The 134,859-nt window shown below is 51.3% G+C and overlaps 20 protein-coding genes across 20 annotated transcripts in view; 9 read left to right on the top strand and 11 right to left on the bottom strand.

Annotated features, from left to right (window-relative positions):
* LOC128267171 (uncharacterized) overlaps positions 1–1,788 on the bottom strand; it is a 13,594-nt gene extending 11,806 nt beyond the window's left edge. The window contains exon 1 of the mRNA XM_053003960.1: positions 1,741–1,788. Coding sequence (XP_052859920.1) covers positions 1,741–1,788 — 48 coding nt within the window. The remainder of the gene's footprint in view (positions 1–1,740) is intronic.
* A 21,308-nt stretch (positions 1,789–23,096) lies between these two features.
* On the top strand, positions 23,097–23,752 carry LOC128278163 (biogenesis of lysosome-related organelles complex 1 subunit 2). The gene is made up of 2 exons (XM_053016830.1): positions 23,097–23,477; positions 23,542–23,752. The coding sequence occupies exons 1-2, from the start codon at positions 23,184–23,186 to the stop codon at positions 23,674–23,676; spliced, it is 429 nt and encodes a 142-aa protein (XP_052872790.1). The 5' UTR covers positions 23,097–23,183; the 3' UTR covers positions 23,677–23,752.
* LOC128278164 (immediate early response 3-interacting protein 1) lies at positions 23,669–24,189 on the bottom strand. Its single transcript, XM_053016832.1, has 3 exons — positions 24,031–24,189; positions 23,866–23,967; positions 23,669–23,781 (listed from the first exon to the last, which is right to left on the bottom strand). Exons 1-3 carry the CDS (start codon positions 24,116–24,118, stop codon positions 23,726–23,728), a joined length of 246 nt encoding a protein of 81 aa, XP_052872792.1. The 5' UTR covers positions 24,119–24,189; the 3' UTR covers positions 23,669–23,725.
* Positions 24,190–25,153: 964 nt separating this feature from the next.
* LOC128268537 (tyrosine-protein phosphatase non-receptor type 61F-like) lies at positions 25,154–36,384 on the bottom strand. The gene is made up of 8 exons (XM_053005660.1): positions 36,309–36,384; positions 30,469–30,642; positions 30,134–30,396; positions 29,834–30,059; positions 29,606–29,752; positions 28,562–29,523; positions 28,326–28,451; positions 25,154–25,548 (listed from the first exon to the last, which is right to left on the bottom strand). The coding sequence occupies exons 1-8, from the start codon at positions 36,318–36,320 to the stop codon at positions 25,524–25,526; spliced, it is 1,935 nt and encodes a 644-aa protein (XP_052861620.1). The 5' UTR covers positions 36,321–36,384; the 3' UTR covers positions 25,154–25,523.
* A 1,586-nt stretch (positions 36,385–37,970) lies between these two features.
* LOC128267170 (transmembrane protein 209) lies at positions 37,971–39,873 on the top strand. The gene is made up of 5 exons (XM_053003959.1): positions 37,971–37,981; positions 38,052–38,690; positions 38,758–39,367; positions 39,432–39,665; positions 39,745–39,873. The coding sequence occupies exons 1-5, from the start codon at positions 37,971–37,973 to the stop codon at positions 39,871–39,873; spliced, it is 1,623 nt and encodes a 540-aa protein (XP_052859919.1).
* A 133-nt stretch (positions 39,874–40,006) lies between these two features.
* Positions 40,007–41,587, bottom strand: LOC128278167 (tubulin polymerization-promoting protein homolog). The gene is made up of 4 exons (XM_053016835.1): positions 41,562–41,587; positions 41,193–41,475; positions 40,938–41,123; positions 40,007–40,872 (listed from the first exon to the last, which is right to left on the bottom strand). The coding sequence occupies exons 1-4, from the start codon at positions 41,585–41,587 to the stop codon at positions 40,690–40,692; spliced, it is 678 nt and encodes a 225-aa protein (XP_052872795.1). The 3' UTR covers positions 40,007–40,689.
* Positions 41,588–45,336: 3,749 nt separating this feature from the next.
* LOC128276033 (AFG3-like protein 2) lies at positions 45,337–48,251 on the bottom strand. Its single transcript, XM_053014507.1, has 5 exons — positions 48,057–48,251; positions 47,521–47,987; positions 47,358–47,451; positions 46,989–47,293; positions 45,337–46,924 (listed from the first exon to the last, which is right to left on the bottom strand). The coding sequence occupies exons 1-5, from the start codon at positions 48,153–48,155 to the stop codon at positions 45,445–45,447; spliced, it is 2,445 nt and encodes an 814-aa protein (XP_052870467.1). The 5' UTR covers positions 48,156–48,251; the 3' UTR covers positions 45,337–45,444.
* A 629-nt stretch (positions 48,252–48,880) lies between these two features.
* On the top strand, positions 48,881–50,443 carry LOC128267879 (uncharacterized). Its single transcript, XM_053004828.1, has 2 exons — positions 48,881–49,068; positions 49,354–50,443. The coding sequence occupies exons 1-2, from the start codon at positions 48,933–48,935 to the stop codon at positions 50,277–50,279; spliced, it is 1,062 nt and encodes a 353-aa protein (XP_052860788.1). The 5' UTR covers positions 48,881–48,932; the 3' UTR covers positions 50,280–50,443.
* Positions 50,444–50,622: 179 nt separating this feature from the next.
* On the top strand, positions 50,623–51,773 carry LOC128267365 (protein YIPF1). Its single transcript, XM_053004183.1, has 4 exons — positions 50,623–50,773; positions 50,854–51,047; positions 51,117–51,404; positions 51,466–51,773. Exons 1-4 carry the CDS (start codon positions 50,623–50,625, stop codon positions 51,733–51,735), a joined length of 903 nt encoding a protein of 300 aa, XP_052860143.1. The 3' UTR covers positions 51,736–51,773.
* Positions 51,774–51,988: 215 nt separating this feature from the next.
* Positions 51,989–53,094, top strand: LOC128277804 (tRNA N6-adenosine threonylcarbamoyltransferase). The gene is made up of 2 exons (XM_053016331.1): positions 51,989–52,103; positions 52,171–53,094. Exons 1-2 carry the CDS (start codon positions 51,989–51,991, stop codon positions 53,091–53,093), a joined length of 1,038 nt encoding a protein of 345 aa, XP_052872291.1. The 3' UTR covers position 53,094.
* Positions 53,095–53,155: 61 nt separating this feature from the next.
* On the bottom strand, positions 53,156–53,794 carry LOC128267948 (uncharacterized). The gene is made up of 2 exons (XM_053004912.1): positions 53,593–53,794; positions 53,156–53,537 (listed from the first exon to the last, which is right to left on the bottom strand). The coding sequence occupies exons 1-2, from the start codon at positions 53,767–53,769 to the stop codon at positions 53,163–53,165; spliced, it is 552 nt and encodes a 183-aa protein (XP_052860872.1). The 5' UTR covers positions 53,770–53,794; the 3' UTR covers positions 53,156–53,162.
* Positions 53,795–54,230: 436 nt separating this feature from the next.
* LOC128277495 (uncharacterized) lies at positions 54,231–58,890 on the bottom strand. Its single transcript, XM_053015958.1, has 4 exons — positions 57,016–58,890; positions 55,328–56,377; positions 54,897–55,201; positions 54,231–54,831 (listed from the first exon to the last, which is right to left on the bottom strand). The coding sequence occupies exons 1-4, from the start codon at positions 58,888–58,890 to the stop codon at positions 54,231–54,233; spliced, it is 3,831 nt and encodes a 1,276-aa protein (XP_052871918.1).
* Positions 58,891–65,176: 6,286 nt separating this feature from the next.
* On the bottom strand, positions 65,177–66,666 carry LOC128267169 (uncharacterized). Its single transcript, XM_053003958.1, has 3 exons — positions 66,549–66,666; positions 66,221–66,399; positions 65,177–65,461 (listed from the first exon to the last, which is right to left on the bottom strand). The coding sequence occupies exons 1-3, from the start codon at positions 66,664–66,666 to the stop codon at positions 65,177–65,179; spliced, it is 582 nt and encodes a 193-aa protein (XP_052859918.1).
* A 3,140-nt stretch (positions 66,667–69,806) lies between these two features.
* On the top strand, positions 69,807–72,366 carry LOC128267168 (cholinesterase-like). Its single transcript, XM_053003957.1, has 3 exons — positions 69,807–70,230; positions 71,685–71,740; positions 71,872–72,366. The coding sequence occupies exons 1-3, from the start codon at positions 69,807–69,809 to the stop codon at positions 72,364–72,366; spliced, it is 975 nt and encodes a 324-aa protein (XP_052859917.1).
* A 499-nt stretch (positions 72,367–72,865) lies between these two features.
* On the top strand, positions 72,866–73,732 carry LOC128268007 (zinc finger and SCAN domain-containing protein 29-like). Its single transcript, XM_053004993.1, has one exon. The coding sequence runs from the start codon at positions 72,901–72,903 to the stop codon at positions 73,681–73,683; it is 783 nt and encodes a 260-aa protein (XP_052860953.1). The 5' UTR covers positions 72,866–72,900; the 3' UTR covers positions 73,684–73,732.
* Positions 73,733–73,807: 75 nt separating this feature from the next.
* LOC128267167 (uncharacterized) lies at positions 73,808–75,220 on the bottom strand. The gene is made up of 3 exons (XM_053003955.1): positions 74,500–75,220; positions 74,346–74,442; positions 73,808–74,263 (listed from the first exon to the last, which is right to left on the bottom strand). Exons 1-3 carry the CDS (start codon positions 75,216–75,218, stop codon positions 73,808–73,810), a joined length of 1,272 nt encoding a protein of 423 aa, XP_052859915.1. The 5' UTR covers positions 75,219–75,220.
* A 347-nt stretch (positions 75,221–75,567) lies between these two features.
* LOC128267166 (putative inactive tyrosine-protein kinase Wsck) lies at positions 75,568–78,051 on the bottom strand. The gene is made up of 4 exons (XM_053003954.1): positions 77,852–78,051; positions 76,876–77,780; positions 76,127–76,803; positions 75,568–76,056 (listed from the first exon to the last, which is right to left on the bottom strand). Exons 1-4 carry the CDS (start codon positions 78,049–78,051, stop codon positions 75,568–75,570), a joined length of 2,271 nt encoding a protein of 756 aa, XP_052859914.1.
* Positions 78,052–79,363: 1,312 nt separating this feature from the next.
* On the top strand, positions 79,364–81,608 carry LOC128267165 (uncharacterized). The gene is made up of 2 exons (XM_053003953.1): positions 79,364–79,516; positions 79,600–81,608. The coding sequence occupies exons 1-2, from the start codon at positions 79,364–79,366 to the stop codon at positions 81,550–81,552; spliced, it is 2,106 nt and encodes a 701-aa protein (XP_052859913.1). The 3' UTR covers positions 81,553–81,608.
* Positions 81,609–81,769: 161 nt separating this feature from the next.
* Positions 81,770–82,503, bottom strand: LOC128267163 (uncharacterized). Its single transcript, XM_053003952.1, has 3 exons — positions 82,319–82,503; positions 82,042–82,247; positions 81,770–81,978 (listed from the first exon to the last, which is right to left on the bottom strand). The coding sequence occupies exons 1-3, from the start codon at positions 82,501–82,503 to the stop codon at positions 81,770–81,772; spliced, it is 600 nt and encodes a 199-aa protein (XP_052859912.1).
* A 16,278-nt stretch (positions 82,504–98,781) lies between these two features.
* On the top strand, positions 98,782–100,389 carry LOC128277974 (uncharacterized). Its single transcript, XM_053016592.1, has one exon. The coding sequence runs from the start codon at positions 98,823–98,825 to the stop codon at positions 100,359–100,361; it is 1,539 nt and encodes a 512-aa protein (XP_052872552.1). The 5' UTR covers positions 98,782–98,822; the 3' UTR covers positions 100,362–100,389.
* Positions 100,390–134,859: the final 34,470 nt, after the last annotated feature.

Below are 134,859 nucleotides of genomic sequence, written 5' to 3'. Positions count from 1 at the left end.
GATGGGTTTAAAAATGTCTGCATACGTTTTAAAATCCGGGCAGGTAGTCAGATTCATATTTTCCAATGGCATTTAAAAAGGGATGTTCAATGTCCCCTTTTTTCGCTCAATTTCTATGCTCCATGCAGTTTCTGCTAAATATGTAGTTGGTGGTGGTCGGTGCATTCTCATCAACAGCACTGGTTTACTGGTGCACCGGTTGGAACCAAAAATTCGATGGCGCTGTGGACTGTCAATAAAGAAGGATCGAAAGAAGCTTAAAGTGGGTGCATTCGTTTCCAATTTCATTTGCCGTCGGACGCGGACCCCTGTGAATGAATGTAAACTTCCGATAAAAGCGGTGCACATGTTGGTAGTAGTGCCCAAGCCCGGTCTTTACTTTGTAGTTCTCGGAACTCGGAGTAAGCCTCACGCTCGGCGTTTGCTTGCTGCACAGATAGCTTGCTATGGTATTCATTCATCCCCCCGGACATACGGGCGTCCAGAACCACACGGTGACACTGAGCCAACAAATAATACACACGATGAACAATATCAACTTCAGGCTCTGCGTCGCCAGGCGACCCCACGAGACTACTACCATTTCCGGGCTCGTATTCGAATCACAGCTACCCGTTGCCCGTTGCAACGTTTGTCATTGCACTGGCATATTCCCTTCGGTACACCGCGTGCAAGACGTGCCAGTGAATGCATTTTATTTAATAACAAACACCTTCGGTGTTGGTGCTTTTGCTGTCCACCCAACCGCAGCCGGTAATCTGTGTAATTAAAAACATTTCAATACCCTGGTGCCTTTTGTGACGTTCCGCAAATGTCTTCAAAGTGCGACCGCACGCTGATGAGAAACCGGCGAAGTGCTCTTTTTTAGAATTATGTGTGCAGCGTTTCTTCATTTTCAGAAAAGGTTGCTCCGTTCTGCAAATTAGTGCGCGGCTGCATTGTGAGACGTCAAAAGCGCACGTTACTATGGATGGTTACCATGAGCAACACCAAACCCGGCGATTGCTGACCGTAAACCATTAAAATTTTAAGCTCGAATTCACGACAATGATCTCGTTTGCCACTGGGGGCATCCTCCGCCGGGCACACTGAAATAGGATTAAATTCAATCAACTCCGGCCAATTCCGAGCGATGTACCGAATGGATTACGGCATGCAACGGAACGGTGTAGCGCATTAAGTTAATCTGGTTTCTTGTTCAAAGGTGCAACAAAGGGGCCGATCCTGATCTGAGAGACGGGCACCGGGTAACCAATTAAGAATGGACCAGGCGCTAATAAAACACGAGAAGAAGTTCGCTGGTTGTAAATGATATGAACAGGTATGTCTGAAATTTTCACCAATCCGAAACCCGTACCGAATGCAAATCAACACACGCTAATGGAATAATGGATCTAGGGACCATGAGGAATTGCAATTTCATTTCATGCCAATGAAACTTTGCATGTGTTAAAACTTTTTAATAAATTCGCCATTCGCCACTGCGTATCGCCATTATTATTTCAGACACTCAATGTACCAACCCAATTTTGTCTCCGAATTTTGTCGACAACGAATAGCTATTTCGTTCCTCTGTTGGCCACTTGAAGCCACAAACTGTTCGAAATCCATCGCAACTAATTGAAAAGTTTCCAAACAAGTTATCCATTATCGGTAAGAGTGGGCTCGAAATTCACTGGTATCATGCTTCTGTGTTGAATGCACTCCAATGAGTGGACCCAAAAATAAATCCACACCTACCTTCGAGTCGATTCGAGTCGGGTTGAATTCCGCGTGGACAGTCGGCATGTCTTCGCGGCCGGCCGTCCGGAGAAGCAACAGGAACTTTAGCACGTGGCGCCATCCTTCAGTTTGCTCAGCATTTGTTGGCGTGTGTGTACTACCCTTGGTATGGCGGCCCTGCAGCCGTCCGGCGAGCTTCCGTAGGTGCTCGGCCACTTGGCAGACCGCTCCGGGTGACAGGTTTCGCCGGCCGGGCCCAAAGCACATGCCGGAACCCAGCCGGCCGAGAGCCTCCACCAGCCATTGAGGGGCCCCAACGAACTGGTGGCTCGCGTCGTGACGATTCCACTTCTTTCGGGCCCGACCTGTGGAGTGGAGTGTAAAAATCCGGCACGTATTGTGAGCTGCAAAACTAAAACCAATGGTATGCCCTCACGAGAACGCTCGTACTTGAAAAAAAGCGGTGCAAACCGAGTCAACAAAGCCCGTTTGAAAGTATCGCTGTTTTTCTACTGCTGTTAAGAGCATTCGCTGCACTTCAGGTTTGCAAAAGCAGGGAGCGCTCGAAAGATACAGTGGCCAGGTACAGATTATATTTTATGCTGCCGCGCACTTGTGCTACCCCATGACGAGAAGATTATTCTGAGCTTTCGGAAGTAAAATGTACTCGGTGCGCGTGCAGGAAACATTGCAAGTGTTTCGCGGGAATTTAATCTACCAGTTCGCGTAAACCGGCCCATTTTTGCGGCACCGATTCGTTTCCGTTTCCGTAGGACCGAGAGAACCTACCATATGCTCGTATGGAATTTTATTTTGTTGCCTATACTTGTACTTTGTTGCGAAATCGAACACCGAATCGAACACGGAACGGTGTGCCGTAGTGCTTCCAGCCAACGAACCACTGTTTTGTGGAGGAGTTTTACAATTTTCGAGTATTCGAGTTTTGCAATTTTATCAGCCTAACTTCACAAAAAGCTCGCTGGTTCACATTTCATTCCAAAGAGTGAATTGGCAAAAAAAAACATTAAAACAATCACTCGCTATGTACCGAAGAAGCCTAGGGAACGGATTCACCGTGCGCTGCGGTGCAGTGCTACGGGCAACATACTACATTTTCACTTTTGTTATGGAAACCTTGCGAAGCGAGCGAAACATTTTCGGCTTGATTACTGACCTGAAATGCAATCTAAAGCCTGGACGCGAAACCACTTTTGATTGGCTGCCGTTCTGCTCACGGCTGGCTCACGTTGCCCAAAAAATGTATACTCTACTTTTAAAATGTAGAACCTTTCGCTCGGATTGCCAAAAAAATTCACTGAATCATCCCCACGACGGTCACGACCGTCCCAAGTCGAATCTAAACCGTAATTACTTAAAAGCAGTAATGCGCCACAGCGAAGGGCGAACGCATCAATCGCACTTCGTGCTCTGGCCGATTCGTGGGGTACTTTTCTGCGTTTCATCGGCACGATGCGACCCAGTCCTAACGCACATTGTTTCACGACCGAAATAAGTTACCGTAAACCGCTTCAAAGGTTTGCAGCGTTTGCTAGATTACAATACCACCGTTGCTTGCCAGAAAGTTCTTGCTGAGTGGACAACGGCTAGATCAGCGTCGGAGTGCACTCGCCGCGCCGTCGTAACAAGGATCAAAGGACGGCAACGGCACGGTGCAATGTTCTAGTGGTGGCGCGCATTTTCGACGCTTCCAGCAAGTTTCATTTGATCATAGCAGATCGTTTTGAAATAAAAAAAAGGATCCTTCTCGAAAGTTTAACCATGCGGTATGCGCCCTCTAATTGTTCGCGCGCGCTCTACACCACGAGTACTAGCCATCGGACCGTGTCCTATCCTTGTTTTCTGACGCTTTGTTTGACGTGAGTTCTGAAGTGTGATGAAATAACACACGCAGCGGCCGTGCCGCGGCTACGATTGCGACAGTACAGTAAGAACTTTTGGCTTTCGGCTTTCGGTACTGCGTTCCCATGGTGACCGTTTCCTATTTAGCACGGTATTGGTTGCTGTGTTGTCCAATAGTGCATCCCAAATGTCCCGTTACCATGCCATTGATTCAGGGTCGGCTTCTGACAAACTTTCCTCGAACTGCGCAAATCGGCCAATATTTGATTGAGAAAGATTTTAAAACGAATTGTACAGCCTGCCTGCTCCTCTATTGCGGTACGACCGAGATGGAAACCCTTGATCCTGGAACGCACCAAATTTTACCTGCCGGGAGACATATCGGTGCTATTTCAATAGTGATCACCACCAGTGCCAGGACGCTCGTCAATTTCGCTCGATGCGTTCCGAAGGCTGGCGCTGGCGAGAGTAAACATGTTGTGATTCGTGGTACAGACCACGGGGCCACGGCGATGGACGGACGGCAACGGTACACAGTATCCTGCGGGCATGGGAACTATGGCTGAAATCGGAACCATTCCGATCCGTCCATTGGCTCTGTGATTCTACGTGTGACCGAGCCGGCAGCTCGGGGGTCCGTGTTCCGTGGTGGTATTGGATCAATTTTGACGTTGGGATAAATAATGCCTTCACGCTTCAACGCTACGATGCATCCAATTTGATGCACTGCTGTTTGCCTGCTGTTGATGAGGATTTTAATGACGTTACCGCAGGCCTGGTGGTCGTTCTCATTTGTATGGCTTGCGTTCGTGTAACCAACGTTGCCAGAAGCTTGCGGCGATGGCTCAACACAAACACACACACAGATCGGTGGATTAGTGGGAAGCTAATTAATTGATGCATACCGTGCTGCGGAAGAACGCTACTTTCCTTTCATTTGGTTGATTGAGAAAGTATGTTTGTCCATTTATTCTTTGTTACTCTGAAGGAGTTAGTTTTCTGAGAGTTCTCGGTAGTCTGTTACAAACCCAGACACGCCATTCAAATGCAAAGCTAATCGGACTAAGCGAGAACGTCGATCCCATCTTAATCCTTTCATTTAGCCGTTATTTTTTTCAACTCCCTAGCGTACACTTTTCGCAAGGCAATATCTAAAGTGGATTTCCGGTTTCCTGAAATTAAATTTACAAACATACGTTTTTCCGTTGATTGAATTGTTGAGTGGTGCGCGCAGTGCCTTTCGTTTGAGGCCAGTCCCTTGACAATATCCGAGTGTCTGCTTACTCAACAGGGAGCCCTTGGTAACCATGTCAACGACACAGCCCGTGTATTGCATACCGATCGCATCGCCTTCTTCGTGGTGGGGCTCGTTTTCGGCCCGCTGTAAATCCCGGGGTTTATCACTACACATTCTTTTCATAAACAGCTCGCCAGCCTGGCAAGTACCTTATGTTGTCGAAATATTGTGTTTAAAAGTGTTGAAGGGCAGGACTTAGTGCCGCTCCTTGAACTCCACGTTTAGTCGCACGGCGCACGAACGATCCTGCTATTCGAAATGATGTTACCCGGGGTGCAGTTTTTTGTGCAAGGGACCCCATGAAATAAATTCACAGGCTGAATGGAGGCTTAGTTTGCTTTTTGCAGTTTTAAGTGGTGGACGTGGAAGGAAAATATCATCACGCCCCAATGAGACGAACGGGCACGAGATGAGTTTTGAAGTTTGACCTAAAACGTATTTTAAAATTCAAATGACACTTGAGAGGTACGACAACAAAATCAATGCACTGTTGCCCCGTGTCCTAACCGGAAGGGGATGTGCCACATGCTTTACGTGCTTGCAATCTGTGTTGGCCATTGAAGTGTTTCAACAACATTTGCTGCAGATTGGCAAAGGAACCGCTCGTGACGGAAATGGAAGAAACTTGTTATCCCACAAACAACACATCAACAGCTCTATCAACGGCACGGCGGCGGGCAGCACGGTTCGAAACACTTGTCAATAAACAGCGCCATCCCACCCATCTTCCAATAATGCATTGCCCGGGACAACGTGAGCCATCCGATGGCGCGCCTGGTCCGGCGGTGGTGTCTTCGGAAGCGAAACCCTGAAACGTGCCCTTCGCCCGTGGTCTGCCGTTGATCCAGAGAATTAGGGAACACCGGATGAAACATTACCCCGTAAACTTTGCACATTTTCACACCTTTCGGAAAACGGCTGCTGCTGCTGCTGCTTTCCGTTGTGGCGTTGTTGCACCGAAATCGCTGCACCGAACCACAATGTTTGTGCAAAAGGGGGTAAGCCACCTGCGGAGAAAAGCATAAGCTCGGTCCTTTTTTGCAGCGAGGGCGCCCGAACCGCGCTGGTTCAACATCGTCAAACCATCCACTTTGTTCGTGTTTTTCGCACCGTAGATAGCAGGACTCCATTTATTGGCAAATCCTAGAATAAAGTTAGCATAATCTCTCCGACGTTTTTCCGGCGATTCCGGCAGCCATGGAAAGTGGTAAATTGAAAATCATAAGCACCTCCAGCGGGAAGACGAAGAAAACAATGGCTGACCGGGGCCAGCATGGTTGGGTGAGTTAATTTATGTTTTCGTTCACCGGTCAAGCCAGTGCGAGACGAGGTTTCGCTTCGATTGCGGTGCCGAACAGTGAACAATAAAGTTTCAGTGAGTAATTTCTGCGCTGTGCGGGTCCATGTTGCCGAAAGTGGTATTGTTTCAGTTCCCGTAAACAAGCTCGCGGCAGAGCTTGCTACACACCGGGTCTGTATTCAACAGATTTCTGGCTCCAGGACCCATAGTTTAACACTCCAACCGGGGCAGGATCAATCTGCATTAAAACTCGGCCAATATTTCCAGCAGCAGCACCAAACTATCAGCCATCAATCTGGGCCCCTTTCCGGGGGCAAGAGCTTGTGGCGCTGGTCGAATATTCAAATTAATGCTTGTTTCGAAGAAGCAAAAAAAAAACCTCTCCTCTGTTGTCCGACGAACACAATGCACTTGCGGGGGGCCGCGGGCGCCCACGGAAACCCGGACAACCTAGGCCAGGCGGAATCATACGTTAGCATAAATTAGCCGTTTTTTTGTCGATCGCGCTCGCAGAGAGGCACAACGGCGCAACAATATTTCGACCTGCACACATCTATCGAACGGTATCCAATACCGAACCGAGCCAGCTCGAGCCGGTGGGATCGTTAGGGAAAATTACATCATGCGCACGTCCTCGAAAACGGAACAAACTTCCCGCTAGTGGAAGGAACCGGTTCCGCCGCTGCAGCGTAGTGCGCCATTTTCCACCGAACGATGTGCTGAAAGGATGGAAATGTTTTCCACATCTGGGACACACGGGGCTGTAGGCCCACCCGGCCCACTCGGCGCCCATTATTATCTTCACGCACGACGAGGGCCATGCATTGTCGATGGAATTATAGTTTGGGCAGTAATAATAATAAAAAACCCGGTCGGGTTCCACCCCAAAACAGGGATGCCATTAAATTATTCATGCTCCCATGCGGGTGCAATGGTTTTGAAATAGTGCAATTTAGTATAAACACCGCCCCGGGACGACCCCGAATCAAAATAGGAATAAAACGGGGGAATTATTGATGCCCTCGGTGGTGCGAAACACGATCGTTTTGTACCGCTCGTAAGCGTTTAATTAAATAGCTTTAAAGTATTGTGCAGCAGCGCTAGTTCACTCAACGCCGTCGTCAGAGAGCCATTTACTCGAGAGCTCACTAACTCGATGCCATTATAAAGTTGGGCCGAGTCCGTGTCACGATCACCGGCACCGGGACCGGCTACGATGGCGCAAAAACCCGACCATGACGACGACGACGAGTGCCGCTCGTAACTTAATTCAATCGCATGCCCCGCGCGAATGGCGATTTTGTCCCTTGGTCGGGGCGCAAATGGCGAAGCGCATATTTTGCTGTCGTGGACTTCATTAGGAGAGTTCAAGCCGACCAACGCGACCAACGAAGTTGCGCGCCGACCACAGGATAATCAGCAAAAATTATACTTTTGCATAGCGATAGTCAACAACGCGCTCGTGGAGCGAAAAGAAAACTATTCGTTTTTGGGGAAGTTTGTCGGAAGAACAACCCTGGCCTTTTGCGCGGCGCCTCCGTCGACGGAACGGTGTGCAAACAAACAAACCGGAAGTGCAGCTTATTTTTTTGCTGGAGCAGCTTCACCCCGGAGCAGGTGGCAACCCGTAAAAAGGAGGTCCTTTTAAACGGAACACCGCGTGCCAGCGCGTAGCTCGAAATTAGTTGAATTCCAATTCAAAAACTTTCCGTGGCCGGGGCGGGAAACTGATTCTGCGGCGCGCTAAGAGCGTCCCGTCCCGTCCCTGTCTGTCGAGGAAGCAAATTTCGGTGCGTTCGTCAAGCGAACTTATCATTTGTCACACACAGCACTTTCGCGACAATCAAAACCGACGAGGTGCCAACTTATACCCGCCATACGCCGCACGCCGCCCGCCGATCTGTCGGAGCGATGGAGATGGATGAACGTGTGGGGTGCGCCACCTTAAGAAAAATCGTCACTAGCGATGACAACGGGTTGGCAGAGTGCCACAAAGGATTCGCGCGACTGCCACGAACGAGGAACGCGAAAGTACAACACAAAACTATGGCCAACCAAATGGTATTGTTTAGTCGTTAAGGTGATGAGGGATGAAATGTAAATTTCTCAAACTGTACCACAAGTTAAATTGTGGTCAAAAAGAGGAACTCATTCGTTACTGGGAAACCTCGTCTGCTCGTCAACTGAAACCCCCCCGTTGATTCCGTTATCGTTAATCATACCATACGCGAAACATTAGTTTTCGGTGCCGTTGCAAGCAGGAAATGGAAACATTTTTTTTCCGTTCCGCTGCTACAGCTTCACGAATCATTGTGAAGAGAGACATTTGCACAAGAAAAAAATGGCAAAATATCAAAACTCGCCATTTCCTCGAAGTGGCTCGTAGTAGCGAGCGAACGACGGCAGCCAAATGCACGGCGCTTGGCCGCCCGACAAAAAGCTGCTTCTCCTTTCGGCGAAAAGAGACCGAACCGTAGGAAAGCCGAATTGAATTCGACGCTAGCGAAGCTATATCAAAGACGAAGGATACAAATGAATACCCGGGTGGAAAGTTATCATTCAAAGGCACGGACGTCGAAACGTCGGCACGTCCTTCGGGTGCACCGTTTTCTATTTCGGTTGGTTCCTTACTCGTTCTCCCCATCCCTTTTTCCCGTCCCCCTTTAAGGCGTTCGTCTGTAGTTTCTTGCCGGTTCTTTTTCTTGGTAAGCTTGCCGTAAATAAACCAAACAACCAATACAATAAGTACGACAAATGAGAGGAAGCATCAAAGTTCTTGTCCCAAAAAAAGGCATCCCCGAAGGGCCAAGGGAAAACCTCAAAGCGGATATTTCACACGCACCAAAACAAGCAACTACGGCGCCCGGGCAGTACGGTGCGCTCAAAAAGTTGAAGCGAAGGAAGCTTTACTTGAACGTCGACCGCTGGCCGCCGACGGAAGGAGCCGCTTGTAAGCTGCTTTACAGCTCAGGAAGTTCCGGTTCCGGGAGGAGCCCCATCGACTGTCCGCGCGTTTTCGGATGCTGCAAAATCGTGTTAATGCATTTTCCAATTTCAGATTATGATCATCACTTCGCCGACCATCGCCGACTGTTGTTCCGGGGGGCAGGGTGTTTTTTCTATTAAATGGTTTGTATTTTTATTTCTCAATGCTCTACTTTGTTGTCTCTTTTTTCCGTGCTCCAACTACTAGCCACTTCAGCAAAATGTGAAGGGGGTGCATCCTGTTTTATTGTTGCCCAAAAGTTTTGGTGTGGAAAATTCGTTTGGACAGCTCTCAAACGGCACGCCGTTTTTTTATTCCAATAAACATCAACCGTTTTCATGGAACATCCATAAATCAAACGCCAATAATAGTGCTGCTAACTCGCAAAGCGCTGCTGTCAATTGGATGATGAATGGTATTGCAATTGAATTAAATTTAGAAGTTCATTTATTATTCCCCATTTGTGTGATTTACGATTCGTTACGATTCTGCTAAAGTTTGCTAATTTACAAGGTATCACCGATGTACGCATTAAAGCACGCTGGGAATGTTGTTTATAAACCATACTAGACCGTTGCTAAGCGTAACATAATAGCGTTGCATAACGCACTACCAGCAGTGGTTCGGTGAACTAAATTTTTTGTGAAAATTAATCCCCTTTTGATGCATGGCGGCACGGTTCTCTCGCTTCGGACGACAAATGGTATGAGGGAAATAAAACAAGAACCGACAACGATCGGATTACAAAATAATGAGACCAATTCTGATGCGAACTTGCGGATGCTGCAAAAATGCATGTTGCGATCTAGAAACCATTGCCGTTTCGTGTGTTGCAATTTGTTGGCCTCGTTGCTTGCTTTGATTTTGCTACGTGGTGCTTTCGGTAGTTGTGGTGCAGGTCCATGTGGTGGCAAAAGTAGAAATTTAATCTCAACCACAGTGACACCCGTAACAACGCGTCATTAACACCGAACAAGTACAGCCGACCATTGCTTGCATAAATACGCTTTATTTATAACATTGAACCCCTACCGATGAGAGCATCAGTATGATGCGAAGGGGAATGTAATTGATTGATTTTTAATATATCGAAATGTATGGTCCTTAGGAAACATCAGCCCCATCACTACAGACAACATGTGCCATGCAATGTCGAAAAAAAAGGTAATGCATCCCATCATATTCGCTACCCGTTGGGAGTGGGAAATATTTAATAATGATCGTCTGTGACACAGCACATCAGGGCTGCGAATGACACAATGCGCACCAGAAAAGAACCTGAATCTCAAGTGGCTCCTCCATCCTAGTGCTATCACGAGAAGATGGATCGATCGATCAATTGATAGGGGATAGTTTGGCTATGCGAAAAAACGAATTAAATCACGAACATACTTGCAAATACCGCACTCGATGCTCTTGCTACTCCTGGTTTAGAGCAGACAGATTCTATCGTCGCTCTCCGAAGCTCGCCCAAAACGAGTGTGTAACCACACAGACCAACAAGCACTTTAAGGACACCTTAAGCTCCGCCTTGTTGAGCCCGATGGCCGTTTCTATCGATTTTGGGCAGAAGAGATAAACAGTAAAGCTTTCAACCGTACGAGAAATTTACTCTGCTGTATGTGTTACTGTTATGGTTTCCCGATAAAATATTTCCCACGTATTTTCAAAGGTACATGTTGAAACTATCGCTATTGATACGAGTATTAATGTAAGTTTTATTGAAAGACTGTTTTGCTTCGACGCAATTGAGGTTTCATTAAAATTTATTACAAACGATTTGCAACTGCGGCTACGAATTTTCATTACCTAATGATTGCGCTGCTATTGGTTTACAATCGCTTTCGTTGCCATGGCATCCTGCCATCTAAACTAATTTGAGGCCAACCGTAACGTGATGTCTAATGTAAACTAATGTTGATCCATCTCACAACAACTGTATGCACAACTTTTGTTGTGCACCTCGCCAGCTGAAATGGAACCATATTTTACCGGACGAAAGCAAAATGGAAACAAACAACAGACGGCCGGCTGGCCAGTACGGTGTGAGCTTACGCTTGCAGCTAGCACGTTTCCTCGTAGGAAACCCTTCAGAAAAGTGGCACACATCAAAAGTGTTCCCACTGTCGGGAAAAAATAATACAAAATAGGAAAAGGAATGCGCAAAGCACCGGCAGCCAGCCAGCCAGCCAGCAGATTACGGGCGGCCGACATCGCCTCGCCTTCTGACAGATTCTGTCCGACTTCCGGTGAATGTTAATTAAATTTCAATGCAACGTGTCAACATGTTTATGGGTGCAGTTGGCTTGTGCGTTCGCTCGCGCCACAATAATGGTACCAACCGCAGCGTGAAATAGTGTCAAAGGTGGCACAGGGGGTGCCCCGAGCTCATCCTTGCCCTTGCCTTGGTCGTTCCGGGTCCGGACGGATGCGAAGTTGACAGGCCAGTGAAGCTGCATAAAATTGCACCGAACGGTGCGGCGAACGACCGTCGCTTCCGTTACCGACCGAATATCTTCCGCCGTGCTGCATTAAATATGCCTCCGGCTCTCGAGGCAGCAAATTTGCTGTTGATATTTGCCTGATTTTATAACTCTGGGGGAAAGATTTCGAAACTTTCCAACCAGCTAACGCGCAGTGCACCGTGAACCCATTTGTGCGGATAATACGTGTGTCAATGAGTAGTGAAGCGTACACAGCTGGGTATTTTGGATTAGCTCATCGCAAAGATATTAGGACGTTCATAGGACGAAATTGAACCGCTAGCCTTTTCCTTCAGCACCACTACTTATTGACCCACCGGTTTTATGCTCAGCGCATCATTAATAATTCATATCGTTCTTGTCCAACGTTACACTTTCCCCGTGAATTGACGAAAGTGACTTTCAGAGTTCAGCATTTTCCAGGAAACGAACACACGGCCGTTGATAACAAGTCTCTGTCATTTTTACATCGACTTTCGTAAACACCAATTACTTAAGTGCTATCGAAAGATGTGCTAAAATTAGTTATGTTTCGCCCAAAAATTACAAGCCCGTCCCGATCTGAACGCTTAAGCCGCCATTAGCAAAATTGCACTAGTCTTTGATAACAGCTAATGCGCACTGCCACCGGCGACGATTATTACGGCCATAATCCGCGACCAATCGTATCGGACTGCATACATTATCTTAATTGCAAACCGCTGAGTTTGCAAAGGAAATCCATCCATTCCATTACCGCCACCAAGCACATTCCTCGGAGTCCCCCGGGTTCTGTTGTTGGAAGACTTATTGCAAACTCCACACGTTGTTTCGATTTCGCTGTTGTTCTTCGACATAATTTATTCAAAGTTTTCTAGCTCCCTGATCACCAGTCGTTTTTGTGTCAGTACTTTGATTTCCGGTTGCAGCATCACCAACATGGACACCGATGGACACACCGTTCGGACTTTCAATAAGCCAGGCCTGTGGTTTTGTGCCCGAGAGCGGAATGTTTGCACGTGCAGCTCATAAATTTATAACAGCTCAGAACATGCTCTCCGTGCGACGAAAGAGATTCACAAGAAAGCCGGGAGTTGCGTTGGACGAAACAATAGGCCTTTTTGCGTTGAACGGAAAATGTGTCTACTAGCACATTCGGGCCGGTTTAAAGTAAACATCTAATCATTGCGAAATGCGAGAACCTGTTTAACAAACACCGCCACCGGAGGGGAAATTAATTCTTTCGCATAATCTGCCACCCGTAATCTGCCTCGTGGCGGCGGCGGCGGCGCTACCGAGATGCAGGGAATTCTGATTATGGTAATGCGTTTTGTGGAGGGCGATGCAATGCAGCAAAACGTTGCGGCTGACGTTGCCCAGTGCATAATTTTCCTCACGCACTGGAATGCGTTGGCCGCGAGCGAACACAGTCCGGGCCGGTCAGCGCCGGAGCTACGCAACGGCCCATAACTTAACGATGATGAAATTTATAGTCACGAAAGCGGCAAGATGTTTATGATCCTAGCGCCCCTCTAGCATTGCGTGCGTAAGCATTTCGTTCGGCTTGTTAGGACCGGCTCGCCACGCTTTAAGTGCCCGTGGAGTCCCGCCGTTGGTTCTGTGTGAAGGGATAAACACTTGACGACCGCACCAGTGGGCTCACGGTGGACGACGAACTATTAATAACTGCAACGGTCCGGGGCTTCAGCCAGCGGTAAAAAAGCCTGAAGTACTGACCACCGAGTGACTGACCAGTCACGTAGAAGCCACCGCGCCATACCGTTGTGGCCACGTTCAAAATGGTGGCCAAAGTGGTCTTGGGACTATTTTTTATTGTGTGCCTTCCAGAAGCATAAATTTAAAATTAACTCGAAAAGTGGACGACATCCTCTCCAGGGGAAGCACCATTGGCCGTCCCACGGTCAAGTTCCCTGGTGTCGGTGGCGGCGTATCTGTGGTTAATTGGAGCACGAAAACAAACACCACGTGGCCCCGATCGGTGTGTGAAAGCTGTTTTTAATTAGCGGATTCTACAACCGACCGAATGAAAGTAATTTAAACTGGCAGCTCCGTTTTTTCCCGACGGGGACTCCCCCTGGGGGGACAACCATTCATCCCACCGTTCAAGAGTACCGGCGGAACTGTTGAAGTGACCCAGGAGGATGCTACCTCTTGAGTTCGAGGCGAAAAACAGAAAGCAAAACAACAAACAAGTGTTTGATTATTCCGCCAACTCTCAAACTTGGGCCACTCGGGTCCGAAGAGCGATACATTTCTCGGGCCCGGGGAGAGTGCTTGGCTTCCTCGACTTCTCGGCTAAAGGATCCAGGCCTCGGAAGTTTCCCGATCATTTGGACCGTGTCCAGGGCCACCGTATAACAATCGCAAACTCATCGAACTTTGTGATCGCCACGGTGGCCTCCGATATGGCATCATAATTATTATAATCTCGTTAGCGTTAGTCCGGAACCCGGAACCGGGCCACCGTGCTTGATTGGCGATTAGCTACTGACCGTGCCGCGTAGCGTAGCAATGCCAGGTCCGGTGGGCCAGGTCGAGTGGAACGCAATAATTTGGCGAGATGGCAGCGAACCGCAGGGGGTCGACATTAAAGCTGCAACCGGTTCGGTGCAGCCAGGGCCGCGTTGCATTCGGTTGCAGCTTGCGGCAACGCGACTGTTTCTGATGTCCTGATCACATATTTCATTTTGCCGAATGCTCAAAATCGACACCGCGGGGTCTGTGAGTTGTTAAAAAGGTGTGACATCTCGACACCTGCCGGTGACACTGCTGCGATTGACAGGTGAGATGGAAAGAACGGGAACAGCTCGCTTCTACTGCTCCGGGCGATTCCGGTGTTAGATGTGGACAGCTTTTTGTGCCCTGGCCATTTTAAAGAGCAAACATGTTGGTAGAGGCACTGCACAGCGAATGTTCTCCAACAATTTTAGTGTAAAGCGTTAGGTTGTGGATGAAAACCGGACGAACGAACGAAGGAACCGTAACCGGTAGCGCTAGAATGGCTGCCATTTCCGATGTCGCAAAGTGGCGGCAACTTGCACGACACACCACAATCCACATTGCACTGCAGAACCAACCAAGGGCCATATGGCTTATCCGGTGGGGGAATATTACCAGCGCCGCCCGCCATTATGCTCCCTACTTGAGTGGCTTTTAAAACGCGCAAACGGCCACAATTAAAACGTAGCGCGGTGCAACGGTGAAAACCTTAACCGGAAGGTGCAAGAAGAAAATTTCCCGTCCGTTGCAGTGGAGGGTAATTTTCTATCATTAGCCAAATCTTCGGGCGCCCGTCGCAGGGCGGAAATGCTCGCGAACCTTAACCTATGTCAGTTCCACGCGGCACGGAGGATGCAGAATTATCTTTGAAATGCATAATTAAAGTCATGAAGCAGCCGCATTCCATGTTCTCCTTTGAGTGACTTCTCCGCCGTGTTTCGCCAGTTTATAAAAATAATCCGAAAAGAATGTACGTTTCGAAAATGATAGATCATGAATCATCACATTGTAAAAGTTATTGGCAACGAATTGAGATGATTGAGGCACACAGAAGAAACCCGCCCTGAGCTGCGAGGTCTTTTGTTGAGATCTTCCGGTCAACTTATCGATTCGCCAACCATCAATTTTCTGCCATGTTTCATCGTCCAAACGCTTGACGTAGCGAAAGCTGATCGATCGATACGGAACTCACGAACCGACGGTGGTCCCAGTCCCCCCCCCGAAAGTCCAGTCCGATTGTTGACGGTTTCCCGAAACCGCAAAAACGCTTCTAACCGCACTAACCTCAACGCCACAGGATGTTTGAAGTCCGAACAACGTGTTCTGTCCTTGCTGTGTGTGAGGGCTTCTGGGCCGTTAAACGGAGGAAATCAAAAGCAAACAGCCCACAATTATGCACTTTTGATGCCCAGTCGCTGCGGTTTTTGCTCGAAGACTCTATCATCATCAATTGGCCCTGTGGGTCACCGCAAAAAGGCGATTCTTTAACGTGGTTTACGTAGCTAAAAGCATCGAAATGTACTAATCGAAAGCCTTCGGACACAAAGTTTAGAGGGAACCACATTTGAACCACTTCATCCACTTTCAGAATGCGCCCCATTCGAAAGGGGAGAATCTCTATCTTTGACTCATCTGAATTACATTAGACACAGCAGGGGCAATAAAACCGCCGAGCGGAAGACTGGCCAAAGAGCAAACGGTTGCTTCGGAGCATCAACCATCCATGGCCGGGCCCCATGCTCCGAAGCCGGGTTAAAATACACTCTCCGATAATGAAATACCGCGGTTTTTGGAAGGCGGTAGTGGCAAGGCAAGGGCTGGTGATCACCAGCAGCATCCGTGATGCATCGACCGTCCGGGCCGGGCCGTCCGGGTCTGGTAAATATTGCTTTCAAACTTAGTTCGTTCCATCCCGAACGCCAAGCTCTCTACGGTTCCGTTCGTCCTTAAGCCATGCGCGACGCTTCTCCGTCCGAAGAAGCCCGAGAAGAGTTTAAACAAGTGACCGCAAGCGTTCAAGGATGATAATGACACCGATCCGGAACGGGGCCGCTTCGATTGCATTTATTTTGCACTCGAATTGGGGCGAAACACCGAGAGACCGAGACAGATTCGGTGGCAATTCACATCCATGCTGCTGCGGCTGATGTAACCGGAACCCGTCGAATCCGCTGATATTGGCACCCATTGATCGGCACGATTCGGGCGAAACCGGAAAAAATCCATTTCCGGTTTCGCCGGGTCTCTTTTTGCCCCAAGCGCACCCCGAACGCTGTCACGACTGAGCGATGATAATAATGGCAATAATGAAGAAAGATGGTCCCTTATTAACGATTTATCCGGAAACTGATTGCACTGGGTCAGGTACACTTGGGGGGAGCGCGAATTTGGGGCGTGCACCGTTTAGCTAAACTGCACTCCGGCACGGACTCAAGGGTTTCGGCACCAAACAGTGCCCTTTGTCACGCGAAAACGTTGTCACGACTCGCGACGGCGGCCTGGGCTTCCGGTTCCGAACGAAACCGGCCGGCTTTTGATTTATTCCAAGCACATGGCCTCGTATTAACAAACTACAAAACGCGCGAGGTGAGGACCATTTTTTACAAAATCCCCTGAGCGCGAGATCGGCAATCCGGGCTTGTGATGTACGTTCCCAATTATACCGGGTTCCGTTTCGAGCCCCGTTCGCGACAAAATCGTTCGCGCTTTAATTTTTAATCTCCCCGTTTCTGCGTGGATGGTCACGAAGGCGAAGCGCTTATCTGTCGGCCACACAATTTTAACATTTAAATTTCGAACCGCAACGGCCATTATCGTTTCTGGAGGCGGGGGGGTTGCATCGGGGTCGGTCTGATAAATGGTTGTAAAATTAATGCACACACCCATCACTGTTTGACCACCGGAACACGAAGTGAGCTTTCGATGGTCCGATAAAGTGCGCAAACACTAAAAGGGACACAAACACAGCGAGGAAGAGTGCCCGCATGCATCATTAGAATATGGCCAGTGATTCGCTAGCGATTGGGATGCAAAAAAAAGGACCCCGAGTCAACCCGAGGAGACCCCGGGTTGGCATGATTTATTTGTATCACACATTAAAATGCTGCATGAGAAGGCAACATCGGAGGACAAAAAAATCGGGCTGCTCTTTGTTGTGTTGGGGGTTGCCCACCCGCTCTGACCATCGTTAGCGCGGGCGCGCCATGTCCTGGCCGTGATCGCCTTTTTTCCTTTCCGGCGGCCACCACCACGACTACTATGTGCTGACTATTCCAAAAATGCATCGCGCCGAAAGAATCTCGCTCTCTCTCTCTGTCCCCCTTTCGGCTGCATTCGACAAGCCATTAATATTTAATTTCCCAGGACTTGCGGCCAAGGACTGGGGGGGCCGCAGGAGCATAAACTTGCCCATAAATCACACCATCTCGCAAGACGACAGGCGAATGCTTCGGTGCTGGTCTCATTGATCAAACTCGGGATCGTCACTAGCCGGGCCGAGGGCGTCCTAAAAGGTTGTCCCAAAAGGGCACACTCATTCCACCCAAGGGGGGGTCATGGCAAGGGGATGGCGTGATGGCGCGCGCTGATGGGGTTCATTGTCGTTGTTGGATTCGAAGTTTTTAGTCAACACTTCCGGTGTGTGTGTGGCTGGCTGGCTGACTGACCGGTCGGTCGGTCGGGGTCCTGGAATTGTCGATGAAAATTTATCCTAATGACGATGAGGTGGGCAAACTTAACTACAAGGTGGACTATTTGCAGTGCAGGATGACAGCTCGTTACGTCCGCCGGTCGCTCCGCGTCCGTCGGCATCGGTGCCATCAAACAATCGAGCCCGCTCTGATGCTGATTTATGTTGCATGACCGTGCACAATTCGGTTGCACCAATCAACCTGGGCATGGTGCCGGCAACTTCCGGTCGCTCACAATCAGTTTCTTAACGGCCGCGGTCCGACCGACCGACCGGAGAAGAAGCCGAGTTTGCCCGCAAAAAACCATCTCCCCAAATAATACAATTGGCCTTTCTCTCTCGCTCTGTCCCTGATGTTCCGATAGTATAACTTTCTTGACATTGTTTTCCACTATTTGCGGGCAAAAAATACGAACCCAATGCGCTCCCTAATGTCGTGCTTTCGTGTTTGCGGAATGGCGGAGTATAAAACAAACAGCCGCTAATGGTTGCCTGACATCGTGGCTGCACGGTAGGATCCCAGGCCACCAGGCCCTATCACCATTAATAAGAGACGATTCCCGCCGATGATGATGGTCCCGAAAGAACCGAAAACCAGAAAGAAGAAACAATGAAATCCAGTCACAAATATGACACTTGCTTCGCTCCGTGTGCGATGTCGGGCGGCGGAAGTCTTTCTTATCTGGATCGCTCCGCCGTTCCCGGATACGAGGTTTTTTGGACCCGGATGCACCGGAACGACTGTGACGCCAATCGGTTGTAATTGACAAACAGAAAACGTTGTCCGAAAGCTGCTGAGCTTTGAGGTTATGTAAGCGCAGACAGTAAGTTCCGCATGTCGCGGAACCGCCAAGACGGAAGGTGTCGATGAGGCAACGGGAAGGGGCAACATCATGTGTGTGTCTCCTTGCCGTCGTGAAGTTCTCACGGCTTTCGCCAAACCCGGGCGCCTCCATTGCGACACCGTGGCGTCGGGCGGGTCCTATCTCGATTTGCACACACTGTACACATGCGTGCGTCGTGGTGAAGGTCAAACGCGTACGCCAAAAGAACAGAAACGTGACACACCGGAAACACCAGAGAACGGAAACGGGACCGAAACGATGGCGCACGTTGCAGACGGAAATGAGACAAGTTGCGGGATAATGCTGTTTTGGTTCAGCTGTTTTGGTTCTGCGTGTTATGTTTAAATTTTCTCCGCGTCAGACTCGTTCCATGTTCCGGGTGACGCCACGTCCAATTTAGGACTTGACAAGTTGGAGCTTAATTTAACATCGGATCTCGCAATCGGAGAGTTTGTAAACGAAAGAGAATGTGCCTTTCCAAACATACCTATCCGACGTTGCCGACGCCAGTAACCGCCAGCGGAACGTTTCCCGCGTGCTCCACGTCCGCCGCCACGCCTTGGCGCATCATCTTCGTCGTCCTCATCCGAATCGATGCATATGACATCATCACCCATGGCGTTGGCGATTGGCCGACCGTCAGTTGAGTGGCTCGAGGCGCGTCCTTCTCGTCCTTCCGTTGATTTGTTTGTCCGGAGCTAAAAGCGCGCAAATGGTGCCCGGTTACGGTGCGGTCCACGTCCGCGCTGAAAAAACGTTTTCTCTCGCCGTTTCCCGAACGGAGAGTGGGATTTCTATGTTTCACTTCCACTGTTATCGTTAAAGTCTTGGGCCGGCACCGAGTCACCGTCCGTCGTCATCGGCAGTGGGAAAATGGAAAATTCCCAAGTACCCGTCACAATTGCTGGCCAAAAGGGGGGGCGGCACATGGTGCACACGGTTGGAACAATTTATGTGTGTCACTCGCCGTCAAGTTCGCTTTCTACGTCCACGTGCCATGGCGTCACAAAGCACCTCGCAAACACATTCCCGTGTCCCGGGGATACACCCTGCTAACGATCTGCGCCTGCTGCCACACTCGGCCACTTCACTCGCGCCGCCGGAAATGGAGGACGGCTCTCGGCCACTTTCTCTTCTTCTTCGCCATCTTCTTAGTCCCCGTGCGCAGTGTGAATGTTTCCTGTGGGTCGGTGGATTTTTCTGTCGCCTGTTAAATAAAGACGCAATAGGATAGGGGTTAAGAATTTGCACAAAAGGCGTCGGAAGAAAAAAAACGAAAGGAAACCCCCAAACTAAACTTTTATGCGGAAGAAAAAAGTCCAGGCCACCTTGATGCTGGCAAACGGCTGCTACAGCCGGGGCTGGTGCTGCGCCATCGCCTGCTTATTGCATGGTTTTGTAAGTGCGTCCTGCGAGCTCAGCAGCAGCAGCCGAACTACAAAGTTCTTGGGCCAAGTTTTTCGGATATTCATCGTTTTTTTCTTCTCGGACTTTTCCACTGGATAGTTTTGGATTGGACGAACACACTCTGTCAGCAGAGTTGCCACCGCCGCGGCACCGACACAAATGTTCGGGCAAACAGATTTCCGGCGCGCATCCTGGGCGGAATTATATGATGAAGTTCCCGGCGCAAAGGGCAAGGGCGCAGGGCCAGTAAGTCAATAAATTCTCCACCGCAAACCCGGGGCGGGCGCACTTGGAGATAAATTTGGAATTTTAATGCTGCATAAATTTAACAGGCCGCACGCTGTTGCCGCAGCTTTGGTCGAGACAAAACCCGCAAAAAGTTGCCGCCCTCATTATGGCGGCATTCAAATGAGATGCACTAATTAGTGAAGGGTTATCGTTCTATGATGCAAGGATTACACAACCGGCAGCACTTTATCGTATTGAACAGCAGCAGGAGTAAGAAACATTGTGGAGAATGTTGCATTAAATTTTCATTAGCACCAAGCGCAACCGACACATGCAACCGACTGCATGAAGACATTTCAACGTAAAACCATTGCTGCAAGACAATGCACTGTTTACTGGGCCGGAAGCGTTAATTGCCACGGCGGCGGCGCTGAGCACGTGAGCTGGGCCCCCAGGCGCATCCTGCATAGCCGTGCACTAATGAACGTGAAGAGCGCATCACTTCCGGTTCCGGTTTAACCCGGTCAATTAGCGAATCGAGCACGGTTACGGCACACGGCCGACGGCCAGCAAGAGCTCGCCAATTGCGGGCCAAACTCCCGGGAGATGTGATAAACGGCGGCCACCTAACGTAGGTGATGAAAAGCTCACTCGTTGGCAGTTCGGCCAACATGAGAAGTTCGAAGGCCAGGCCAGATGCCAAAGGACTCCGTGGGCGCCAGCTCGAGGGCTCTGTGTCGTAATTCAATCAGGCTTAGTCCATCGAAACCTCGGACCACCGCACACAGTGACGTATACCTGCCTTCACGCTGTTAAGGGTCCACTACTTTTCCTGGGCTGGCCAGGAGCGGAATGCCTGTGTGCCTTATCGTTCCATCGCGCTGCGGTGCTTCGCCTACAAACGACCGTTAATACCCAACAAGGGTCTCCGCTCAGGCGTGTTGCTTCGCGGCGCGGCGTTTTGTATGGACGGGATTTGAAAAGGGGCCAATTGGAATGCACTTATGTTCGCACCATCCGGAAGCACGGAAAAAGAACACGTAAACAAGCAGAAAAAAGAAACATAAAATCACCAGTACGCAGCTCCACGTACAAAACGACGACGATGGGGCAACGTGGCAGCTGCGTCGGAGCTCGATCCGGACCGGGGATTCACTCGCCGCTGCAACACTGCATTACAAAGTATGACTGACTACTGGTCGTGCGCTTACTGCATGTCGTTTATATATAAATTTCTGCAACCCGTTGCCCGGTGCTCCGCCCGGACAAGATGCCGGGCGCTGTGGTTCATGTCGACGGCGGCGGCAGCGGCTCGCCTTCGGGCGATAAACGTCAGACACAGCGTGGTCAAGGACGCAGGACGATGCAATGCGCTGCACGTGGCGTCCGGCTGCGTGATGGGCGGGGGGTATCGTCGTTCCAAAACCCGAAGGGGCTCGTCCATCCGATCGACCGAATGGGTTGATAGGACGGCAGATTCTCCGTTTACAAGCAGCGTAGTGTGTGTAACGGCAGTCTGGCGGCGGCGGAGAGTATGCGTGCATTCTGCACTCGGCCGGTCCTTGTAAGCGCCACGAAGGAGCGAACAGGACGACACACCACCCAGAGCGGATGCACCACTAGCGATGCACGAGTGAAGTGTTTTCGTAAAAACCATGTAAAGCGGTAGCCAAGCCGAACTACAGGACTCGGTGCAGCAAGTTCCTCTACCCGTCACCGGGGGGCGTTGGTGTTACCGGCGCGCCAACGTGCATTGTGTTCATTGATGCAATTAATGAAGGACAGTTTTGCCGCTTGCATAAACCACGTGCTCGTTACACGAAGCCACTAGAAAATGGGATTTTAGAGGTAATTTTTAATTTCTCTTGAACGATTATAATGGCACTATTGTTCTTGCGATAGTTTTCTAACACAAGCAACTGTAATTGGTGTCATAATGCGCTTTTTGTAAGAGATTTTTCTCTACGCCCGGTGTGTTTTCATAAACTGATTTAGCTTTTTAGCCAAAAAAGCCCTGAGACTCAAAAAGTTGCTCGAGTTAAACCGGAAACAAAAAGAGCAAGCACACAAACGTGGATTGCGCATGCGGTTTTCAATCCGTCAACGCAGCGAAGCAGTCTTGGCTTTGACATTACGAACTAGTTGATCGCCGCTTTCAGACGGAAACTGCTCGCGGAAGAGTCGCACTCGTGAAAGAGGGGTGCAAGATAAAGGTCGCACGGAACATAGGGAAACGGTTGCGGTGATGGCTCACACGCAGCAGGAAATAGAACGGCCAGCACTCAAGTATCAGGTGCAGTTGCTTAAGGACAAATTGGAGGACCTGGAAGAATCGTACGTCCAGCTGCAGCGAGAGTTGCGCGAAAAGTGTCGGGATTTTGAAGCTCTACGGCGGATCAACGGAAATCTGAGCGAAGAGTTGAAGCTAGTTCAAGGCCAGCTTGATGTTCGCGATTCGCTAATTGAGCAGCACGGTTTGGTTATAGTATCGGTGCCGACCGAGGACGGAAGTGATGAGTGTCTCTCTTTAGTCAGCCAATAACTGTTCAAATGAATACCTGATGAGAATGAGAAAACCAAGCTGTACTTCCTGAATCGATAATTCACCTCCAATGTCTCCAACATTGAACTTGAATAAAATAAAGCCGTTGCGGACGTTACTAAAAATTGTTTGATTGCCCAACATTTCGACATTTTGACAACAGGGTTGCTTGGAAATACAACTTTACCGAGCGCCTGGAAACGTCAAAAGGATGCAGAAGTCTTGTGTATCAAATGTAAACAAAACAATCTTTGCTGGTGCTACCGATCTATTTCGCAAAGAAGCTGTTTCGTCTGCCGTACAGTATTAACCTCGCCCGGCCGAAAATGGACGAAGAGTACGGGGTGACGGATTCGCCAAGGAAGGGACCCACGCTTTCAACCTCGACGTCCAGTTTCGAACCGTTCGATGCGCACGATCCGAACCTGTCGCGGTTGGCCACGAAAATGTTCCAGAAAACGGGCGAATACATTTCCCATGAGTTGGCCTCGACCGTGGATGATTACAAGCTGATCGAGAACATGAATCGGGCCATGATGGGAAAGGTGGCCGATATGCGCCAGATGTCGCAATCGATCGCAACAAAAAACGCTGAGCTGAATCAAAAGTACGAGGAATTGGTGAGTTCGCTGTTGAACCTTCGTAGCGTGAGCGTACTGATCGTATATTGGTCCTTTACAATAGAAACCACTACTGCAACGAATTGACGACATTGAATCCACGGTTGACAAGCTGGAAGCGGCCGCGTACCAGCTCGATTCGTACAGCATTCGATTGGAGGACAAGTTCAAATCACTCAAAACCAAGCAGCAGCAGTAGGAAGTTAGGAAGTAGTTTTATTTATTCACCCAAAATACACGTCAGGCCATTATCCAAGCAGTAATTTAAACACTATCGCCAGTATGTTGAAGAATATTAAAGGTACTGAAAAGAAATCCGAAGGTGAAATGAAATAACTCTCTGTTGTCTCGACATCGCCAGTAGCGTGCTCGGTAGCCGGCTACTTACTTTTGGCCACAGTTCGTATGGATCGCACCAGCATCAGTATTTGGCCCTTGGTGGTAGTGGGCTCTCCGAATCCTTGCACTTGGGAGGATACGCCCCAGCCGTCTGGAAAACAAAATAAAGCCTATTAAATGCAAGCCGAGATCGTGCCATTCGGCGATCGCCTACATTTGCTTAGAAACCGTTCTTCGCTCAAAATGCAAACTGCGTTCAGAAACAGAAGCGTTGCTTCGACCAGCGTCCAGAGGGTGAACATTTTCGATACGTTGCGTCTTTAACCGGATGCAAATGCACAAAACTCTGAGCGGTAAACTTGACCAACATTTGCCGATCGTGGTCTGGCGATTTGTTTTGCTTGCCTTTGACAGTTTACGCAAACGTCATCCGCACGACGAACGCCGGTGGAACGTCAGCGTTGTACACTGTTAATGTTCCCAAAACATACGGAATGGCCGTTAATTAGTCAAGGCAACGGTGTGTATAAAATTGATGCTTTTATTAATGGATGGATTTATGGATACAGTAGATAGTTGGCAATGAAATGCAACATAATTGTTATGAACTTTTTTTATTATAAATTTGATGTTAGCTGCACATTCTCTGCATGAGCTGCCGGTGTCGTCGTGTTTTCTCTGATTTGAGAATGCTATTCCAAATGCCGCTTCCAAATCCAGTGTACCCATTCTATAGTCATACTACCACCACACAAGCTTAACCGTTTTAAGGAGTATGAAAAATAGTTGGGAATTACATGAGTTATATTTATGTTCTACAACTGAGCTTCAATGTAACAAAACCGTAGTTATGGTCAATAAACATTTAAACTAATTAACCTGCGCAATTCTGTAAAGACCAAATGTGATTGATTTAACGCGATGAAATGTAACTCAAATGTAGACGATAACGTTTGCCTTAACGGCTCTGAAACAACCAATTCAACGAGCGATCGTCCCCTTCCCAAGTTTGGCATCATTTCAATCACTTCACTTCGAAAAATAATCGTGAAAACTGGAATCTGGATACATTTTAATACTACAACCAAACAGTGATCAACATGCAACTCTGCTATGGGCAGCCGCATAAGGGGCTGCATTTTTGCTGCTTGATTAGATAAAAATTGACATCTTTTGCTCCGTCCTCCTTATCACTGTAAATGTACAGGAACCCAGTTATAAAAGGTAGAGAAATGCAGTCTTTTACCATTGTTTTTCCGTCTAGTGTGTGAGCGGATGCAAGCCATCCAATCCATAGTTTTGGCCTAGTATAGTAGCCTAGTAGTAGAGTGGTTGGGAAGCTGTTTAGTTTGTTTTTTATTCAAAAAACTTTAGTTGCATTGAACGAAAAGTTTCTTGATTGTCTATTCGTTGAGTAAACACGCAAGTTGTCAATCAATGGCCAATTGAAAACAGTTTAAGATTGTTCCGCAGCGTGCCAATGTTTAATGCCCGCGAGAGATTGGCGCCCGTTAATGGGTATGATGATGGGGTGTATCAAAAGTGTGATCAAGTCCTAGGCTCTTAGTGCACTACATGTTTCATAGCTTATTCCACTGAAAGCATTCCCCTTGCGAGCTTCACGGGGCGCGTGTCGTCCATTCCGCTGTGAGTCTGTGTCGTCTAAATGTAACAGATGAAATATACCTTCCACGGGATTTCCAAATATCATTTCTCGGATTCCTTTTGCTTCCTGCAAATAAACAAGCAAACGGGTTACTTTCTTGTGCTCAAACCATGCAATCATCAGTTCCCTGTTCTGTGCGTGTATCTTTGCGAAACAATATGTTTTGAAAAATTATAATCTCTGGTAGAAACGGTTGGCCGAAACGATCTGGGTGGGGTCCTAGTCCGCTGGCGTTCTGTTGCAATTGCCCTCAAAACTATGTTTCGGTGCTGTGTGTGTAAAATCCGATGTGGAGACTCATTCATATGCCTACTGAGACCAATATGCAACACTAAAGCTACAAACATTTCTATCAAATGTTGGTGAGAAGCTCAGACATTATAAACGCATTTGAATAGAAGTTAAAAGACAACAAAACAGGGTGCGTTGTGAGTTTTTGGTTCTTATGTTTGTCGATATGATGGGAGTGTCCTCTAGTGGTGTCGATGGTATTGGTTAACACGTGTTTTTCGAGGTGTAGTTTCGCCTAGTTTCACTCAGTTCGTTAACTCCACTCACCAGAATGCTTCGATCGTGGGTTGAATTGTAAAATTAGTAAACGCCGCCATCGTTTCCTTCTCGTTTCCGTGTGCGTGTTACTGTGGCCGGTGAGTCTATATCCTAGTTTCTTCAACTATCTCCCTATGCAACGGAGCGGGCCAAATGGTTTCTTTTCTTAACCAAAAAAGTATAGTCAAATGATATTAATGTTACACGCAAGTCAATGGAAGTAGAACCGTAGGAGATGAGAGGCGCATCAAAGCTCTAAACCGTGCTCATGATCATATTGTGGAAACGAAAGCGACAGACGGGTCGCTTTACGATCTGAGAGAGGGCGTTGCATTCTAAAACGATAAATAGAAGAAACATAAAATATAAACACGTTGCGTTCGCCGCCCAACAGATAAGCTTCAAATTCTCTTACTTTGTTTCTTTTTCTGGCTGGTGGCTGAGGTGAGGTTCGATCTCTAGCCGCTGTGGCGATCGGCCTTGCGTGACAAAATGCGTGCACCTTAGGGCGAGGACATACTCTTTACCTTACGCAACATAAACTCCACACGCTACGCAGTTTCTTTCTTCCGAAGGGACATTATAAAACGACGCCCACATTACACCATACATGTTTTCTTTATACAATTTCATCTAAATAAAACATAAAATATTGGACACGCATGCCTAAACTGCCTCCTAACCGAGGGGGACCACCTGTCGTAACTCTTGCTCTCGCCCTCATATCATATCCGCACAATATCCGCCCATTTTCTTCATCAACTTTCTAGACTCTCTACGGTTTCATCGCCCCGTCGTGTGTCTCAGCAGCGCGCGCGTGGATGTTTCTGTTTAATAAAATATTTCTACAATTTTACTCCACATCTAGTAATATATATTATATTTGTCAGTAAAAGAAAAAGGGATTTAAAAAAATAAACTATTCAATATTTCTAGAAAACACGGGACTCGCTTTTCGTCTTGAATAGTCACTTCTTCATTATTTTTTTCTTACTGGTGGCCTACTGTTCCGCCTTTGTGTGTTGCTGCATTCACTCGATGTGACTCGATGCGAAGCACACTTCGATTGTTGGACGTGGATGTTGAACCACGTCACGACATCGAGAAACATTTCGCTTTAAACTTGAAGTTTTCTTTATCGAGCGCAACAAATAAAGCAAACCAATTTATCGTCACCAAAGCGTGCGAACAAAAGTGAACCGAAAGTGCGGGAGCTTTCAACATTTTCCCTATCTCTTGTTTTCTCTAGATTTCTACCTCTCTGTTCCTTCTACTACGCGGTAGCCATGAAGCAATAGGTGTGTGCATATAATGTGCATATTCTACGATAAAATTAGTAAAAACCTACGCGTATGAAGCTACGATTATTCAACTAATCCGCCGTGTTTTCCGCACAGCTCTAGTATGAACAGAGAAAGTTAAAAGCTTTGCCCCCCCCGCGGGAGGGTGGTGGATGATAGTAGAGTAGTAATAATTAGCAAACGAATATACAATTGTTTCCGCCTTCGCCAGAACGCCATTCGCTTTGAACACTTTCGCGCGGCATTCGCGATCACCATTCAAAAACACGTTCCCCTCACTGTGAGCAACTCTCGTTTATGTGGACGTAGAGATTCTGGCACTCCACGGACACCAAAGGAAGTGTCTCGGTCTCTGGCGGAATCGGGAATCATCCATCCATCCATCCAGCGCACCCAGAGAAGCTGCTTGGAAATGTTTATTCGCCGACAACGTCTTTGCCTTAGCGTTTACTACTTAGTGTGATACATTCCCTCATTTTATCAAAAAAACAAAGCGATTATAGCATATGTGCCCCGTACGTGCCTGTTGCCAAGAAAAACAAAACGGTGCCACAGCCTGATAGTTTTTTTTTAGTACGGTACGGATCTGTTTTGATTGACTGAAACTGAATTGGTGGTACAACATCGCCACGCCACAGAACAACGCCAATCCCGTCGTCGTGTCGTCAACTTTTCTATGACGAGTATATGTTTCCGTCACTTCCCCATCGTCGTCCCCCGGAAAGCTTCTCTAAATCGATCGCAATTGCAACTATACTGGTTAATCACATCGGTTCTCACACTGCGGCGCGCGCCATTCACCGGCAGCAGCAGAGGGAAAGGAAGGAAATAATTTACGTTTCCGCTCGGACTCTTGTCTCGCCGAAATGTGGACCCCGCAGATCCCCGTAGCAGGAAGGGGGGCGCGCGTAAGGCTTTTACATCTGTTTCGCGTAAAGATACACGCAAAGAGCACCGAAACAAACACCAGCGGCTATCGAGAATAGTATTAACCTGCGCTTTTTCGGTGACCCCTTGTTCTCTACCTCCTTCTGCTTGCGTTTGATTTCGCGAATCTTCTCCTCCATCGCCGTGTGACGTTCGGCGCGCTTGCGGCGGCGCAACTCGGCGCTCGGTGACCTGCGGATGGGAGGGAATCAAAATGGTAAAACACCCAACGGTACGGCAGGAACCCGAAAGCAACGCCACAAAGAGTTGAAGGGAAGCGAATGACTCCCTACGCTACTTACAGTTCTCTTTCGGGGCTGGAGATCATTTCCTCATCGTCGTCCAGGGCACCGTTCGGCAAGGGTGGTAAGGTGGAGTTGGCGTTAAACGCCGAAGACTTATCGCCACGGTTCGACTCCAGGGTCGAGCTATTCGAACCGGTGCCAGCCGACGTTGCCGACGACACCGACGTCGAGGACGACAGGCCAGTCGACGAGCTGCTGGTGGTAGTAGCGGTCGTCGACGACGAGCTTGATGTGCCACCACCAGCTGCTGTCGTGGAGGTGCTGGTGGTATTGCTGCTGCCGGTGCTGTGTGCGTTCCTGTTGCCCACCGCCTTGCTGCTGCAGCTTTCGTCCAGAACGGAGCTTTTAATGTTATCACTGTTATCGGACGGAACATTGGCTCCTCCTTCGCTACCAACATCATCATCGTCATCGTCATCCTCGTCGCTGCTGCCAATCTCCTCGATCAGTTCGTCTTCGCCTCCGCTGCTATTGTTGCTACTGCTGCTGTAGTGACGGGCCACCGGTCTCGAGTCGCTTCGCTCACTGTCCTCTCCTCCGTCGTCCGCCTCGTTCACCTTGTCCAGCGAGCTTTCCTTGGGCAGCGGCGGCAGCGGACGGTTGGTATTATTGTGTTGGTGATGATGGTGGCGCTGGTGATGATGGTGATTGCCATTGTTCTTGCCCCGAGCGTGGTGATTGTTGTGATGGTGGTGGTTTTCGTCGCTAATTTCGTATTGCTTGCTTTTCTCCAGGTTCACCAGATTGTTCACCTTATCGCGCTCGCTGTTGCTGAGCAGGAAATCCTCGTGCACGCTCTCGCTCATCGGTATCACCGGCAGCGGCTTCGTGCCGATCGTCAGCGAGTGGGACCGAGGCGGTGGCAATGGCGGTGGGGTGTCCTCGTTTTCCGTGTCCTGATCGCTGGTCGGCTGGCTAGTCGATGACACGATGGACAGTTCCTCAAACTCCTCAAAGGACTGCGAAGGGGAGAAACAAATACGATTCCGGTCAAACCAAGATCGCGCGATTTGGCTTAACTTCACACGCCGGAACACTTACGGAGTTGTTCATGCGCTTCATTCCCTCGATAATGGCTTGATAGGAAAAGTACAGCTGATCCGGTGTCTGTATCAGTCCCATACGATATTGTCGCAGCTCGAGCAGCACGTTCTGCACCGACACACGGTCTTCCCCTTCCTTGTCGATCTGTGACCCAAAAAAACAGGGATATCTCCGGTTATTCACCTCGCAATTTACTCGAATTAGTTGTTCGAAGACAATACCCACCAGCACAAGACAGCAGTCCACCAGGCAGAAGGTTCCGGAACGCCCGATACCGGCACTACAGTGGATGATCGGTGGCCCAACGTCTCGGTCCAGTGTGCCCGAATCGCGCACCTCTTTGAGAAACTGCAAAAATGCTACCGGCGAACTCGGAATGCCAAAGTCGGGCCACGTCGTGTAGTGGAACTGTATCACCTCCCTGCTTTTACCCGACTCCAGGTCGGTCAGTCTGCCGCGAGGAGCGAGAGAAAGGGAGAGGTTAGTGTTTACCAAAAAGATGATTACATAAAGCGCGTCGATTACCTGAAAGTCCTCTTGCAAAAATTTTTATATTCAACACACTTCAAGTACACGACCGAAAGCTGAACGGCGCTCAGCTCCAGCCGGTTTTTCTCGCCGATCTTGCCCGGCCAGTACTGGTGGCACTTCACAGTCGTCTTCTCGATCAGTTTGTTCAGCATCAGAATCGCGCGTGAATCGTGCTCCCAGACCATCATCCAAAAGTGGCCAACCGTGTGCGGGAGTGGCCCCTGGCACAGGATGTACTTCCTTCCGGTGTGCTCCATCTGCGGGGGGAAATGATGCCCATCAGTAACGAGGGAGAATGACGATGACAATGGTTTAAACGCCGCACGCACCTTCACCAGGTTCGCGTTGATGTAGTCGGTGTCGCCACGCTTTAGTGCGACCCGGGAGTGATCGTACGGCAGCACATCCCGATAGCGGTTCAGCCGACGGTTGTCCAACTTTTTCGACTCGTTCGTTGAAAAGTCCTTCGCTCGCGCTTCCAGGTCGCTCTTTTCGCGAATGTCCTGCAAGGGGGTCAAAGATGTAAAATAGAGTTAAGAGAACACTCCAACAATTTCGACGGCCTTCCCTTTGTCCTATCGGAGGAATGGTTATCGATTGGTACCTTGAAGAACGCTCACTAAGGTTACATCAAATCCAAACCCCACGGCCATGGCCAAGCGTATCGAATCACTGTTTTATGAAATAAGCACCAGTCCTCAGTAGCGGTTTCAAAAGTCGTTAAAACTTTCTCTGCGGCGCTCCGATTTGCATCGAAAACATCATTTCCGCAGTGCGCCGTTTTCCCCGCCACGGTTTATTGTGGTCCAGCAGCAACAGAAAAGTTGCCAACCTGTCACACTGTGGCTATTGTGTTTTGCAGCGCACCGATCGTTACGGTTCGGATAACGTTGCTAGTAGGAAAACTAGTCGTGACACCGACGGGAGAGATCTCAGAGTTCGCGTAGTTTGCATCGTCGCCGCAATCGGAAAGTCGCCTATTTTACAGCTTTTATGCCGAAAACACCCGGCGCGTCACCGGTAACAATTGTTTTACCCTCAAGCAACCTCACGGTGGCCATACAACTATGTTGCAAATTAAAATTGATTTAAAATTCCCGAAACCGAACGCATCTACCGTTTCCTTTAATTTTAGCCAATTTAATGATAACCTTCGTCTTTCCCGGTGACCATTCGGAGACCACAGACACCGCTTCCGGCCGGCACAGCACAGATCGAACTAGTGATTTACGGTTCCGCGTCGGTTTAATGAAGAGCTAAAGAGGTCGACACAAAAGACTACTACGATCACTACCGCGTGACCTTAGCTCGAAGACAGTGTGCGGCGGGGAGGTGGTGCACGTCCGCATTCCGGGGAACGATCGCGCGCGCGATCGGCTCATATCCGGAGCTAAAAAAGCATTAGTCGGACGCACGATCCGCAGTCGTAACGGATCGCCGTCGTCGTAATCATGCACCGCTCACTGTTTGGCGTTTCAGTTTTTGTTGCTGCATTGCATTGAGGACATTCCATTTGAACATAACAACCGGTGGTGCCAACCGGTTATTATCAGAAGCAAACAATGTTTCGACAATTCGCATGAAATCCGTTCGATAAACAGACTGGGGCGGTCGATATTTTCGGGAAACGAAATCGAATTTGGGAATTCAGTCTCTCCACCGGAAAAGTTGTCCAATTCGGTGAACCACACTCGGTCTCGGTACCCAAACGGTTAGTGGAACCTCTACTACCGGTTTCGGTTGGCTTATTTGGCAGCCGTCAAAGTGACACCGATAATCCGAAAAGCAGCACATCACAGCAAGCCAAACTTACAACGATAATTTTCAGCTTCCCAGAGAATCGCGTGTGACGGGGAAGTGATATTTTTTCTTCTCTCTTTGGCGAATAAGTTGACTCACTGTGCCATATTCTCACCGGCGGTTCGCGGAAATTCTTGAAAATAACCGTCTTTGTCATCGGTTCCTCTTTCGGTTCGGCGGCGCAGGTTTTAACATGGAAATTACGGTGCGAGCGGTGAAATTATGATTCAACCCAGTTACACATAAAGGCGGCTTGATTTGAGATCGAGATAGCACCACACAGCACGCTGAGATAAAGGGAATGTCAAATATGTGTGCTCCGCCGCGAGTTCTTCTCCGAAACGGTAATCGCAAGGCACAGATAGATTGACTAATTTGGTACACGACACTGAAAATGCTTCATTATGGTTCCCCGTGATGGCGCCGCCCCGTGTTTGTCAGGGGCTAAACGATAATCATTTGATCGTTAGTGAAGCGTTAGATTGGAACCGGTTCCCCGAAATGCGCCGGTCGAAGGTTCGATAAAGTTCACCGCCAACTGCCACCGCCATTATCATCATGTCCACGTGCGCATAGGACGCATCACTGGAACGGAATTTTCAGAATGCCACCTAGAAGAAGGCAGGTCATCGGTCTACACGAACAAATTCGGCGATAACGATACACCCCGGAACACCCCGGCATCGTAAATGCGTATTTAAAAACGGGTCGCGTGCTATAACGGGGCAGGCTGCGCTAGTTACCATCACCACCGGAACGGGCACGACGAACAACTACAGGGTGGTCAAATAAGCGTTCTCTTTTTGAACTACCCATTATTTGACGTTTAAAACGTCAAACTTGATTCTGGAAGTAGTAGACATTTAGTAAACACTTAAAAATTTACGAAATGGGTTGCTAAACGCTTGAACAATGCTGGGAAATATAAAAAACTTACTTCCAAAGTGGTAGGTCTTATCTCAAACGGTACGATATTTGAAAAGCTCATTTCGTTGAAGCTCATATCCACCTCGGTGGCTATGTTATTAAGCAGAATCGTCGTTCTTGGGGTTCGGAAAACCCATACGTCGTGCAAGAGAAGCCAATGCATGAAAAACAAGTGACTTTTCGGTCCGGCGGCATCATCGGCCGCCGGATGAATGGATGAAGAAAGAGCCGCCGTAACCGTCGAAGGCGCGTAACGCTACAGAGCCATGTTGGCTGATTGGTTCTTTGGCGAAATTGAAGCTGAGAACTTGGATGACATTTTGTTAAAACAGAACGGGGCTATCTGCCATACAGCGACAGCCACGATCGATTGGTTGCACCGCGTCTTTGGACAGCGAATAATCAGTACAAATGGTGTTGTGAATTGACCTCCAAAGTATTGCGATTTTACACGATTGGACTGTTATCTGTTGGGGATCGGTCAAAGACAACAAACCAGCAACTATTGACAACATCAAGACTGAAATTTAAATTGCCATTGCCAAGATAGGACCACAGACAGTCGAAAAAGTGCCCAAAAATTGGGTCGACCAATTGGGCTACTGCGAAGCCAGCCGAGGGCGACATTTGAGCGAAATTGTTTTTCACACATAAATTTGATGATCAACCTTTCAAATAAATGTTCAAGCATCGAAAAATATTAAGCCGTTTTTGTTTTATAACCAAATGAAAAAGAGAACGCTTATTTGACCACCCTGTACAATTCTCCCTCGCGCGGTGGCCCCGTGAACTCTCCTGTGGCCCCCGATGGGACGGCGATTCGCTCCAATCGCTTGAGAGCAGGTTACGCACCCCGTAAGCCGGCAAGGCGTGCCAACGGAGCACAAGGCATGCGATACGGGGCGGGAATCGATTTTTTTTTTCATACTAATTTAATTATTTCTACGAATTCGCGAGATTCGTAGAACCGCGGCCAACTGAACATTCGACCGAACATAAAACAGACAGACCCCGCGTCGCGGCGAGGAGGCCCGCGCAAGAGGAGGCAAAAAGTGGCGGAGTTCCTCTTAAAAATCGAAACCAGCGCGCGGCCACCAGAGTGTTTACGGACACAGAGCTAAAGGAGAAGGAGAGCAAAAAAACGATCGCCACACGATCCCGTTGCTACTCTTTCGGCGGTGGTGGTTTTTAATGAAAAATTGCCTGCCTCATGTGCCGTGGCCGACCCATCAGTTATTATTTTAAGAGATTCATGATTGTTTAAAGGAACACATTTCAAACACCACAAGAAGTGACCCCGCACCGCACATTGCCGATGGTGGTGGTAGTGTCCAATACTGCGCGTACAGATCGCGAATAAATTGACAATATGTGTAGCACGCGCCTCGGAGAACTGGGCCATTTAAGCGCCACCGGGTTGACGAACACACACACGTGATTCGTGTTTCGCTCCTTTCGCTGTTTGTCCCCCGCCGCCGCCTTCGATCGTCAGATCTCCCGTTGTCCCCGCCGCAGAAGAGGGCTTATCGTGAGGTTCGCGCGCACGGGAGTCAAGGAGAACCGCGGACAGTTCGTAGAACTCTGCGGTCACTAGTGACCGTGTGTGTGTGAGAGAGGTGGATGATGATGATAAAAATAATTGTACCACTACCTCTCCTCTCCTTTTTTTGTGGCTTCCGTTTCCGTTGGCTTTTATATCATACCGTGGCGGATGCACCAGACAATGAGCGAGCGGACACACACGTAGATCCTTTGCAGTCCCTTCCGTGGGGTGAAGGTGAGACACAAGATCGTTGTGCCCATCGATCGGTCGGTCGGTGGCCGCCGCCAGACGCTACGTCTGCTTTCGCTGCAAGCACGACGGGATGACGCGGCCTCGGGGGGCCTCGTAAGGGTGTAAAATAAATCGCTCCCCACGAGGAAGGAAGGGAATTCAAGGAATTCAATCGAAATCCGCGTTGCGCTGCGATGATCATAGAGAATTTCTCTGAATCATAGCAAACACAGAAGACGGTGCCCCGGTAACGACGGTAACCGTGTTCATTCGACGCGGTGCGCCGCACCACGCCACGGGACGATCAATCAATGTCGCGGAGGCGTCCCGCGTTCATGGCATTGGCCAGTTGCAAACTATTTTAATGGTTTTTCGCTCTCTCGCGCTTCCAGCGAGCGCACTTGGCCAAGAATTTCCATCAATAATTTCATCGGAATCGGAGCTCTAATTTATTGTAGCTTCACACACATCGCGAATCGATCCCAGCAGCCTTATCAATAGTGTCCATCAATAAGCATCCGTGTTGAAAGTGGCCACCGCGAGAAAGATTATCGTCGTTTTGCACCGGAATCCAGGTTTGCGGTTTGCCGAACTCGCACGCCATTGAACATATTTCATTATCATTCAGAATCGCCGTGGAATGAAAATTCGGTTTCACCGCGCAGCAACACCCGAGAAGACAAGACACGAGAAAAGGGCCTCCGTTTTTTATCTTGTCGATCGATGTAACGCACCACTCAGCCGGCCGTGGATCGAACATCATTGATAATCGCACAACGCTCGCGAGAGTGACAATACGCATACGCGGACGGTACGCGGTGTGCGGGGCTTATCTCGCCGATGCCCCCGGCCGATGGCGCCGGCGGCGGCCACAGGGAGTGCGTGTTTATTCACCGGAACCTTATCGCATCGCAGGCAGTGTATGCTGCCCCGCTTTTATTGTTTTCCCCTTAGCGGACCGTGTTTCCAATTCCGAGTCACCGCGTCCGCCGTCGGAACGATTAGGTTATGCTGCTTAAGAATCCGGCCAGCACCTTAATTCTTAATACCCATTTCAGTGGTGGTTGCATAAACACCCGGGGCGCGCTCGTCGTTACATCAGAGTAACCTTCGACACAGTCCCCCTCAGTAAAACGCCCCCTCCAAGGAAGTCACATAGCGGCGGCGCGCGCGGCGATCGAAGTAGGTGACGACCTGGCGTGGCTTCGACAGGGGTCCATCACCTCCCCCCGGATGGGTAGATGGGTGGTAGAAATGTAAAAAATCGATCCGCCTTTCATCGGCAACATCATGCATGACCTAAGCCAATGAATTAGTCCATACCCTTTTCCGGGAAACCGTTCGTCACCCACCATGACCGGCCGCCGAGGGGCAACCGGCCTTCAGCAGCATGCCCCGAGACGGAAATTAAAACGAAAAAGCGAGAGAGAAAGAGAAGAAAACGCCAATTGAAGGCAGCGGTGGCTGGATATGTTTGTTCGGTAATCACAGGCGGCCAGGCATCTCTCTCCTGTGTGCAGAGGCGCATAACCTTCCAGAAACACCAACGGCGAACGGCGACGCACACCGCGGGGCACCGCCGTAAAAATCGAGGAGAACGAGACAAAACCCGATCGACCCTGAACGGAGCGGAACGGCAGAACCCCGGCCCTACCCACCGCCACCTACCTGGAACACCATCGCCCAGCCATGCCGGGATTCGATTTCGTTGTATTCAACCTCGATGCTGCTTCCGTTGCTTCCTCCACCGCCTCCTCCTCCACCGGCACTGCTGTTGTTTGTTGTGCTGGCCATCGTCGTGTCGTGCCTTCCCGCTGGCTTGCTCTTCTTATTTCGCACTTCTTGACCACTTTTTTCGCCTCAATTCCAGAGCTATGGCGCTGCGCGCTCGTGGCGCACGAGACTTGACTCGACTCGAAGGACGAAGGCGCGCTGATACACCCCTCTGACTTATTAACCCTGCTCCTTCCCGTCGCGACTCGAATTTTTTCAATCGATCCCGGGCCACTGGGGTGGGTGTTGTGATAGCCGAAACCAAATTCTTGGGTCGTCGTTTTTTGTGTTGCCCGAAATGGTTCCGTTAAACTTTGCAGCACGTCACTCTACGGACGGGGCTCGTTGTTGTTTTGCATTCCACACCGCCGCGGCTGGGATTTATTTTTCGACCTTTCTGTTGGTGGCTTGTTGAGGCCCAGACACACCGCGAGGGCGTGAAATAAAACTCCAAACGAAACACAACCCGCTCGGGCTGGTGACACGCGGGGTCAGAACGGGGCTGCTGTAAAGCCCCCGAGCCTCCTCTGATCGAGCCGCGAACCACCCCACACACTTTCTTCCGATGCACTTACACACAAGCACGCCCGCACACACACACACGAGAGCGAGTCCCGAATTCACTAGCTTCGCGGCTCCATTCCCTTCTCGCGCGCGTAATACACGCAGCAGCGGCGGCAAAAAGGCCAAAGTCTAGAAGTGGCACGAAGAGGCGAGGGAGGCCTGCTGAGTTACGCCACCACACGCACCGCTATTTTTTCTGCTGCTGGGCCGTGATATGAACGTCACAGGAACGCGCGCACTGACCGAAAAGCGTCGTGTGTCCGTTGGATGATTGAGTTGGCCGTCCCGTCACTGAGTGTGCTCCGACATTTTCTTTCAACTCACAGGCAGGCCGCAAAGCAATCTACACACGCTAATGTTACCAGCGCTCGTCGTGCAATGTGAAAGGCGACAGCCACTTTGTCGTGTCCACTACGCGCCGCGGTAGAAAAAACAAAGGAGGCGAACTGTGCGAACGATCCCGTAGAGCGGGGCGGAGCAAATGCGGAGTCACCAACCGCACGGATATTGAAACGACACAATTTACACGGAACGCGAAAGCCTAGCAGAGCAGCAGGTAAGCGCACATTCGCCGTTTTCTGCCTCCTCTACACACACACACGGTGACGGTGTGCCGAACTCTTTTTCTCGCTCCCGTTTTCTTCTCCGCAAAGGCAAACGTCAGTGGCGGATCAACTGTGGCACCTTCGGGGTAAGGTGTGTACAAGCTACCAATACCAATTGCTAGTATTAATTGATCCACGAAACGCACAATCGAATTGTGTTTCGATTACTTAAAATTATAAACACCAAATTCGAAAGAACGGATGATTTTTAATCGGCACACTGGAAAGTAATCTGAGCTGCCCACCTTTCATGTAGCAACGCAGGGCTCGATCTTCTTACTTTCCCGCTTTTCCTTTGACAGCCGGAGCAGCGTCGGCGTTTGGCTTTCGGACCGGCATTCTGTTTTGCCCTTAAATTAGCGTTTTCGATCTCGTGCCCGATTTAAAGATGCTCAGCAGGTTAGTGACCCGATGCGGTTGGCTGCACCGGAATCGGTTAACGAAATGTGTGTTCTTCTCTCCCGGCTAGGCCCGGATCTCCGGGACAACGAAGTCCCATCGTCTCGCGGACGCTAACGCTAAATTTGAGCAAAAAACGGTCCAAGGAATGGCTGTGCTGGGGAACGATGAACGTACTGTTGCTCTCGGTGCTTCTGTTCGACATTTCCAACAAGTGTCCGTACTCGTTTTCGCCCTGGTACTACGTTGAGTATGCGGCGGCCGCTATACTCGCCTGCAGTATGACCTATTACTACGCGCAGTACTTCTTCTACCTCTTCGGAACGGAACCAATAAAAGGCACCGAGCAGCAGCGTCAAATGCTGCAGGTAGCCACGGACGACAATTCCTTCATCACGACGCCACGGCAAACGAAAAAACCCACCAGTGCGGAAGCTTCGCCCGTGACCGTTTCCACGTCACTGTTGTACTCACTGAACAAATCGGCGGACCATGCGGTGACCCCGCCACCACCGGGTTGGCCGAACAACCGTCGTGCCAATACACCACCGCGGCAACAGTTGTCACCACAGGATCGGAACAGTTCATACGACGGCCAAACACAAAATGTTAGCGCCGGATCGCCGGGCATGTTTTCAACCACTATGCGAAAGCTGGCCATTCCGAGTGACACCATCGTCGATGAGCAACAGTTGGACAGTTTTTTGAAGTATGTTCCCCGAGCCGTGCCGTACGATCCGGTGATCGTTTATTAATTTTGTTCCAACATTTTTTAGTAGGGAAGGCTCACTGGACAAAATGAGTCATTCGTACAAGGAACACATGAACATATCCGATGCGTTGATGAATTCTTTTTACGGCCGCTCGCAGATGTACGACATGGCCACTTTGCTGAAAAACTCCGTGTACCAACTGTCGTCGTCGGTCACACCGAGCAAACAGCTTGCCAAGGAGCATGAAACGGGCGCGTACAACGCCTTCATGGACGGCAGCCCGGAAGGGTTGAAGAAAGTGTCGACCACACAGCTGTCTAACTACGTAGGCAATCTGCGAATGTGGATATCGCTCACGATTCTACAGCGCATCGAAGAGGAGGTTAACCTTGCGGACCAGGCGTTCAAGAGCCGAGGCTTTGCCGACATTCAGATCGGAGCCATCGGGTTGGAGCGGCTGAAGAAGACGGCCGAGAATCAGCAGCTCGTTTCGCTGTACATACCGCGGTTGCCGCTGTTGATTCCGTTCCTGGAAATGAGCACCAACCAGGAGTACCTGGTGCAGCGTATCAAAGACCTGTCGAAGGGTAGCTGCATAGCGGACTATCGCTGGAACTCGGGTGCCAGCTACAAGGGTCTTTCCTGGGACGAACACCTGCCAACCGATTCCGCAGTAAGTCGATGATGGAACTTGTCGGAACTGCGGAATGATGGGAATGGTCTCGTTTCTTCCTCAGATCATCTTCCACCTTTTTTGCACCTACCTAGACAGCCAATTGCGTCCACTACCGCAGCCCGGTGGCCGCCCCTTCTACAACCGGTACGTGGTGGTGGGCGACAAGAAATCCTCCAAAGAAACGTTGGCCGAGGTGAGCGGGAAAAACAAGGCAAAATGTGCCATCCTCTGTACCAATCCGATGAAACCGAAGCTGAACTTTGTTTCGGATGATAAAATCCATAGCTGCGCTTACGTGAGTTCCTATGTCCGTTATTTGCTGTGTTGGTCACTTTTTCTTTTACTGATTTCCACGTTGCGCCGCCCCGTTTTAGGACCGAAATAATTTGTTCTACGTCATCATTCAGTTTTTAATCTACATGAAAACACACCACGAAAGCTCGCTGGAAGGTATCAATCTGGGACGGAGTGGAATCAATATACTCTGCTGTATCGAAGACTGACCGGGCGAGTGAGTTCCTGGTCACTAATAAACTTATTGTAAAGCCGTGTAGTAGCTATTTGTAAAATAATATGTTACCTTCCGTGCGATAGTCATGCGAAGAAGCGCTAACAATTTAACGAATACGGTCACATTTCGTTTATGTCTTTATTTAAATGTTCAATATAGTTTTTGGAAGTTACATGACACAATTACGGTCTAAAATCGCCGCTTGGTAGTTACGTTTTGTAGAGTACTTCTTAAATTATCGCTCACACTGCTACTTACGATGTTCTAACGGAAAGGAAAACTAAATTTTAGATGGAGGTTTTCGAGAATCATATTCTGGGGGTCAGGAAATGAAAACAAGAAATGTGGCCCACTCAGAAACACGCTGTGTTCAGGCCACAATTCAACGGACAATGAAACGTAGCCGCTTCAACCTTTCTACTGCCCACAGCGGCGTTTATGCTAATAAAGAATACGTTAAGGACTAGATAAACCTTACTCTGCACACAAGCAAAACAGCGAAAGAACGGTTTAAATCAATTAAGCATGTAAACAAAAAACATTAACGACATTTAACGGTAACGGATTGCGAAATCTGTGCGCCGGGGGCTTTGTAGATTTTGATTTTTCTTCTCCGTAGGATTTGCACTTCAATTACGATAAAGGCGCCATTTCAAGCAACAATCCATGGCTCACTGGATGATGATGTGGTGTGTACGTGAACTGATAGAAACGGTTTATGCTACGCGATTCAGGCTTTGCCCGCTTTGCTGCGCACCGGGAAAACTCTTATGCTGCTAATATATGGGTCTCTCGGGTTCCACTACCTTTAATGAGTTTTATCGTAGGTGTTCTTGTGCCCATAACCAGACACGTAGCCGGATTTGTCGACCATGTCCTTTCGGCCGGCGATACCCTTCCCTTTCCCGGTCTCGTCAAACCGTTGCTTGTGCGAACCGGTGTACTTGGAAACGTCCGTAAGGCGGGCCACAGTGTCGGCCGCCTTTCCCGGCTAGAATAGAAAGTCAGAGTCGTGTCACCGGAGCTACCAAAGTGCGATAAGAGATTATACCGTACCGTTGCATTGTGGACCCCCGGAGCACCACAGTTTGCCATTTTGCTCTTGATTTCCTCCAGTTCCACCTTTTTGGTCTTTGCCAGATCGTCCAGAAATTTGTTGTAGTCATCGATGGTTAGCTTCATCGATTTCAGCTTCTTGAAGTGGATGCCGGTATCGGTGGTCGTTATCTTTTTGTCGATAACCTGCGGCAGAGAGAGCGAGCGAGAGAGAAATTAACACCCGTTCGTCCCGCACGGGTGCCGGACACTTGCCTTGGCTTGTTTCATCCATTTATCACTCTGCGAAAGCGTCAAATGCTTGCCGTCGGACTTGGTGTCTCCGAACTTTGAGAATGCTTTAAACTGCTCCTTGAACGCGGCACAGGACACGGGCTTGGGCGGTGTGCCATTGGCAGCGGCACTACTCGGTTCCGGTGTTTTCGGTGTGGCCGGTTCCTCCTTCTGTTCTAGGGCCAGTTCCGCTACCTCGACACTTACATTGTCCACCACATCGGTTCCGTTCGTCGGTTGGCTTTCGTCCGCCATAATGTGTGATCTGCAAGAAAAAATAGGCAAATTTTCGAGTTAATTGCGCCGAGTAGGCATTCCGTTTTATGCTGGCCAAGCGCGTGCAAAACCAACCGATGGACCGCAACGTGTGTGTACATCTTATCGCGCCCTTGCCTTGCCCTATACGATTCTTAAATTTGGGACCGCCGCGTCTGGGTGGTAAGTCCGCTTTGCATCGCGGATTGGCGCCAACTGGCTGATATTTTTCTGCTCGCTGTTGTGATCATTAGCACCTCCGGGAGAACTCAGACGACACTGAGATGGGTTTAAATAAACAACACTCTGTGTTGCGTTTGCCTACGTCGTCTCTTTTTTAAAACACGCTTTAAAGCACGCTTTTCGACGGGCTTATGAGTTCCTAATATTGAATTTGGTTTCCAATCAACTGCCAACACGTATCTTTAATCGGTATTAACTCAACCGGAAGTGTGGCAATCAACCATATCACGCCGTGATGTAGGTCGCCTCCGTGGTGCGAAACATGTCGTTCAGCACCTTAATCGGATCGCAAGTTGCCGATGCTGGCCAAAATCATATTTATGAAGCAATGGGTAAACATGGACACGCACGGCACCGTCTAGTGCGCCCAGCGGGGAGGAGGCCACACAGCATGATAGTAGCTGAAAATTGTGGAAACCGATACCTATTGCTGGCGATCAATTAGCGGTCCGCTGGCGGCGGTGCATTCAGATAGTACACTGCGATGGCGATGTTTAGGTTTGTTCAACATCCACTCTCGAGCACTCCGCTACTCTGGACATTTCGCAACGCCGGCGGCGAAGCTCATGTCGAGCGACTAATCGGGTCTGTTGGAAGTACAGTTTAGCACAAACGATACGGGGGTCAGCAGCGGTATCGCGTTTCGGTGGCGGAGGGCCCCTGCGACGCGCTTATCGAAGTGGCGCAATTGCCATCACGGGCACAATATCTTTCCAGCTCATTGACGGTCGGCCGGTCGGGGCCCTCCCTCCCCGGGGTCTACCGGTGCTGATGCATTGTGATTTTACTGATGGCCGCCGCGTCGCGGTTCCAAACAACGCGAACGTGACATTATGTATTTTCAGGCCTAATCTTAACTTTGATGCATCTTGGCTGGCCATGGCTTTTAGCGTTAGATGTAGCTTCAAACGTTAACGGGTTTCTCAGGGTAATCTGCCCGCTAATGGCCCTTGTATGTTAAAATATGTGAATAAAAACCCCCACACACAATCCTGGGAGCGCTCAAGCGCGGCCCAACATCTCGCCGGCGATATGCGCCGGTGCTGAAGATGCGAAAAATTAAATATGTACACAGCAGCAAACCCGGCAACGCCTGGTCGTGGTCCATGATGGATGCGCTCGGCGACGATGACGGCGATGTTTACTGCTTCATTACATCATTCGTCCGGCCCTGGGTGCTACATGAAACACCCTCCGTCTCCGTGGACCAGCTGATGGGGCGGTGTGTATTCCATTCTCCAATTCCTGGGGCGGTCCGAGGGAGGCCACGGAGTGCGGAGCACGTTTTAGGCAGCCACCAAAACAAACAGAATAAATTTAGACATTACTTCAGCGCGCGCGAGGGGACCCTCCTATATGAGAATGAACTTGGCCGCTTAACTACGTGTCCGTCGGGGATGGAAATTTGTTGAATAAAAAATGCTACTGCATTCATCCTAATGCTTGCGTGTGACACGTGCGTGCGAAGGTTTGAGAAATTTCAAATTTTCTGCGTGCACCACACCGCGTTATGATGTCATTTACACAAATATCGGATCTGGCCATCGGACACTTTTTTTTGCTAGAAAATAGTGAAACAAAAACCTCTGTTATTGGCACACTGTTGTGCCGCTGCGGGCCGGCCGGCCAGGTTCAACGAGGGGTTAATAAGATAAGTTTGCTGTCTTCTGTTTTATGATGGCGGCGGCAAAGATAACAATTGCTGTAGGTCAAGTGAGTCAAAGCGTGGCCGCGCGTTCCTAGGTGCAATTTTGAACCGTTTTTTAAGGTATCGAACGATAACAGCTCTTGATTAAATTCCCATTCCGCGTCACGCCAGTCTTGCAATATGAACCAATCGCGGGCACCGAAAGTAACAAAGACTTTTTATTAATCACAATAAAGGAACCAGGGTGCATCCGTACTAGACTTTACCTTTATGATCAATTTAAACGGGGGCTTAAACAGCTTAAATGCGAGTTTGCATTATCATCAGATCCGGGTTCGGTCCCTCAAGGGGTTCGCCGTTGGGACCACTCGACACATTTAAAAAACGAACCAAAGTCACGCAGCAGGCCGCGCCTGTGCCATTTTTCATCGCGAAGGAAGCGAAGTATTATCCTGTGGTTGGGACTAAAAATAGCTTCTGACTCATGGCCTCCTCCAGAGCAGTGAGTCATCTGAAGGAGCAAATCCTTGCCAAATGCACGTCCTGGTCCTGGGCATAAAAAGGCCATTTCCTCTGTGTGTGTGTCCGCAGAATCGAGAGGAAGAGTTGTTTGCCGTTACTTCTTGGCGCGCACTTTCGATTTAGTAAATCCGTGTGGCGTGCTGAGACACACCTCCTTGGCGCGCTGGTGCGCATGAAGGATCCTGGCAGCCTTGAGCAGGCTGAACGTAAACAAAGGATTGTCCGGGCAAAACGGATACGCAAAAGAAAGGAGAAAAAGGCTGGGCGTAGGAATGGGGTGACATTTGCCTCGGACTATATTCCATTTCATTGCGCCATTAGCCACTAGCGGTTACTATTTCCCCCCTTTGGACCATAAAAAGAAACAAATGCAAACGAAAGGACGCCGTCGTGTCCGTCTGGTGTGTGGCCCTAATCTTTTCCGTTACACCCCGGGCCGGCGCTAGATTAGAGAGCCATTTGAAGGGGGCGGGGAACGTGGAACGGGTCACTGGTGTGCCACTTCCGCTTGCTGTCGTGCACGAAATCGCCACAAAGCCCGCGGTGTGGCCGCGGATACAGTCGGGCATGGGTTTTTTGACGCGGTACAAAATTCTGACCAAGCATTCCGCTGGATGCGAAGAAGGACGGAGTTTTGCGCCTCACACGACGGCGGTCACCTCGAATGGCGGAAGTGCGACAATGCGCATGAACCAGTATTGATCCGGCGGTCCGGTCTCGGTACGCGGATTCACCAATAGCATCACTCGTTCATCATCATCATCGTCATCATAATGGGAGCAGAATCTCGCCATCGAATCTACTGGTGGGAGATGAATCTCGTATTTTTCTATTTTCCATTTCTGGAAATCGGTGGCGTTCGCCTTTTTGGATCACTGCCAACAAAATTTCACTATCCGGGGCCTGTGGCCTCTGGGTTTCTATTCTTTCTGGATTTGATTTCCTGTTGCACACATTTCTATTTCCAGCAACCGAAAACGGACGTTCGCACTTTTTGCCATTACCTTCAATCGGTACGCGCAGCACGGCACAAAGGATGGTGAAATTCCTTCAAAGCACTCCCGTACTTTATCAATTTAAATTTTAAATATTTAAAAACCCTCTGGGCTGGTTGGAACACTAATACGCGCGAACTCGGGAATTCGGGAGTGCGTCCAGAGTAGGCGGGAAACGATTTATTTTTGCTCACTGAACTGCTCACTTCGAATGAAAACTGAAGACTGCGCCGCCTTGGATGCTTTGATTTGGTGAGATGATGTGAGAAGGTGACTGCAGAGCTAGTGAGCGTGAGAAGCGATTGGCGAGACTAACTTTCTCACCCAATCCGCCCGGTTTGCTTTCAGAGTTAAATAACAACATTACATTTTACTGAAAATCCAGTTTTTTAACTAATTTGATGGAACTCATTACACTACGATTCCACCAGCGTTCGCGGTTGGTAAACTTTATTTTTCTCTTTATCAGATATTAACTTTGCATCATAAACTAAGTGCATTTTCACTTCACACAACACCGTGCAGCGCGGAACCAGCGTTTTTGTTCGCCCTTGATCGTTTACGTACGGGTTTACGCCTTAGCTTTGCTGTCTCCTTGCTTCCCGCTTTCCACCGGTTCGGGTTTAGCTTCCTTCTCCTTGTTCCAACTGGACAGACCCTCGGGCAGCGTAGTGTCCTCCTCGAACGAGCCCGTTCCCTCCACAAACTCTTCGTACGTCGATTTCTCAGGGAATGGGCGCTTACCGAGCAGCTCGATCATATCGTCGCGACTGAGAATCTCGTTTTTCAGTAACCGCTCGGCCACCTTCTCCACGTCCGGACGATGCTTCGTGAGCAGCTCTTTCGTTCGCACGTACGCTCGGCCGATCAGCGAGCGGACCTCCTCGTCGATGATTTGTGCCGTCTGCTCCGAGTACGGTTTGCTGAACATCGGATCGCCCGGCTGGGAGGTGTCGAAGCTTACGTTGCCCACCTTCTTGTTCATACCGAAGCGCGTGATCTGTGCGTACGCACTGTCCGTGATCTTTTTCAGGTCATCCTGGGCGCCGGTTGTGATGCGGTCGAAGAAAATCTCCTCCGAAACGCGTCCGCCCAGGGTCATGCACATTCGATCGTACAGCTGCTCCGTCGAGAGCAGATACTGGTCTTTCGGGAGGTACTGCGCGTAACCCAAGCCCTTGCCGCGCGGGATGATCGAAACCTTCAGCAGTGGATCGGAGTGCTCCAGGAACCAACCGCATACGGCGTGGCCGGCCTCGTGGTACGCAACGGTGCGCTTCTCTTCCGGCGACAGTACGTTCGTCTTTTTCTCCATGCCCGCGATCACGCGTTCAATCGCTTGCTCGAAGTGCTTCAAGACGATCGAATCGTGCAGGTCGCGAGCCGCAATGAGTGCGGCCTCGTTGCACACGTTCGCAATGTCGGCTCCGGTGAAACCCGGTGTCAGTGCGGCCATTTTTCGAGCCAAATCCATCTTGTCGAGGTCGGTCCGGAGCGGCCCCAAATGCACCTTGAAAATGCTGGCCCGTCCCTTAATGTCCGGTGCGGGCACAAAGATCTGTCGATCGAAGCGTCCCGGCCGGAGCAACGCTTTGTCTAGGATGTCCACTCGGTTCGTGGCGGCCAGCACGACGACGTTGGTGGTCGTGTTGAAGCCATCCATCTCGACCAGCAACTGGTTGAGCGTGTTCTCCTGCTCCGAATGTCCGCCGAAGCTTTTGCCTCCACGCTTCCGGCCGACCGCATCGATTTCGTCGATAAACAGAATGCAGGGAGCGCTTTTCCGAGCCATGGCAAACATGTCGCGCACACGAGACGGGCCAACACCGACGAACATTTCCAAAAACTCCGATCCGGACACGGTGATGAACGGAACGTTCGCTTCACCAGCCGTCGCCTTGGCCAGCAGCGTTTTACCCGTTCCCGGAGGGCCGGTCAGCATTGCGCCTTTGGGAATCTTTGCACCCAAATCGATGTACTGCTGGGGATTTTTCAGAAAGTTCACAAACTCCATAATTTCAATCTTGGCCTCTTCACAACCAGCAACATCTCTGAAATGAGAGCAGAAATTATTGACCCATGATTGGGCAAAATGGGGGGCACACAAGAATTTACCTGAAACCAACATTAATTTCATTGGCGTTAATCAACTTGGCCGTAGATTGCATCACTCCGCCGAACAATCCGCCGCCTCGGCGCCCTCCACGGCCACCCATCATTTCGGACGATCGGCGCATCATGTACACGAGAAAGCCGATGATTAACAGCGTCGGCAGTAGCCCGGTCAAACTGGAAGCCTCGAGCTCACTCCGATAGACCACAGGAACGAAGTTTACCGGCTCGATATTCATATCCGTTTGAGCGTTTTCCAAATTGCGCTCGAACGAGTCCACGCTACCGATGTTGAACCATAGTACGCCCTTGGGAATGGGAAAACATTGTAAAAGTGCCTGTCCAGCTGGTCCAATGATCCGCCAGTCTTACCGAGGAATCCGACGCATTTCCCGGAGTTAGCTTAACGCGAACCCATTTTTTGTTCACGACTTCCAACTTATCAACGATGCCACGAGCGAGGTAGCTTGAAAATGGTTAAAAAGGATACATTATTAGTTGCGGTGGTCACAAGGACATTCAAACGATCACGCACTTGTTGATGAATTCTTTCCATGTCACTTCCTTGTAGCCCATTTCGAAGTAAGCGATCGCCGATATTAGTGCCACTCCAGCTAACGCCCCAAAGATCAACATCTTCTCCTTATCGCCATCCTCACCACCATCGATCGGTCGGCCCGAGCCACCGGAACCACCGGAACCACCCTTACCACGGGCTGGTTGCGGCGAAAACATTCCCAGGTTCCAGTCGTTCTTCTGTGTCGACTCTCCGGGCGCTTGGGGTGTTCCGGGGGGCGGTTTCTCGGTGAGTGGCTTGTCATCCTTGGCCGCCGCCGCAGCGGATTCAGACTTTGTGGCCCGCTTTCCTCCGCCCGATCCCGGTGGTTTGTAATACTTTTCGAACCCCTTGGGTGGTTTCTCGCAGAACAGCTGAATCCGGTGAATGAATTCGTTCCACGTGCGGTTGCTTCGTGTTTGCAGGTAACTTAAACTACGAATAATCTGTAAAGACTGAGCCGTTAGAACAAGAGTAGGCAAGTTTTAGCGGGCACTGGTTGCCGCTCTGCTTACCTGCTCACAGTCCGTCCCGTTCACCGTCCGATGTTGCCGGTTCAAGCCGACCAGAACGGATTCGAGTTTCTTGGCCGTCGTCAGCAAACGATAAGCCATGGTGCGGGATTGGATTGTCTGCTCTGCACATGCAACTATTCACAACTTTGCGCCCGGTGTCCTGCACTGTAGCATAATATGCTTTATTACACAATCTTCCTGTGAACTTCGAGTTTTGATGAAATCCTGTTCACTTGTTTCGTGCGTGTGATGATGATGAAAATTCTCACACACAAATTGCGTGACATGTGTGTCATAACACGCCGTTTGACAGCCGGCACTGGCGGCGGCAGGGCTGCTTTGGCGTACACGGACAGCGTGTGAAAAAATCCAGCGCGTAAAAAGGTTTCAAATTGGGTGCTACGATCTTGAACATTTTCTACCCGTTATTATCTCTCGCCATTAATGTCTCACGACTTGCGTTTTATCAATCTCGTAAATTAGTGTGGCGGTTGAAATGAATGTACCGGCAACACGGCCGCCGCTTTGTTATCATTCGGTCATATGTTACGAATCAGTCTCAAAAGAGAATACGCATGGTAGACGAGCGAATGAAATTATTCAAGCCGCGCAGTGCGATGGGGAGCGGAACGAAAATGGTGCCTTAGCCAGAGTGACACTTTCTACCAATATCAAAACAACAATAAAGACTCAACAAATTACGTCTGCTTGTGACTGAAAAAATAAGCCTGAAAGCAGTTAAAGAAGTGTCTTAAAGTTCTTATTAGTCAATCAGCGCGTAACAGACACCTGCGTCTTGACCTCACGCAGTGCAGAAAAAAAACTCGGCGGAACACCTGAACCGGAAGCCAATCCCTCGGGCGAGCGATCAGCAGCATGGTGATATCAGCCGATCATGAGCGCAACGGAATCGCAGATTTCTTCACGCAAGTTGACCCTGAAGTGCGAAAAGTTACGCTCGCCATTGGGAACATCATCTCGAAAAACTCAATCAAAGAGATTACGTTGGAAAGTAAGTGAAGTAAGGCGGGCAGGACGAAGAAGAACCTGGGGGGGATGGCAGCCAAATGCAACCGCCCGGCGGCGGTCGGCTAGCATATCTCGCATATCTCGCTTATCTTTCAATTGTTTAATGAATAGTAATCAAAAAGATACAACCATTCGGGGCCATGCATGATTTACGAGGGCCGGATTTTACGAAGCAATTGGAAGGATTTGGCCGAAAATCCCCCGTTTTTCGATAACACACAAACCTTGCATGCACCGTTTATCTAATTCCCAGTACTTTTTTTCGTAGAGTCGTTAAACGTGATGATGGAACATTGCCGCGATGCCGGATCGCTGCTGGCCAAGAACATCGTGAAACCGGAGTACCTTTACAAGTACCTTCAAACCTACAACATCAATTTACCGCAGGACAGTACAAAAGCGACGCTGATCGAGCATTGCTTGCTGCTCTGGAGACGGAAGTATGGTTCCAGTGGGGGGGATACCTCGAACATGCCGTCGTCGTCGGATCTCCCGGGTCCGTCGTCACAATCGTACGGTTTTCATTCACCGTCGGCTGATTCGAGCTCTTCCAGCACGGCTACGACCCTGCAGAGTCATATCGACGATTACAATGCCCTGGCCGCTTCTACGAATGGAGTTTTCTTCAACGAAAACACTAACGGGCCCGGCGAATCGGGATCGGATCCGCCCGGTCTCGAGCAGTATCCGGTCAATTTGCTAGCTCTCGACTACACGGTATGGTTCTTTCTCAAGTGGAACCGCAATTCGTTGGATGAAAGTGCCTTCTGGTTGGATGCCAACTGCACGGTATCGCTGGAGATTAGCGAAACGCAGCAGGGCACCGAGCAGGTGTGCGGCCCGCAAGACATCATCAACTTGATCCTAAGTCTTAAGTTCCAGTACAGCTTTCAGCTTGTTCCGAACATCATGTTTGACGGGTGCCAAGGGCGTATCGTTGAGTCGGGCGTAGTAGCACTGTCCTGTGGCGTGGTGTACAACAACCAGCCCGGACCAGACAATCGGTACGTGTGTCTGGGAGAGTTTGAAACCCTCATCGGATTGCGACGGGACCCCATGGAAAACAACAACTGGAAGATACGAATGCTAAAGCTCTACATTAGGTACAAACCGGTGGACAACCTACCGGCGTTAGGGAATAGTAAAATGCTCAGCAGCTGTCTTATGATTCCGTTAACGATGGATACAGTCTAGGGTCCGGTGAAGTGCTACTAAATTCGGAAGCTCAGCTCAACACGGCGGCGTATCTCATAGTGAACCCGTTAGCGATCGTTGCCATTAAGCCGGTTCATCATGCCATATCGAGATGTATTTTTTGTGAAAGGGTGCAAAATGCTGTATTATAGTGATTCGATAGGGAACCCATTTTTTCTGTCAATAAAACACCTTTGCGTAAGTTGGTCGTTCGGGTTGAACACGTAGGTGTCCGGAAACTTACGAGCGTTCGTGTGGACGTTACTATGTCGAACGAGCGTTATGGTCCGTTACGTGGCCCAGGCACGCGCATTGTTTTGACGTTTTTTCTCATAACACAACGATGGAAGCAACTGCTGACGACTTGCTGTCCTTCAAGGAGTTTCCGCTAATAGAAGAAACTAGCGGAAGTAGCGCACAAATTAATATCAACTCACCACAACGCACAACGGCTAGCTCGGCCGTCGAAACGCACGATGATCCAGCCACTCAAGGTAAGTTGGGTAGACGAAAAACAGTTCGAATCGCACGTCCTTCAACAATGGTTCTATCTCCGGCGCTTGCCGTGGACCAGGAGACAGCTCATCGAAGCCTGCATCAATTCTAAGCTTCAAGTACTATCAGCAATTTTTCGACGTTGATACAATGACCGTTGTGGATCGTATCGCCACCGCAATGGTTCCGAAGCGCGCTCCGGCGAACTACTTGAAGCTAAACATTGCCTCGAACCCGGATCTGTATGGCCCTGTTTGGATTGTGCTTACGCTGGTGAGTAGCAAGAAAACTCGTGTCTCGTGTCTCAATTCCGTAGCTTACATATCCCTTTTTACATGCAAGATTTTCACGATCGCCATTTCGGGCAACATGGCAAGCTACTTGCAAAGCACAGGAAACCATCATTGGCGTTACAGCTACCACCTAGTCTCGTATTCCGCCACGGCCATCATTTTGTATACGGTGCTCGTACCCACTGCTCTGTGGGCAATTTTGAGGTGGAGCGCAAAGCCCGTCGATCTGGACATCGAAGAAGATGCACCCCGATCGCCAAGTCTACTGTCGCTCATTTGCGTGTACGGATACTCGCTGGCCATCTACATTCCTGTTTCCGTCCTGTGGACCGTACAAGTATGACAATCGTCTATTGAGCAGTGCAGCTCACGCAAATAACACTACGGATTTCCCGCAGGTTTCACTAATACAATGGTTGCTGGTCATCACCGGAGCTTTCCTTTCGAGTTTCGCCCTGCTCACGGTGCTGATACCGGCCATTAAGAAGTCCAGGTATTCGCTGTTTATAGTGCTGGCCATCGAGTTGGCACACTTTGTCCTCGCAGCCGGTTTTATGCTGTACTTTTTCCACGCACCGGAAACCGAAGCACCAGTTGAAACCTTGACGAAGGCCTCCAGTGTCGCCAGTGTAGTGGTCAATACTACCATGCAAAGTAAGAAAATGTAAATCTGCATACGTTATCCGTAATACACACGTATCTAATCCATTGCAAACCCTATTGCAGTTTTTAATGAGTATATTACTGATAACTTCTCCTTAAATGATGGTCGAGATTTTGAATGCTGAAGCATTTTATTGACCCATTAGTTTTAAAGCCATTTCCACCAGTGTAATGGCAAGATGTCAGCCCGGCACGATGACATATTTGTTTACGTTTTCGCGTAAAACCGCACAAATAAACAATAGTTGATCAAACATCATGGTGGTTGCGATCGGGTTTGAGGGAAGCGCCAATAAAATTGGCGTTGGCATCGTAAAGGATGGCGAAGTGTTGGCAAACGAGCGCGAGACGTATATAACACCGCCGGGTGAAGGTAAGGCAAAGCAAGCGCTGCAAAGGTCACGAATGATCTTCTAATTTCTGTCGATCCTGTGCCTCAGGGTTTCTTCCCAAGGAGACCGCCCAGCATCACCGGTCGTGTGTGTTGGACATTTTAAAACGCACTCTGGACGTGTCCGGACTGTCACCACAGGACATCGATGTGGTGTGTTACACCAAAGGGCCCGGCATGGCTCCACCATTGCTGGCTGTGGCCATCGTAGCCCGAACGATCGCACAAATCTGGAACAAGCCCATCCTGGGGGTGAACCACTGTATTGGGCACATCGAGATGGGTCGCTTGATTACCAAAGCCGCGAATCCGACGGTGCTGTACGTGAGCGGTGGCAACACGCAAATCATTTCGTACGCCTGCAAACGGTACCGGATTTTCGGTGAAACGATCGACATAGCGATCGGCAATTGTTTGGATCGTTTCGCACGCATCATCCACCTTTCGAACGATCCGAGCCCTGGCTATAACATCGAGCAGATGGCGAAGAAAGGGCAAAAGTACGTGGCGCTCCCGTACTCGGTGAAGGGTATGGACATGAGCTTCTCGGGAATTCTATCGTTCATCGAGCAGAAGGCCCGTCCCAAGCGAAAGCAAAACAAGCGTGCGAAAGCGGAAGAAGGCGAACAGTGGACGGATGAGGATTTGTGTTTCTCGCTGCAAGAGACCCTGTTCGCGATGCTGGTAGAAACTACGGAACGTGCCATGGCCCATACGGGTTCGCAGGAGGTGTTGATAGTCGGTGGCGTCGGGTGTAACGTGCGGCTGCAGGAGATGATGGGCATCATGTGTGAGGAGAGGGGCGCCAAACTATTCGCCACCGATGAGCGGTTCTGCATTGATAATGGCGTGATGATTGCACATGCCGGTTGGGAAATGTTCCGCAGCGGAACGCGAATGGCTTGGAACGATGCAACCATAACGCAACGCTTCCGAACAGACGAGGTGGAAGTAACGTGGCGAGATGATTGATGGTTGCAAATGGGAATGAAATAAACAAAGTTCCTTATTTCGATTAACAACTACAATTTATATTGCCTTTCACAGTTCACAGTTGGCATATAAACTCGGACTCGCTGGTTTACCGAGGTTCATCGTTACCGGAACGGTGGGTTGTTCACCTTCCTTCGCCACTCTATATCGGTTTTCTCGACCATCTTTCAATCGGATCGGTATCATGGGGGCCGGTTTGCCCGTTTCGCGTGTCACAAACTCCCTCAGTAGCGGGGGCAGCTCAATTTCTCGCGGGAAAATCTTTTCCTGGCGCTCCACCAGCTTGCAGTACGATTTCTCTTCGTGTTTCGCAAGCAACCGATAATCGGCTTTATACGACGTGCTTTCCACCTCCACCAGTTTGGGATAGGTGCGTCCGCGGAACGTCTTCTCAACGGTTACACGCACTTTACGCTCCGGTTTCTAAAACAAGAGGAAGTTAAAGTTGACATATATTGATGGCTGAGAGCTTGCGTACCTCATCCGGAAGGGCTTCCACTTTGACGATTCTCATAAAACTTGGTTCCGGATAGCGCTCAAACATGCTGCGTACGACAACGCGGCCAACGCCAAAGTTTTTCAGGTTTCCAACAATTTCCCATAGCGTCTTGCCGCGGAAATCATTCGTGCGGCCAATGTACTTTATCGTGGACATGTTAATTTCGTAAACCGAGGGAAGGTTTTTGTGATTATTATGTAAACTCGTCGCATGCCGGCCAAAAGTAAACATGTCAAATAGGTGTGCAAACTCACCGTCAGATGTCGCCGCGATCGCATAGACGAATGTGGTACTGAAAACAACCGTTTTTAAATTTAAAACACAGAAACAGAATAAAACACGGCGAGTTACAAAACCGAATAAATAGAATAATTTATTCATCGAAGAGTACTGCTTAGGTTCTTATTGTTACACGCTAATGTTCGTTTCGCCAAACCCGTTCTCTAACTCTCGAATGCCTGCACATAGCATACACTTTAACTCCAGTTGCCTGACCAGCTGAAGAAGTTGAAAATATTATCAAATACATAGTAAACAGTTCCTACGCTATCACTGGGCGACGGCGCCACTGGTTATAGGGTCGATCAATAAATAGTAGTACTCCGTAGAAGATGCTATTAGAACCGTCCTCGAACCTGCTGGATCCAGTCCAGATAGTGGGCAACCTTGACGTACACACCGGGCACGTTCACCTGGCCGCAACCGATGCCCCACGACACGACGCCAACTACTTGCCAAACCCCGTTCCGTTCGCAGACGAGTGGACCGCCACCGTCGCCCTTGCAGGCATCCTTTCCTTCCTCGCCACCAGCGCACAGGAAGCCTGGGTTGAGGTTGTACGAGAAACCGAGCCGCGTCTGACGCAATTGATTCTGGCACTGGTAGTGGTTCACGATCGGTACATCGACCTCCTTCAGGATGTTCTGGTACTTTCCATAGTCCCCGAATGCATCCTTGCCCCACCCGGTGGTCCAGCAGCGTTGGCCAGAGAAGTCCGTCTGCTTATCGGGCAGGCAGGCGGGAGCAATGTGCGGGGCGCTCGTCAGATCAACTGGACGATCCATCTTCAGAATGGCCAGATCGTTGTCCAGCGTGCCGGCATAGTATTCCGGATGAACCTGGACCGAAATGATATCTCGCTCGATGTAGGGGTAGAACTCTACGTCATGATTGACATCCCACTCGCCGAGACGCACGCGTAGATCGAATCCATTGTAGCTGTGGTGACGAAGAGGACCATTAGATTTTGGTTCCGGTTCACCTGTAAGGCCAATTCGACTTACGTTTTCACACAATGCGCAGCGGTGATGATGTACAGATTGTCGATCAGGGTTCCTCCACAAACGTACACCGACTCCTTCGGATCCTTCTTCAGGATGGCCACCTGCCACGGATACTCTCCGAATTCGCTGTCTCCATCGATGTAGACCGGGTTCTTGATGCGACCGTTAATGCCCTGAGCGTTGCGAACGCCACACTTGCCCAGGTTTTGGCTCGGTGCATTGGGACGATACGCTGGACGACGGCAGCACACTTGGCGACCGCTGCACTGTTGCTGACCGGGACGTGGACCGTAGAAGGCCTGTCTCTGTGTAAGGCAGAATACAACATCGTTAGTTTACCCTCGTTTAAAGGAACCGCCCTACTTCGCCTGCTTTTGCTAGTTCCGTGGCCGTGGTGGTTAGTAAGGTCGGATTAGTCTTCGCTTACATACCTTTTCGGTGGAGAAAGATTTTTCTTGTACGGTGGACTCGATCGACTCTTCCGGCACGGCCGTTAGCTTACTCTCCAAGTCCTTCGGCACTTCAACGTCCGTCGAACGCCTACGCCGGCGGCTGTTCGGGAAGCTGACAGTGTCGCTACCTTCGGAATGCCCCGGGGCCTGTGTCGGAATGGTTTGAGTGGGGGGAAGGCGTACGTTATTATAGCCCTGCTGGTCATAGTTCTGGTACTGCCGACCGTACTGAGCCCTGTTCTGATTGATTGCGCTCGGTTCGGTCTGGGGATAGACGGATTGGTACTGGAAGTTACCGGCCGGCCGGTACGCGTTGGATTGGTCGAACGTAACGTTCGTGCTACGTCCCACCTCAACGGAATCGTATTCTACCGCGCCACCGTCGGCCACCGACGAAGCGTCGCGGAAATATGGTGGTCTTGGCCCACCGTACCCCGGTGGCGCACCCCCGGGACCGCCAAGCGGACCGCCAAAGCCCGGTCCAATGGGGAAGGGTGGCCGGTTAAAACCATGTGACCCGGGCCCAGTGTAGATCGGTCCGGGAGGCTTCGTGTAGATAAGTTCCGGACCACCGGGCCCAAACGGGGGTGGTCTAGAAAAAATGGGACCACCGTGAGGCGGGGGATGGCCATGGTGTGGAGGTGGATAGTACACTGGCGGTGGCCTAGGATAACCCTGATGGTAGTGTTCGTGCTGATTGAACACGTGGTAGATGTTTTGCTTCTTGGCCGCCAGCAGACCCCCGATCTTGTGGATCACGTTCTCCGTCGGCGTGACGTGCAGGTTCACCAGTGGCTTCAGCACCTTGTCCCCGTACTCGTCCTTCGTCACTTGCAGTGACAGCAGTGGGTTAAGGTTCACCAATCCCAGATTCAGCCCGTTCGCACCGATCGAACCAAAGTAAGGGTTCGGTGCCGGGTAAGGACCGTACGGGTTCAGAGGGTAACCGGAAGGATACGGCAGACCGAAGGACACACCGAAGGTAGGGACCACTTTCTTGTCACCGCCACCTCCACCGACGCCCAGGCGCTAGAAACACAGTAAGCAAACGACATCGACTATACTCTTGGGCACACATACGCACGCAAACCACACATAACACGCTCAAGCATAGGCTGTTCCGTCGACCGGTTAATAGGTAAGCGTTCCCCATTAGAACCCGAGCCGTCCGGCCGTCTATGATGGCATTCTGCTGTGTGTGTGTGTTTCCATGGTGCGTGTTCCCAGCCGGGCGAGTTTAGTGTGTCATCCGTCACGTGCTCCACTTGTTGCTCGAAACAAACTTATGGGGTGGTGGAAAGCTTGGGCGTCTGTCAACAGTTTTAGTTGCGTGGTGGTAACTCCTTCCGGTGTGTCCGCCTTCGGTCTGTGGTCCGTCCGTCCGATGTGGTGAACCCCAGAGAAACCGTTTTCTGGGTGAAGTGTCAGCTATTGACAACCATCTTGGTCGTCGTCCAGAGCCTACCGAGGTGCACAAGAAAAATCTGTCCAGCCACTTCCATCGCTGGGAGGCTACTTGGCGTCTTCTCAGGAGTTAAGGAGTTAGGACCGAACGAAAATTGGGGATTAATTTGATGTTTTCGCAAGCCGAACGGAACAGGGTTAGCGCAGTAATTTGGTTTGATAGAGATTAGGCCGGTTAGCAGTATCACGCGCCGCCTACTTACCGGTTCAATGTTGGCCTTCGCTTCGTTCGATTTGCCCTCGGGATCGGCAGCTGCCTCTCGTTTGCTGATCTTTTTGGCTACGGTCACGGTGCTTTTATCGGTCGGTGACGGCGATGCCGTGGCGTTCTTCGGGACACGCACCACTGTCATCGTGCCATTGCCATCGGTGATCACCACCTCATCGGCAGCCGCTTCGATGTCCGTCTTCAGGTTGCGCGGATCCAGTGGCAAGATCAGATCGTCCTTCCGGCCGATCACGTCCTGCGCCGGACACTGATCGTACGGAACGCACACACAATCTTCGATACCGTTGTTGAGGCCACCGTTACCGAACTGGCTGTACTGACCGCCGAACTGATCGCCGCCAAATTGTCCCCCACTGGAACCGAACTGTCCCCCGCTCGAGCCGAACTGTCCACCGTTGGAGCCGAACTGTCCACCGTTGGAGCTGAGTTGCCCTCCATTCGAGCCAAATTGACCATTACTGTACTGGCTGTATTTGTTGTAGTTGGCACCGTTTCCACCGAAGGTTCCCAAACCGTTCGCCGGTGCCGGTCCTTTCACGTTCAGTTCCTTCTTGTAGAGCGTCGGGTTGCTGGAGTGGTAGCTACCAGCCCCAGTACTCTGATAGGCGCCCGATATCTCTCCACTGTACAGCGAATTGCTGCCACTGCCCGATGCGCCGAACTGCGCCGGACCTTGGTTGAACAGCGTTTGTTTGCTTCCCTGTCCGAACCCTGAAGCGGTACCCTCGAAGACCGGTTTGCTTTGGGCGGCGTAAGTAGCGGACTGACCGAAGCCACCGTTGTTGTTGACACCCTTCAGCTCCTTGTAGTCGAACTCGGCACCGGCCAGGGGCGAAAATCCGCCGGTTCCGCCGACACCGGCCGTACCGTAGACACCGCCGGCTGAGTAGAGTCCACCGGTCTGGCCGTAGCTACCGGAGCTACCGCCACCGACGACGGCCGATCCACTCAGCACGGACGGGACGGGGTTGTTGACGACGACCGTCTTCGAGTCGGAAGACCCCTCGAGGTGGTGGTAGTGGTGGTGGATGTGCTGCTCGACCGGCTTCACGAGCGGTCCATCGTTCAGGACGAAACCCGGTTTAGTGAGGATACCGCCTTCGTAGATCTTCTCACCGGCACCGATCGGTTCGAACTCGAACGGAGGAACGTCCGACTCGTACACGGGACCCAGTGGCTTCGAGGGATAGGCCGAGGCGTAGCTGGGACCAGCGAAAGAAGCCTGAGGTCCACCGATGAACGGTGGGCGCTGTTGAGGTCCGGTGGCGTAGCCGATCTTATGCTGCGGAAGAGGCATCGGCTTCGGAGGTCCATACGGTCCCTGGTGTTGCGGTCGCGGTGGTCCTTGCACCGGCGGTGGAATTGGGGGTCGCTGGGCATACTGCTGCGGTGGTAGCGGAGGTCCTCGTGGCGGAGGTGGCCGACGGGGTGGTTGCTGTTGCTGGGCGTAGATCGGATAGTACGGCCGCTTGCCTTCGATCGCTTCGCCATCGCATTGCATCAGACCGAGCGCACACAGCTTGTCCTTGATGATGTTACGGGCCTGCGCATCGTCCGCATTCTGGAGCGCATCCTGCACCGATGGGTCACTGTACACCTCATCGAAACCTTCCAGACTGCGTCCCTGTCGGCCGCTGTCCAGGATGAAGTTCAGAATGTCCTCATCGCCGACTTCGGTCGCATTCTGCTGGCGGTCCGCTGGCAACACGCCGATGTCCTGTCGCTTCTCACGCACCTTATCCTCACCCAGCAAGCTGGCATCCAGGGGCAGCCAGCCCCATTCGTCTGCTCCGAAAACGGCCCCCACGGACACTAGCAGCAGCAATGCTGCGGAAGTGATCAGTCGCATCTTTCCGGTGCGCTGCGCTCGGAAGTGGCACTGTGTACGGTGGCAAGAAAGAAAGCATAATAAAACAGGTCATTCAATAGCTGGCCACGGTCCGTATGGCGGAAGAAAACATTATTAACCACGCTGACCGCGTGAATCGGCTCGCTCCAATGGCGTCTCTTTGTTACTTCGAACCGCGCCGATTACCTAACGACCAGTGGCGGCTGCCAACCGCGATGCCGTAATACGCGCCCCGCACATCTCATAACTCATTCTTCTTCCTGCCCGCAGACCGCGGCGAAGATCACGAAGTGACCGCAGAGAGTCGGAACGCGAAGGCGAAAGTGACCAGCGCTCGGAAGTAGGAAACCGGCCGAGTCAACTGGCCCCCTGCGGGCGCTGCTGCTAAGTGATTTGAATCACTCTTCTTGTCCATCGAGAGTTTGCCGTAAGTGCAGCAATGAATCCCCCCAAGGAAGCGACTGGACATTTCCCCGACAAAGGCCTCCATAGAAAATGGTTTCTTCCCAGAGACCCCAAACACAAAGGCCCGAGCTTGCTGAATATGCTGGACCGGGTCAGCGGAAGTAGACATGGTGCAAGATGGCCACTTGACCCTGACGGTGCACACAAGAAACTCGCGTGCGGATGTGAAATTGAGGAACTTTGCATAAAATGCATAAACGTTATCCGGTGATCTGTTTTCCATTGTTTTTCCCGTCGCTGGTACCCTGCCCAGGGTGAAGAAGAGCCCGAAACAATGGCCTCCCGCGTGTGTTGCTTTCGAATCCCTTCCCGTGACGGTGGCCTCGAAAACATTCCCGAGAGCAAGCAAGCTCGATCTCGTTGTTTTGGCAAAGAAAGTGTGCCCGTCCGCCGAGACCTGGGAGCGACACGGCAAGAAAACATGACGCCATACAGCGAAACCAGTTCCAAAGACAAACAGGAAGAAGCGGCCAAAATGTGGCTGGAAAAGTAAAACGTTACGAGGTCAGAGCGTGTGCGGCGTACGATGGCGTGCGCCTCTCTGGGAACTTTTACTTTCGCCGCAAAGCAGACCGAGTTGGGTTGGGTTCGTCCCGATGATGCCGGTGATCTTTCGCCGGCTTGTGGCCTGCTGCTCATCGGAGTTACAACTCCGGAGTGAATGTCGGAGAAACAATGGATGTCCATTGATTAATTAATTCCTCCGACAGCTTCATCAATAGTAAGGAAGGTGACGAACCGTCCGAGAGCTCCCTCGCGGCCATTCGGTGTCGGGGTCGTTGTCGGGTGCCTCCAGAAATGAGGTCGAGACGAGTTGCGGTCGCGTCCGTGTGTGTCACGATGCGGTCGTCGTATGTCTCCCGCGTACGGAGTTGCATAATCAACTCGCAGCCACACGCAGATTGTTTCGCGAATTCGACGGCCACGACTCACGACGGTGGCGGTCGGGTTCGTAATATGCGTATTTTATTTCTTTGCCCACCATTACTCGCTCGCCATACGCCAACGCCATCGCTTATCTGGTTGGAGTTGGTCTTTGGCCCCGGAGGATTGAAAGTGAAATTAAATTACATATTTGCGTATCCACCGCCTTCGGCCCAGCTGTGGAGCGTACGTTACGCTCCGGCGGATCATGTGGGTGGATTGTGCAGTTTCCAAGTCTTTCCCAAAAACGACACGACGTTACGGAACCGTGTGTCGCCGCCGTCGGGCCGTCTTGCCGTTTACGGCGACTATTTTCTCCCAAGCTGCGTTTTCGGAAGAAGTTACGTGAAAGATGAAATGTAGCCTTTCGTCGAAAGACAAAGAATCGACCACAGAGACAGGATTTGCATACAATGATCTCACGCACAATCCATTTCCGGACCGATTAAGCGCCATAAACGAGCGCTTTCTCGTTAGCTTTCGGAAGTGTGCACGGAGATACGGTAGGTTTATCGCTGTTTAAATTGCGTCGCCAAAAACAGATTGCGCACCCAGATGCGTTTCCCGATGGCGTTATGCAATGGCGTCTGAGTGGTGACTTTCTCAATGCCGAAGCTTTTTGTAATAAAAACTCTTCTTTAAAATGATAGTTTGTGTCTTATAAGGAAAAGCATTCTACCTTCATCCTATTTGAAAACTAATCCCATGAACCTGTGCGGGCCTCAAGCCGAAGCTTAGCCGCTAATTGGACGTTGAGGAAAACATTCCTTAGAGTTCAAAGAACTCATCGATGCCACCATCGCTGGAGTCGGAGAACAGTTATGCAGCTTTCCATTCCGACCTTTATGACACCGGTCTGCTAAGCCTTTCCCTTTCATCGTCCACTTTCAGCCGCTCGGAATGCTCATTCTCACAAGACGATCGGCCATGTCAAATGCTAATCCGTTCCGTGCCGTTGGTACCGTTACTTTGAGCCGTGTCGTCTTATGATTTACCAGCCAGATGATAGTCATTTGCTCCAGAAGCGATCCGCTCTGACGCGTCCAAACGATTTAAATAGGCTCTTTGTCACCAACCTTTTCTTGTTTTGCTTTCTTCAGAAACGGCACGCTCGGTTGCTGCGGATTCACTGCAATTTCACCGCCAATCACTACCAGCACTAGTTGGGTTACGGTTCGTGATCTCACTTGTAGGAAGGTCGCAGACGATCTCTTCCGATATCCACACGTTCACTGGCTTTTTTTCTCTCTTAATATTGCCAACTCGGGGTTGTACTGGGCCGGAAAGATCCTGGTATCACCTGGCGTACGCTTTCACTGCCACCGAGTTCACTCACTGGGACGGATGCACTGCTCGAACTGACTTCGGTAACCGGCTGACGGATTGTTTTATAGAACCCCACCAGCTCCGAAACGCCCGACCGAATCCACGTCGGACCCCGTGGTGGATTCGTTTGTTTACCTAGCGGCGCCCCTCCAACGGCGCGGTCGGGCTCGTGTTGCGGTCCAGGTGTGGGGAGGTTTACTACCTCAGAAAACCCGGCCCCAAAGATCCGTATACCCGAAGCCAGCGGCTGGCTGGCGTCCCCGAAAAAAGCAGGAAAAAAATACTTCTACCATGAGCTCTCACACACACGTACCAGACGGTCCTGGGAACCGTTAGCTAGAGCGAAACGGAAACCAAGTCTCCGAAGACGGCCAGAGCCCCGGCCAGCAAACGGTGGCAGCGGTTGATTTCCAGCAGAGTACTTTCTCTTTCATTACCCTCGGAGCCGGCAACGCGCGCGTGGCGAGATGAGGCGTTGTGCTGCGATTGGTCCAAGTAGGCGGATTTCGGAGGAACGGTTTATTGACACCAGCCCCAGCGTGCTGCAGCAGAAACAACCAACACACCCAAATCTTAGGCGGCGTAGGTTGACGACGAGACGACCGGTTCCGGGGCCGGGCCGGATTATTACGCCCGGTTCTGTTTTTGTTTCTTTGTTCACCAGCCTTTTTTCGCTCTCGATGACCAAACCGTAATCAAATATTCAACCACGGTGACCGCGCGAGCACCGGGATTACATGAGCACGGTGCGCCATCGATGAATCATCCCGCTGAAGGGCCCCCGCCGATGAAAGTGCACCATTTTCGTGACGGCCAGGTTCGTCGCTTGATGGAGCATCGAAGTCTTTCGTACGTGATCGGGCACGGTTGCGCCGTTTGCTACCGAAAACCTGACCTACGTGCCGTCGTTTGTCCGTTACGAATGGTGTTATTTAGTAGATTGATTACCATTGTCGGTGATCCGTTTTCGGATTTGTATGCTGCTTTATCTCGCGCTTGATTATAATTCGATTTTAAATGCTTCTGATCATCAGTCTGTCAATGTGATTCGGTTCGCTGCTAACGGTATTTAACAAAAAAGATGGATGAAAAGAACTTAAAAAGCCTTACCTTCCGCGTGATATAATAATCATACTCTTTCTAATCGTTCTTTCACGGAATTTTCAGTGTGGGCTTCCACGAAGCAATCATTATGCCCAACCTTGATTCCCGGATCTCGCAAACCGCGACGCTTGTGGTTAAACTAAAGCCACCGTCATAAAACGGCAATGCTGCAAGAATAAGGGATCGAAAGCTACGGCGCTCACTCAGGGTCGTACGTTAACGAGCCGTGCCTTCCCGTGCCCGCAAACCGGCACAAGAAGGATACGGCGAAAGGTTGCGCAACAGCCCCGTCCAGACGGACCCACTCCGGCGCCAGTCAAGGAAGGGCACAAAGAAAAGGTCTTTGCGCCAGACGTGCCGCGCAAAGTTTCAGGACTGGAATCGCTCAAGAAGACGTCACGACATGGTTGATTGTCCTCAAATGACGTCACCGGCATAGAAGTACTAAAGCTGGACCATGAGCCGGACACAAAAATGAGGGCATAATCTACGTTGACCGCCGACTCTCAGCTGTTGCAGACGAGGTACGCAAAGCCCGTGGGCTTTCCTCCATTGCCAAGCGTTTGACGTACACGCCAGTGGTTTTTGGAGTCCAATGGGCGGCCGATTGCAGCGCTGCACAACTGGGGTCGTGTATGCAACCGAGGGTCGGGTTTTTCCTCGGCCACTTCTACTGTTACAGCAGCGAGCGAGCAACCGATTCGGTTCGTTTGGCGGTGTTTTGATTTTGAACAAACCTTGCGAGTTTGGGTTTTTCCCGCACGGTCGCAAGCGCCTCGCCGGTCGGTCGGTATTGCATAACACGGATCTACTCGATTCATTCATAAATCTGCACACGCCTTCGGACGTATACGCTTCGTAGGTGCTTCGAAAACGAAACTGGGCGACGGTTTCGGTTTTCATTGGGGCCATTACCCCAAGGTCCATCGTTCTACGCTGGAAGTTTGCGAGAAATTCTGCTGGGAATCCCCAGCAATTATTGCGGCGCCGCGAGTGTAGTGCGGATCTAGACACTCAACCTATCGACTATCCGACGCTGGTGGCCTCAATTGAACCGTGGAGGTAATCCGTTGCCGTTTTCGGTCGATGGTCACGCGTCGCGCATAACTCATCGCACATCGCGGGTCGCGCATCACGATCGCACCTTTCTGTCGCACACGGCGGCCTTCGGGGCCGCCGGTTGATGTAATACGGCTTGGCAGTTTGTTTGTTGGTCAGCAAGAAGAAAATTTTAATATTTCACTCACGCATGAGCGTTTGCCAAATTAATTTAATTATGACGCCAGGGCGGATGTATAGTCGAAGGTCGACTCTCTCGGGAACTAGGTTACCGGGTAGCCCATCCGATGTGTGTACTAGTATCGTTAAAAGTTTTATTGCGTCAAATGTATGCATGTTATTGAAAAAATATTCTTACATTAGAAAAGTGACGAAAAAAGTACAAAAGAAAATTCCTTGCTCACTTTCCGCTTCCGCTGGCGAGCTGTGCGGCGCGCTGTGTCTCGTTATGCGTTGTCTGTTTCGATATTTGTTTGTTCTTGTGTGTATACTGTTGTGCCATACCCATTGGTTGGGAATTTTAATCAATACTGTTCCATTGCATGGACATGGTACACTGTCACGGGATACTCTATTCGGCAAGCAAATAAAACTGGCATTTAAAACTATCCTTCTAATCGGTCCTACCCTATTCTTCTTCCTGTCAGCGTCCAGTTCAAATCTTTCGACGGTTTCAGTGGGTGGCCTGATAAGAACTACCTGCAGCTGTGGTTGTGTGAGAGAGATAAAGCGCCAGGTCTGTGTGTTCGGGGAAATGATTGCAGCGTTACTGTATTAAAAAACTCTGATAGTTTGGAATATGTAACATTCGTGCTTGTGCTTGTTCCATTGTTTTTTCGACACCTTGTTCAGTTCTTCTGAATCTTAATTTTTGTTTTATCTACTATCAAACTATTCTAGTTGTATTCCCTCTAGGTTTCTTTGTATGCAAATACGCACACACACATGTGCATTAGTGTGGTAGTGAAATTTTCGAAATTTGAATGAATGAAGTTGGTTTCGGCTTAAACTCTACTTTCGAAACGCTACTGGCGCTCCGAACGGTGCACTGAGATAATAAATCGAACTTGATTCGAGAGCAAACGTTTTTGTTTTCAAATTCTATCTAAATGGAACGAACGGTTTAGACCGGGAGGATTTCGGGAAGAAACTGGAACACGGGGTGTGTGGGGTTCGAGGATGCCATCGTGAGGAAGCAAAACCTGGTGCTCTCACTCGACCAAGCGACACCATGGCGGGTTTGTTTTTGGCACCTAATGCACGCATTTCGAATCCAAGCAGTCCGTTCCGTGCTCAGCTTCACATCTGGTCTGCAATTATTGGCTCGTGGCGGGAGAATGGAAGTACCTGAAAGGGACTCGTTGGTTGGACACATTTTGGGGGCATTCTGGGGTGTGTGGTTTTACGGCTAGAGGGCCACGCACAGGATGGGTTTCGCTAGGCTAAGCAACACTAGAATGGTCAACCCGAGGGCCGATGTGCGCCGGAAGTGTGCGATCAGGTTGGTCGAGTGCGCCCGGCCCGTGTTGCAGAGCGACTTTTCACAGCAACTGGTACACGCGTACAGCTTCGTCCGTTCCCCTATGATTATGCAACCGGCCTCGCACGTGTTGATGCAGCGCCGCTCCAAGGACCACAGCTTCGGCGTGGAGGTGGAATTTTCCGTGCTGGTCGTGTAGGAAAATTGTTTGACCTGCAATGGAACGTTCGATAACGTTAATTCGACGAATCTGTTGACCGAATGTGAGAGCCGGATTTGAATGATTCACACAAGCTGCTGAAAATAGCGCGCAACCCGGAGCATGGCGGGTTGCTGGGGGGGTAATAAAACATCTGCATGGTTCGCTGACGTCATGGCCAAAATTAAAATCTCCCACCATTCACTCCGCGCATCATTTATATGTCCCCCCTGTGGGGGGGTTTGTCAGCCAACCCTTCCCAAAAACAAAAAACGGATGGCTTATCGATTCATCATAACTCGCTGCCTACTTAGTCGCGGGCCCGAAATAAAGCCGTGCCTATAGACGGTCAGACGCAACCTGAAACAGCACCACTTCCGGTGGAAACACTCCTCGAAGTACAAACACCAGCATGGCGTAGTAAATAGGAACGCTCGTGGCTGTCCTCAAGAGTTCGTCCGTGTACCAAAAATAGCCACTGACAGTAATTTCCGCCTGGACCGTGGAAGACGGAGTGGAGCTGGCGGAACCGACTGCACTGTTTACTATCACGTTATATGAGACCGAGTTTGTCAAAACTCGTCCTCAAGGCCCTGAGCGCGGGCTCCTCACGATGATGCCCTACATTTGTACGCTCTCTCTACATACTCTGTACTCTCTCCCTTTCTCTCTCTCTCTGTCTTATCTGTCACATAATCTGACCGTGGTGTCACCGTGTCAGCACACACATTCCAATGGGCAATTATTATTAAGTGGTCCGCGGGAGGGCTTACCATGCAGATGAACTCGTCCGGGTTACACTTTTTAACGTAGGACGCATTGTTGCCCGACGCCAGCTCGATGCAGGATTCACCGTCGTCGGTCGCATTGCACGAGTAGCACCAGAGATCATTAATCTTCTCGGTCGCAGCTGATGTCTTATGTACAGTGTTCGTCAGATATTGCGATCGTCCTGTGTGCGAGAGAAGTAGTCGACGGATGCAGTGCGAGAAAGAGACCGATGAATAATGGTGGTGTTTTTTTGGGGGGAAGTTGACAGTTGTGCAACTGGCCAAACTTTGCCCTACATAATTGAAGGAAGCCTCTGTAGCCAACACTTACCGAGCTCAAGCAATCCCATAAAGACAATTGCTATTATAATTGACATTTTGGCCTCATTCTGCAGTGAGTGTATTTCGGCCAGCAAACTGACTGCCGTATCGCGAAGTACTGCCCACATACGCAAGTACGTTGCCACACACTGCAAACTAGTGTGCCTGTGTGTACCTGTGTGTGCACAATATTCGTTGCTTGTTGCTCACTTTGTGGGGCCTTTGTGTACTATTCTCCTATGCCGCAACAATAACGCTGACAATGGCCTACTTCACTCACTTCACCATCGCGACCGCGGTTGCTTTGTTCTGCTGCGGGTACTGCAAGGACCTCCTCACGCAATTCCTAGGCCGCGAGATTGATTCAATTCCTTTGTGTTTGGGGACCGAGCGATGGGCGGGCAATGGGTGCACGTGGACAACCGTCGCAACCACGACACCAGAATGTTATGACCAGAATCCTTTCTCTCGAATAAGGAGCTCTTCTGTGCCGTCCGTCGGCTGCTGTGGAGCCGTCGTCCACGTCCAGCACGGTCTTAGTGTACGCAAGAACTGCTGACAGCACTAAGCGCAGTAGAGAAGCGAACGAAAATGTAACTGAAAGTGCACTTTTCGCCGGAGGCCACAGGGATGAGGGACAGGATCAAACAACAAATGACGGCAAATGAACACCACGGTCCAGGGTGGGTTCATCCGGTTTTCGCCAAACGTCAGGACACTTGCAAGACCTGCGCACAGCTGCCCGAGGTTTTCAAATGTTTCCGTTGTAACATGGGGAATGTGAATGCCTTATGAAGTGTTTGATTAATATTAAGCACACAAAATGGACATAAAACAGGGATATAAATCAAGTCCTAAGCGCATATTAACGACATCTAACGGTGGCGATGGATTATAACAAATTTCCTGTCTAAAAAGAAGGTTGTTCCAAACTATTTAAAAAATACAAGAGTAAATTAGAATAAAATTACAAACGAATGTAGTGCTGAGGATCTTTGTTAAACTCCATGGGAATGCGTTACCTTTCACGAAATATGTATCAAATGTTACTCGCGATGTTAGCAATAGCTCACGCCATAACATAGCACGCAAATCTGTGATTTATTGTAGTTGTCATGCTTTGCTCCAAAAAGTAAAACGGAAAATGTTCTAGAATTAGACAAAATGTGTAATTATCAGCGCACATATGGGGAAAAAGCATCAATTATTAAATTAAACACTCATTAACATAGGGGTCTCGCGTGACCCAATTCTGGGCAGTCCCTCATTAGTAAAATTGAATGAAGCGTGCGTGAAGATTTGACAAACAAAACCCACCATCCTCCGCCGGGAGAAAGCGACGGCGAAGCGATGTCCCTACGCCGCCCATTCTAATAGAATCCCCGTAAATTATCATGTAAAAACAAAATCCTTTCAGCGAAATGAAAACAAACATCACACCGTCCCGAGGTCGTCACCTCGGGGACTGGACATGGAATTAATTAAATGCTCAAAAAAGTATATTTCATCACGCATGATTATGTTGTAGCACTGGCCGGTTTTTACAAACGAATGTGCACAGTTTTTGCTCAACACTCGATTGGCAGGGACTACTCCTACGTTTGGCGCCTACCGCTTACAATTAGAACAATGACCTCATGCACGCCGCGGACCATAAGTCAGCAGAAGGGAGTGTAGCTGACGGTCCACCCTGTGTGTCCGAGTCTCAGAACACTCGCACCTTGCGCCATGCGTCCTCGCCCACGGCCACGAGCTGCCATCGACCCCCTCATTCCAGGTGCGACTGACCGGCTAGGGTGTGCCAAAGCAAACGGATCGGTCCCTTTCGTGCCATTTTCTTAATACTTTTAGCGGCCAGCGTAGGGTACCATCGGTGGACTCGGTTTAAGTTTTCTTTGCTTGCAGCAATTATGTCCTTCCCATGTGCAGGACCTCTCTTTTTACTCACATGTGCCAGATGCCGGTACAGCGTGTTCCCGCCGTTTAACATCTACCCTCATGGTGACTTCATTTGCTCGTAAAGAGTCCTGTTACTCCTACAAACACACATACAGACACACGTGCGCGGCCCCCCGAAGCAGCCGAAATAAATCGTAAGAATGGTCTGCCAGGCAGCACACCAACGCCAATGGCGTCCGAAGTCAACGGTCATTAGTTGGGTTCGGGTCCCGAACCTTCGAGTGGCCTCATTCTGAAGAAAGTGCCCTCCGGTCGGGTCCCAGCGAACCAAAGGGGAACACCCGGCGATTAACAGCGGCGCTGTGTGTCCAATTTGAATTTCTTTGTTTTACGCCCCGAAACGGTGATGGTGGTGGTTGGTTGTGATTTGCATTTGCCACCAACACTACTAAACCCAGGGACCCTTGCTTAGAGTTGTAACGCTTTTGTTGGCCGGGGAGCTCTTTTGAAGGAGTTAATCGTTCTCACCAACACTCTGGTGGCACTCCGACTCCAAGGGGAAGTAACAGCATTACAGTAACTACCAAATTATTCTAAAAATCCTAATAAAAATCCTTCAGATTGGTAGAGAGCTGTAACAGGAAAACATTTATGCTTATGTCGCAACTTTCAATCTTCCGTTCAAAACTGCAAAATTGAAAACAGGTCCAACCAGTTATCCAGTAACCGATTGTAGTCACTACAAACGTAAACACGGCGCCCCGAATGGCTTCTACCTGTGATTGTGTTTGGTTTTATGGTTTTTTTTGCTGTTTTGGTTTACTTGCTTCCCCTCACGAAGTGGCGTGCATCGCGTGAGAAGACCAATGTTTGGAGTCTTGGAGCCGAGGGACCGAGGTTCAAAGCCCACGTTCAGGACGAACAACGGCTCTTCGGGACTGTTGGCTCCCGAACGCTCCATTCAAACGCCAGCAACCGTCGAGGAAGGATTCGCGTGACGAGCGCCCTGCAAGGGCCGTAAGAATCCGCGAGGGTCTTGGCCGACCGTTTCCGACCGTAAGACGGGCGTCCATTGGTGAAATAGTGTAAACATTGAAATCGATCGCAGAGCAGGTTTTTGGTGCGAATTTAATCAAAAAGGCACAGGAACCGGTTCGTGGCGGCACCCCGAAATTCACCTGAATTCCATCATTCGCGCCGTTGTGTAGTGTTGGTGCAACGTCCACGAGGGAGCCACGCGAAGGGGATTGTTGCTGGTGAATTTCGGTGCTCCAGATTCGCGTGGCGCTCCAGTTCCAATTACCAGCGAAAAAGAAGATCGAAGGAAAACAAATCGGTGAATTCCGTGCGCACGAAAGTGAAAATTGCCATGGTAGTATCGACCACGGGGGCCATGGCTGCCCGGATGGTGCTAGTGTTGGCCATGCTGCTGCGAGGAGCCACGGCTCGTGATCCACCGACGGTGACGCTTCCCGGCCAGGGCACGGTGATGGGCATGTATATGAAGATGTTCCGGACGCAGCGAGTGGTCGCCTATCTGGGCCTTCCGTACGCCCAGGCACCGGTCAGCGAGAAACGATTCACGCCCCCGGTCGTGGACAATCTACCGAGCTGGGAGGGCGTGAAGAACGCGACCAGCCCGGCCCCGCTCTGTTGGCACATGCCCCGGGACACCCACCGGCGCCACAACCAGCTGTTTATGGAGCTGATCCAGTCGAGCGACGACAGCGGCGGTGGTGGGGAGAAGCAGTACGACGAGGACTGCCTGTTCCTCAACATCTACATCCCGGACGGTGAGTAGCGGAGCGTAGCTACGGGCTCGAATACCTCCAGCAAACAATCATCGATTGGTCCCAGTGTGCTGTGGTGAAGCTTAATCCGACGAAAATTGGTGGAAAACGTGAGGAAAATCGGCTCCACATTCAAACGAAAGCGATTTGAGGAGAGTTCTTTGAACTGGGGGAATAGGTTCGGTGAGAAAGGCTGTTGAATGCGAGGTAGCGAGAGATTCAACCGGATTCTGGTGGAACTTTCTCCCATATAAACTCGAGTTAGTTTGCAAATATGACAAAACGGTGAGGTCTGAAAAAATGCTAATATGAAAGTGAAAAAATACATGTTTCTATGAAGGAGCGGCTCGCATTTTCCTGTGTTTCCCCATACTGTTGGCCTCACGGTGGATCGAGCGGAGTATCGTCACGTTACGTTGAACTCGCGGTGGCTCGAATCCTTGACGAAGGTCCCAACTAACGTCCGAACGTTGGTTGGTCCTAAGAAAAATGGTTGACGTTTTGTGAAGGAAATGAACCGAGCGGGAAAACCCGCTTTCCACCAGTGCGCGCGTCGGCAAGTAGGAAAATCATAAATTCACCGGCCACCAACGGTTGACAATGTGCAACCAGGCCCGGCGGCCTGGCGGCCCTTTCCTTGAACGGAGTCAAATTTCGGTTTTATGGCCATTGACTTCCTCCGCGGGGTGGAATATTTTATTGTTGACGGCCGTAGAAATAAACAATCACAAGCGCCGTGTTGGCACATAGCCTAGCCGGGTCCGGGTCGGGTTGCTACATTACTTCCTTGGCCCCTAGCTAGCTGTATGAACGGGCCGGTTCATGAGGGAATTTCCGGATTGTGAAAACATGAGGTAGAAATGCATTATTTGCTCAGGGAGTTGGATGCACATAGGTGTACAAGAAAGTGAAACAGGTGAAATGTATAAGAGTTTTCATCGAAAATCCGAAGCAACTGTGACAAATAGTCAAGAAGTGGTTCCACTTTAAAGTTTGCTTCCTTTTACCAGGCGCCTCCATTCTGAGTTGAAGTCGGATCGCTTATCGCGTCGAGACTGCAGAGTGGTGATTATTTTACGAAGTTGAGCAGAAATTATCTCTACTACACCACTGGACAACTAACTATTTGGAATAGTTTAGCAACTGTTGCTGCAGGCACGGAAAACCTACTTTCCTAGCTAGCCGTAATCTAACATTCCCATCAGCCTCCCGGCGGTGACCCATCGGGTCGTGGTTCCTCACCGTTTCCGGGTTTCCTTCGCAGAATAGGCCAACATACTAGCACTTAAAAGTACCGACTACGGCTACACCTAGGATCGGTGGCAGTTATCTCTCCCCATCGGGAATGCTCGCCATCAGCATAATGCTAATTATCATGCGGAGGCACTTCAGCAGCGAAGGACCACGATTGACGGCTGATCGGTGGCCCAACGTAATTCCTCTTTACTCGCTGATAGGCATCTCCCAAGGGGCTCTGTCGGTGCCACCAGTACACCTTGGCATTTTGCGTACTGTAAATTATAGTTCTTAATTCGCGCTGCCACGAACGCTATCAAAAGAATTGCTGGCTGCCATTCGAACTAATGGGTGCGATTGTAACAAGAGAGTTAGTTTTTCTTTTTTTTTCGCTTTGAAATGCCTAAGAAACTCTCTCGTTGGAATTGGGTCGGGGTTCCGCACAACTTTGAGCTGATCTTTCTCTGGGGCCTCCCGTACTGGTTGGCGCTGGCCGAGCAGATGCAGTGGGACAGCGCGGACAAGCGGGTGGCCGACATCGTGATGACGCTGTGGGCGAACTTTGCCAAGTTTACCAACCCGACGCAGGTGGGCGTGTACATCCGGTGGGAAAAGTTTACCGTCACCGAGCCGGGCGTACTGATCATCGATCGGTCGTTCAACATGAGTGATCACACGACGATGAGTTTCGGTGCGGTCAAGTTCTGGAACCAGTACTACCCGAGTGTCATCAACTTTGCGGCCCAGTGTTGCAACGCCACGTACAACGGGGCCGCCGGTGGCCGGTTCAGCGGACTGCTGAACAGCCGGCTGACGGCGTCCGGGTATGTGGGGGCCAATTTCATCCTGTTACAATCATTCGTTTACGTGCTCACGAGATACCTGGTGCGTCCGACGACGTAGTAGCCCGGTGGCGGTAGCCTACCGGAAGCCTTCCTGTAATAAAGCAACCTGTACATAGCCGACGGTAGCGAGAACCGGCGAGAATCCGTTTCGTTCCGTTCCCTCTTCCCAGTTACCGATTCGTTTTCCTCCAATCCGTACCACACTCTTGAGAAATATATGTGTACAAATAAAATATGTAAACTAACGTTTAGCTGAATGAGTCTGTTAATTGGTTTGAGTCAAGTGAGTTAAGTTCTTGAGTTTTCTTGTCGTAAGAAGTGAAGTCTTGCCTTGTCCATGACCACGTGTAATACAATTTAAAACGCAAAAACCGTTATTTTCGTAAATAAATCGTTTATTTGTTTGCGGAGAATCGCAGCTTCATCAAGCTAAAATAAGCTTTGCTGGCAACCCTGTCAGATGGCGTCCGTCCCAAATGTCAATGAATATTTTGTTTGCGGCTTTGTTGTTCTCTGCCGTTTGCCCGCTTTTGGCGTCGTTCCCCGTGTAGGTAAACATTGCGCTTTGACCCTGGCTTCTCTGGTGGCAACAATGAATAAACGAAATATCTGGAAGTACGACGAAACGAAGGAATTGTTGCAGATTATGTTGGAGAAAAACTTTGCCGCATCGTTCACCACGCGGCACCACAGGAACGTTTTGATCTTTCGCAAAATCGAGCGGCTTTTGTTTCTCCGCGGGTACCCGTACAAAAACTTCGAACAGATAGCGGTGCGGTGGAAGAATCTGAAGAATCTGTACACGCGAGCCAAGCGCAGCAAAGATCCGAACCAACGGCAGTTGTTCCCGTTCTACGAAGAGATGGAAGAGCTGCTCAGTTCGGTGCAAACGAAACCGCCGGAATCGGGTTCGGAGCAGGCGATGAACGATGCCGATACGGATGATGCCGCAGAAGAAACGGTGGACGGTGGTCGGCATCGGGAAGCTTCGGAGGACAGGACGGAACAGGAGGAGACCACACAGCAGGATCCCAGGCAAAGTTTGCCACTGTCTGCACGACCTTTGCGAAGGAATCCCCGTGCGTATGGCAGACGCCGATCGACCGGCTTCGATGCAATCATTGCGGAGAGCAAACAGGAACTGAGCGATGAGTTCTATCGAACACAGAAACGGTTGATTGATTACGAGTTTAGTTTGCACGCGCAGAGGGAGGAAGCGTACATGAACGAAATTCAGTCTACGACGAGGGCAATGCTCGAGGAGCAAACGGAACGGTTTTTCTGTCGCCTGAATGAGTTTTTCCAAGACCTTAGCAGCTTTAAAGACGGCGCCACCGCCGCGAACCTAGAACCGGTGGACCCTGATGGCCCATGATGCGAATATCAAATCAGCAGCTAACGTAGTGTTTATTTCTTTTTATTATTCATAGTCGTATGAAGTGTCGTGAAGTGGAAAGTGAAAATATATGCTTTATTGAAGAGCAATGCTTGCTTTCATTCTATTCATCATCGAGCGCAATGAGCGGGAAGTTGTTGAGCATATGTCCGCTCAAGTCATTCCGCAACTGGGTACCACCAGGATGGGCCACTTCGCTCACCGACTCGGGCTGAACGGGTTTGACGAACGTCGCGTCAGTCGACTCGCTCCACGCCTCGTTGTAGGGGACATTCCGGCGCTCGATGATGTTGTGCAGAATACAGCATGTGGCCACAACTACCGGCACGAAGCTGACGTCGATGTGTGTGGTTTGTTGCAGAATTTTCCAGCGCCCGCACAACCGATCGAAAGCGTTACTGGCCGCGCCGCGGGCCTTTGCTGCGTACACATTGAACGAAACTTCGTCGGGCAACAGGGGCGCTTCAGTGTAGGGGGTTATCAGCCACGGAAGCAAAGGATACGCACTATCCGCCAGCAGAAATGGATGCACATTTTTCCCATTGATTTCTTTCGGCGCCTGCAAGCGAAAGGGTACAATTGAAATGGGCCACCGATTACGCGAGTTGGTGCGACCTGTGCAGGCCGCTATCCATACATACCCATTCTCGTTGTTCCATCACTTTATAAAGACAGGAATCTAGCAGCACCGTTTCGTCGTTGGTTTGCCCGGGATGTTTGCAGTTGAAGTCAATGAACCTTCAAAGTAACAGTTACAATCCAGTAGTCATTGGAAACCATGAATGCGATAGTTACCGTCCTTTGCTGTCTACCACCGCCTGCAGTACGATCGAGTTCCAGGATTTGCTGTTGACATACGACGATGGATCCGTGAACGGCAGATCTATGGGAATGTGCAGAGAATCGACCACACCCAGCACCTGCGGGACACAGGCCAGCGTTTCGAATCCTGCGACTATGTCGGCAACTTCGTCATCGGTCTTCGGGAAGCTTATGACGTCGGTGAGACAAACTTTGACCATGGCCGTGCAAAAGGATTTCAAGCAGTTTTGCGCCGTGCTGCTGCTGACACCAAACTTTACACCCGCCGCCCGATAGTTCACAGCGTTCCCGAGCATGTAGGTGGCTATGGCTACCTTCATTTTGACCGTCAACGAGGCGGGCGTTTTCAATTCGTTCTTAAGGCGACCACATAGATGTTGGAAGGTGCCAAAATCCATCCGGAACAGTTCCATGTTGAACGGGCGCGAACCGCTCTCGATCGCAGTCAGCCAGCGGGAGGCGTGCTGTGCCCCTTGACCACGTGCCCTTGGGTGCCGGGTAGTTTGATTGTGGCTAGGTCTAACGTTCTCCATGAATCTGCCAGCGTAGGTCAGCATTTGGATTTCTTTCATTCGGTACATTTTGTGATTCATGCTCAGCCGCCGAGCTAGATTCGCCATGAAACGCTCCCGGATGCGTTTCATGTGATTGCGTTGTGTTTTGTAGTGGAATATAAACAGCTCCTGCTGCATGGCTCGCTGGGCCATTACCAACGCTAACAGAAACTTTTGTCTCTCCTCATTGCTCATCGAAAACATTTCTGCCCGTCTATCCATGGCTAAAAATCTAAATACTAATTTGTGTATGAATCGAACTCCTTTGACGTTTGTTTCGATCGGTAAATGTCAGTGCGCTGTTATACGAAGGGGTAAACTGTGCGAACGGGGACGTATAACAGTTAAACTTCAAAAACTTCACATCTAATAGAAAATGTATAAAAAGGTGTTTTATTAATAAAAAAAGGCCCCACAAACTGTGGGTGGTCAAAAACGGGTTGACCCTTGGACGGATTTAAATTGTTAGTAAAATACTGTTTCGCAGTCACTCCAACGTCTCCAGGTGAGGTAAGTAGCTCGGCAACTGAACACTCTGTTTCCGCTCGAACGACAGCAAATACCGGAGCATCGGTAGCGTTTGCCGCAGGTAGCGTCGTAGCTCGTCGAACGTTGGCCGATCGCTGGCATCCAAGTCCCAGCAGTTGATGCACAGCTGGTACAGATCTTCAAACATGAACGATGGCCGTTCCGGTTTCAGACCACCACGGATCGCGGCGAACAAATTGTCGGTCGTCGTCGACCCGTAAGGGGTGGCTCCAAGGCAGCAACACTCCCAGATGAGCAAGCCGAACGACCAAACGTCGCTCTTCGAGCTGTGGTTCTGGAACTTGATGACTTCCGGGGCGTGCCAGCGGGCGATATCGATCGTCTTCTCTGTATCCTCGGCGTACAGCGGTGGACCGAAGGCACTCACCTTCACCTCGAATTTGGTATTCACGTACACGGTGCGGGCACACAGCTTTTTGCTCACAATCTGCGGAACAGACGGAAAACGATGATCGATCATACCCACCCGTTTGCTCTATTGCGGGCCTAGTACTTACATTATTGTCCACCAGAAACTGCATTCCATCGCACACCAGGCACAGGATGTTGACGACGATCTCTTCCGATATTGTAGAAAACTTTGCACTATTCACGTTGCTTGGCACACGGGCATTCAGGAGGGTTTTTTTCAGCGTGGATTGCATTTGTTCGAACAGGAGGTAGCACCAGTCGGGAGTCACGCAAACGCCGTAGAAGAGATTCACATTGGCATGGGACTCTAGCGAAGCGAGCCGTCTGAACTCGTTGAGGAATGCAATCTGATCGACCCCTTCCATGTCGTCCGTGATCACGTGCACCTGGGTCGGCATATCGTTCCCTTCTTGCTGCAAGCTTCCGGCCAAAATGTCCCCATACTTTCCGCTGCCAAGGATGTGGTTAATGTTAAGACTGAGGTACTTCCGGGCGTGGTGTTTCGATTGGTCCAGTCCCTCAAGAATGTCGCGCAGTTCCGCCTCAAAACCGCGTTGCTCGTAAATGTCCGGCATGAAGCCACTGTTTTCCACCTCCAGTATCGGACCCTGCAGCGTGAGCTCGTGATGGTCGGCGAAGGGCCGCGGATTGGCCGAGGGGGTTTTGTAGCGCAAATAAATGTACAGGATGATGGCCGCGGTTAGCACGATCCCAAACAGAACGCAAGCAACGGTGAGAATCGTGATGAGGGTTTCGTTTCGCTCTGGAACAGATATTGATCAGTCAGTCGTTCATATGCTTCCGAGAAAGCCTCACTGCACCAGGCAATACCTACCGACTTCAACCGTTCTTAAGTTTACGTGCTGATGGTCCGGATACTGGTGCTGTTCGTGGGTTGTGGTGGCGTAGCGAACCTTTACGACGTGATTTAAAACACTCACGACGCCGATCGAGATATGCACGTGGGCCCGGGCCGTGATCGGTGGATTGAAGTAGCTCCGATACTCCCGGCCATCGCCCACCGTAAAGAGCATCGAATCGTCGTCTTTCATCTCGAGCTCGGCCGCGATGTAGTACGGAACGCGGTTTTCCTTCGACTTTTGAAACGTGTTCAGCTGGCTGTGATCGATCTGCTGGATCAGTTCGTCGTTTACGTAGTGGACCACAATTCGGTAGTAATTTACCGGTCCGTTGCTGTTCGTTGCTCGGAGTATTTTGATCAGAATCGTCGAACCAAGCCGACGCAGTATGATCGGTTCCTCGGGCTCCGGGTCCGGGATGCCGATCTCGGTGCTGCCAACGGTACTGGCACGACCTCCTTCACCTTTCGGTGAGATCGATACGACCGTTACGTTGTACTCGGTGCCGGGGTTCAGATTCGAGAGCTCAAACGCGGTGGTCGAATTGGGCAGCGACCAGTGAAGCGGATGGATACGATAGCTAGCGAAGGTGCGGATAGCTTCAGCGACAATTTGTAACTGTTCCAAGGGCGCCCCATCTTCGGCCGGCAGATCCCACCGAATCGAAATCGTGTCTTCGTGTAGCGTGTCCCCCTCGATCCGCAGATTACGCACCGGTCCGGCTACTTCAATACCCGTTTCGTACACGCTCTGTGCGACAACACCACCGCAGCTCATGTCCGGTTGTTCGACACAGGAAAGTCCACATTCACGGTCCTCAACAACGCGGGTTTGGATCGTATTCGTGCAACTGCACCGCGAACCGGATAGTACGGCGTATCTGGGAACAGAAAAACGGTGATCAAACGTGACTCATCTCACAGTTCTCACGCCACAAAGCACCACACTTACCTGCTGAAGCTACTCTCGCAATTGTCGATGCACACGTCCAAGCTCTCGGTCGTTACAGCTAGCCGTGCAAAACGATCGCGTTCGTAGCACCCAAAATATGAACGTTTTTCGGATGCTGCTGCGGATCGACACAACGCAAGTGCCCCAAGCATCAGCACCAGCACCGGGAAACGCGATCGCGGACGAAACGTTGGCAACATTATGCGTGATGCCGAGATCATCTAAACCATAGATCTAATAGCTAAGCGATAGTCGCATTTCTTTTGATAGTCGCGTTAATCACTCCGCATGATCTCACCCGCGGCCCGAATGGAATGTGGGGAAACCTTTGTTTATGTTCCGAAGAGATGATGCTGGACGGTAATTGCAGCGCTGATCGCGACCGATCCTCACACGAAACGCACCTGTGGCGGGGTGTTGCCGTTTATGCTCGGTGACAGTCGGTTACATAGCAACACCGCAACCACCACACAATGCGTCGCCCCACCGAACGAACAATTCGCTCCAGAAACGACCAGCACACCACCACCAGTAAACATTAATGTTCTAACCCGTTATGGTCGGTCGCGCTTGTACACAAAACGAATGATCAACGCGCGAGAGCATGCGGCTGGCAGTCAAGGTTTCTATACTTTCAGGGTGGGCGCCTCCGAATCGAAAAAGGGGCGTTTGTGGATTAGAACGATTTTGAGAATATTGCATTAAATAATATATGCCGGGTCTATAATTGAAAGGCATCGTAAGGAAGTTTAATAAACAAAGATTAAAGAAAGTCGCGACACTGGCCAAGTGGCGCTAAAAACGAGAACGAACTGTTTTTCGTTGAGTCAGAGCTTTCTGTTGAGCTGTCAAAACAAAGCCGAGAGTCGAAGCCGGCACATGCGGTCGAAAAAGAAGCACAGAAAAGGAACAGCTGTTCCGCAGTAGTGTCGTGTCCTCGGTTAAATGTAGCTAACGAATAAGGAAGATAAATGTCTAGTTAGTGTTGTTCAAGTGTTGTTCAGTTTCTACAAAAATACATAAATGGTTCCAACGAGAAGGACGGGCACAGGGCCAACTGAAGACCGTTCAGTGATTGTGTGGTACAGTGTTGTTTACCAAGTAATACCAAGTAATACCAAGTTTATCAACAGTCCGTTGATAATTTATAGGCTTCGCAACATAGATTGATACAGTTCTATAAGCAAACATGAGAGCAATTCATTCCGCCAAAATCGAGAAGGAACCTGTTAGGTGTTTCGTTCAGTCAAAGTAAGCCTTCTCGTTGAGTCCGAGCTTTGCGATGCTCATCTCTCAAAGAACTGTCAAACCAAAATACGCGCCGTCTCGGGTGAGGTAAAAAAGAATCAGAAGAAAGAAGCGAACAGCTGTTCCGCTGTGCCGTGCCCTCAAGCATGAAAAAGGAAGATACCTGACTATTTAATGTGCTGTTCACTTGCTACACGTAAATTATCCCACCATCAACCCACCGACGGGCAGTAGTGTACTTGTGAACTTTCGTTCAGTGATCGTATGGCAAAGGATCGTGGCTTGAGCGGTGCGATTGTTACGGAACATTTGCACCTGGACCGTAACCTTGACGTTTTTGTACACAAAGATTTGGTGAATCAATTGGCCGACCATCAACTCGAGGGCGTTCGGTTCCTGTACAGTCAGCTGCGTGAGGTTAGTGAACCCGTCAGCGTGCGTCATCGTTGTTGTGACTCACTGTTTCTGACTCCCCTCTCTCTGCTATCTTCCCCACACAGTATACGGGAATTTTCCTGAACGATGAATCTGGCCTGGGAAAATGTCATCAGGTGCTTGCGCTTCTTTCGGCCGCCACCCGTTCCGGAGGGCGCTCAATAGTGGTGTGTTCGAGTCGCAAAAGGATCGATCATTGGGCGTACCACTTGGATAATGTATCGCTTCCGGAAGCATTTGCTAGTTCCCGAGTGGTGCTCGGGAATCGCCAAGAGCTGTTGACCAAAGAATGGAGGAGCGGTTCGTGGGAGTATGTGGTTGTGGATGAAACGGATTGTTTTATGACGGCCGCGGAGCTAGAAACCTTACAGATGCTTACGGTAGAGAAATTTATTTTCGTAAGTTCCGTGGATTTACTGGACCAATTGACGGTGCTATCCGATCGGTTACCGTTTTGCTGTGAAAGTAGAACCAGCACGGTGCGGGATTGCATAGAGCAACAGCGCAAACGGAACAGCAAGGCAAACCGGTTAAAGACCTACCTTTGCACCAGGCCGTTCCGTTTAAGAAGGCACGCAACGAGCTATCGGAAAGTGTTGCCGATCATCGAGAAGCACGAATTTGAGAAGCGGTTTCAAGCGTGGACTCTCGCTCGGACTAGCGGCGACACTCTACCAGTGGACACCGATCAGGAGTCACAGGGTGAAGAGAACAAAACCATGACCCCGGCGTTACTCAGCAGCACACACCAAAGCACGGTCGAGTCGGTTAGAAGAGAGGTCCCGCTGCAGTTCGCGGATAGCGAACCACTGTTTGAGCCGTTCGAAACGGGCACGGAACAGATGCCGGTGTTACGCGTCACGGATTCGGACTCGCCGGCGGAGCACAGTCCCGGAGCGTGCGAGATACCGGAAACGGCTCCCGATTCGGAGGACTACCTCCCGTTTGGGCAGGATATTTCGGGCGCAAACACCTCGACACAGCCCGTAGAGTTGGCCGACGAGCGGTATCGGTTTCCGATAGAAAAATTCAACCGCACCCACCGACCGTCCAAATCATCCGGCTCTTCGCCGAGCGTAGAAAGTGTGCCGAACGGGCAGCAGCCTCCAGGGCCGACGGAAGTGCTAGTGGTCAGCTCGTCGGCCGAATCCGTCAGGCACCCGAAATCGCCCTCACTCTTCGGGGACACGGATAATGATACCGCCTCGATAGACTCGGCGTCGTCGGATGATGAGCTTACGCTGGCGGACATTTTGGCCAAATCTCCGGGAAACATTGTTCCGGTTAGGAATGAAGCTTCTTTGGCGGTCCTTCGCCAGGCGTCCTGCAGCACACCGATCGAGAAGCTGATCCGTGGTCCCCTGCACCACGGCGTGACACCAGTGTCACCGGAAAACGTCTCTTCCGGGGACATGTTTGCCGATTCGTTGGTCGTAGAACCCACGACCGCAGGGCCGGCGGATAATGTGTTCGAGATTACGAAAAATAATGCCTTTGCCAATCGCATTGTCGTGCACGAGGACGCGGCGAGGGGAGGCATTCCGATGCTCCGGCTCGAAGGTGACACTTCCGAGGACGAGGTGCAGTTCGTCGACGTTACAGAGCGCAACGCGCAGCTCATCGATTTGGACAGTGAAATGCCGGGAACACCGAAATCGTTCAACAATTCGCGATGGAACAAGCTGGAAGCTTTGCGAACGCCACAAACGGGACCGCCGCCGAGTGGTTCATCGACTTCGAGTGGTTGGCTAGGGAAGAGTCTCCGCAAAACCGGATCCGGATCGTCGGGCAGTACCACGCCCACCAGTAGCAAGCAATCGCCACAGGCCGGACAAAGCGGGAGCAACCGGCGGACGGGTAGCGTGGGACGCTATCCGACGAAACGGCGCCGTAAGCTGGACGATCTGTTTCAAACTGTGGACCGCGGTGGGCGCGTGATGGAAACGGAGAGAATCCAGGGTCCAGGGATCCCTGGACATAGAAGTCCCCGGTTCGGTTCCGATCGCAAAGGAAGGTAGCACAATGGGTTGCTATTTTATCTAGACTTTTCTTCTGTATACGGGATATGATCATGTTTTAATCCTAATTTTACCATTATGATGCTTTTACCTTAGACTTTAGCACCTTTTGCTAAACATTTGCTAAGAATTGTATAATAAAAACACATGTTCAATGAGCGAAGCTTTTCTTTTATTGTTGCTCAATCCGATTCATCACGTTCTGCCATTCCGTCATTCACCCTGTCCCGGCGTTAGGTTCCGAGCGACGCTGGCGTAGGTACTGAAAGTGTTGCTTCAGCTTGCTCGCGATCTCCGTTCGCTGATACTCGACCTCCCGTTGACAGAACGATCCGAAAAAGAACGGACACTGGAAGCGCACCGATTCCGTCACCAGCGTGTCGTACAGGTTGACCAGCGAGATCGTGAACTCTCCTTGCGAGCGCACTGCGGAGATGAAAAAATGCTATTGGACTTGCAAATTGGCCACCGCGAGCGACCGATGCTTACGACAGAACAGTCCCACCAAGAAGCACGTTTGGTGCTGGGAGGCCACCGAATATTTGCCACCGTCCGCGCTGGACAGCTTGCTGACGGTGTAGTGGCCGATGGCAGTGTTGTAGCTGTGCGGCCAGTGCGATAACCGTTCGTCGTACTCGACCGTGTACTTCCACAGATTCTTGTTGCCCTCCTCGGAGAGCACTCGAAATCCTTGGCTGCAAAAGCAAACGGGTGATCTCACCACCACGATGGAACAGCGCTATCGCGATCGTCGCGATCTTCTTACATGGTTGGGTTGAGTTTCTTCATGTGACTGAAATCGGCCAAGTACTCCCACACATCTTCCGGTTTGGTGTGCGGTAGGATCGAGCTCACTTCGTGGGTGCGGTAGGACGAAGACAGTAAGTAGTAGAGCGCGATCGCCATCACGGTGGCGATCAGAAGGCGCCGTCTAGCCCAGCGTATAGCCATCGCGTTGTGGAACCGAGAACACAGACCTTCACCTCTAATCGCCGCCTGGCAAAGACTGACGCTTCCGGCAGCGTCCCAGCGGACAGCCGGAGAAATGTGCCCAGACAGCAGAAAAACGGTCGCATTTGGTTCGCATATGTTTCTTTATCATCTTTTCGTTGTTGCTCTCTTCTCCCGGCCACGGTCAGAAGATAAACAAATGCCACAGGGTGACGCAGGCCGGGCCAGATCCGATCGCCGGACGGGGTTCATTCGTGACTGGGTTCATCGAGGACGGATCTAAAAATAGAATGTTCTGAAAGAGAATTCACTGAACCGAACGATGGGTTGAACCCATTTTTTCTGGCCGTTGGCCCCTTTCTTCATTCGCACACACACACAGAGAACGATGGTTTCCGCTTTCGAGCCACGGATGTCCAGTCACAACTCTTGAATAGCTAACGGTATCAACAAGAATTGCGTTTGGACAATCAGAGCTAGAAAATTCCTCACAAAATCCGTCCGCGCCACGTGGTCGTAAAACTGAATCCAATTTACCGAAAAAACACTTGAAATCAGCTGAAAATCCAACGGGTCGTAAAGCCAGGAGCCGGAGCCGGAGATCAGCGTCGGCCATTATCGTTAGGCTTCCGGTCGTTTGGGGTACGCGATTTTTTCGCGCCCTCTGTCCCGAAGAGGCTCTCCGTTTTTCTGCGGGAGCAGCTTCTTCTGGTGGCCACCGTTTTATGGCACGTGGTGGTGGACGCTTTACTTGGTCCATTCTCATTGTCACTTCACGTTCACGTGGAATGGACCGGCGAGACCGGCGATGAAATGAAAATCCTTCTAAAATGGCATCCCAACGGCACAATCAAATCCCACTCAAGCGCGATCAGAAGGCCCTTGCCGGTCGTCGTTGTGTCCGAGGTCCGGGGTCTGAAAATAGACGAAAAGAGAACACGTGTGTGTACCGGAAAGTGGTCGGTTGTTGTGACCCATTACAATCTTGCGCCGAAAAACGGCCTCAGGTGGAGCCCTGGTCCGGTGTGGCGGTGGATCGAAAGGGGTTTCCACAGCAATAACCGATAATCTCTCGCCCGACCGGTCGGTTGACCGGACCCTTCCGGGACGCAGTACCTGGCCACTGTTGAACGACTTAACGTGGACTGCGAGGACCGAAGCGGAAATCTAGAATAAGAAAACAATGAACGCGACGCGCAGCCCACGGACTGTCGCACGAAGAATCCTTCCCTCCGGACTACGGGACCGGACAGACAATAAAAGGGGACTCCGGATGGGGCCGCCGTCTGGATGTGTGTGTGTGGTTATCTAAGCTGGGTTTGATTGCTTTTTCATTGTCGAGAAACTTTTGCTTCGTTCCGGGCCGCCACAAGACCGACACAAGACCGGCCCAAGAACGTGAATTGAGAAAGTTTGGTGCTCCCCGCCCAAAGTCCTCCCGATGGGGTGGCCATTCTGCTTACTTCCGGTGGCGGGGGGTGAGATGATGAACGGAACACTAAACTACTGCCCTGCCTTTGATCTTGCCTAACGGGGACAATAATCTGCGGAATAATTTAAAATTTAACACTTTCCCCGACACGGCCAACAATTAATTCAACATTAATTGTAACCGGAACCGAGGAGTTTGTGGACCGCGACCGAGGGCTGGCCGGCTGAAACACTAATCTTGCCTCGCTCCGTCTTCTGCTGTCGGATGCCGGAGTTTTTAATTACTCCCCGACGTCGGAACGGCACAACTGGCCCGCGCCCGGGTTGTCGGAGAGAATTTTATTTTAAAATTACATTTTCTTCGCGAGTTTCGTGACCTTTTCGTGGCGGAGTTAGCGCTAGTTTTATGTCCATTCGTTGGTGCTATCGTCAAGAAGGATCCCCGCTCGGATGCTGGAGCCACGGTCTTAAGTGCCTTCCGATACATTCTATCAACTCCACGCTGTACACAAACGTTCTCGGGAGGCACCGGCACCGCTTTTTCCGCGGAAACACGCCAATCCAGTCCAGGACTCAATTCCAATGTTGTTTTACTGTTTAGCGTTGTTTACTTCCTAAATCAACAACGCTTCCGGAGCGCGGCCGGCCCGGAGTACGAGCGTTTTACTGTCCGGGAACGAGAACCTCGACACAATGGCGTGTCCGCGTGTGTGCGGTTTGTGTGTTTGTGAGTACTGCGGCCCATCGTAAAAAAGGCCCGTCCCTGAGGGACCCGCTGTAGGACCGTAGTACAGATCACTCTCGGGCGGACCGCGACCGTAACGGAGCAAACAGAAATTTTAAAATGTTTATCGATGGCATTAGGCCGCTATTTTTGCAATGTTTTGCAACGTCCTCCGACGCGCCCATGCGCGTTCCGCGACGCGTTCCTCGGCACGTGGTTCCGCTCGCTGTCGGAGACTGCGACATAGTGGCAAATGATGGTTGGCCCAGTTCGCGGAGCCCGGAGTCCCGGTGTTGGTTGGTTGGCGCGTTGGTAATGAAGTTTGCAATTTTGATTGCTCACGTCGGCCACGTGCTGTTTGGCGTGGCTTCGTCGCGGGGCGCTGCATAAGTTGGAGCATTGTGTGACGTTGTCCGTGGTCCTGCCGTGGAATAGGATGAGAATGATGAATATAGTTTTGCAAACTTACTTATTGTGCATTGTTATCTAACAGCACAGCGGAGAAGGAGAACATCGGAAAGAATCTTTTTCACGAAGAACTCACCGATCGATGGAGTGAAAACAAAAATTCTGACCGGACTATGAGCCGCTGTGTGCCGCTTTTCATGGTCCCCTGGCAAAGGGCCGTTCGATTTGTTGATTTTAATTTATCGTTTTTGCCAACAATTTTTCCACCGGTCCGATCCGGTCAGCTGCTGGGGAGAGCCGCTTCCTATTGTTTACTTGAGTCGAGGGATTTACTTCCGGCCTCGGTTCCGGTCGGTACTCGGTACTCGAAAAATATGTTCACGGTGGCCCTCCATGCGCCACCATGGTGGACGCTAGAATATGAAATTAAGCTGCGAGGCCACTTGCATGGCCGATTCGGAACGGCACCCGCTGACAACCGGCGACAGACGGGAGTAAATTGGGAGCGAGATTAATTGAAGCGCACTCGGGAGACTGGAGAAGTAAATTGACGCTCGCTTCGCCGGAAGTGAGTTCCTCCGGAAGAGTTGTGGAGTTTCACGGCGAATTGTCGTCACAGGTGGATCTGGTTGTTTGGTTCTGGCATGAAAGGACGCGTAACCGAGGCTCGTACCGTTTAGTCGTCAATTTGACAGCTCCACAAAAAGCCACCCGACACACACACACACATTTGTAGGTTGGGGCCAGGTAGTGAATGTTGCTGTAACTTGGGTTACATAAGCACCCCATTGTGACGGTTCCGGATCCATTACCGGAATCTATCCACATCGAACAAAGTCAGTTTAAAACGCTTCATTTGTTGCCACGAATCCTTACTCCGCATTCGACCCCGGGGTGGTGGGTTAAAGTTATTCCTCTTCATCAAACGGGGTTCGGGGCGTAAAGTTTTCCAATCATGGTCGACTTGCATTGTTAATTAATTTGCTGCGTAGGAATTTTTCGACGGAACGGAAAACTTGCACAACGATTGTTGCGCTTCGGTGTCCCTCTTGGTGCAGCGACCGATTCGAGACGGACGCCATTTTCCGTTGTTGTTGTTGTTTCCGCTTAGCTGGCCTCACTTACCGGACGCTTACCGGTTGACCTTCCAACCTTCCAGCAATCGCAGTCGCCATTTGCCATCCGGGCACAATGTGCCAGTAATGGGAGCCGTTCCTTGGCAACGCGCCCCGTTTCGCATACTGGCGGTCGGAGTAGCCAAGAAGTTGGAGCTTTTTTCGGTCCCTCTTCGGGCTCAGTAATTAATTTCCGACTACTATTTGTGCTGCAATGAAAATGAAAAATTAAATTAAAATTGAATTGTTTTTTTCTGCTCTCTGGGTGTCGTTCCGCCTTCCGTGGGGATTCTGGGTTACGCTCGCTCTCCTCGCTACTTCATCGGTTGCCATGACAGTTTCGGCTCGCCGGCTCGGTGGGATTGCGGTTTCCCCCGGTTACCATGGAGATGGGTCGTCGAGCTTGTACTGTGCGAGGAGCTGTACACGTCAGGATCAACACGAACTCGTTGATTATGGCTCTGTTCTAGTTTTCTTGCCTTTTGTGGCCGCTGGGGTGGGTTAATATCTTCCTCCACCGCCGCACGTTGGGACGTGCGACGAACGCACGTGCAAAGTTACGCGTGACTTCCGGCGTGCAGCACACTTTTGCGCCAGCAAATAATGCGTTAATATGGCAACGCTTGCTGCTCGGTCGGTGCAAAGTTGGCACCCGTGAGCTTCAGGAATGTTCCAGCTACGGGGCTGGACACACACTCACACGTATCAGCTTCAAACCGACATCAAGATGGCGGCGGCACGTGACGCCGGAAATGACACGTTCAACTTTTGCAATTATTTATGCAGCCATTTCTTTTTTTTGGCGCGCGCCGGGAGATGCCACTGTTTGTTTCGGTTGGCGTCTTTGCACTTTTGCAGCCGCATCGCCGCGCGGAGCGTCCGGTGTGGCTGCAGCATCGCAACGAGCTCGATTATCCTTCTGCACGGCGGTCGGGGTGGTGTCATTCGATTTGATGGGTTGTGTGTTAGTGTGCTGTATGTGCACGGCATGCCAGCGGCTTCATTATGTTGTTTTGTGGTGCCCCGGACAGCCGTGGCCGGGTCACGGGCGGGGCATTAAATTTAAGAACCCAACGCCTGGATGGATTTCATTTACTTTTATTAAAACCCGTTCATCTGTGTTTTGGCGTCATCCGCCGTAGGGCCGCAGGGACGGGTTAACTAGGAGGAGGTCACAGGATCTCCGGACGTCCCGCTTGGTGCGTCATGCAGTGGCACAAAAATGGAGACCTGTCTGTTTAGCGATGGTGCCGTCCTAATCCAATGTGCTCCGTCTCAATTCAGTTCCTAACTGTGGCGTACTTTAACTGCCACTTGCCACCACCGCCCTCATAATGCGGGGGCCACAGACGGAACCAGAAACGTCCTTCGCGCGCGTTGTAGCGCACAGTTTGATTTTAATCGTCCCTTTATGCAAAAAGCGCACCGCAATAAAAGGGAGCGCTCCGTTCCGAGACAAAGTTTTCCATGTTTTGGCCGCCGCCCCATTGTACCATTGTTATTTGTGCGGACATAAGAACTGCATCCCTCGTCTGTGTGTGTGTGTTTTAGAAAATCGTTTGCTCAAAACTTCAAGCCCCGGAAGCGGAACATGTTTAATACGGGCGAAGAAGCGGGCGAAGAGGTGTCATGCAGTCGCCACTCGAGCTTGTGGAACATTGTTGCGGCGCCAGAGTCCTCTCGCTGTCGGGACGGAACGATGGAAAAGGTGAAAGGTGTGCCGCAAAAAACCTCCGGAGAACTCGTCCCCATCCGACATCGGGGCTCACCGGTGACGCATTCGGGTGCCGTAGGAAAAAAACAAACTTCAAACCGGAAGAGAAACTTTTCCTTTGGACGCACACACACCTGGGAAGGACGGCAGTTCCGGCCTGGAAGGGGACCTCACACTCGGGACAAACTTTAGCATGCCGTGCGAGTGCCACTGGCAGCAGGCAGAGACGTTCCCGACGTGTGGCCCCGAATCGTCACCGTATCAAATTTGCATAATCCTTGTTTTCTTAATCCCTTAAGCTGAATGTTATCAAACGGCATCAGCGTCTCCGGGTGCTCCGGGTGCTGCCGTGTGTTTTCTCCATTCGATTCGTTTCTTTCCGTCGAAAGTCAAAGCGCCCACGGGGCGCCTCACGGGACTCAAACCGACGATTGCGAGTCGAGTTACCGAGTTTGGCAACCAATTGTTTGGGGGCCAACCCCTTGCCTGAGGTCTCTCACCGCTTGGAACCGCTCGTAAATATGGCTTTACCGTCACCGACGCTGACGCTCGCTGCGGTGAGTTTGCGACGGATTCTGACGCGCGCGAAAGCGTCGGAAGTTTTCGAGTGGTTCCGGGCAATCGATAAGCGCATTAGGTACGGGGGCCCTCTCTGAAGACGCTTGAACGCTTCCGGCCAGCGGCCAGGGCCAGTGCCAGGGTGCTGGATCGTCCTGGATTAGAAACCCGGCGCCACGGCGGTGTGTATCGAATGGATCTCGACCTCGGAGGAGATCTCGACGGCACGAAACATCAAACCGGAGCCGGACCCGGAGCCGGAGGGTCTGCGGTGTCTTATGGGACATGCTCTGCACCGGCGCGGCGTCGGAACGGCACTTTATCTTGCCTAAGGCGCAATCATCTTGCATGACTGCATTTTCACACTCGATTGTTGGCGCTGTGCGTCGTCGTCCTGGCCGTCGTCGTCTCGGTCCTCGTCATTGTCTGCAGACAGGATTAGGGCATGACGGCCCAATTTTTCAACCGCCACTGCCGCTGTGGCCCTCCGAGCAATTAATGGAGCTCCCACGGCCCGGTGCAGCCCTAGGATTTGGCTCGATGGCTTAAGTCGAGTCGGGACAGCGTCGTGACGTGTGACAGCGGATTTGGGAGCTGCCAAATTTACTTTCCATTTATTTAAATACTTTTTTTCTTCACCGCACACAATTGTAATGAACCGACGGCCACCCGGTCCGACGAACTTTCCGGGGTTGTAGCCGTTGGCGCGCCATTTAAAAAGCATTGACACAACACGGCCGACACGGCAACACGTTCCGTGGTCGGTGGCCACAGTTTTACTTTTAATTAGTTGTAGAGAGCCACCAGCTGCCGCGGCTGCCGTGGCCGCCGCTGGGAAAGGTGAACTTAAATTTCAATTTTACATCCATTAGCGGTATTGTTCCGTTCCGTCGAATGCGGAGCGCGAGTGAAAAAAATAGTGACCCGCCACCGGAAGGATTGTAACGGAGCCAGTGGGGGCGACGAGGAGGGGTATGCAAATATTTCCAACATGTTGTGTCCCCGACACACACACACACGGCTGCCTCCGATGTGTCGGTGACCCTATAGGATGGCCGCCGACTCACCCGAAGGTGATGATGTTAAACAATTCTAAAAGCGTATTTCAATTAAGCTTCGCATTGAATGCACCGGATGGGGAGCCAGGGCATTTATGCTGACCGGAAGCGGCACACTCCGGGCGGCGGCTCCGGGAACTCAAATGAACCAAAACCGGGATTTGCGAATCCGCACTCGTCGAGGGGGGCGCGCGTACGTGAGGTTCGTCATCGTCCCCGATCAAGCGCTCTCGGCGGTGCTGCTTCTGCGGTGCTGTCCCAATGGCCGGGTCTAATGATGCATTAGAGCCCGGCCATCCGAGTGCCCCGCGATCCGAAGTTTAAAACATCGGACACATTCGGTGGCAAGTATTTAACGCTTTCCCATTCAGCGCCATGGTGACTCGGTACTACACTTTGAAATTAAATTAAACTTTTCAAATCCGGGGGCCACGTGTGTGGGGGGGAGGGGGTGGGGGCGTGTGGCCCCGGCCGTGGGTGGTGTTGTTATTTTGTGGTGGGTTTTTTTGCATCCGAAAAAGTCCCACGGACCCACTTCTCCATTCGCTGAGCACGGGGGGCTCCATAATTAAGTGTGGATTTGAAAGCTGGATCCATAATTCATGTCCGCTCGGTGGCAAGTTCCTCGCTCTGGGGTAGGGGCCTTTCAATTTATCGCTCCGTCCGAAAAGGTGGGACCCACTTATGGCGGGGCTGATTTGTGATTAGTGGTCTTGTGGCGCGGCCATTCGAGCTGTGCATAAACCCGTTCCAACCCGATTCCCAGGTTCATGAAAGCGGCTTCCCAGATGCATAAAGTTTCCGAATCCGGCCATCCTACGGCCCATCGGAGTAATCAGCATAATAACAAGGGCTTTGCCTCGTCGGTTGGCGGTGTTAATGGGATTTTCCCAGCAGCCCGCGCGAGAAGCCAATCAATGGTCACCGGTGGGTAGCCCTGGCCCGTGGCCCGTGAAATATGACCACATGTGAAGGTTATGTTAATGATTTACATACAGTACACCCGGCCAGCGCGCCAAATAAAAAGCGGCACAAGGAGCGGACCAAAAGCGCCGGCCAAACAGTAATCAGTAATCGAAATTTTCCACCAAAAGTCGCTCCGTCGGGATGCGGGATACGGGGCGGACCGGAGTCCGGCCCGAGCGCCTCGTTAGGCTCGGCACAGAGTGGCGCGAAATTAATGTGGGGAATAAAAATTAATCAGAAGCCACAAAATAGTGAATGAGTTGTAAAATATATTCATGACTTTCGGGGCCCGGTGGCTTCCCGGTGGCCTGCTTTTGCTGGCGCGAACGACGCCTGGGGTGGCTGGGTGGGTCCGCTGGGTGGTAGTGTCCTGCCTGCGAAATCGATTTATGAGCCCATTAAAAGCATCCGAAGCATCGATGCGCGAAATTGGGCCCGCAAAGGACATGGCGTGGAGCGCGAGAGAGTGGCGCGTGGCCGGCGTGACCCAAAGTAGTGGTCTTTGACCGCACGAACGCACACACACACAAACACACACACAGTGGCGCCGAAGGCGCCGCGACCACCTTTCGCGATGAAAGTGTCGTTATAAATTTATTGAAACATTAATTACAATTAATTATAGATTTAGTTTAGCATTCACTTACACGGCCCTTACCGGCCGCGGCCAGGTGGCCACGAAAGCGGCGACCGTCGGTTTCGGTGCCGATGTTGTCATCGATGCCACATGATTTAGCGGTGCTCGTAGCGCGGTCGTCGGCTCGTTAATATCGGTGTCCGCGATTAGTGTCCGGGCTCTCTTTCTAAAACGAAAACAAGAGAAACATGCCATTAGCGCCCAGGATTCGGTGATTAAAGCCGTGACGATCTGTCCACGAGATCAATCTGAACCACCACCCGGATACACTGCCGATTTAAAGCCGAGCGTGAGGTGAGAAATCTAGACGAATCGTCCGAGGAGCTTCGAAGGACCAACGGGGCGGACCCCCGCCGCCATCCGGTGCGCGTTGTGTTTCTTTTAATAAAATTACACTTCCGGAACGTGCTTCCCGTGCGGAATGGAACGGAACGGAACTGTGAGCACTGTGAAGCGAGCGGCCTCGTGAGACTCCTCGGGGGCTCCGGTATTCCGGGCACGAACGGCACCTGCACACGGAGCCGCCGGACGCCGGCGTCCGACTCGATGTTTGATGATTTTGCCCACCGTACGACGGCCACCACGCAAGATGCGTACGAATGACTACTGATCCGTCTCACAGGCAGGCAGGCAGGCAGCAGATTGCGCCGCCATCCCGGGGGGACGTCAAAAGGTTAACAACGCACACGCGGCGGTGTCCCAAGTGTCCTTCCGAACCGATCGATCGGGGGCTTCGGGCCGATATGTGAGATGATTTAGTTCAAAGACTCTTCACCGTCACCGGAGGGATAATGCTGCCTGCGGGCCTCGGATCATGTGCGTGCCGTTAACCTCGGGGCCGCCTCGGGTTTTCGGGCACGGAACGGAACGGCATCCTGGTGGTTTGGGGAACGCTTTTATGAGCTGTGATAAGATTATGTGCGAATGTGCCACTGGTTTATTGGCTTTCAACCTGACGCTGCCGGCTCCCCAGCGAGGGATTCGCTAACCTGAACCTGGGGTTGATTTTTCATGCCACGCGGTCCAGTAGGATGATGGGTTACGATGGTAACTTCTTGTGGGGCGACTTTCTTCGGACACGCAACGCGCCAGTGGATGGATTTTTACGAACGGCCATCAATAATGAATTCGGCGAATGGCGAAGTGATTTCGGTGACGGAGTTGCCCTTGGCAACCGTCGCCCTGTCTACTTGTTCGCTGTCTGACGTTTCGCTCGGTGCGTTGTGTTCGTGTGACGCATTATTATTCATTATCTACTTCCGTCAATTGGGTGGCGATGGGAGCTAATAAAGTGGAAAACCGGCTAAAGCCCATTAGCAGCAGCAGCAGTAGCGCCCGGGGATGGTTCACGAACGTGATTGCCGAATGGTGCACGAAATTACAGCTTCTTTTCGATGGCGGCCGTTCGATGATGATATCTTATTACAAGGTCTCGGAGAGGTGACGATATGGTAACGATAAATCAATCGGGAAACGACGGCCATACGACCACGTTAATGGTAACATATTTTTCGCCCTCGAGCCCACCGGATGCCCAATTTACGAGCACATAGTAAGGAAAATTAAATAATAAAACGTGAGCCGGCAACACTTTGAAGTAACCTCAACAATGTACGGCTATTAAAAACGTGGCCGTTGATGAGTCTGTCGTTGATTTGTGTGCTCCGGCGCAGCGGAATCACGAATCACCGGAACCGGACGGTGGCGAGTGTGTTTACTTTGGCTCATGGCCGTACGTGGCGCGCCCCGGTAATAGAATCCTGGAGCCGGGAGTTAACAGAGTTGTTCGACTGCAACGGCGCAATCATGCTGCGAGAAAATAAACAATGAATTCTAGTGTTTTTCGCTTCCTGCGAACATGCAGAGTTCCCCCCGGACTGGGCGCCGGAAGAGAAGGATTATTTCCCTGGCGTCCGGCGTGACGACGGGTCCGACGGGTTTTTTTCTTCCACTTTCATTAATCGCCCGTATCTCTGTCATTCGTGATGGGATTTTGTTTGCATTCGCCAAGTCGCCCGGCAGAAAAATTCGAAGCCACCCGAGGCGGGTGTCGTCTCGAGGCCGCCGCCGTGGTTTTCGTGGCTTTTCACACTGCTTGCTTGCCGGTAAAAAGTGGCCCGGCACTGGCGGTTGCAATGTTTACGCTGCACACGATCGCTGGCCGCGCGAAGCTGCAGCAGCAGCAGAAATGGGATGATTTATTCATTTATGCGGTTTAATGAATACGACGATGTGGCCAGCCAGTCAGCCAGCCGAAGTCAGGGCTCGGAGAGCTAAGTTTGCGCTAATGGCGGACCGGAGTTTTTATCTCATTGTAGCGCGCCTGCCTGCAACATTGGCCATTGGCTGGCGGGTGGCTGGCTGCGGCAGGCTGTGTGTAACAGGAGAAAAAGGGCTATCTACATCGAATAAATTAAATCAAACAGATGGAACGGGGGGGCTGCTGAAAGATGTGCATTCCGGTGTGCTGGCGCATCCGGCGAGTTCCGCGTTCTTTGCGTGATGTCAGAACGGAGGAGGAGCATTAGTAGTGTTCTTGTTACACCGGAGAATCCTCAAACGGACCGTTCCGTGCGTGGTTGAAAAGTTGCTCCGTAAATATTATTTTTATCCGCCATTACTCATCGCCACTTTGGGTGGGAACTCGTTGCCGAGTGTTTGAGGACGTCTCGACGAAGGTTCGCTGGGCAAAGTTTGAAGAAAGTGCCATTTTTCCTAAACTGGCGCCATTTTTTTTATCAAAACATTTGCATCCTGCGGTCGCCAATGGAAAGCAAATCGCTTACAGCTCAATCAATGCTTCGCCCCGATTGTGGCCCGGTATCCTGTCGGGGGCCAATGAAAATAAATGGCACGGAAAAACCCGGACGGAGGACGGCCAGCCTGTCGATTTTCCACTCATTTCACCCGACTTCGGCCCATAAAAACGGACCGGAGGTAAATTAGCTCACCTGGCGCTGCGGTGGTCACATGTGTGAAGCAACGATGTGTTGGCCACCACCCGCCGGGGTGGCACGAGACGGAGGCCGCCCTAGTGGCAAAGTGTTTAATAACGTGACCAACAGTAATTTATATCCTTCACCTTCTGATTCCTATCTAACCTGTGTACTTTCTCGCCTTTCTCGAACATGAAACGTCGGTGGCCCCACCAGCGACTCGCTTTAAACGGTTCGCAACGGACGGCCGGTGGGTGGATCGGAGTATAGGAAAAAAGTCACTCCCTTCCTTGGCTTGGAGAACCGTTTTGCTCCATTCGCCGAGCCATTCGGAGAGCCATTTGATCTTTCAGCCCCGACCGTTCCGTGTCTCGGCACTCTGGTCAAGTATTTATCGTGGCCACTGCAGGTCGGGTCGCAGGAATGTTTTCGCTTCCCTTTTTTTAGGACATTTTTCTTACGAGTTCCCGCCGTCCTGTTTTTTCTGTTTTCCTCCGAACGATCTTAAGCGTGTGCAGTCAATGTTTGTCGTTGGCCAAATTGGCTCAACGGTGGTACACCCACACGGCGGTGGCCACCAGTGGCCGATGATGAACGGGAAGTTGCACGGAACTTGCTTTGGACCGTTGCCAGCAGCACTGAAGTGAGATTATTTTTATTGAATTTTTCGGACGCCACTTTTTGCACCGCCCTCAGAGGGAACTCCCGGACTCCGGAACCGCCGGCTCCCAAATTGGATCTTGACGTTTATGAAGAAAAATACTTTACTTTGCCCGTGGCCGCTGCTGCTGCTGCTGAAATGGCTCAAAAATGAGATTCGACGCAAATCGCCGCATGATTTATGTTACTTTTGAGCAGCGACATTGTGTGTTTGGTGGTCAACATTTCATAATTTGTGTCCGCGCGACGGCCAGCGCGGTAATTTGATCGGCGTACGATGCTATCTGACCCTGGTGCCATTATCATTTGCGTGTGGTGCCCCCGAAAGCATATAAATCATCGGCTTCTTGGCGCGCATCGGCGGCCATCGAATGCATCGCGTAATCATGAATCAAATCAATTTACGAAGGGGCCGAAGGAGATCAACTGCAATTTGATTCCTGTGGCCGTTGTGCGTGTGTCCGAATTCGTCCCTTTTTTACAACTCCCCTCCACGTGACCACCATGCCTTGCGGGGTCACGCCACCAAACGATACAATCTTCTGGCGCCATAAATCGCCCATTGATAAAGCGAGTCCCGCATCTTCTCTCGCGGTCGTGCGGCATAATGAACCCTGGCCCCCGACCGGAGTCGATTTGGGGCGCCGGTTGCCGGTCGTCGTCGGGCTTGCAGTTTGGTCGGTCACATTAGGTAGTTAATTAAATAGGGCTCGTAAATCACCCGGGCTCGTGTGCACCCCGGTAACCTCACTCGCTCCGGGTTCCCGGTCGCGTGCGGGTTTGTGGAAGATTTTACATCAAATTCCATTTATCACTACCGCGCGCCCCGGTCCAGGCACCCAGGACCACATTCGGGGGGTATTTGTAGAACTCATAACCTCCAACCCGCCCCGCGGAGAGTGAAACTGTCGCGTCCTCGGGGACAGTTGGTAAACCAGCAGCTGCCAGCGCTGGCTTACCACCGACACGACAGATCAACTGTCACATCACAGAGCGCGCAGCACAGCAGGACACGTGGGGGAATTTGGCGCATTTAAAGCGCTCCTTGTTAGAGGGACACGGCACGGCGTGATGCTCGTGTCGCGCCGCCGCCAGTGTAAGGCGCAATTTATTGGCCATCGACTCGGTTGACGTCGGTTGACCGATGGCAAGCGAGAGATACCCGAGATTAGTGACATTGGCGCGCACGGTACATGTGTACACTTTGCGGCCACACAGCACTGCAGTTCGAAATGTTATGGCCATCGAGAGCTCCAGGTATCCAGGCGCGGCCATCCACGGGGCATCCTTGAGGTCTGTGTCCTTCCACCGAAAGAGAACTGTGCTCACGTAATTTGGTTTTAGTGAAAACAACAAATGTGGCGTGACCTCGATGGCCACAGAAATCCAAAGTCCCCCCCCAAAGGACCCCCGGCAGGTTACGGAATTAAATCAAATCACTATTATTTATCTAGTTGCGTACAATAAATTACGGTTGCCACTTACGCACGGCCAGCTGCAGGCCAGGCGCACGTTCACGGCCACAGTGTCACCATTGTCACCTACCCCAGGCGCCCTGCCGCCACTTCCGAAGGCAAATAAATAACCCAGAGTCCAGCCACATGGACCCGAGCCCGGGAAGGCCATTTTATAGTGCCACTCTAATCAAAGATCAACAATTGCTCGACCGACGGGCGGCCAAACGTGCCACTCTCTGTGGCCTCTGGAAGGGCACGCGGTGTTGCATATTAAGAAGATCCACCTCCGGTGGGCCGTTCATTATGTATTCTCTGTGGCCACCGAGAGACAGACAGAGAGAGAGAGAGAGAGAGAGAGTGTAGTTTGCTTTTGATAAACACCTGCCCCGAGGAATCGACCACCTCGGGTTAGGTGGGCTTTCGGCTACACCAGCCGGTGTTCCGATCGCTGGTCTAGACCGGCTGCCGCTGGCTGGTTACTCCGGGTGCACCCCGGGGGGGCCAGGGTATCGCTCCCGGAGCAACATAAACATCATAATCATATCAAAATACGGAAAACAAAATATGCAAATTTGTTCTAAATTACTAAATCAAAATAGAGTAAATATTCATATCCCGCCGGCCGATGAACGACGAACGCTCCGGACACGGACACTGGTTAGGGGCCGTGGAGGGGACGAGCAAATATTGGGCAACGTTTGGATCGTGTCGGCTGAGTGATGGAACTCCCTAGCAGCGAGACCTCGGCCTCCCCGGGTTATTTTGTGGCGGGTCGGTTCCGGAAAGCGCGCGGGACAATCGGAACACCGTTGATTTAGGGTGGTCGCACACGGGTGCGGTGCAGGTAAACACAGAGCGATGGCCATCGAAAGGTTAATGTTCGGGGTTCGGGGTTGAAATTGATAACTGCCACTACACCTTGACTTACCAACGATGGGATGGTTTTGTCTGTCGCCCATTCTGGTCGAGGAAATGTTTGGCCAACCCGTGTTACCGATTAACCGGGAGGGACAACGGATTGTAGTGTCAATAAATCGACAAAGACCAGGCGTCTCCATCCAGCTCCAGTTCCAGATAAATGATAAACTACCAAGCGTCTCCATCACGCGAACCTGGTGGCACAATGGCCAAACTTTCCGATCTGTCGCGCACCGGATGGTTCTTTGACTTCTGGCAGGGGACAGATAAATTCAATGCTTAAGTTTTTGATTGATTAATAGGATAATGTTGAGCCACGGCGCGAGGCGAGGCGATTTGGCCCTTTGTCGGTTCGATTCTTTTCATTTCGCGGACCTCTTCATCGCGGCGTCCGGAACAGACACGGCTGGAAAAGACACCGGAAGGCACCGGATTTAGTTGATAAATTCTTTGAAAGATGGCTGCCCAATAATTTTGCCGTGACAATGGATTTTCCACATCACTCACGGGATGTAAGCTCCCGGGCTCCCGACCGGAACCGGGTAGAACCGTGTTCGCTCGCTGCTCATCAGTGCCCCGTGTGAAGGGCGTTCGGAGAAGCGCATTTGCATTTCCGGCTGCTGCCTCGGAGCTCTCGGAGCCTCTCTGGGAGTGGCGCTGGCTTGCCGGGCTGTAAGACAGAGCCAAAGCCAGCGTGTAGAGTGACAAGAAACTTTTTAATCCGCTTCCATAAATAATTCTTAACGTTCCACCGTCGCCGCCAGGCGGGGCAAAGTCTCGGGGGGCTGTAAGTGAATTCTCCCGGGGGTGGATGATGGAGTGACAAATTCCGACGGAGTGCGCGACACTAAAACTATAATTAAACAAGTGAATTTATTTCCTGCGCCGGTGGCCGATGCGAGTGGGCTGTAAATATTACCTTTTAGCGGTGCTGAAGTTGTTGACGATAACGACATGGCCACGCAGTCTGAAAGAAGTTGCGTTGTGAGTTCCGCCCCGAAACGCTTGTTCCGTTGCGATCCGTTTCCGGTCCGAACGGGCGGGGCTCGTGTGTATGCTTAGCTTGTAACCGGGGCCCGAGATGGTGCCCATTTCTTATCTGCTGCCGTGGGTTGTCGTAGCGTGTTTTTTTTGCGCCCGCTTCCGAAATCGCTTCTCTCGCAAAAGCCCTGGCCTGGAGTCATTGACAAACATTTTGCATCGCTGTGCCCGGCAGCTGGAAGTGTGTTTACCGAGCGCAAATAATCAGCTACCGGGCTGTCGAGATGGCGCAAATAAAAGCGCAACACAAACACCGGGCCGGGGCGGGGCCGGAACACGGACAAAGTTGGGCCAAAGAGCCTCCGCCCAGCTGAAGGCTGATAAATAAGTAATGTTGGGGCCACACGGCCGGATGATGTTGGTTAAGCTTCAAAGACATTAAATGGAACAGATTCACGGATTCTCCGCCCAGGGGGCGGCCTGGGGAGCATCCAATTTGTCGGGCGCGGCGGCCAATTTTCAGCGGTCGCATCGATCAGCTTCGAACTCGTGTGTTGGGACAGGTGCAAGGTTCGGGCCCCCAATGTCAACGCTGGAAGCAAAAGTGATGAATTATTAACTACCGTGGCCGTGTGGCCATCGGGTGTGCATCGGGAGTAATCGATTTTGGTATAAAAATGTCCAACCGAGTGCCGGGAGTTAGTTAGGCGCTGACTGAGCACCGTGCAAGTTAAGCTCCACACTCCTAATCGAATCATGAGGGCGCTGGCGCTGTTGGCACCGCTGGTCATCGCTGTGGCGGTGGCCAGGCCAGACTTTGCCGTCCCGGCACGGATGGACGGTGTGGCGCGCGGAAACCTGGACGGCACCGGGAACGTGGTGCAGAACAGTAATCGTGTGCTGAACATTCTGGACCAGTTCCAATCGATCACCGAGTGGCTGTACGGTCTGCAGACGCCCGCCCTGTACCGGATGGCGACCGGCTTCCGGTCCGTCATGGACAGTCTCGTCGAGACGGGCAGCCCCATCTTCCAGGCCCTGTCGAACGCGGCCCGCCTTTCCAGCGGTAACGTTTCGTCCATCTTTGCCGGCATCCGGCGGAACATTGAGGTGGCGGTGGCCCTCGACGGCCTGCACCAGTTGGCGGTCAATGAGACGGCCCCGTTTCTGGGCGAGGACGGTGTGCGAAACTTTAGCGCCGTGCTTAGCCTGCTGGTGCGCAATGTGCGCAATCTGAGCGCCACGTTGGACGACGAAATCGAACCCGGAGTCGTGGACATCCAGCGGTTGCCGTACCACGCGAGCCAGCAGCTTGTGGACGCGCTGTACCCGCGGGAAGGTGTGCGCCAGCTGAACCGTGTCCTGCTGGACTACGTCAACATTGGGCTGGCCACGGTACCGCAAATCAACGCCGTTGTCAATCGGGTCCGGTTGATGGATGGTTTCATCACTCGCCTCGATTCGGTCGCCACCACCCAGCAGCTGTATCTGAACAATTCGCTGAATTCCGTCGATGCCACGGTCAGTAGCGCCGTCCAGGGCCGGCTTCAGGCTGGCCTGAGGGGCCTCGGGGCAAGCTTTAACCGGAGCGTGACGACAGTCAGCGGGAAGCTGGAGGCGTTCCGCGGTGAATCGGACTTTCACCGGGAAGCGCGCAATTCCGCGAGCTTGCTGGGCGAACGGTTGGCCAACGTCACCCGGACACTCGATGGGCTTGCCAGCGAGCGAGTCCGGGTGCGGCTACCGACACGCGGATCGCGAGTCGTAATGAACCTCACGATCGCTGCCGTCAACAGTTTGGCCTGGCACCTCACACTGGCCGTCACATCGTCCGCGGCCGGGGCGGACAGTTGTTTCCGGCGGTACAACTTTGAGTTCGACAAAGTTCCGCGACAAATCTACGGTACCCTGTCCGGGTGCGGTCAGGACGAGCTGCGAGCGCTGCAAGCCGTCACGGGTGCCCTCACCGGGTACCTGGCGGCCGTCCAGACGCAGCTCGATGCGGAAACGAGAAACTACGACCAGTGCCTCGGTGGGTTGGGGCTGAACCCTTCGGAGGAGCTGATGCGCCAGCGACGCGTGTGCCTCGAGGGTGCCCGCCATTTTTCGACCCTCCTCGGTGGACCCGTGTTCCACGGGCAGCTGGCCACGTTCGCCGGGTTGCTGCAGGACGAACAGGTGAACAGCTTCGATCGGTACAATGCGTGCGTCTCCGGAGCCTATCGGCTGATGGCGACGGAGGCGGAGTACCTGGGGAACTCACTGGCGACCTGTATGAATCGAACCCAATCCTAGCAGCGGGCCACAAATAAACACTTTTAAACGGTTCAAATCGGCCAACAACAATAGGTAATTAAATTGTGAAACTCACGCCCGAGTCGCCGGGACTCCGAAACTGGCCACTGGCCACTGGCGACTCACGGCAAATTTGCTTGATTGTGTGCACTTTGTCGCTGACGACGATTGATGGTTCACTTCTCGCGCGGTTCGTTTAAGGGAGCAAGTTCGGCACTCGAGCGCTCGTCACCATGGCGACCGGCCGTAGTAGAGCCTTTCTATTGTCGTTCGGCGAGTCGTTCGTCGATTGCCACCTCAGTGTGCTGCGTCCGGGGTGGGTTTAATCGATTTAATTTCCCGCACACCTATTTTATTCATCCACAGGTTGATGAATTGAAATTGGAAGCAATCAAAATTTAATGAGCACTCGTCTGGCTCCGGCGACCGGTGCTCCGGTGGATTGCGTGGATCAGGCGATCAGTTTTTGCCTTCCCGGGCGGGGTATTTAGTTTGCGGTTAAGGGCGAGGAGAGGCTCTACGCGTGATATTGATGGCACCCAAAGCACACCACCGCCATCTGGTGGCGGATCCTGATTTGTAGCCGACGCGCCACAGAAATGTCGTTGTATTGAGTTATTAAAAGATCGTTATACGGACACGGGGAAATTGTGATAAATATTGACAGCAATCCGATAAACCTCACGGTGGCCCAAACACGCCCAATCACATCGCGCCCGCGCGCTCGCCCTGACCAGATTATGGCGGTTAACCAGTTAATTGTTATTGATATGATTTAAAATTGCAGCCACGTTATCACTCGAGAGAGAAAATGGGGGAAAATCGGGGAATTGTTGCGCATCACTCGAAATGGTTGGTTGGTAGTAAAACGATTAGCGCAAATATTTATTGCAACCCGTGCCCGTGCCATCCGTCACGCTTTACGTGGCTGCCCGGGGTTTAATTGGATGCAATCGGTCAGTTACGATGCGCTTAACAGGACGCCTATCTGGCCGATGGACACTCATTTTTAATGGCATCCATTTCGGGTTTAACGCGTGGAGTGGCGACTGGATTTAGTGGAGACTAAAAATGGAAAATTGGTTTTGCATTTTTAGCGCTCAAAGAGGAGTCTCCTACGTGGGTCTAGAGGGTCTTAAGCCACGAAGACAGCCAAGTGAAGTGAATGACGTTCAATGCGATCATTAATCACGTCACCACACACACAACAGCAGTAGTCAGTGCAGCATAAATAACGGACGAATGTCTGACGCCCGACGTCCGGTGCATTATGCCAACCGCCAGCCGACAAAGGTGTACGAACCCCGTGTTGGAGTTCCCGTCCCCCGTCGTCGTCGTGGTGCCCAAAAACAGCTTCCTGGTTACCGGGCGGTGGCCTTTGATGTTGCGTCGGGCAGGTCGCCGGTCCCTGCCGGTCGTTCGGAACATTGATGATTGAGAGCGCCCCCAGAGACCCAAGAGGAACAACCACTTGCTTTGACCGCACGGCCACTCGTGCACCGGCACACACATGTGAATGTCATTAATTTTCTCACTTCCAGGACTGACCGGGCGGACGGGTGGCCGGTTGGCTCCGGTTGGGCAAAAAATAATCCACACGCTTGACACCGAGTTATCGAGTTCGGGCTTTCATCGTAAACTTGGGCGCCAGGATTAATGTGCTCGGTCAGGCCAAAAGAAAATGGGAAATTCATTTAACCCCCTGGTTCAGGCGCCCTCTCAACCATTAGCCCCCAAGGGTAGCCCCAGTGGCCCACAACACTTGTGTGGCCTCCTGGTTCCGGGACTTCCGAGAACTCCAGAGTTTGGGTTGCAACCTCCCAGAGCCCAGTCCCCGGTACGACAAGCTATTCTACTTAACTCTTTCCGGTGGCCGACAAAGATTGGGACAAATTGTATTGTTTCTACCACATCGGGGTCACAACCACCGGCCGACGGTGGCCAGCACAACAAGCGACTGTGATCTTTTGCACCGTTCGTCCGTTCCCTCCGTTTGGAACCGAGCGCCTTCTATTTATTTGCAGTTGTTAATAATAGTTATGCTTGGCCTCGGACTCGGACACCGAAGACCAGACCAAGAGCTGACCACAAGCCGGTTCAAGGGGGTGGTAGGCCCGATAGGACTCTCCCTCCCTTTGCTTTGGTTGCAGCCATTTGCGCTTGATTGGACTCTGAGGTTGGGTCCCTTTGGGAACCGAGAGCTCGAGGCTAGAAATTTAGAAGATTTCAGTTTTTATCGCTTCAGGTGGCGCTCGATCGTGTTCAATCGTGACACGCACGCACGGTGTGAGTCCTCCTCCGATGGGTGACCTCTGGTGCCAGCCCCTGGGCCGTCCATTTCGGCGAAGAATGGCATCGTTTGTCTCAAGGCACTCGTTTGATTTTCTTATCTATATTTACGAGAATGGGTTTTATGTACCTTCCCGAGCGATTCGGTCCCGTGTTACCGGGTTTTCTCCCGTTGGCCACACACTGGTTGGCCTGGGGGTGCTGGCAATCGATGCAAGATGCATTCATATATTTTTATTGGATTGTAAAATTTTACCATCGTCCACCGTAGGGCTGACCGGAGGACGTTCCCGTGTCGTCGTCCACTGCAAACGGCCACTGCTGCTACTTAAAAGGCGTCGTCCACCGCTGTGTGGCGTTCCGGTTGAGTTGGTTTGCATTTCGGTTCCGAAGCTCGGACCATCGTTACGCCGCCCCGGGCCGGGCATCGGTGTGTGTATTGAACGGCTGAAAAATGGCAGCTGTAAGATTATCGGCGGAACATTTCCAACGACGCCATGCGTCGTTCGGCGTTATGAGTTTTACGATGGACAGACAGAGCTCCATACTTTTGTGCCAAATTTTTACACCGCCCAGGTCGGTGCCGTAGCGTTAAACGGTTACCGCTCCGGGGACTGCGGGGTCCGAATTTGTCTACGTTTACTACAATGTTTACCAGGGTCCATGTTGGGCCACAGGCTGGGCCAGTGTACTGGACAGGCGCCCCGGGTCGCCGGGCCGGGACAGTGTGTTGATTTTATGTTTCGAACTGTGAGTGTCCGCTTTCGAAAGTGCGCCAAACGATGTAGCCAAGTCAAATAGCGAGTCGGAGAGATAAAGAAGACCTGCTGAGGGGGTCCTGCCAAAGGGTTACAGCATGATGTCCCCGGTGATGGAAACGGAAATGTCTTATCCTTCAGAAGCACTCGCTTTCTTCGGGCGGTAAGTAAATAGTCTCCGGCAATGGCAAACAAGTTTCAAGTCCTGCCCGGACCCGAACCCGGATCAATCCGATGAAATTCCGTTGAGGGGATGTTAAAGGATTCTCCGGGGGTCTTTTTGTGCTTCTCTTCAATCGACTGCATTCCGGTGCACACATTCTCCGGCAACCGCCCGGCAATCTTTGCCGGGCGAAGGAATCTTCCTTCTGGGCTCCGGAGTCGCCGTTGCTGGAGTCACTGTTTAAAGACTATTCAAGCCGAACATTCGATTAGCGGAGGAGCAGGTTTTATTCTCACGCTCACGGCCGACCGAAGCAGATTGCCAATGGCGGCCCCCCCATTGGGACGGGTGCAATCGATTGCGAACCAGGTCAGGTGTGAAGATATGGCACTGCCGCAGGATCCTGTCCGTGATTTGACGTGCCATTCGCAGGGCTTCGTTAAGGATCATTCCCGGACACAACCTGATTGATCGCCGCCGGGGGAGGGAGTGTGCGAAAAGAGTGCGAAAGTGACACAATGTCCGATCAGTGGGGGATGAATCATGCAGCCTACCATCGGGCCTTAATGTCGGACGGACGCCCTGTTTGGGGTGTCGCGTCCGAGACGATTTTATTGGTCCGTCTGTCCGTCACCGTCCTCGTGGACAGGAAGGTGCTATTTGCATACAACATTGTGCTTCTGTTGCCAGGCCGTGCCAGGAGGGCCACCGGCCGTTGTCACAGGGATCGAAATTGAAACCGCTTCCCTCTCGGCTTCACTGATTGAAAGCGATCGGACGGAATGCACTGACGACGACGAGGACGACGATTTTGATGATGGTGGCGTTGGCTACTTCTCGGAAGTGTTGCATTTCTACCGCCTGGACGTGGCGAATGGACAACGGAACATGAAAAACTCATCTTAAGGCTCATTGTTGCCAGTGGGGGCTCGGTCGGTCGGGGTCGGGTGGCCAACAAAGAAAACCGAGGACCAACCGAGAGCACGAAGGCAAACAATGAAGATATTGAAGAATCGACAATTCTTTGCGCACACACACACACACACAGGGGACTCAGTGAACAGTAAGTGTCCGGTGTCCGGTGGCCCCCCCGCCGGCGTTGATGGCTTAAATTCAATTTCTTGTCCTTTGTTCGCTCGCTAACAGTGTACGTGTCCGGTACGCTCGAGATGATCTCTTCTTGCCGACGTCACTGGCGTAAGACACTGGAGCTGTGTGATTGTCCCGCAGCAGCACCGGCCGCATCGGCAGCAGGAAGGATATCATTTGAATCGGCACGGTACGTCGTCCTTGTCGTCGTGGTGGTCGTCGTTATAGCACATGTTTCTTCATCTTCAACCTTCACCCGGACAACAACCGGAAGCGGCGAGCGCATGTCGCTCCGGCGCTTCTAATGTGCCATTTCCGGTTCCGGTCCAGTCCGCCGGCTAGGTAGGGCCGTGCGTAGGATGTGGGACTGCATTCGGAATGAATTTATGGCCTGTCCGTGGGCTTTTCACACCCTCCGGTTTTGGGACCGCACAGTGAGGGGACCGTTTTTCGGAACGGACCGAGATCTGCAGACTATTTATGAATTCAGTCGACATCTTTTATCCGAAGCGCCTCGTTTGGCAAAGGTGTATCTCGGGGTACCAGCCAGTAACACACTGGGGCTGGCCAAACGGAATTAAACATTCATTCTACTGCAGCGCCGGCCGTCCGTGTGTGCCGCCGTCTTCTTCTTTTGCCACTTGGTATGCGAGCATTCAAATCCCAAGTCCTGTGCCGGGGGCCTTAATGGATTGTAGGCGATGTTATGCTTCCGTATCGCTGACCGGGCCCGACAGTAATTATGAACAGATTTTCTTTGCCTTGTCCTACAACTATGCCGCATGTTGCCAGGCATCATGAGTGGCACTAAAGGGGACAGCGGCAGGATTCTTTCCACCACATCCGGAGCCTTGTAGGGTGTCATAAGTTTTGCCAAGGTGAACAGAGAACAGCAATTTGAGGTTTGCCCGAAGACTTGCCACACACAAAATGGTGGATTGTATCCGGAATTAAATGGGCGCATAAATACGCTGGGCGCAATGGCTCTGGAATTGGCATTTAATACGAGCTGCCGGCCGAAGCAAGGAAGTGCACATCGGCAAAAAGGGTGTACTTATTTGGCCTTTTTAGTGGTGATAACTCGCTTAAAACTCAAGACACTTCCCACCTGCGAACCAGGGGCCGCTCATTACCGGATGGTGATGGTGATGATGATGACGATGACGACGGTGAAAGTGGTTCTTCCTTTGGCGCCGCTCACTCCAAAGCAGAGCACCTCATAAAACATTCAACAACACCGCCGCGTTCGGAAGGCTTCCTTCTGTTGACTGGCTCTTTTCGGGAGTTTTTCCCTCCCCGTCTAGAGTCAACCTCGCAGATGGCCTCGCAGAGTAAATGGGTAACAGGATCAGCGCCAGCAGCCGAGGCAGGATCCAGCGTGCCGCGGGAGTAAATGATTTCCATCGTCTACACGACCAGGTACACACGCCGTCCTTGCCGCGCGCCGATCGGTGAGCCGGTGTGCCTTGAAAATTGCTGACGGTCGGTATAGCGCCCTTCCTTCGAAAGGGCCACAAAAAATGGAACCCTCTCTCGGAACGAGGTCCCATAAAAGGCAAATTAAACCATTTCACCGAACGAAGGCTGTTTTGTGTCGAAGGCGACGACGGAAGGTTCGATGGAACCAGCCTTTTACAGTCCTGGCTCCTGCTGCTGGAAGACGTGTCCCATCGCTGTGTGTGTGTGTTCGATTCGACCCCGATTTCAGCCCTAAAGCCAGCCAGCCAGCCAGGTTTCATTTACCGGTTTTCGGGCACATAACAATAATTTTCGAACGATAAACTTTATACAACGTTAAGTGATGATTATATTCACTTTTCACCAGCAGCAGCAGCAGCATCACCGTTGTTTCTTTGTCGGGCGTTGTTTTGGGGCAGCGGCTCTCATCAGCTTTCCGGGCCAGCTGGCCCCCGTTCCGGTTTCCGGACGAACTAACGGGTGCTCCGTGACCCGTGCTTTCCATGCATGATGATGGACGAGAAATTGCAGTTCGAATGAAGCGATAACGGGGCGTAAGGGGCACCTCTGTTCGATTCTCCGATCGTCCGAGCGTGCCATGCTGTGTGTCTGATGTGCCGTGATGATGGGCCAGCTTTTATGGATATTTGAGGTCGTGATGCTTAAGAATCCTCCATTAAATTGAAGATAGATCGGAGGCGCTCTAAAAACACGACTCTAACTCGGGTTGCGTCACCCATTTTCGAAACCCGATTCGACCGGGTGAAGAACGTAACGCGTATTTAATATGAGTTACCATTTTTTAACGACAGTCTGGCCCATCTAGCAACAGTCGGGGTCGGTTGCCATGGAGATGCAACTTTTTCATCAGCCTATCATCAGCACACTCGAGGAGATGGAAACATTAGACTGCACAGTTGCCAACCACAGAACCGCACTGCGGAGTGTAGTTCTGATTTGGAGAGTAAATATGTTCGCTCGTTCGCTTTTAGTTTCGTTTGTTTTGCGAAGAACGCGAAGAACGTCTCCAGCGTCTCGAGCCGAAAAAGATCTCAAGCGCGGTGCAGCGCTTCTTTGGCGGGCTTCTAGATTTGTGGTTGCTGCGATTCCCTGTGCTTCGTTCGGTAAGACGCGAATGCAACTTGAAGATGAACTTTCGTCTGGTAGGCGCGCAGTAGGCGGCGAAGGACCAAAAGTCAGAGACGGCCCAGACGAGCCGACCGAATCGTAGCAGTGGCCCGTTATCACCACCATTAATACCATCATCATCAGAGCACCGACGGGGCATAATGTATGGCGGGGTCGGGACTATAATTTAGTTTCCAGCAACAGCAGGAGTACGTGCTGACGAGCGTGCTGAACCGGAAGGCGCGCCGTTTTTGGCCCGCGACAAGAGCGACACGCTTTTATTAAATTATATGCAGTGCGGTGCAATCTGACTCCGATTCCGGTGGGCGAAGCGCGTCTTCGAAGTTTTTCTCCTCCTGCTGCAGCAAGAAAAACTGTCAGCGGAATTTCTACAATCGCTTCGCGAATGTCATAAATTGGACGACCCATTGCCTTTCTCGAAGCCTTTCGGAGGACACTTGCACCGATTCCGTCCGTCGCAATGTCGCGCTACGGAGTGTAATGAGTGTTAATCTTGAGGAGCGCCCGGAGTGCGTCAAGATGAACCCCCCCGGGGGGGGGGGGGGGGGGGGGGGGGCACCAGCAACGACCAGCACTCAGAGAAAAGCTCATAAACCAACAACATTAAGCTTTCGCGCGCAGCTTCCCGGGTAGAAGTGCGGCAAAAGTGACACGACAATGAGTCAAGGGGTCTCCTGTCTTCGCACCGGAACCCTAGCTGCGACGCCTAACGCGCTAGTTTAGTGAACTTGTCTCGAAGATGTACTGTGCCTGGCTTCCGGCAAGTGGAGTGGAAAACTCATCAGTTACGATGCTTTATGACGTCAGCGGCCACGGACAAGAGGGCGAGGACGAGTGGTGATGATGACGTTCACGGTGATGATAACGATGGGCCGCCGCCCGGTTAGAGGATGTTCTCGTAAGTAAGTTGAACAAACAGCGCTTGTCAGTGTGAGTTCCCGCCACCAGGCGGCGCGCACATAGTTTATGTTTATTAAATGTGAATAAATGACACAAGGGCGAAAAATTAACGTTGTTTGTCCTGCGTGCGGTGCGGGGCCAACAAACCGACCCGTCGCCCCCTTTTGTAGGCGTCAGCGCGGAACGATGCATCGCCCCGATGACTTATGGGGCACTCCTCCGCGGTGGTGAATGTGGCCCACACGAAGAAAGCGGCGAAATCCCAGAAACGACTGCAGAACGGCCACGCGGCGTGGCGTTGGGCAAATAACAACAAAAAACGGGACCATATCTTTGTGCACGGCGGAAGGTATACCATTCAGGCGCTGGCCTAGAGAAAGAGAGCGAGCAGAATTATCATCATCGTTGCGGAAACCGCCGGCGTACGGTTGGATGGCGTACGGCAATCGTGTAACGACGCGCCCGGACACCCGGGCTGTGTGTTGGGTCCGTGGTCCGTGGTTGAATGCTGACTGTGGCAGCTTATTTTGGAAGCCAACCAGCCGGAGGGCCCGCTATGACGGAAGATCATGGACACGCGGGCCGCCCATAAATGCTCAAAACGGAAGCTACAAAGTGTGTGAGAGGACGGTGAGCCGCAAAAAAAGGGACGCAGTCCGAGATGAGGGTTTCATTATGTTGCCTATTGTTTCAGCTTCAAACGGACACAACGAAGGGAAGCTCGTTCGTCACGAGGGAGTTTGGCGAAAAGCGGCTTTTTGTGGCCACCTCCGGGGTTTGGCTCCAAGCGTCGGCTCCGCTGGCTGGCTGCTTTAATGTTTTATGCGATAACATTAGATAAAAATGGCGCGCGCGATGTAACGGCACTCCACATCCGGAGTCCAGGACCGAGTCCGAGACCGAATGGTGTCGGGTTCCGGGATGTTTTTTTCACTGTGGCTTAACACGGCCCATCTGAGGCAGCATCCTCTGGATCGCTGGCTGGCTGGTTGGCTTTTGGGTCGGAACACGGGACAAGACTGACCCGAAAGAGGATAATGCGTCCCGTGCGCCCAAAACGAGGCGTTAAGCTGTCTCGCAGGCTTATCGCGGGACGGCCTCCTCACGCACTCGGCCACTCTTGGCGTCGAAGGCAATTAAAACCAACAACCTGCGCAACTGCAACTGGCGCGACACTGCCCGGAACCATTCTTTTTTTTGGGGGTCCTGCGAATCATTGTGGACCGCCGGGTTTTGTCTCGTGGTGGTCATTATGGCGGACCATTGTGTTGACAGTGTAAAGTTGTGGGTTCTTTTTGGGGCCAATCCGCAGGAAGTAAATTTCGCCGCCGAGGCCTTGTTTTGATTGTTGCCCATTACCCGGACGGCTCAATTGGTGTGGTGGTGGGTCGGAGAGTATCGAGTTTTATTGGTGTCAACAAAAGCGGTCACCACGCGGTGCAACCCACATCAAACGGCGTCGGCGGTACGGGGCGTGCCGGAATGTAAATAAACCGTCGGTGCCATTTTGTTTTGACTGCCAAGAATCGTAAGCAGCTTTCGTTGGTGGCACTTACCGTCGCAACTGAAACTGTGGACGTCGGGCTTCGTTTCGGGAGTGTTCCGGAGGCCGGATTTCTGTGGAGAAGCAAAAACATCGAACGAATATCATTAGAAATTTGTTTATGGCGCTTTACACAAAGGCAGATTAATGTGTTTTTCCTGTTTCCGGGGCGAGGACGATTCTAACATCAAACGGAACGGCCCCCGCCGAAAAGAGCCCAAGCCCGGAGACAGGTTCAAATGCCGAAACTGCCGGGGCTCCGGCGAGGATTTGATAATAAATTGGCAAATGACTCGAAAACGGATCCGACCGAGGAGGTCGCGGAGCGAGGACGGCTGGCGTGGCAACCGACCGACGTGTGGGGCGCGTAAAGTGATCACTAATTCATGAAATGATAATGCAGAGACCAAGGCCAGCGCAAGCCACGAATTCTATCCAGCAATGCAAAGAGGCTCCGCTATCAGCATGCGACCCAAGCCCGATTCGAAACCTTAGAGTCAAGTCATACATCGGGTTACATTGAAAACCTTATGGCCAGCGCGAAGTAGCGGCTAACATGATAATGAAGTTGCCTAAACATCATCCATCGTCCCAAAAAGGAACACATGACTTACATAACATCCGGTTTTTTTTTTTTTTTTTTTTTTTTTTTTTTTTTTTTTTTTTTTTTTTTTTTTTTTTTTTTTTTTTTTTTTTTTTTTTTTTTTTTTTTTTTTTTTTTTTTTTTTTTTTTTTTTTTTTTTTTTTTTTTTTTTTTTTTTTTTTTTTTTTTTTTTTTTTTTTTTTTTTTTTTTTTTTTTTTTTTTTTTTTTTTTTTTTTTTTTTTTTTTTTTTTTTTTTTTTTTTTTTTTTTTTTTTTTTTTTTTTTTTTTTTTTTTTTTTTTTTTTTTTTTTTTTTTTTTTTTTTTTTTTTTTTTGCGTGCGCTGTCGTCACGAGATTTATGATTTATTTAGGAGATTAATGAGTGGTGGCGGCGGCAGCCAGGAACACACACAACAACTTGAGCAGCATAAGTGATGAGCGAAAGCTCGGCGCGGCGTGGAAAAAGTTTCTGCACACGAAAATTGACGTAAATTAACGGAAGTGAAGACCGTGACTGTCTTAGGGACCCATTCCGTTTACACGTGTTGCGGGCGGTCTCTGAGGTCCACCGGAAAGGGGCAAACCCTCTAACAAGGATGGCGAAGCGCAAATTGTTTGACGACCTTCCAATAAATAATCATTTCACGCGCATCTTAACCGGGGCCGCCCCGGGGGTCCGAACCGAAATGAAGAATTCAAATGTCTGGAAACGTGTCCATCCTGCGGTGGATTAATCGTAGAGCCCCTTTTTAATTAATCCGCCGGAGAATCGCCGGGCCAAACTCACAATTCGTAGACCAAATCATCCAAAAACTGATTGCCAATCAATCCGGGGCCGGATCCGGGTCTGGGGGTTTCGGCAAACACTCCTCCGTGGGTCGGGGAATTGCGGATTCCGTTCACGTACTTCACGGCTGACGGCCTTCGAATTCCACCATCCTTGGGCGAGGTGCGTGTGGATTCCGCCGAGCCTCTCGGATGATATCGTAATCGTGACCGGAAATAAAGTGGCGCCGCTGGTTCCGCTCCGTTCCGAGAATATGTTTTTAATCCTTTCGAAAGTTTAAATATGCTGCAAACTTTTTCCATTTCCCAATCGCATGACGGCGGCGGTGGCCACGGTTCGTTACGGTGTGTTGTGGGTCAATCGCTCCGGGCCCGGGTCCCCGGGCCGGGAATTCGTTCTAATCAATAGATTTCATCAGTTTCAATTTGAGTTGTGTGCGGCGGAGGGCGGCCGGAGAAGCATTCCCCTGGGGGGGCGCGCTGGGCGGCTGTCCGTTTACCGTGCCCCGGGGCCGTGTCCTGGGACATTCTGTGTACACTTCACTTCTTCGGGCAGTGCTGGGAAAGCATTTTTGGACTTTTCCGAGGACGTCAGGGGAGCCCGGCGTAGTTGGCAGCTGTTTGAAGAGGTTCGCCGCCGCCGTCGCCGTTTTGGGTAGTGGTTCCAGTCCGTTAGTAGCAGCCGAGGATAAAAAACGAACGGAAAAGGCACCAACCGGGGAACAGGGAAAAAAGGGATGATAATATCATCCGTGATAAGGATCATTAATAATGGCAACCCCGATCTAGGCGAGAGCTGCCCGAGCTAAAGTGGTCTCGGACCGGAATGGACGGGAATTGGGGATGCAATCAAACTCCCGGCAGCAACGGGTTGCTGGTTGCGGTCGAAGTGGTTCGTTACGGCCATTCGTCCGGCAAGCACAAAGGCCGGCGGATCGGTTTTCGGGGCGTCGGCCATTTCTATGCGTTTCTCTCGGATGGGGATTAAACTAACGATTGATACAATATCGCTCTCTGGCTGCCGACCGACCGACTGGGCTCCGTCGTTATCTGCCGCGTTGATGGGTTTTCGGACAAACATCGATCCGCGATGCGACGACAAGTCATACATCGGGCAGGTTTATGCACGGCCGGTGTAAAGCCCATCCGCGCCGCTCGAGACGCCGACGACTAATTACAGTTTATGGAGTGCAGATGGAGTGCTGCTGGCCGCGGCCAGATTGGAGCGTGTCCAATAATGATCGCGATAGGCCGCCTTGTTTATGCCATCGCCCCATCGCCGTTTCGGTGTTGAAATAATACGGTTATTATCGGACCCGCGAATCCAATTCCGGACCACCGCTGCCGGGGGGCCCCGCCGAAGAAAAGGGACCGCGGCGGACCCTTTGTGTGGCTTTGGCGCTGCATCGTCGCCGTATCGCGCCGGCTGACGGCGCGTCCGATGCTATTAGTGGGCACAATAAATGTCGTTAATATGACAACGCGCTGCGATGGGGCTGGGAGTCAATCAGGGAGTGCGCCGGGCCGGCCGGCTGGCCGTTTTTATATTCCACCGTTGAAACGAGCCTCGCCTCTCGGAGCGGATTACTCGCTCGCATCGATCCGTTTGGCCTGGGTGGGATTATAATGATGAACACACGGCAACAACGGGGCAACGGGAGTGCAGTATAATGTAGTATCCTTTCTAATGGTTGCCATTTTCCAAGCGCGGTGGCCAGACCGTGGTGCGTGATTAGAAAATGCGTATCGCGCGGCGCATTAGCCGGCCGACCGGGGACGGGTTGGTTGTTGACTTGATCGCTCCACTGCATCGGATGCACCCGCCGTCACTATCTGGGTATCTGCAGCGTTCCGGACCGGTCGAAATGGTAAACTTTGTCGGTGAGTTCCCGGTGGTTCCAAACGGGTGTTGAAAGGGTCGAAGCCACGGGAGACCGGGACTGGGTGGGGCACGCAAACACGGGAAACTTTGTCAGGCATAAACTTAATTGTTTGTTAATTTTCATAAAATTTTCATTAAATTAAGGCTATCGTGTTGGCTTGGTGCGTTACCGACCCTAGCACCGGCAACTTCCGGGGAAAAAGGCAAGCCGTCACCGTCGAGTGTGGGAAAACTTTTCCGGTCCGAAACTGCTCCGGTGGAGATTCCATTTCGAAGAAGCACCGAGCACGGATTAGGGTGGGATTTGGAAATTATTTCCTTAGAACTGTTTGAAGAACTCTCGCCAAATCTTGCTCCAAGTGTTTATTACGGGTGAAGGGAACAGTAAACGGAACCGGAACGGTGTTGGTGTGTCATCAAATTAGTGTAACTTAGTGTTCGGACACACCTCACAGCCCGGAAGCCCCCCAAACATTCCTCTAATCCGATAAGAAAATTATCATAAATTCCTGTCGGTGTCATTCGGAGCCAGAGACAGTGATAAGGTCGACAACGGTACGACCGACTCCGGTCGGTCGGTCTGGCCGCAGGAGCATAACATGACACCTCCGGAGAGTTCAATTGTAAACAACATCACCATCTGTCACTAGACATCCTTCTTGTTGGCCACATCGTCGGCCAGAATCACACATCAGATCAATCAAAAGGCGACTGCCGACAAAACGGGGAACCAGCGTAGAACTCGGAAACCCACACGAAAAGAAGGGGCCTCTTCCCGGGGGCGGCCACCAGATGAACATCCATCACAATATTCCTGAGGCGGAAAATTTGCCCAACGCAAAGGCTAGAGCGAGGGTTCGTACGTGGCCAACACACGTGGCAGCCTGTGCGCACGTGTGTCCTGGGCGTCTTGTGGAGCGCCGGGCGAAGAAAAGAAACCTCAGCTCCCCAAGGTGTACTTAATTTTGAGTGAAAAATCTTTTTCCAACATCCTTCCAGCACACACACACGGCCGGGTGGGGTCGTTACGCTGTTGACCTCCCTGTCGAACCCTCGTCTTCTGCCTCGTCGGAATGTGGCGTAGGTAGGACGGATACGAGGCTGTGCGGCCCCTCGAGTTTTATGGACGTTGTTGGGTTGTGGCGCATTACTTTCGCCCGCCGCAGACCCGGCGCCGTCGCCGCTGAAAGAGGTTCCTTTTTCTTTATTTATTTACACCTTCCACTCGGTCGGGCCACCAGCACTTGGTACTTTTAGCCGCGGCCCCCCAACCGGTTATGGCTCCCCAGTGTGTGTGTGTGTGTGTGGGAACAAGGGGAGTGAAGGGCTTTGCGAGCCCCAAGATGGCACTCGCGGATAGAGAAGGAGGGCCCTTTCGGTAGTCGGCTCACTTATCACCGGCCGAGACCGAGGACAATCGTCTTGCGGCCCTCCACCGAACGGCGCTTACGTGTGGCGTACGCCGCTGGGTCAGCCTTGGGCCTGGGCCCGAGCCCGGGCGAACGCCATTTCGTGAAAATCTGGAAAACGTCAACATTGGACCCCAGGCGGCGGCGGGCCGTGATGTTGTCAGCATTCGCTTTTTTTCGCCATTCGTTGCGTCGCCGCGTTCGGTGCGTTGTTTATTTGTTTTTGTGGGACCGGCAAGGAACTCGGTCGTCGGCCTCGGCGGGCGTACCTGGCCTTGCGTTTACTGGAGGCGACTTAACGCGCTCGACCCGAGGTTTTTCGGGGACCACGGAGGACACGCATTCCGGGAATCCAATCAACGGCCTGATGTCGGTTTGGCGAGAGCGAGATTTTACGGCGGCCTCTTCCCCATCAGGAAAACATTCAATTCACTTTCGCGCCGACCGATGAAGTGGCGTTCTAATGAAGTGCCTTTTTTGTTGCGAAACTTCCGGCCTAAGGATGCCGAATGGCCGCCCGCGTCTAATGGGAAGCTTTTTACGAAATTGGACGCAACAGTGGCGCGCCGAAACAAATGCGATACTCATTACCGGGTAACGGATTAGTAATCGGAGCGCCATTTTGTTTGAATGACACTTTTGAAAGGCCGGCAAATCCTGGCGAAGTGGCCTTGAGTTTTAATTGGTCTGCGCCAATTCCGTGAACACGGCGCCATTCCGTTGCGTGCGGGGTACCACGCGCAATGTAATCCGCTTAGTGGCCGGAGTCCGTCCGGGGGCCCCGCTTTGTTTCGTTGGCAACGTCCGGGTCTGGAATATTTGAAGAGAAAACATCACCTGTTGACACGATTTCGCAGCAAATCGTGTTCCACAGCTTTTGGGACGGCTCGGCCTGGACGACGACGCGTATGGCCGCCGTCATCTAAATGGCCACTCATCGGCGTCGTCGTCGTCGTCGTCGTCAGGCTGCCGGATGGCTCCACAAAAGCTTGGCACACACATTTGCATTAATCACCGGCTCACGGCACAGGACGCAGGACTCTACGAATCCGGCCGACGGCTGGCCATCGCCGGTGCCGGTGTGTTTGTCGACTTTGTGCTTCCGTCCGTTTGCCAGGTTGCCGATGACGGAATGTTCCTTTTTGCCCCGTTTCTGTCGCCTTCGGCTTCGTTCCACCGCGGGGTGATCGGGTCCGAAAATGGGACATCCATCATCGGTTTTTCGGTCGTGGCCAGGAACTTTGCTCCTTCGGAAGGTGGCCAGCAATTAGACGCGAGATTTGGGTTCTTCAAAGTTGGGTCACCGGCCGGTCCCTGCTTGATCGATCGTCTTTTTTTCGTGCCTTGGCGATAAAGAGTTTTCTTCCGGGCGGACCGGACTTTTTAAAAAAAAAAGCAGGAGTTTGGTGAAAGTTTTGGCAAAAACTTGAACTTCGTGGAGGATGGGCGTCGTGGTTGCAAACGGGAATTTAATTTACTGATTTGTTCGCCCAACGGATGACGCGCGGCCATGATCTTCAGAAATCAGAAGCCGGGATTCGCCGAAGGCACGCTTCCTTTCTGGCGAGTCACTAATTATATGGATAAAGTTTCCGTCCTTCTTCCCCCGCTGGGTGCATTCCGTGTCCCGGAAGCCACGGCCACGGCAGCTGGCGGTGGAAATGATTAAAACATGAAATTTTTATCACTCTCGTCGAGAAAAATTACATCACATTACTTCGCACCGACTTCGCACCAAGGAGTGGCTTTTTATTTGGTTCGAAGCATTAAGCCGCGGTCGCGGTGGCTGCTTCCTTGCCTGGTGAGGCAGGGAGGGGTGGCAGGGAGGGGTCGTAAAACTTCAGCGTTAAAATATTAACCTTCCGCCGTGTAGCCACTTAACCTGCGAACCCGGAAGAACGCACAGCGAGCACGAACGAGCACACGGTCACCCGGTCGCTTCGCGTCTGTTGTAACACGAGTGCGGTTGATTACAATTACACCGGGCGGCCTCTCTGGCCACCCGTGTGTGTGTCTGTGTGTGTGTGTGTGTGTGGTGTTGTGGTTTCGGAGGCCAAGGAGCCAAGCGCACGCTCTACATCATAACTGTGCCACGTGGGCTTCGCGGCCCTTTCATGTGGTTTCGCCTCCGGTGGAAAAGTGCGTCGAGTCGAGCGTCACACTTTATCTCCGTGCCACAAAGGGGGAACTCGTGGGAGGCCAAAAACGGAGGGGGGTCATGAAAATTCATTGCACTTTCGAGAGAGTCCACCCGGGGGTGAAGCGGGCGCACCGCGCGCAGAAGAAGTTGTTAGAAGTCGTTAGCTTTATGAGCCAACGAATGGCGCCGACGACATCGTTTGGGAGCCACCACCATCAACAGGAGCAGCGGCAGCAGAATCCGCCGGTCGCGAAGGGCCACTGTGGCCACCGAAAACTCGTGTTTTCCGCAACTCGCCCGGTGGGAGAAATTAAAGGTTAGCGTTTGAACAATTTGTTACCCCGACGGAGGACACGACGGCCGAGACCGAGGCCGTGAAGGATCTGGCGGATTCGCGCTCCATTTACGCGCGCGGTCCGATCCGCGGCCATAAGGAACCCATCAGCGGATGGGTGTAATAAAAAAAGTTGTTTTTTCTGTTGCGTGATTTGCATTTAATGTGCGCGGCGCCCGGCGCATGTTGATGGCCGGATGGCCGGAAGGAGAGTTTTATTGCAGCAAAATCTGCGGGCGCGCGCCGCGGCCACAAAGTGAATGTTTCTTTGAAGTTTCCGCGTGATTAATAATTTTATTTTCTGCTTTAAACCCGGTCGGCGGCGGTCGGAACCGCACCGCGAAGTGAAGATAATTCCGGCCGGGCACGACCACAAACGCGAGTGTGTCGCGCGGCCATTGGGTCGGATTTTTTACTTTTAATTTCACTCGTCCTTTCGGAGGACCTTTCTTTCGCGTGAAAGTGGATCTTAATCCGCGGCGTAAGTGGTGATTTGGGCCGTTGCTTTATGGGATTTGTTGGCTAATGGGTTTGCCGGGCGGGGAGGCCGTGTCCTCAAGTGCTCCCAGCCAACAATGCAGCTGCCCCTAATGCGGTGGGGCAGCATCGTGTTTCGAGTGAAAACGCTTTGTTGGGCTTTGTTTCGGTCTCATGCTTGGAAGAATTTGGACAGTGAGAGACCGAGAGGCAGCGGCCATGATGGAAAACGGGATCCGGATGGACAGTAAAAGATTGTAAAATAGGTCATAAAATGGGCACGCTCTGTCCGGGCCCGGGTCCTTTCCCCCCCGGGGGGCTGCTGCCATATTTTACTGGCCAGGACATGAAATCTGTCCACAGTCTCTGGGCTCTCTTCCTTGCAATTGTTTTGCGGGGCGGCGTCGTTCCGCTGGATTACGTTGATTGTATCCCGCTTCCGGGTGCCATCGTTCGATTATTCGCTGCCAGCCAGCCTGCCCTGCCGGTGCTAAGCCACTCTGGCCCCGAGCCCCCGTTCCCGGAAGCCACAGAAAGGAGATTGTCATAAAATGAACACCGGAGAACTACAAACAAGCCCACAATTGTGGTGCCTCTGGTGCCCTGGTGCCGATAAAAGAAAGGAGAAATCCTTGAACAGCAGGACCCGAAGAAAGACAGGCCGCTTCTCGCCCTCGGTTAAACAATGCCACCCGGAAGTGGCTCCGGCCCGGCCCGGGGGACGTAATAACACCCGGGCCGGAGTCGGGCCCGTTTCCGGACAGTAACTGCTTATCCTTCCGTTGCTTCAGCAGAAAAAAGGCACACGCACCCATTTTCTTCCCCGGCCGGATCCGGCTCCGGATCGATCGGGAGAAACAAAAGCGGCCTCGCCTTAAGCCGTGCTAAGGAAGACGAAATCCTGTCATCGGAAATCGTAGGCAATGTAATAAACCAATCTACCGCCGCTCAGCCTCCGGCCTGCCCTCGATCCGGAGGCGTTTTCGCTTTCGCCCGTGCGCCACGGTTGATGGTTTCATTCGGGGCAGAAAATCGAGGAAATAAAAAGGACTCCACTGCGCTCCCGGCGGCGGCGGTGGCACGAGGCACCGATTGACAGCTGCTGGGCGCTGGATGGTGGATTGTTTCTGCGATTGACGCGGTCTCTGTGTGTGTGTGTGCGGACACCTTCACCGCATGCGGATGATGAGTGGAGTGGTTGGCACCGGAAATCGATCCCATCGGTTGGGGCATTTTTTCCTCTTTCATATTTTCCGTCAAGCAAGAATCCTCGGGCTTTTCATTTTCGCCCGGGAGCCTGATTTATTGTGTCCCCAAAAAGGGCGAAAGGAGACAAACGGAATCCGAGAAGAAAATGTCACCGGCAGGCGACAGCTCACAGGCGCATTATCGAGTAGAAAGCGGATCCCCCGGGTGGTGGAACCGACGCCGCTTCATTCAGTGGCTCGTTTTTGGGGACGGAAAACGGATCTCCCGGCGGGCTGGGTGGGTTCCTTTAATGCTTCGTGTTCTATTCGGGGAAGTTGCGCCGAAAAAGCGCTGACCGATTCCAAAACGTTCCTGAAGCAACCTGAAGCTGGCCGAGAGACCGAGTGATGCACCACAAGGCCTCGGGGCCAAAGCGCAAAACTATTTCATTTCCTTTCGGCAGCGACGGGCAGCGACGAGAGTTTACTTAAAATTGAAATCTTCCCACCCGAAGCCGAAGAAGAATGCTCTTTTGCACGGCCACAAATGGCGCGCGGGACATTCCAGTCCTCGCTCTTCCGTCCGAGCGGAAGGCGCGCCCATCGTCGACGTCGCCAGTGCCTTAAGAGAATTTGTTTTGCGCACGAAAAGATGTCGCCCAACAACCGTTATTGCCTTTTCGCGTCGACGGCGGCGACAACGACGACGACGACGAGGACGAGGACGAAGATGAATGCTGCATATCCTTTCCCGGCGGGTTGCGCCTCGTGATTTGGTTTCCATTTCCTATCTGTCGTGTGGGTCGTCGTCGTCCCGGGCGCAGCATAAACCGCTGGTGAACGTGCGGTGCATGAGCAGCCGAAGGAACTCCTGTGTCCTGTGTGTGTGCGCCCGTGTGTGTGTGTGTGTGTGTTTAGATTAGCCTTAATACCAATCTGGGTGTGGGCAGGAAAGTGGGAGGTCGCCAAACGCAAACTCTCTCTCGGCACTCGGTCGTGTCCTTTTTATCGCCGCCTGTGCCTTATACTTTGCTGCGCTTTTTTGCATGGCCACTCCGGTCTCCGGAAGCTGTAAGAAAATTGCCTCCTTACGGGAAGGACCACGACGCCACGTTTCCTTCCTCGTGCGTTCCTTTGTTGGCACCGCCACCGACTTTTGGTCCTTATGGTCTGGGCCCCGATATTAAAGCGACGGTGGTCCTACAGAGTGAGCTCTTCCTAAAGCAGCATTTCGGTGGCTGATGATGTGGAATTATGTTCCATTCGGACAGATAAATAATATGTGTTTGAGTTGAACCAACCGAACCGGAACGGACACTGTCCACCGCCGCCGCCGGGTGGAGTACGCACTTCAAGATTACGTGCGCCAAGCAATGGTTACTACTATCTTTCCGAACATACAAGATGGCCGCCACGTTGCTAGGGGCAACTACGGCTCGGCTATTAATATTGCTTAGGAGGCAGAGAGTGAGTGAGAGATGTTTACCCGCCGTCCCGCTCGTCCTCCTTCGTCGCTTCAGCCTGGCAATCCTTTGGCCAGTGCAGTGGCTGTGGCCAATCGGGGTGTCCCTTTTGCGCCGGGTCATGCGTTGGTCCCTTATTTTTCTTTGCATTTGTGATAAATTATGGTTCCGCCCGGGTGTCCCATATCGAACGTGTCCGCTCGTTGGCTTGGCTTATCACACAAAAAGGGACACCAGCGGCGGCCCAACTATTTCACGTTCGATGGGTTTTGTGGTCCAATCGATATCGGAGTTTGTGGTACAAATACCGCGTCCCTCTTTCATTAAAATGCTTATCGGTTTCTTTTATCACCACACAAAAAGTACACCAATAAGGTTTCTTTTTTCTATTCTAAATCTCTATAAGAAAACCTTGGGACCTCTATGTTGATTTTGCGACCACATGAGACACGGTTGGAAGGAACTCCGTGTGCCTCGCCTGTTCCGAAAATGATATAAAACCTTTCAAGAAGATAGGCTCCGGATGTGGAGAAAATATGACCAAATTAAATAAATGTCCCTCATGGCCGGGAGCTAGTGGATCTCATCTGACAAGCTTCGGGACCCTTCGAGCCGGACTTGTCATTCGCTGTCAGTCGCTTGCGTTCCGCGCCAAGTGGCCACGCAGCAGCTCCGGTTGATGGAGTTGAATTCCCGTCACTTTCTGCACCGGAACCTCTTGCTTTCTGGCGGGGAACGGACCTAGCATCGAGTGTCAAACCAAAGTGAATGGTTACGACAGGAAAGGAAATTTATGCTTGCACTTTGCACACACACACACACACACACACACCGAGGGCCATCGCTGTCGTCGGTGTGGTCGTGTCGCAAATCAATTCTCATTTTATGCATCGTCAAAACGGCAATTTGTCGTCAACGTCGTGTCCGGGAGATGCTCCCGAGAGCGCTGCATGTACTAGGTTGTTCATTATATTCGGAGCCTCGATAACAAGGAGCGCAGCTAGGAGTCTAATTTTTTTTTGTCATATTGGTACACTCTTCAGATGAACGCATGTGAAGTTTCATTTCAATCGGACACTTAGTTTTTTTTTACAAGCCATTCAGTATCGACATGTCACATTACTGTTTTACAGCTGTTATGACGTCATCATTTGATAAAAAACGCTTTCCTCGCAGGATTTTTTTTAGGTTTGAAAACAAATGGAAGTCGCTAGGGGCCAAATCTGGTGAATAGGGTGGATACTTCAACAATTCGAACTTTAATTCATGGATTTTTGCCATTTTCGAAATGCTCTTCTGACAGGGTGCGTTGCCCTGATGAAAGAGGTTGTTTTTCTTCTTCAAACCGGGTCTGTTTTCACAAATTTTCGCGTGCAGTTGCTCTAAAATGATACATAAATAATCAAAATTTATTGTTTTATCAATTTGCAAGTAATTCACTAGCAAAATTGCATTCGCATCCCACAAAACTGATGCAAACATCTTTTTAGGCAATTTCTGAGAGAACTCGTTTCGGAACTGAAGAAAAAGGTTCACACCACTTCTTAACTTCTTGTTTTGATTCAGGATCGTGGTGATAGACCTAAGTCTCATCCATAGTGAAGATTCAATGCACAAAATCCACTTTATTCTATCGAAAACGCTTTAAATGTTGTCAAGAAAGATGCATTCGAATGGCTTTTTAGCGAAAGCGGCAGCCATTTTGCAAACAGCTTTCAGGAACCCGAAACTCCAGTCAAAATATTGGTTATACTGCTCAATGAGTTGGCTAGGTCTTGTACTTAATTTGTATCAGTGATTGGACGATTTTCGAAAACGATATCCTGTATTGTCTTACGATTTCCGATGTTGTGTCTGTTTTTTGACGTTTTTGACATGGATCGTCTTAAAGGCTACTACGACCGCATTTAAATTCAGAAACCCCTCTTTTAACCACTCAAATGAAGGTGAAGAGTCCTTATACACTTTTAATATTCGTTCATAATTTTCCTTTGCTTTTAAACCTTTCAAAAATAAAATTTGAATCACTGCATGACACTTGATTTTTTCCATTGTAAAAAATGCTGTGACATGTCGATACTAAATGGCTTGTAAAAAAAAAACTAAGTGCCCGATTGAAATGAAACTTCACATGCGTTCATCTGAAGAGTGTACCAATATGACAAAAAAAAATTAGACTCCTAGCTGCGCTCCTTGTTATCGAGGCTCCGAATATAATGAACAACCTAGTAAACCCGGACGGCCAAGAAGTTGGATCTCTCCGACCGCCGGAAACGGAGCATCGTCTGGGGCTGGGCTGAGCTGAGCTGTTGAGGCAGCCAACCGTGAAGTGGCCGTCTTGGCGGCGGGAAAAACTGATGCTCGAATGTTTGTCTTTCTGTCAAAGCCACTTGCCCGTTCGGGGTGGTCATTACCTTCACCGGGGCGGAAGGAACTGGCGCGTCGGCCACGTTCAAAGGCAAAACGAGACTCGGTAATAGACCATGTCCTTCGCGAGAGAGAGAGAGAGAGGGCGGGCGAAGATGGCTGTGGTTTGGTAAAGTTTTCCTTCCGCCGTTGGCGATGGCTGACGACGGTCACGACGGTCTTTGCAGTCTCGACTCTTTCCCGGCCACGAAACCACGGCCCAGGAACTCTTCGGGAAGCCGAGGACTTCAAGGATGCTGCTGCCGGCCCGAGGGGCGGGGGGGAGGAAGTTTGTTTGCATTGCGCTGCTTGCGTTCACTTACGAGCCATCCTGTGGTCGGCTCAAGTTCCGGAAGCGATGAACATTGAAATTAGTTTTTCTTTGATTATGTCCGCCCTATAATCTTTCGCTCTAGCTCTTTCAATTAGCCTTTTGCTGCGCGCCATGGCAGCAGATTGATAGCGAATCAGTGCAACTATTGTGCCAACGTTGCGATTTATCAAACCGCCAACCGCCTGCCACCGACAGCCCGGCCCGGTGGCCCCATTTTCTCCATCAAACTTTGTGCGACCGTTTTGAACAAAGTCCCTTGCCGTCTCCTTAAGGGGCCAAATGAGATGGTAAAAAAGCGGCGGCCAAGATGCTGATTATCGCCATCCCGGATTACCATCCGAGATGTGTCGCACACACACACACCGAGTGTCACTTCCGGCGTTCGGAAGTGTCACGAGTCTCGAAACTCGATTATGAGCACAGTCATCCGCAAATAAACAACATCATTAATTTGCATTTTCGCCCTACGGCCGGGCTGGGGCTACAAAACAACAGACCCGGCAGCTGGTGCTGCTGCATCCGGTGGCGTCGTCCTTCGGCGCGTTTTTCGCGTCCGCTGACGACGTCTTATCGCCCGTCACGGCGGACTGCTAATCGTCTGTGGCGTCTTTTCCCCCCTTTTGCGCAGGCGGCCTATGTCTATGTGGGATTTATGTCCTTGGCATAAAAAACGACGGACGCCCCTAAGCCGAGGGCCCGAGAATGCAAATGACGGTTGACGGCGACGAAAAAGATGGTTTTTGAGATTTTCCTAAATTTTCCCGGTAGCTAACTGAGAGAGGATAAAAACGTACAACTCATCGGCGACGGCGTTCCCGGTTTTCCCCGTTTTCCCGGTTATCAGTTACGAATCGGTTAAGGGGGGCTCAATGGGGCGTGACCAGCGCACGCACGACCGCTGAACATGGGATCGTCCGTCCCGAGTTTCCGGATTGACATTATGCTAATGAATTGAGTTATGTCAATTTTGGGGCGCCTTCGAATGAGTGTTCGCATTGTTTGCCGAACCGAACCCGTGCCGGGATTACCGTCCATCGGCCGCTTCGGCGCCGTCGGTGACTAATTCAATTTGGGTCAATGAAAATTCCATACCACACCGGTCGGTGGTCGGTGAGCCGACTCCGCTAGAGACTCCTTTGTGGGATCGAGAAACTTTCCCTATCTTGGCGCTTTTTGCGAGGTCTCGCGGTCTTCAAGTGGCCGAATTTTAAAGTCGCGTCTATAGATGCGACCTTAAAGTGAAGAACTCTCTTTCAAAAAGGGAAAACTGGGCTTGCAATGGAAGCGAACAAAACGCAGTTTCCCGGGTGCATTTCCATAACAAGTAATCAAATTTAGCGTTTATCGGTGGTTGGTTCTTTTCTTCACAAACGGCCAAACGGGTTGGTCGGTTTCGCGTCGAATCGTTACGTCGGAAACTCCTTCCCCGCACCGGAAGCCGGCAAACAGAAACAATATAATGCACGAAACAATGCCTTAAACCGGTACGGCGGTGTGCGGCATGGCGTAAAACATTGAAAATTCATGGAATGGAAATTGTACGCGGGAACCAAACTAATTGCGCAGCGAAGCGCAGCACAATAGCGAAAGTGCAGCATCTCGTGTTCCCGGCCGCGAAGGACCTGGCACGATGGCGCACGGAACCGGTTCTGCGATTGGTTGGAAAATGGGCAAATTTTCCCCACTCCGTGAAGCTGTTACTTTGCCTTCGGCGGTGTCTCTGGAGGAGCGAGAGAACTCTATCGATGATCAAAGCGAAAGCCACAGACGTACAAACCCGGGCCGCGTCGGAGATGTAACTTTGAAATGCACACTCCGCTCGAGCGCCATCATTGATTGTGATGATTTAATTTTTTTTTGTTGCAAAATGCAGCTTTCGATGCCGGTTCGTTTCCACTCCGTGTTACTACATAACATCCGCACCGTGCACCGTGACAGCGATTGGCCGTTCGCGAGCAACATCGGAACATTCCACAAACATATCGCATTGGGGCGACACTTTGGGGTGGGTTCGACCGCAGACTGCAGTTCGCTCGTCGACGGCCACGGTAAACTAGTTAACCATGTGTCTTGCGGCGGAAATGAAAATATGTTCCGAGCGAACGGCAGTTTTTTGTCCTCCCCACCGGCGAAATGGGCAGAACAAGGGAATGTTATTTTCCGGCTGGCCGGTTCGCAATTAATGCGTGCGGTAATGCGAACGATGCTCTCCGGGACAGCGGGACTCTGGTGTAATGAAAATCCCGGCGCGGTCAGAAGTTAATTTTTCTGTACCATATCATATCGTCAATTATCGAGTGCCAAGGACTGAAAGCTGTGGAAGAACGACAAAAATCCCGTTAGTTTGAGGCGGAGTTAGCGGAGGAGATACTTTCAATGGAGAGTCCTTCATAAACTTGTCTTTGACCACTTCGACCGTGAACCGAAATTGATAACCTTGCCCTCGAACACGGGCCACTTGCCGAGCCGAGCGCACACGATTAAGCATTACGGCCCGGGCCCGGGTGTCACAACAACGGGCCATCATCTTAACCCGAGCCCGGACTGCCTTTGCATAAGACCGGCCCGACCGTCAGATTGCTCATAAGAAGATTCCGTTCGGTTCAGTGGACAGGACACGCTTCCACGTCAATCGTCACCGTCGTCGTCGTCGGCTGGTGTTTGTACAGGGTGAATATAAAAAAATGCAACAAAGTAAAACGCCATATTTTTTTCATTTTTGATTCAATTTTATTGAATGAAAGCAAAAAATGTCGGAAATTTCATAACATTTTAGAACAAATTAGGTTTGTTCGAATTGGCCACCTTTGGCACGAATTATGGCCTTCAAACGGCCAATGAAACCGTTACACGCTGCCCGCAAGTGGCTCTGCGGTATTTTGTCCCATTCTCGGCGAAGCGTTTGCTTGAGGTGATCGAAAGTTTGGTATTTTTTAGTTCAAACCTTGCTTTCTAAAATACCCCAGGCACAATAGTCCAAGGGATTGGCATCCGGAGATTTTGCTACCCATTGTGCGGTGGAAATGAAGCGAGGAACCTCATTTTTCAACCATTCTTGGGTGGCGCGTGCTGAGTACGATGGTGCTGAGTCCTGTTGGAATGTCCAAGGTCTGCGACCGAAATGTTTGCGTGCTCTAGGCTGCAATACACTCTTCAGAATATTTTGCGATAATATTCGGCATTTATTTTGACGCCACGATCGATTAATACGAGCGGATAGCGACCATCGGCTGTTATGGAGGCCCATACCATCACCATGGCCGGCGCTTGAGTTCTGGTGGCCAACCGAAGGTGTAAATTTTCAGCTGACCTCTCTGGCAAGTAAACACGATCATTTTATTTGTTTAGAAACTGCTGGATAACGAATGGTTTCTCACCGGAGAAAACCGAATTCGCCAGTTCACCACTTGCGGCCAAGCGAAGCAAGTCTTTGGCTCTTTCGAGTGTAACTTTTTTTTGTGCATCGGTAAGATCTTGCACTTTTTGGAACTTCAATGGCTTTATTTCAAGCTCATTTTGCAATATTGGCCGATTGGCATACTGCGATATGTTCAGCGCACGAGCCATTTTTCGGCCACTGCGACACGCATTTCGATGAAGTCGCTTCTTCACTTTTCGAACCATTTCTGGTGATGTTGCTGTTTTTCTTCGTCCACTTCCTTGACGTCAGGCTACGCCACCAGTATCACTGTAACGAGCGATGGTACGAGACACAAAAGATTTATTAACATTTAAATGCTGGAGGGCTCTAAAGATAGCCACTTGTGGTTTTCCAGCCAAATATAATGAAATCATACTGTTACGGTTGAGTTCCATCACGAATAACTTTTTTTCTGTAAAATTCCCACCAAAATGCTTTTGCACGCTTATAAACAATATAATGAACTGTCACTGGTATAAATCGGACAGCTGTCGGACGAGAGGTTTAGAAATGACAGCAGTCTGAAGTTTGTTGCATTTTTTTATATTCACCCTGTACCTTCGTGCTCCGTGCATTGCGGATTGGTATTGGTACTGGCAGCGAGGCAGCGAGCAAGGATGTAATAGAAAGCCCATTGAGTGTGCTCAAGTGGCCATTCGGTGGAATCCTTTAATCCGCGGCCCAGGGGCGCGGTGGCCAAGTCCGCTGCAAAGTGGATGAATTGAGTAAAAAACCTCTTCCGAAGAGGGCCGGGAAAGCCGTGTCCGGGCCGGAAGAGATTGATCGAGTCGATTCCGTAAGAAAGTGGACCACATTCATCTCTCCTCCGGATCCTCCGGAGTGAGTTCCGGAGGGGTATTAAAGGGGCCGGGCCGGTTCCGGAATGTCGAGACCGCCGTTCTGGTGTACAAATTGATAATCATCAGGCAAGGGTTGTGAGTCCCGGGTAGCGCCTTTCGCCGTGTGGTCATCAAGATGGATGAGGCTCCGTGATTGAAACACAAATCTGAATCCGGACCGAAGCCGATCCGGTCCGGGCTCGCCCGAGGTAATCCCGACGAGGCCCACCGGGCGTAAGAGAGGCGTAATCTTCGCCACCGCCGCCGGACAGTAAATCACATTCCAAGGAATCCCGGGGCCTCCGACCCAGAAAGGTATCACACACCGGTGTTCCTGGTGGTAAAAGTGTACCGGGGCTGGGCCTATCTGGCCCGGGATCGGTGACGACACCCGGGGATGAAGTCACTTAATTTGCTCCGAATGTTCCCGGCCGACGGCGTGACCCCGACGGGCATAAAAAACCTGGATTTATACATTTGCATTAATGTTTTATGGGAATAGTTTCGGTGGCCACATCGAACGGCAGCCCCGAGAGGAAATTAATGATAATTTATACGACTTTACGACCTCTGTCTCGGGATTATTTTTCCGGGCCCAATTCCGGGCTGGGCTGGACAGGAGAACGTGAGCATAAATATCAACTAATTGGTGGCCGCCAACGCCAACGCGTGTCGTCGGACGAGGACACTCGTTTCGCAGCATCAATTAGGTGTGGGTCGGTACAATTACCTTTTTTCCGTTCGGTCCTTGGGGGGGGGGCCGTGTCCTTTCTGATAAGGCAACCCACGGAACATGCTCGCTATGTTTCGATCGGGGGCTCGAAGAAAGTTAATTTTTAAAGCAACATCAACCTCCGGAACCCGGTGCCCGGAATTCGAGCCGCGTGTGTCGGGGCGTCCGAAATTTACACGGTCACGTACACGTGTTTGTGTTGCTTAAGCTTGTCGCACTCGCGAGAAACACGGCCCGCGGTACACCGTTCGTCCCCGCTGCCGGGCCACACACACTCTCTAACTTCGTTGCGATGCGAATTTCATTATCCGCGAATTGGCAACCGCGCAATTGTGCGTGTCCCTGTAATATGCTTGTGTGTGTGTGGCCGGTTCCGGTGTGTTTGCAGTTGCAGCCACGGTGCATGTTTGCGTTTGCGTCGACCCAGCGAAGCGCAAGCGATCGAGGTCCCGGACGGCGGTCCCGAGTGCTTGTAGCGGGCATTATTAATAATAGATTTTCACTTATTTATTGAGCATTAACGTCATCGGATTAGTGGATTTACAGCCCGCTGCACAACAATGGCCAGTTTATGGTCGGTATCGTGTGGCCACCACACCAGGCCAGGCTAGGCCAGGTTTCGCGCGGTCCGGGTGATGCTTTGATGAAACGGTTCCACCACACACATGCAGAATCCGACGGTGAAAAACTACGCCGATCTGGTGCCGTTGGAGCAGATCCACTTTCATCTGTCTAATAAAGTAACTATCGCGGCTTGTGTTGCGGGCAATCAACCCGCCGCCGTCAGTTCTGCATCAAAAGAACCAGAACCAGATGAGCGCGGAGATTTATTTGCATCATGCTGATGGGAACCCGGAACCCAGATTGTGCCCCAGATTGCCTAAGGGGCCTTTGGCGTGTCAAGTAGAAGTGGTGCTCAGATGCGGGCCAGATTTTTCCTGGCTGCACCTTTCCTTTTCGGCTGATTGCAAATGGATTGGAAGATTACAGGCACGGTGTTTGTTTTTCCAGGCAACTCCTGGCCACCACCACTAGCGACATGCATGATTGCGATCCAGCGATCGAGGAACGTTCCGTGCACGACACACGACAATGGACCGCCCGAGGGCTATTAGGTTCAGCGCGCCACTTCATCGAAACCGATACCTGGCAACGTCGGTGTCGCGGAGCGTCCCGTAGGGATATGAAGGTGATTATTGGCGCAGCAACTCTCGTGAAGCGGCCCGGCCACCCGGTGAACCGGAAGCTGGTGGTTCGCGGTTTGTCGGAGACCGAGTCCACCCGGGACCGAGTCTAACGAATGGCTCGCGGGGATATGCTTCCGTTTCGGAACGGGAAGTAAAACCGCGAGGCGCACTCGATTGCCGTGCCGTGTTTGCTCGCTGAAGCGGACGCGGCTCATATTCATATTCCGTGTTGGCCGAAAGGGTGGCCAAGTGGCAGCTGCAGTGGCTTTAATCTTTAACTTGATTTCGATTTCCGATCTGTGGTGGCCAGGTCCGACGGGGACCGTCCGTGGAATCTCTGCGCGAAATTTGCGCCGACCGGAAGAACCCGGTGGCCGAAGAATAATTGGTGGCCGGCCGACTGGCGCTCTTATGCTCTGGCGTGGTCGCATGCAATTTATAAATAAACGCATGAATAGGTCCTAATCACGTCCGATTACGGTGTGTGTCGCAGGCCGCAGTGCCCGTGACGGGCGACACAGCGGGCCGAGCCACCGTCGCCGCCACCGCCGAGGCCACCGCAATTTATGATGCGTGTTAATATTTCAAACCATTCGATTGGCCGTGGCAAAGAGCAACGGTTCGGAGCCAAACATCCGGCCGGCTTGCCAAGCCTGGCATGGGGCTGCATTTTGATGCAATTAAAGTTTAGCCAAAGAACCTCGGCTCGGGAATGTCCCGGCCGGGCTCCCGGCTAAGCTGCTGCTGCTGGGAAGTGCCATGCCGTGGCACTCGCAGGTTAATCCAATTGCCGGACTGCGCAGAAGAGCGTGCTGTGGACAACACCCGGACGGTGGCCCAAAGTGGCCTATCGAGAGGTGCCGGCCGTCGCGCCGGCAGCATAAGCGGGTGTCGAGCGGGTCAATAAAATGAATATGATTGTATTGCAATTAAATCGATTGATTTTAAATTGCATTACCGACGGCCGAGAGCGCCGAGTGCGATGGCCGATGCCCAATGGCGGAAATCGAAACCTCCCCTCAACCCCCCAGCGGTCGGCTGCGAAATTAGTCCGATATTGTGGGGCAATCTCATCTGCATAATCGATGCGAGAGAGAGCGTAGCGAACGCGCGGATTCCGGGGGTGCCCGGATGCTGATGGGCCATCTTATTCCGATTTTCGGTCGGTGCGACGTTATGTTTTATGTGCGGCGGAGGTGGGCCGGTGGGCCGAAGAAGGTGCCATAGCCTCGCAAATGGCATCGTCAACGGCAGTAGGTGCGAAGGAATTAGCCGACGGTTAATGGAGAAGTGAGTAAAATTCGATTACAGACAGGGTACAGGTCTCGTTGGCCCGGGACCGCGAACTGCTGCCGTTGCTGCCAATGTTCATTAGCAGTAAGCCTACGGCGGTTTGGCCGGGGCCCCGACGGGACCTTCCGGGACAATGAAAGTAGCCTCAAAATCAGCCAATAACGGCACCGAAAAGAAGTCGCAGCGTGGCAGCGTGATTATCTTTAGCAGCCGTTCGTAATTAGATTTATATTTAGCGTGCTGTGGCGCGGGCCAAGTGAGTGCTAAGGACTGTGGCCGCGCCCGCGTGTCCTGGAGGTGTTTCGCACGCCAACACACTAATGCCGACAATCAGCAAATCAGTTATCGTTTTTCAGTAAACTCTAGCTACCCAGGGAACCGGAAAATAAGTTAATTGTCGCATAAAGTTGTGTCGTAAAAGAGAGAGAGGGGCGCAAATCGGTAAACATCAGGAGGTCGCCGCTTGGCGCAACAGAGCGCATATAAATCGTGTGCGATCGATCATCTAAAGCATCGGGGCATCGGGAACATCGGGGCGTGTGCCCTACGGCATCCACCACCCCCGGCCACGGCACACGTCCGGAATCGATCAAATTTCGGTTTTTATTGCATAAATTTGCCGCACACACACAAACGTAGGCGCGTTTCAGCCGTCGGCAGATGAGCCATATTTATGAGATTCGGATTTTTTATGTTTCTCTCTCTCTTTCGCTCTTTGGTTCCGTTTCTCGTTTTTTTTGGGGCGAGGCCACTGTGCCGGAGGTGATCGATGAATCGGTCGTACGGACAAAAATGAGCGATAGGCGAGATTTATGAGAGGCGTTCCCTCCCTCCGGCCAACCGATTGATCCGCCCGAGGCCCGAGAGCACACACAGAGAGTGGCAGTAATTGTGATTTAACCCGCGCCGTGACTCGGAAAGGGGTGCCGTGAAAGGGGGCTTACTCCGAACATTCCCAGAATCGGCTCCGGTTCCGGTGTTCCGGTCAAAGTTAACTTGTAAAGAGCGGGAGAGAAAGAGAGCGTTTTAAGCCTTCACAAAGCTTCAGCAGGTTAATCCGCGTGAGCTGGATCCCCGGATGGGGGGCGGCGGGATCAACCACGAACGGTCGTTAAAAAATTGCCATCTCATCCCCGTCCGCTTCGGGGCTCGTCCCCGTCCGCAACGGCAAATAAAAAAACAAATTTATCATTCAGTGCAAATTATGACGAACGATTTATCACAAATCTGTAATTTATCAAGCGGGAGGCCTACCCAAGGGGGGCCTCAGCCCGCCCAACCTGGGGCCTGAAAATTGGTCGTGCGATGGATAACCGGAACTGCGGACGAACCGAAGTGCCTCTTCGACAGCTTCGACGGGCGGGGTTAAGCGGCCAAGAGTGATGATTTAGAAAATTTGGCTCGCGCATCCTGCGCTAATGTGGCCGGCACTGGATGCGGGACCCAATTGGCTCGCTTGGGGAATCTTGGGAACGGCGTCCCACTTTCCGTCGCTTCCGGAGGAAAGTAATTTGTTTTTATTGCATCCCCCCCATATAAGAGACTTGTGCCTCGCTATGGCACGCAGCCGCTTCGGGACCACTTCTCCTTATTCGCCTCCGGAACTCGCGCGAGCAACTTTCTCTACTCGCGTCTGCACCTTCGGGGACTGGAGACGTTATATTTACGTCCCATAAAAAGTAATAAAGAAGAAAAAACACAACAGTACTGGCGCTGGCCAAACATAACGCCCGGCCCATGGCCGAGGTAGAAATAAACAAAATTATTACTTTCTTCGCCCATCATGGTTGGTCCCAAAGGCGCCACCACCTAGCGGCACTGCGCGCCTGTGCGCCATAAAATCGCCCCGAATGGCGCAATTAAATCGATTGCCGACAGTAAACTTTCTCAAGTGCCTCCCCGTGGGTTCCTTGCCCGGGGAGATAACAAGAGAGCGCGCGTGTCCATCCAGCGGCGACGGCCGCATGTCGTGTCATGTTTCGGACGGAGGAAAATCAATCACCCGATGGCCGGCCGGCCGATGACAATCTCCGACTCATCTCACCGGGATTCCTTTTTCTTCCCGTTTTTGCCCCGTTTTCTGTTGTTGCTAATACTATTTGCTTTTGCGACTCATCATCAATTAGCGAAGGCGGCTCTCGATGGCTCTCGGCCGCTCTCGGGGTCTCGGCCATTTATTTTCGCACCAAACTTCCCGCGGATGATGGATAGAAGCGCGGCGGCGGCGGCGGTGGTCAGTCGGCCTCAACCGTCGACCGCAAATCGCGCGATCGAAGTCACACACGGGGGCCACGCTTCATTGCTTCGTGCGTTGGTTGCGCCTGCGAGGTAGGCAATACGCACAGCAGCAGCGTGTCGGATGGGTGCGCGATAATCAATCATTTTGCTGCCCGTTTTTGCTTATTATTTGCTCGCAATGCACGACGCCGTCCATAGTTCCTTCCGGAGGCCTAACGGTAGCGTGAGCGATAAAGAAAATTCCAAACGGGCCCCGTTGATTGAGCGGCAGACAAGAGCATTGCGGAGCCATCATTATCATCATCATCATCACCATCATCATCTTGCCATTGCACAACTCATTGAATGCTGCAGCTACCGATTTCCACGCCGTTGTTACTGTCGGGAGGCGCCAAAGTTGTTGGCTTAAGGACATCCATTCCCGTCCAACGTCCGCCGTCCGTCCGTCCGTCCGTCCGACCGGTTATCTGTAGTTTCCGTCGGTGCTTTCCTGCGGCTCTCTTTTCCGGGAAACCCGGTGCCCGGTGCTGCTGAGTCACCGTCGGTGTCGGGGTGGGCCGGACGATGATAAACCGAAAATCTGCTCGAGGATTATCGGACTGGAAGAAACTCATTCTTGCGTCCTCAACCGTCGGCAATACCGAGAAACGTCATTACGTTTATTTTGTTATTGAAAAAGTTTTCTTATAATCAATACGCTTGCCTCTCGGGTCGGGCCGTCCGTCCTGTGCATCGGTTTTCATGATATCGCTTCGCGTTTTGTTCTGAATGGGCTTTCTTTTTCGGCACACGGTGATAAGACTTCGATTTTTCCACCTTCTTCGGGCGCTCGTTTGTACATTGTGCGGGCGGCCACAATGTTCCTGAGGTGATGAGCTGTTGGCAAAGACGGTTCGCGAAGTTCCAGTTCCTTCAAGTAACTTGGCCCGAGAGCAGTAGAGGTCGGCACAGGTCAAAAGGCTTCGTTTCGATAAAGACTCATTAGGAAGTTGGTTCGTTAGGACCTGCGGAACCGATGGGCAGCTTCGGGGCCGTTTCCCGCGAACCGCGGCCCGGAAAGCGGAATAGCGGATCGAAAATTGATAAACCTCAGAGGAGTCTCCGCTCGGCCTTGCTAATGTGCCCCCAGATACCCGCCGAAGCGCACGGCGTCGTTGTCGTCGGTGAAAAGTCATCGCTTGGCTCTCCGGTGGCCAAAACTTTCAAACCAAGCATATAAACCGGGCCGGGCACCGGATCGAAGGAAAAACTGAATTTGGAAAATCGAATTCGTTCCGGGGCCCGTGGCCCGGTCTTGTAAACTTTGCAAACCGAACCGAGCGGCGACCTCACAGGGGGCAGGTTTACGAAAGTGAAATAAAATGTTTGATTCACGAAAGAGAGAGGGATAAGTTTTGCCGTCCGAAGCGATCCCTCGGGTGGTTTGCACTTTTTCGACGCTTCCACGAGCACAACTTACTACTGCGACGTGCGGGCGGGAGAGAACTCCGGTACAAGCGCCAACTTGGAGTTGAATCCTCTGGTCGACGGGCGGCATCGTTAACTGTCACTGTCAGCTTGTTTGCCTAATTTATGCAAAGTTCGCAAGTGCGAACGCGAAAGAATCGCCATAGATCAATACAAAGCCGCCAGACGATACTTGACACGCGCCACCGAAACGTGGACTCTGTTCTTCGGAGGCGAAAGGACGATGTTTTTGCTTCGCTGTTGGTCGAATTTTCTTCGTTACATTGAAGTTTTCAAGTCACTTTTTTCAAATTTAACTATAAACTCATCTTTATCCATTTTATGTAAACTGTAGCCACGTAACACACTGGAACTGATTAAAATCAAACACGGCTTTCCGTAGCCCTTCCGCAACCCTTTTGCCGGTGTAATTTCTTAAAAGAGCTCATTCCGATCGGGAGCCACAAAAAGTTGGCCTCCGACTTTGGGGAGAGTTCAAAACAGGCGGGCTCCAATTCGTAAACTTATTTATTTTCAATTACAAGTACTCTTTCATCTCGCTGTGCCCCAAAGACTCGTGGCATTCATTTCATCCCGCGGCAAACCCGGCCGGAGGGAAAATCGCTCGGCACCCCTTTTGCCCACCACTCAGACGCTTCAGACTTTTCTTTAATCGTCTTAGAAGACGTGCCACTGCCGCCGCTACCAGAAACGGGTGGTTCCTCTCATCTCACGGGGCAATCATCTTTGGGCCATCATCATCCTTCATTTTCGTTCGCTCGGGCACGTTAATTGATTTTGCGCCCATTTCTCGGAAGCGTCGGAGCGTTGAAGGGTTGTGTTACACGAGTTCGCTCGTTAGGGTTCAGCTGCCCGGTTCCGGCTGGCCCGGATGAAGCTGGCCTCTCCGGGTTTCGAAGGCATCAATCATAGAACCTTCTTCGGGTGGCTTGGCAAAACGAATGCCAGCCGGTTAATCATTGCGGAACGC

Source organism: Anopheles cruzii, chromosome 2 (genome assembly GCF_943734635.1).
Source record: "Anopheles cruzii chromosome 2, idAnoCruzAS_RS32_06, whole genome shotgun sequence".
In the NCBI taxonomy this organism is placed as follows: Eukaryota; Metazoa; Arthropoda; class Insecta; order Diptera; family Culicidae; genus Anopheles; species Anopheles cruzii.
This window is presented reverse-complemented; position numbering and strand designations above follow the sequence as displayed.

What these genes read in the sequence shown, in the direction of transcription:
- LOC128278163 (XM_053016830.1), top strand. Translation starts at nt 23,184, where the DNA reads ATGGACGAAGAGTACGGGGTGACGGATTCGCCAAGGAAGGGACCCACG. An exon ending in ATCAAAAGTACGAGGAATTG is followed by an intron (nt 23,478 to 23,541) that starts GTGAGTTCGCTG and finishes CCTTTACAATAG; the next exon opens with AAACCACTACTGCAACGAAT.
- LOC128278164 (XM_053016832.1), bottom strand. Translation starts at nt 24,118, where the DNA reads ATGTTCACCCTCTGGACGCTGGTCGAAGCAACGCTTCTGTTTCTGAAC. An exon ending in AGAACGGTTTCTAAGCAAAT is followed by an intron (nt 23,968 to 24,030) that starts GTAGGCGATCGC and finishes TTTGTTTTCCAG; the next exon opens with ACGGCTGGGGCGTATCCTCC. An exon ending in CATACGAACTGTGGCCAAAA is followed by an intron (nt 23,782 to 23,865) that starts GTAAGTAGCCGG and finishes ATTTCTTTTCAG; the next exon opens with TACCTTTAATATTCTTCAAC.
- LOC128268537 (XM_053005660.1), bottom strand. An exon ending in TCAACGCGAACCTGGTGAAG is followed by an intron (nt 30,397 to 30,468) that starts GTGCGTGCGGCG and finishes TTCCCCCCGCAG; the next exon opens with ATGGAGCACACCGGAAGGAA. An exon ending in TGAAGCGCATGAACAACTCC is followed by an intron (nt 29,524 to 29,605) that starts GTAAGTGTTCCG and finishes TCCCCTTCGCAG; the next exon opens with TCCTTTGAGGAGTTTGAGGA.
- LOC128267170 (XM_053003959.1), top strand. An exon ending in CAGTTGGACAGTTTTTTGAA is followed by an intron (nt 38,691 to 38,757) that starts GTATGTTCCCCG and finishes AACATTTTTTAG; the next exon opens with TAGGGAAGGCTCACTGGACA. An exon ending in ACCTGCCAACCGATTCCGCA is followed by an intron (nt 39,368 to 39,431) that starts GTAAGTCGATGA and finishes TTTCTTCCTCAG; the next exon opens with ATCATCTTCCACCTTTTTTG.
- LOC128278167 (XM_053016835.1), bottom strand. Translation starts at nt 41,587, where the DNA reads ATGTACACACACGTTGCGGTCCATCG. An exon ending in AATGGATGAAACAAGCCAAG is followed by an intron (nt 41,124 to 41,192) that starts GCAAGTGTCCGG and finishes TCTCTGCCGCAG; the next exon opens with GTTATCGACAAAAAGATAAC. An exon ending in CGGGGGTCCACAATGCAACG is followed by an intron (nt 40,873 to 40,937) that starts GTACGGTATAAT and finishes TTTCTATTCTAG; the next exon opens with CCGGGAAAGGCGGCCGACAC.
- LOC128276033 (XM_053014507.1), bottom strand. Translation starts at nt 48,155, where the DNA reads ATGGCTTATCGTTTGCTGACGACGGCCAAGAAACTCGAATCCGTTCTG. An exon ending in ACGGGACGGACTGTGAGCAG is followed by an intron (nt 47,988 to 48,056) that starts GTAAGCAGAGCG and finishes CAGTCTTTACAG; the next exon opens with ATTATTCGTAGTTTAAGTTA. An exon ending in TGGAAAGAATTCATCAACAA is followed by an intron (nt 47,452 to 47,520) that starts GTGCGTGATCGT and finishes ACCATTTTCAAG; the next exon opens with CTACCTCGCTCGTGGCATCG.
- LOC128267879 (XM_053004828.1), top strand. Translation starts at nt 48,933, where the DNA reads ATGGTGATATCAGCCGATCATGAGCGCAACGGAATCGCAGATTTCTTC. An exon ending in CAAAGAGATTACGTTGGAAA is followed by an intron (nt 49,069 to 49,353) that starts GTAAGTGAAGTA and finishes TTTTTTTCGTAG; the next exon opens with AGTCGTTAAACGTGATGATG.
- LOC128267365 (XM_053004183.1), top strand. Translation starts at nt 50,623, where the DNA reads ATGGAAGCAACTGCTGACGACTTGCTGTCCTTCAAGGAGTTTCCGCTA. An exon ending in CGATGATCCAGCCACTCAAG is followed by an intron (nt 50,774 to 50,853) that starts GTAAGTTGGGTA and finishes GCCGTGGACCAG; the next exon opens with GAGACAGCTCATCGAAGCCT. An exon ending in CCGTCCTGTGGACCGTACAA is followed by an intron (nt 51,405 to 51,465) that starts GTATGACAATCG and finishes GATTTCCCGCAG; the next exon opens with GTTTCACTAATACAATGGTT.
- LOC128277804 (XM_053016331.1), top strand. Translation starts at nt 51,989, where the DNA reads ATGGTGGTTGCGATCGGGTTTGAGGGAAGCGCCAATAAAATTGGCGTT. An exon ending in TATAACACCGCCGGGTGAAG is followed by an intron (nt 52,104 to 52,170) that starts GTAAGGCAAAGC and finishes CCTGTGCCTCAG; the next exon opens with GGTTTCTTCCCAAGGAGACC.
- LOC128267948 (XM_053004912.1), bottom strand. Translation starts at nt 53,769, where the DNA reads ATGTCCACGATAAAGTACATTGGCCGCACGAATGATTTCCGCGGCAAG. An exon ending in TGGAAGCCCTTCCGGATGAG is followed by an intron (nt 53,538 to 53,592) that starts GTACGCAAGCTC and finishes CTCTTGTTTTAG; the next exon opens with AAACCGGAGCGTAAAGTGCG.
- LOC128277495 (XM_053015958.1), bottom strand. Translation starts at nt 58,890, where the DNA reads ATGCGACTGATCACTTCCGCAGCATTGCTGCTGCTAGTGTCCGTGGGG. An exon ending in CGAAGGCCAACATTGAACCG is followed by an intron (nt 56,378 to 57,015) that starts GTAAGTAGGCGG and finishes CTGTGTTTCTAG; the next exon opens with CGCCTGGGCGTCGGTGGAGG. An exon ending in AATCTTTCTCCACCGAAAAG is followed by an intron (nt 55,202 to 55,327) that starts GTATGTAAGCGA and finishes TGCCTTACACAG; the next exon opens with AGACAGGCCTTCTACGGTCC.
- LOC128267169 (XM_053003958.1), bottom strand. Translation starts at nt 66,666, where the DNA reads ATGTGGGCAGTACTTCGCGATACGGCAGTCAGTTTGCTGGCCGAAATA. An exon ending in TATGGGATTGCTTGAGCTCG is followed by an intron (nt 66,400 to 66,548) that starts GTAAGTGTTGGC and finishes TCTCGCACACAG; the next exon opens with GACGATCGCAATATCTGACG. An exon ending in CGGACGAGTTCATCTGCATG is followed by an intron (nt 65,462 to 66,220) that starts GTAAGCCCTCCC and finishes GTTCCATTGCAG; the next exon opens with GTCAAACAATTTTCCTACAC.
- LOC128267168 (XM_053003957.1), top strand. Translation starts at nt 69,807, where the DNA reads ATGGTAGTATCGACCACGGGGGCCATGGCTGCCCGGATGGTGCTAGTG. An exon ending in CAACATCTACATCCCGGACG is followed by an intron (nt 70,231 to 71,684) that starts GTGAGTAGCGGA and finishes ACTCGCTGATAG; the next exon opens with GCATCTCCCAAGGGGCTCTG. An exon ending in ACCTTGGCATTTTGCGTACT is followed by an intron (nt 71,741 to 71,871) that starts GTAAATTATAGT and finishes GAAATGCCTAAG; the next exon opens with AAACTCTCTCGTTGGAATTG.
- LOC128268007 (XM_053004993.1), top strand. Translation starts at nt 72,901, where the DNA reads ATGAATAAACGAAATATCTGGAAGTACGACGAAACGAAGGAATTGTTG.
- LOC128267167 (XM_053003955.1), bottom strand. Translation starts at nt 75,218, where the DNA reads ATGCAGCAGGAGCTGTTTATATTCCACTACAAAACACAACGCAATCAC. An exon ending in GTGGTAGACAGCAAAGGACG is followed by an intron (nt 74,443 to 74,499) that starts GTAACTATCGCA and finishes GTTACTTTGAAG; the next exon opens with GTTCATTGACTTCAACTGCA. An exon ending in TGATGGAACAACGAGAATGG is followed by an intron (nt 74,264 to 74,345) that starts GTATGTATGGAT and finishes TTTCGCTTGCAG; the next exon opens with GCGCCGAAAGAAATCAATGG.
- LOC128267166 (XM_053003954.1), bottom strand. Translation starts at nt 78,051, where the DNA reads ATGTTGCCAACGTTTCGTCCGCGATCGCGTTTCCCGGTGCTGGTGCTG. An exon ending in CTTAAGAACGGTTGAAGTCG is followed by an intron (nt 76,804 to 76,875) that starts GTAGGTATTGCC and finishes TATCTGTTCCAG; the next exon opens with AGCGAAACGAAACCCTCATC. An exon ending in AGTTTCTGGTGGACAATAAT is followed by an intron (nt 76,057 to 76,126) that starts GTAAGTACTAGG and finishes TCTGTTCCGCAG; the next exon opens with ATTGTGAGCAAAAAGCTGTG.
- LOC128267165 (XM_053003953.1), top strand. Translation starts at nt 79,364, where the DNA reads ATGGCAAAGGATCGTGGCTTGAGCGGTGCGATTGTTACGGAACATTTG. An exon ending in TGTACAGTCAGCTGCGTGAG is followed by an intron (nt 79,517 to 79,599) that starts GTTAGTGAACCC and finishes TTCCCCACACAG; the next exon opens with TATACGGGAATTTTCCTGAA.
- LOC128267163 (XM_053003952.1), bottom strand. Translation starts at nt 82,503, where the DNA reads ATGGCTATACGCTGGGCTAGACGGCGCCTTCTGATCGCCACCGTGATG. An exon ending in AAGAAACTCAACCCAACCAT is followed by an intron (nt 82,248 to 82,318) that starts GTAAGAAGATCG and finishes TTGCTTTTGCAG; the next exon opens with CCAAGGATTTCGAGTGCTCT. An exon ending in CTTGGTGGGACTGTTCTGTC is followed by an intron (nt 81,979 to 82,041) that starts GTAAGCATCGGT and finishes TCATCTCCGCAG; the next exon opens with TGCGCTCGCAAGGAGAGTTC.
- LOC128277974 (XM_053016592.1), top strand. Translation starts at nt 98,823, where the DNA reads ATGAGGGCGCTGGCGCTGTTGGCACCGCTGGTCATCGCTGTGGCGGTG.